Below are 121,896 nucleotides of genomic sequence, written 5' to 3' on the forward strand. Positions count from 1 at the left end.
CACTAGCATTATTGGAGAAAGTTTGTTTTTTTCTTTACATTTTATTTTATTTTTTTCTTTACATTTATTTTTTTCAGAGTTTGGTTATGCAATATCCAACAAGGAGAATTTTAACAGTAAGGGGGCATTGTGTCTGGCACCCGGTGTCGGACTGGGGGGGTGCAGGGCCCAACGGGGCTGCCGCCCCAGGGGCCCTGCACCCCCGAAAGTGCCCCCGCTGGCTGTATCCCCCCCCCAAACCCCCGCCAACCACCTGACATCCTCCCCTGAACGTGTCTAAGTGAGACACATCAAGGGAGGACACCGGCCGCTGGGGGAGCGGTAACAGGGATCAGTCTGGGCCGCTGGGGCCCACCAGGTTTCTTCCCAGTATCCCGGCAGCCCAGTCTGACCCTGCTGGCACCTGACGCAATATTGAAAATATTTAGAATATCTTCCACAATGTCTGTATTGCAGCAAGATAGGCCTTTGTTATTGTCCTCTGCATAAGGTAGAATAATACCAGGATCGGACTTTAAAAAAAAAAATGGTAATTTTTAAAAAAAATAAGGATAAAGCAGAAACTTTCAAAAACCAGTAACAAAAGAATTATTAAATAAACTTAGATTTAAATCAAAACATATCTACTTCAAACCTTGCATGTAAAATAAAATTGCAAACTCTACAACAAATCTTTAAAACATATCTATTTTTTAAATTCAATTATCGTAGTATGCAAACGGATATTTCTTATTTTATAGTACACCGCGCATATACATAACAAACAGACAATCTTTTGGGGCACTGGAAGTTTAATTTTTTTTTTTTTTAAATAATTCTTAATTGCCTTTGGTGTTTTTCACAAGGTCACCATGAAGAAAAATAAATCACGCTTCAAAACAGGCATGGAACCTTTTCAGCACACAAAAAAAGCGAGAGGTAACGCCATAACATAAAATAGTTAAAAGCTTATTAGGGCTGTTCATAGCAGTATGATTTCCACTTTGTTTCAGAACACCCCAAGCCCATCCTTTCATGCTATTGTAAAGGGAGCAATTCAAATCTGCCTTTGTCAGCATGAATGGCCACTCTTAAAGCTCTTTTATGCCAACATATTCCCTACAGGCATATGCCCTTTAGCTCTATTACTGATTTACCCAAGTATTCATCTCTTACCTTCTGCTTTTTCTTTTTTTACTTCATGCAGTTCAAAACGACACGAGTCCCGGGCTCTTTTTTTTGCTCACTGAAATGTACAGACCTAAAGTGAGACAGTGTTGTATATCTCACACACTTTCTGTTTCAGAAAGAAAAAGTCTTTTCAAATCGTTTTCTTTTTTTCCCCCCTGACGCTGTGTCCAGGACAGTAATTGTTAGCACGAATGACCAAACAAGGTTTCTATTGGTTAATTAATGCTGCTGACACTCATTTTCAAAGGATGGGTTTTACAAAATTGTCTTATGACGGTTTATCACAAGTATAGGAAAAAAGTCCAATATGAATTTCCATTTTGTAACAATGATAACTAGTTGACAACTAAATATTGTACATATATATATATACTTATTTCAGATATTCAATATATAAATATATATATATACATTTATATAATTAATATCCACATTTCATACTCAGGGAAAGTAAATAATTACACATTTTCAAATTCAAGGGTTTTCTTTATCTCAACAAATCTGGGATAAACTTGATTGGGGTTTCTTTTCAAATCCTTCTGGCAAACAAACTCAATCGCTATAACTCACAGGGGCTGATTTACTAATCCACGAATCCAAATCCCGAATGGGAAAAAATCGGATTGGAAACGAACATTTTGCGACTTTTTCGTATTTTTGCGATTTTTTCGTCACCGTCGCGACTTTTTCGTAGCCGTTACGACTTGCGCGAATTGTCGCGACTTTTTCATAGCCATTGCAAATTGCGTGAATTGTCGCGACTTTTTCAAAGCCATTACGACTTTCGCCAATTGTCGCAACTTTTTCGTATTGAGCTCGAAAAATTCCCGTCAATTCGCGAAAAAGTTGCGAAATACCGATCATTACGAAAAAAACGCATTTCGACGCTTTTCGGACGTTCGTGGATTAGTAAATGTGCCCCACAGTGTTCCATTAATTTTCAGAGTCTGCAAATTTCTCAAATCTCAGCAAAAAGCTTGAATTTGAATTTTAGTAAATCAGCCACAGGGAGGCCCATTTAACAAAATTCATATTTGTGCAATGTTAGTATTTTTTTCTGCTTCGAAACTTGACATTTTTAAAAATGTGACTGTTGTATTTGTATTTTTTAATAAATAATTTAAATTGCTTGATTAAAAGCATAAAAGGGCCATGAATACCTTAAATTAATAATTTTAGCGGCATTTTTCAATTTGTCACAAAACTCAAAAAATCTCGGATTGACTAAATAGTTGAAATGTGGCCTAGGGAAGCTCCCATTGGCTACATGCCCATGCAAACTTTCAGATGCTAAAGTTTTACATTAGAGTGTTTAAACCCATAATTCAAATTCATGATTATTAACCAGCAAACAAAAATACAAATATTGATATATAACCCCCTTCAGGTAATTTAAAGTGAAAATTCCACAAGCTATTAAGTCTCATTAAGCAAAAAAATCCCATTAGTTTATTAAAAACACCTGACCTGGGGCTTACAAGCCAAAATACATCTGAATCAATAAATAAAAACCTTGGTTTACAAATACATTTTCCTATTTAGAGTTCTAGCTATACCTACACGGCTCTGCAGTACAACACAGTTTCCCTGAGACAGGAAATAGACTATTAAAGGAAAACTATACCCCCTGAACATGTAGGTCTTTTTAAAAATATATTGCATAAAAAAGCTCATATGTAAAACCTTGCTTCATCTAAATAAACCATTTCCATAAAATATACTTTTTTAGTAGTATGTGCCATTGGGTAATCCTAAATAGAAAATTGCCATTTTAAGAATTAAGGGTCGCCTCCTGGGCTCATAGGATTCACATTGCACACAAACAAGCCAAGGCACACATACATGCTAGGCCCCATCAGCCAATCAATGGGCAGAGTTCTGTCTTTTACTCCCACACTACTTCCTGTTACAGTTAGAGCTGCATTATTTCCTGTCAGCTGATCTCTGAGGGAGCACACAACCCATCACTAAATGGTAGCTCAAGGGAAAGGATGTAAAAGGGCAATATTTACTGATATATATATTACAGTTTGGTAGGATTCTTTAATAGGTCACTTAACATGATATAAACTATCTGTTGGTTAAGTATTCATTCTGGGGTGTAGTTTTCCGTTTTAGAAACCTTTCCTGTAACAATGTTGAAATCTCCATTTTTTTGTTATCTTCTCAATCTTTTAGAAATGATATTATGTTTATTTGACAAATATTTAAATGTAACCTTGTATTTAATATATAATTTGCATGTCAATTATTTACTTTCTAAGATGCTTCCTTTCAAATCTGAACTCGTATCATGCTTTTCTTTGGATTTCTTTAGTTAGATCATCCGTTATTCAGTCCATTATTTAATTAATCCATTTGATGTTTTTGTATTTTTATAAGCTATTGTGACGTTGCCATGTTATAAATGCTCGAGCCAAAAAGATCCCATAGATTTTATATACGTGTAACGTGCAATTGTAATACAATCGTTTAGTCCTAGAAATGGAATGCAGATTTCCAGAATTTCCATACCAATTGGTCTAATTGAAATAACAGGGGTGAGAAGTGTGCTTGACAGACAGTGAGAAGCAATCAAGGCGCTATAGAAAGACAGTATGTGACTTGCAATAAAACTAAATATATGACACGGGCCATTGTCAGCAGCACTACGGCGCTCATTTCAAGGAAACAAACAAACAAAAAGTAGTGTAATTCGAATACATTCTTTTTATTGTACCATTTCCAGTACTAGCTATTGTAAAGTTAACGCCGCTGGAATTCATTTTTAAATTCATTTTTAAATTAAATTTGCTTTATTCTGCTCTGTTTGGTGTACCCTAAAACTGGCCCTTCCAACCAATCGCTTTGACATCAATTTATGTGTTTATTATATGTAAGAATGATCCAACATTCCAATTGGAATTTTCCACTTGAAAGCCGGCCATACATAGGCCAAAGCTCTACAACTGATATTCAGATAAGAAAGTTGGAATGTTCTGTACTGTTCTCCATATGATCCAATTATTGTCAAATGATTGTATTTTGCTGTTGTATAGGTTTATATAGGTGCTAAGAATTAAAGGGCCCTCCCAATGAAGCAATTGTTTGTCCAATTCCTGAAAGGCAATCTGTGCCTTTATTGGACACTTTGGCCTTTCACATGTGTGGCCAAACTAGTGACAGACCAGGTCATATGGCCAGTTCTTCCCCTGTGTGGTCAGATCAGTGATTTCCACAGCTGCTGCTACTGCTAAATATCAGTATTTAAATGACTCCTAAAATATTCCAAATTTCAATGAATGCAGAAGAAAACTTTCTGCTAAAATAAATGACTTTGGTAATAGGATAGAAAGTGTGAAATCAATGCAAAGTAAAAAGAATGCCTGCCAATCAAACCTTCCATTTAATATGCGAGCACACAATCCTTTTTGGTTTTGAATCTATTGATATGACCATCAAGAGTATTTCTTAATGGGAATAAGAACATAATGGACAAACTGAATATATTCAGAATAAAAAATCACTTATCTATTACAGATCGGGATCATTTTCTGAAACCTCAAGCCTGGCATATGTACAACCCATAACATTGGTTTGTGGTTCTATAGATACCATCAGAAATCCAGTTAACACTTTGCATTAGCAGGAAAATTATTTATCACACAATGACAGATATTAGGGCTCATTTACAACTGCAAGTGCAATTTCAGCTCAACTGGCATTGTTTTTCCAATAATGCAGCATTTTTCCAATTCCAACATCAAAATGAATGCAACTTCAACATAAATGAGATCCAATTCCGCTGAAGGTTTTCCAAGTCTGCTTGCCATCATTTCTGGTGTTCAGTTTGAGAGTGGTGTGTGTCCGATTCTTTAGACGCAAATTCTGATGCTCCTGTTGACACAGTGTGCTAAGGGGAACTCTGGAGGTACCAACTGGTCTAGAAGTGGGGGAAACTCCAGGGTTCCCCTGTGTCACTAGATGCAACTGTTGGCAATTTGGAACGGGAGGCAGAAAGGACAGAGTAGCGCTGAGCACAACTATACTGAAGTGCAAGGAGGGCATTTGACTCAAGAACCTTTAATGAATGGGGTTTTATTGTGTAAGAACGCAACTGACGTAAATGACCCCTACTGTCTTCTATTTTACACAAATGGTTTCTAACAAAGTCATTCACCTTGCTCATTAACTTCTCTGTAAACTGCACAGAAATGCCTTTACCTGGGGTTGCTTCTCACTTAGAAATATTTGGGGCACCCAGGATGTAGGAATGGTGCAAGGCATTATGGTCTTTTAAGAATATATATCTGAAATATTTCAGTTACATCTATTATGGTTTAGTCCAGAATATCTGCTTTAGTCTGACATATCAGCTTAGATTTCTACTTAGAAAAGGAGGTCAGATTTAGTACCTGTAATTTTTATATCCCTGTGTATTTCAGTGTTGCTTTTCCTTTCAATCTGCAGCCATTAAAGTCCTAAGGCGGGTGTCAGCACACTTCAGGAGTAATTACATGTTAACAAGAGAAGCATTGTAATCCTGCCTGTTTGTTCTTGATTACATAACGAAAGAATCCTCCTGCAATCTCTGTAAAATATACCTATTCAGGGTACCATATGGCGGTTTATAGAATTATAACAAGGCATCGACTTTATGAACAAAAATCAGTCCTGTGCCAACAATAAACTGAGCAGAGGTTTGAATTAGCGCCCCACTTAAACAATTATCCGAGCTATTTCCCTGGCCTTTGTCATCTTAAAGCTCTTGATACTTGAAGCAATTTAATAGCTAGTTCTGTTGCACAGAATGTCCTATACGTTTCATACCTGTTGTAATATAATACTGGGTCTTACTGCTACAATTCCCTGATAGATTTGATAGCACTGTGGCCCCTACTGTAGAGCATTTAAAAAAAATGAAAAAAAAAACAGTGCCTTTCAAATACAGCCTGAAAACAATATTTCAACTAAGCCGCAATGCTCTGGTAGTTGCAGAAACGCTTCAGTTGCCTCATCAATGGCTTCGGAGCTCATATAGCGTCTTCAGTTGCTTTAATGCTCTAATAATTGTTTTGTTATTTGCAATGCTCCAGTACACACTCCGAGAGTCTAATAGCTGGTTCGATAAGTGTGCTGATAACGTTGAGCCCTGACACATATCTTTGCAGCCATCAGGCGTATCAGGTGGACATGTTTTATTATTCTACCACTGAAACTGATTGCCTGTAAAACAATGTCACTTGATTAAACTTGTAATAGCCCTGCTTACTTCAATGCCGCACTGGCTGCCCACTGACCACCCTAAAGCTGACTTGCTGGAATTCATCTCAGCATGTGACAGTATCCCTGTCAAGTCCTTTTTTAGTTTTAGCCTTTGTTCCTAACCATCAGACTATCACATTAATTGCTGGCCTGTCATTGGGATACGGTGACATGATGGCTTAATCTAATAAAATCCCGGCACCTTGTACGTTTAACATTTGATTCAACGAGACAGAACGGTACTCCTCTGAGTAACATTTGCACTGTTGCCCAGATCAGGGATGCTATAATAACTATATAAAGCATTTAGAATAAAAAATAGAAACAATAAAGGGTAATTGAAAATTGTCTTAAATATAAGCAGAAAGTACATTCCTTTCTGTATTTATATTTCCATAGTTTAATATTAGTTTCTAATTTGCTTGCCTTCCTATGAGGATCACTGTAGTTATAACGCACCAGGGGTGTAAGAATGTATTTTAATAAAAGTCCAGAAGGCTGCTGAAGGTACAGGGGGTCCAAACTTTGTAGATTTCAAGTAATGGATGGTGGCGCTAGTAACTTTTAAAATGGCTCCAAAAAGTATGCAATTAGTTGCTAAAAACCATGTGAGCAAATTATCCTTTTGCTGGAGTTTGCATAGCTGAAAACTGTGGGCATAATATTGTGAAATTATAGATATTTGTTATAGGAGATTGTTACAAAAAGTGTGGTAGTCACAAATTAAAAACTCCACACAGGTCAAAAGAGATTGTGTTGTGCCAAAGGGATTATATGGACATGTTGCTATGGGTTGCTTTTTGGTTTGATTCATAAGGATAAGCAGTAAATGTGACAGATCAAGTTCTGAAACTGCATTTGAGTTTAGTTTTTGTCCTTGATTCTATTATAAAATGCTGTGTTGGGTGCTAAGATGTTCTGACATTGCATTATATAAGTGATTTTATGTTTTTTTACAGGATCTCCTCAAGAAAGATATGTCAATATTTGGAATACGAAATATGGGCTAATTTTAATGAACTTTACATAGAGGTATTGGTGAGATACTGTGTACTTATTACAAAGTATGTATAAAATGTGATTTTTCACTGGAATATGGACAGATTACTTGATGTTGGAATGTATACATATACTGTAAGTATATGTTCCAACAATTAAGTTGCATGTATAGAATATAACATTTATAGGAGGACTGAAACGTTGGGCACGTACTTGGGATGAAATAAAATTCATACTTTCTTTACACAAAAAAGGCAGTGCTTGTCTAATTACTATATAAGTATATATAGTGTCACTTATTCTATAGATGATTCTAGGCGACTGTGACTATATATATATATACACTGTGACACGTGTACACTTAACCAGGACCTGGGGTTTTCCAGATAAGAAATCTTCTGTAATTTGGATCACCATATCCATAACTACCAAAAATAATTTAAACAGTTATTAAACTAGGGTGGCCAATTTATTTGAAAATTCAGGAAAACAAGAATACATGTTCCAGGGCTGCCTGCAATCAGTTCAGCCCTGCTGGTTGGATTTTTTAGCTTGTCCCTGAATTTTCAAGTGATCTGGTCACCATAAACCAAACCCAATAGGATTGTTTTGTCCCTAATAATGATTGATTATATCTTAGTTGGCATGAAGTACAATAGGTGTCCAGATCCCTTGATAATTTAAGGACAATCTAAAAAAATCCAGCTGGCAGGGCTGAGCTGATTGCAGTTTATTTTAAAAGTAATCCGTGCTGCCTTGCAATATGTACTTAGATGTATCACTGAGTGTTCAAGTGAGCTGGTCACCTTAGAGTTCAAAGTATTATTTTATTATTACAGCTAAAATGCAATATATATATACACATATACCTATAATAAGGACTACCACACTGAATCACATCAATATCTTCTTTTTATTCAACGTGCGTTCCAAAGTTCCTGTCCCTCCTGGGACCTTTATCAAGGACAATAATTCGGTGTGCTAGTCCTTTTTATAGGTATTTACGTGTTTTGACCTAGAACCCACTTATTGCACCTGTTTAGAGTGCGGACAAGCAATTTTTCTTATATATACAGTATATATATATATAAGCACAAGTATGGAATCCATTATTCGTAAATTATTCCGAATTACAGGGAGGCCATCTCCCATAGACTTCATTATAAAAAAATAATTCCATTTTTTTCTGTAATAATAAATCAAAACCTTTTATTTGTCCCAACTAAGACATAATTCATCCTTATTGGAAGCACAATCCTCCTATTTCAAATTCCTTTGAATTCTTTTTTTTTTTTTAAAAGTCACCTGCTTCCCATCATTGCCTCCCTTTAACTTTCCTTTTCATTGTGTGAGCTCATTGAGTGGCTGTGTCAGGTAGAGGGTGGGCTGGTGTCCCCAGCAGGGAGCCTGAGGATAGCACTCAGCACTGACTGGGTGATGTGATTGCTGTCTGAGCACAGGTTCCATGCATGGAAGAAGGCATCACTGGCTGAGACCAGCTCTCTTCAGAACAGAAGCAAGCTCAAAGTAAACTTTAAAGAGAAATCAGAAATGTATGTACAGTATGTCCTATATAAATTAAAATATACATACATTCCAGAAACTGATCTGATCGGTTGCTATAGGTAACTGCACTGGTGTCGTGTATCCCTGTTATTAAGCTTTAGTACCTACAACAAAATTTAAAATGTAAAATACTATTACACCTTTGGGTATTAATTAACTGCTATAATTTCCACTCATACATATTTTGATATTAGGATACTGTCCTAATATCAAAATATGTATGAGTGGAAATGATGGCAGTAAAATACATATATATATGAATAGTGAATACACTACTCTGTGTATTCACTATTCATATATATATATATACATACACAGGAATAGGATCTGTTATCTGAAAACCTGTTATCCAGAAAGTTCTGAATTACATAAAGGCTTTCTCTCATAGATTCCATTATAAATCACAATAGCTCATACCTTTAGTCTACTATGAACATTTAAACATTAAATAACCCCAATTAATAATCATTGTTTTTCCGTCAGGCATGGATTCGCGGCAAATTTCTGTGATTCACTATTGGCGGATTTTTTCCGGCAAAAATTGTCGCCTGTGTCAAAAGAATTGTCTAGACTTGACTAGACTGCCTCTGGAGAGGAAACTGCTAACAAAATGAAATATCAAGGGATCATTTATAAGCAGAGTCAAAAGGGCAAGTGCTTAAAAATGGATGCAATGGATAGTGCATATTGACACTATTTATTAAGGTACTCTTGTCAATATTCACTTCTGCACCTTCACATGGTTGCTAATTATGTCCACCCAGTGTCTTCTGATGAATGGTGGTCAACTGTGCATACTGTCACTGGGGAACCCTGGATGTACCGCCAACCTGGATGTGCGTCAGTTAAAAATACTAGATGCTAGTGATAGTCCTCCCGCACAGACCCTAACCCAGCCCTTCTCCACCCGACCCAGCCCGCGGCTTTACATCTATCCCAAACCCGACCTGCCTATGACATCACTGAGGGGGTGGGGCAGGGCAGGCACACTCCTATAAATAGATGCCGCCAGACCTGGAAGTGGGGTTCAGTTAGCTCTGGGGTGGGGAGGGAGACAGAAGGGCTTGACCCCCCGTGACCCACATTTGATGAGTTCTTGGGCCAAACCTGCCCAACCCGTGGGTAAACCGGCGGGTTGTGGGGTGGCCCGCACATTACTAGATGCAACTTGCATGCTTCCAATTTGTGCCTAAATGCAAGAGCAATGTTGACACGTCGGTGCAAGTATGGCATGTCAATTAGGAGAGGGACCGCTGTTATGATGGGACAAATTGCTGTATTATCAGTAAATAACAGTTTGCAGCTAAAATTGCATTTTGTACTTTTCACTTGGATTCATAGATGGCCCTGTAAGTATTTTGCAAGTATACAAAAACATGTTTCCAATCCCTATAGCGCTTCTTGATACAGAACACAGAACTGTTTCTTTTTTGTAATTATTATTATTATTATTAATATTTGCTGCCAAAAAACCCAGACTTAAGATGCTGACCTATCATTCAGGATATGCCAGATTCCTCACTAGTTTAGACCAGCAATTTTACTTTGTAATGACATACGTACGCTGTAATAAAAGGTGGCATTTATACTCTCCTGAGACAAAGAAGATTTCACAGCAAAGAAATGGAACAAATATTTGCCTGCCTAATAGAACTGTGGTATTCTATCTAGTCTACAAACAATAAGTAATATAAAAAAAATTCTGAATTCTTTGACTTTATCCACAAATTTATTTTACTTACTACTAACCAACATATACGGCAGTATGCGCCCACTCATTTGTACCTTTGTATTAAAATGCAGAAGAGCACCCGTTTCTGTAGATTTCATTCTCCACTAATCATTTTCGTTGGCCCCTACATGTTTGTGTTCCTTTTTCTTCCCTATACAAAGGCCTTCTCCGTTTCCTAGGCCCATGGTTATACAAGCTTCAGATCTTGGCTGAGTGAAGTTGCCAGGGTCGGAGGTCATCCCAGGGCATCACTCACAGACAAAGTCCCTTCAGCTGCTAATGTACACCGTGCTCGCCATGCTCCCAAAGTGCATCCACTTGAGACTCTCTGCAAGCCACTCACGGCTCTCTGAGGACTTATAATGTTGACTCTTCTGACACTGGATCCAGCTTCATTTTAAGCCCCCAAGGTATGGGGGGCTTAAAGACATTCATCCGAAGAAATAAATCCTATTGCTACCATTCTCTCCATGAAGACAAATATACCCCAAACAGAACAAGGGGGAAAACTGCACTTCTGCCCTCTATTCAGCTGCAGAAAATCATTCCATTTGTCTAGGAAAACATAAGGATTTATTATGCTTCCCCTAGAACTGGCCTCTAACCATAAATCTATTAAATAAACAAACAAGTGCAAAGCCCCCTCACTATGCACAATGATATCTTTTCTTTTAAAAGGAATTGTGTTTTTAGCAGTTGAACCCCTTACACTGATTGTGAGAAATTCTACTAATTAAGGTTAAATAAAAAAGAACAAAAATACACACAGTGCTTGTATACATGAAGGCAGTCACAGCAAAGATTTAGCATTCCAGTTTATGCATGATATCAAGTAGGAAGGCAAGCATGATTTATTTTTTATTTAGCAAGCCGAGGTGTCAAAAGCTATGTACTGTAGTTTACTGCACAGTCATTATCAATTGATGCATCCGCAGTGGCCTTGAGAAAGCTCAGAGGCAAAGCAATACCTGTTGCATGGATTTTGGGGTCCAGTGAATGACTCTGTTGTAAACCACATATCATTTGACACCCAAGTATGGGTTATGCTCAGTTGGTTCTCTTCTATTTCAATATTCAATACCTTTATTTTCTTTCCTAATAGTGCACCTTCACAAGGGTCATCAAATTATTAGAGGTGCAGGCCCTGACTCTATGTCAGGGATCCCCAACCTCATTACCCGTGAAAGTTGGGGAGCCACACCATCTTGAAAAATGTAAAATAAGGGCTGTGACTGGCTATTTGGTAGCAGCCTACAGAAAGCTCTGTTTGGCAGTACATCTGTTTATTAAAGCAACCAAAACTTGCAACCTAACCAGAAATTCTATAATAATCACCTGCTTTGAGGCCACTGGGAGCAACATCCATGGGGTTGGTGAGTAACATGTTGCTCTAGATCCAATAGTTGGGGATCACTGATCTATGGCATATTTGCTACATAATCAGCTCTAATTATTTATAATTCTTTTGTACCAACTCAATAGCATTCAAATAAAAGACACATAGACATACAGGTATAAAATGTTGCAGTTCATGAAACCATTCAAACACCATTCTGGGGGAAAAACATGGCAAACTATGCTGATTTCTGCTGTTGTTTTAATATATAAAGTACTTCTTTTTCTGTTCATTTTTATCCATACATTTTTCAGTGATTTGAGACTAATTTGGATATCAAGAGTTATACAGTGTGTAACAAAAATGTGCATTCTGTTATCCCAAATTTCCAGTAATCAGCATTCTTGTAGTAAATATTATAATGGCTAACATTTCTGAACTTGCCCTTTGCAACCACAATACATGAATGACTTTATTGCTTGGAATGGGGACATATTGTTTCGGGGATTCCCTGCATGCGTGTAGCAGATAATGGTCACCTGGAAAATATCCCTTCCTTTGATTTCGTCCCATTGCCCCTGTATCCATGTGGAACTGATATGATCAGAATCTTTCAATGAGATAGGATGCACAGAAAGAAAGTCTTTGCCTTAGGTGGGAGAAGGTTTGAGCTTTTCAAGCCTCCTGATCTAAATGGAAGAATAATAGGATTTTTTTCCCTAGGATTCTCACTGATCTTCAAATGAGAAAATCCCCTGTTTGCCTTTTTCAAGCCATGAACAAGAATCTAAAGCCCCCTTAAGTCAACTGTATGATCCGTCCTTTGAACTAATTATGATCAGTGTGCTTATAGGGATAAATTCAATTGTTCTGGCACTTTCCGGTCAACAACAGTGTTTTGGGTAATTTGGTGAAGTTCCACAGTGATTGAAATTTGGAATGCAATTGTAACAAATGCAGAATAATAAAGTGGAAAATAAACACTACTGCAAGGGATTTTTTTTTAATGACAGGAAATATGTTATCCAAAATTCTCCTCTTATAAGGCATTCTGTTAATCGAATAAAAAGAGTGTTTCTTTATTAAATGGTGTTGTAATAAAAGAGGTTAATTATGTGATGACAGGGTCTCTTTAATACTGACACTTTTTAAGGTACAGCTTCCACATCATTAAAAAGACACTTTTTAAAGGGGTCTAGTTGGTAGAATTTTCTGTTTAAAGAGTCAGTAACACTAAAAAGTGAAAATATAGTTATATTTAAAAAGTAAACAGAATGTTAATTCCTGTGTTTATAGGATGAGGATCAATAACTAGAACCCTAAACCTACTGTTTAAGGGTGCACGTCCAATGTAAGGAGATTTAGGACCACGTATAAACAAGGTTTATTGGGGGCAGGGGCACACCAATCAAGGAAGCAGACCCAGTGGTCACAGGAGGGCTCGGGGGGACAGGGGAGCCCAGACGGTGGAGTCTGCTTCCTCTATTTTTCACGTAAATCCCTGCTCCATGCCAGCTCCCAGATAGGATCTTTGCTTTTGTTTTATAACTTGTAGGTGACCATTCAAATCTAATTGCTGGTTGCTATGGGCAACATCACTGGTGATGCTTGCCTCCAATGTTAAGAAATACTCCCCTTAAAGGGGTAGTTCACCTCGAAATTAACTTGTTCATTTTGCAGTTGGTCTCCATTTTTTATGGTTTTTCAGGTATTTGGCTTTTTGTTCATAAGCTCTGATATTTTAGCCGCTATCTGGCTGCTCAGGTTGCTAGCCACCAGACAGTGTTTTAAACGAAAGATCGGTATATGAATAGTAGAGGGCCTTCATATAAAGATAAGTAAGTATGTATGTATAACTTTATTTATAAAGCACCACAAGGGTACGCAGAGCTGTACAATCTTACAATATACACAATTACACACAGGGAGGACAAGTGTTATAATAAATAAATACAATAAATATATATATATATAAATACAAAGGGAGTAAGTGCCATGTGGTATGAGACACAGTAGGAAAGAGGTCCCTGCCCCATAGAGCTTACAATCTAAGTGGTTGGGTAACATACAGGCACAAATAAAAAGTAACAATAACAATAAAATTGTAGCCTCACGGAGCAATAGTTTTTGGCTGCCAGTCAGTGATCCCCATTTGAAAGCTGAAAAGAGGCAATAGAGGAAGGCAAATAATTGAAAAATGATTTAAAATAATGGAGACCAACTGCAAAGTGTATAAATCACTGACCTCCATATACCCAACAAGATACCTGTCTTCTACGTATAATTTCCTACCTTTCTGCTTTGAATACGTACCTGTAATTTTTCTTAAATATGTTCAATAAACCTGATTTTTAAACAATAAAAAAAATCAGTGACCTCCACCTCAAGATATGTTCTTGCAGTCAGTTACACCTACGCTAACCCCATTGTAAACATGTGGGGAATGCTTCACTGCCAGGTCAGTATTTTTTAAAATGCAGCCAATAAGTGGTTAAATATTATGAGATTTCAGATTTTATTAAATGCACTTTGACTATTATATGCCAATGAGCGCCACAACCATTAAGTCTGGCAGCCTTGGCCAAAGAGAAAACCAGGCAATGTGTAATCTTTTTACAAACTGGCTGACTAAGAATTGCATGGATCCACACTACTGTTTAGGGTGAATACACACAGAGCTACTAGTAGCAGCTACTTGTCATGGCTACCAAAACAGACAATGCTGATCATTTCCTGATAATTGCGTCTATGTGTGTTTTAGCAGAGGCAGTTCTCAGTATTGTCTGTGGCAGGGTATTTTTTGGTGTTTAGTAGCCATGACAAGTACCTGCTACTAAGTAGCTCCGTGTGTCTTCACCCTTAGTGAGCAAAACAATCAACCTACAGTCTGGTCACTTTGATCACTGCAGTTTAGCCATACACATATCTGGACAACTATCTGAGTTGCACTGGGATATCTTGCTCCTTAGTCTGTGTGTGGATATCTGTACCCTCATTGCTCTGCTCTTAGCTCACCTATAGGAGGTAGCTGCCTATGATACATGACAAGCATTGAACGTGTGACTCTATCTGCTTTCATTGTACCTCAATATAGGTATATTTAGCACTAATCTTGTAGCTTTTGTCTGGTATAAAGTATGGTCCAACCCAAAATGTTGCATAGTATCACCATGCAACCCAGTAAAGCCATACATTCCATACACAATATATTTAATCTTACATGTGTGTTTTTTTGTAGAATTACCTTTTTAATGAATATTATAATGCAGTGTCCCAGTGGAAGTTCTGCAGGGTGCTACTTCTGCCCTACATCTTCCAAGTAGCCCTGGCACCAAAATGCTGCCAGATTAACTAAAAACAAAGGATTAACACTGATTCAAAATACATATAAAGAGTACAAGGATGGATCTGTTGTGAAGCAAACAATTTTCTTTTCTTTTTTAATAAATACAATCGGCAGGGCCTTAAAGGGATACTGACACAAAAAAACAACTTTTTAAAATATAAATCTACATAAAAAGTTGCCTATAGGTCATGTTGATTATTTTTTACTGATAGGGCTGCTTTTGTAAGTAATTGTTACTTGAAATCCCAAAACCTGACTGTTTTGCCAGCCTGACTGTCCCTTCTCAGCTTGTCAGTTATAGCTTCTAATGCTAACGGCCTCCTGCTGGACAAATATGGCCGCCCCCTCATAGAGGAACATGGGGGATCAGATAGGGAATGTAAAAGCTTGGACAAATACTTTTATGGCAAAATTATAAATAGCATGCAAAGACAATGTTATGACAGATGTAAAAATGGTTTAATTTCTGGTGTCTGTATCTCTTTAAAACCCCAAAGTATTTTAGCTCTCTGCCAATCTGTGAGGGAACCTGGAACAGCTATATCAATAACATATTAGACTAATTTCTTGCTTGTTGCCAACAACCACAGACACCTCCTTTAGAATGAAACAGCCACATAACTGGAATGCTAATCTAGACATTGTAATGTAAATGGAGGCATGGAGTGCCCACTTGGCATTGTGAATTCCTACAGACACGGCCAGTGTTTTAAGAAAAGGGGCCTTTCAATTTCTAGCAGCAGACACAATGAGCTAAGTCAGACCCCCACCTGTAGACAAGCATCTTGGCAAATTAAAAGTTCATTTTGAAGAAAAGGCGTGTGCATGCTGTCTTATTGCATCTCCAGTTTGTAGGAAGGAATACAAGTATCTGACTCAAGTGCTTATAGTTGTTGGCAGGATATGTGAGTACACAGCGCTCTACCACTGACATGGAGATCTCGATAGTTTGGTGGCAAAAATCCTGTTTAAAAGTTCAAATACAGATATTTAATTCGGGGATTTAAAGGAACAGTAACACCAAAAAATGAAAGTGTATAAAAGTAACTAAAATATAATGTGCTGCTGCCCTGCTACTGGTAAAGGTTGTGTGTTTACTTCAGAAAGTCTAATATAATTTATATAAATAAGCTGCTGTGTAGACATGGGGGCAGCCATTCAAAGGAGAAAAGGCAAAGGCACATAGCAGATAACAGATAAAACACTATTATATTCTATAGAACTTATCTGTTATCTGCTATGTAACCTGTGCCTTTTCTCCATTTTTCCAGCTTGAATGGCTGCCCCCATGGCTACACAGCAGCTTATTATATAAATTATAGTAGTGTTACTGTAGCAAACACACCAGTTTTACCAGTGCAGGCAACAGTGCATTATATTTTTATTACTTTAAAGCTCTTTTATTTTTTGGTGTTACTGTTCCTTTAAGCAACACCTAAAAAGTTAGTAGCTTTTATTTTTATTTCTAGATTTCATGTATTTCAACATATATTTATTCATATTTACTTGTACACATGGAGCATGTTAAAAAAAAAAAAAGGTGCAAATCTGGAATATTTTATCAATCAGGTTAAGATCATGAGGTAGGTGTGCATGAACTGCCATCACATTTACACCCACTATGTTCATTTTATCCAAAGCCAATTAACCTGCCTGTTTTTGTTTTGGAGTGTGGGAGGAAACCAGAGGGCCAAGGAAAAGCAAGCGAGCACAGGGGGGCATACAAACGCCTGGATTGACTCTAGAACTGCAGCATTATTAGTATTTATTTATTTTGCAATAATAATTATTAATAATTATTTTGCAATAATAATTTATTTTTTTACTTTTTTTTGGAGGGGGTGAAATTAGGATCAAATAAGGAATTCTTTCAGGTAAACAACAGTCTCTTATTAAACAAGTAAATCAAATTAGTATCTGAGAAAGTAGCGGTTAAAGGCTAGAAGGATCCTTGTTTTAATTGCAGAATCCCACCTGCTGTCAAGTTCTAGGTAATGCCTACTAGGGGCCATTTATGGCATGTCCCCTTCCCTCACTTTTCTTTCTCCTCATTGCCCTTTTTACCCCTTCCACTAGCTACATGAAAAGTCAAAACTAACCCTTTATTAATGTTTTAGTCCAATTGAGAGAATATGAACGCCCAGTAAGTGCTGTTCTCTACAGTTCATTTTCTCTCCTGTAACAAGAAAACTATGATTCATAGGGTTTTTATGTTAGGGACAATAATTTCAATTGTTTAATTAACATTTATTTCAATCCATTTAAACAGGGGGATTTATGAAGAATGCAGAATTTTAATCTGGCACTTCTGTTGCTAAGCCACAGACAAGACAAAATTGAGTCACATTTAACACCACATTAAGTTGTAACTAAACCTCTTTTTCAAAGTTGACTTGGTATTCTTTATAAATGATTAACCTCATCATCAGTTACAGAAATAAGAAGTGTCAGACCCTGCAAGTTGTGATAGTTGAAGACTATTAAACCTATATCTCTCAATAGCGAAGAATTGTTCAGCAATGTCCCCAATAACGCCAGTCGGATCTTCTTATTTGGCAGTTCAGTGAAGATATATTTAATACATCTCATAAATTTCACCTCCTGGGTTCCAGGAATTCATTTTGGCACCCTTTGGAGAGCCAGACACTGTAGAGTCATGACCAGGAACACAACGGCAATCATTGAAGATCACAAGTGGCTTTTATATAAATGGATTTATATAACTTTCACTTGACAGCCTACTAGAACACAATAGGTGATGTATCAAGAGGTACAAAAGCAAAGTAAGTTCAGTTCCATTTCAATGAAAGGCAGTTTTACTAGTCTGCCCTTACTTTGTCCTGCTTTGATACATAGCCCTTTGCATGAAAGGAATGCAGTCTGCGTTCGGGGTGAATACATGTTGTATTTTTTTGGTTTGTTTGAAGAAAGAGTGAAATATTCTATAAGAAAAACTACTGCTCGCTTTAAAGGGGAAATCCAGCCAAATGTTTATAAAAAAAAACTGTTGCATAATGCAGTTTTTTTATGTAATTCTAAGAATTTTTCCAATACAGGTATGGGATCTGTTATCCAAAATGCTCAGGACCTGGGGTCTTCCAGATAAGGGATCTTTACGTAGTTTGGATCTCCATGATTTAAGTTTACTAAAAAAACATTTAAACATTAAATAAACCCAATAAGATTGTTTTGCCTCCAATAAGGATTAATTACATCTTACTTTGGATCAAGTACAAGGTACTGTTTTAATATTACAGAGAAAAAGGAAATAATTAAAAAAAATTAGAATCATTTGTTTAAAATGGAGTCTATAGGAGATGGCCTTTCCGTAATTTGGAACTTTCTGGTTAACGGGTTTCCAGAAATGAGATCCTATACCTGTATATGTTAATATTTTTTTGTGATTTTTTTGTGAAGTTATTTGTTGCATATTGTCATGTTAAACGATAGCAACTGACCAGCCACAATGCCCAGTAGGCCTTAGTATGTTAGCCAATACAAAACAGTGGGTGTGTTTATATATAACAGATTACTCTATTAGTGCTCAGAATGTAAACATACACCTACTCCTTTTCCTCCTAATCCTTTATTTATAATAATATATTTTACAGGTCATTGTGTATTTTATATATAAATGTATATTTTATGCTCAAACATATGTCCTCATTTGCCTCTGCATTCCCTGAGGTACTTCGGGGATGGCTATTCATAGTAAAAGGCTTTGTTTTTCAAACTGCAGACAAAGTGCATGCAGGGGTTCTATAAATACACATGCCTTTAGGGCATATTAGAAGCAAACTAGGATATCTTTTGCTCTTCAACAATCAACATACCTTGATGGTGTTCCTAAATGAATTTAGCCTAATGGTGCATTCAGAGATCTATTTTATCCACAATACTGACAGTAAACTTTTTTGGAATAGTTATGTGTAGCTATCACAAAAATAAAAAAATCTATATTCTTATGCTTCCATGTAGAATTTTGAAACTGAATGTGGCCTGTGGGTTCCCAGTTGGATATCCCTAATATGGCAGAACCCACAACAAATATTTAAGAATAGTTCATTGAAGTGATTTCCTCTTTACCCATCCCTAGGGCATGCCTTTCAGTACAAATTGACTTATCTCTTGCGTCAAATCATTCATCATCCTTTGACTTTAGCACAGCAGGACAAGATCTCACCAGGATAGACTTTGCTGTCTAGAGTAGGTTACCTGTTGGACATCTAGGAAAATGATTTACAAATGGCTAAAGGCTCTGTTAATAGCATGAACTTGTCAGGTTGCGTGCTAATGCACGGTAGCAAGGCAAACGTTGTTTTTGTTTTGCATGAATGACTAACAAATTGATGTAAAGAACATTAACAGCTGCCTCTTTAAGTTATATATAATGTAAAAGTACAATCTAGCATTGCCTTCAATATACAAATAAACCATAGATGTGAATACAATGTTATATTTTTATTTTTAACCACAAAAATATAAACAAAACAGCTGGCAAAATATTTACAAAGAAATAATTTTTGCCATAAAACAATATGTCGGAGGGCAATTCTTTGAAGAAATAGAAGGTGGGCTATGTATGAAAATAGCATTACATGCTATACAAACCTTAGAATGTCCTAAAAAAGCTAATGCTTACAAAAAAACCCATTTATTGCCCCTTTTATGTTGGTTTCTGAAGCATAAAGTCTCAGATGTGATTTAATTCCAAACTTTCACATAGACCTCTATGTGATAAGCCATGAGATATGTTCTTATCATCTGATTGAACTAACAGGACAAGGCCCAGACTGGTAATCTGTGGGTTCTTGCAAATGCCATAGGGGCTGCTGTAAGATGCCATAGACAGTCACTATTTATTGGGCTGTCGGGGGCTGTTTGGGCCTCTGTGTACTAAGAATGCCAGGGCCTATTTTGAATCCCAGTCTACACCAGATAAAGTCCATAATCACAGAGAACCTACTAAATACATAAATGGGGATGATTCAAACAGATAGGCCACTATGGCCATCTGATTCACCTGCATTTTGCAAGTATATCCTACACAGGGGAAAGCCAAGAGGAAATGGAAAGAAAATAATAATAAATTGGCTCATATTAGACTATAATTCCAGTCATTTCGTTGCTCTTATTCATTCTTGAAAAATTTGTCATATAAAGGGAAATCAAACCCTAAGAACAGAACTTCTAATATTCAACTCAAAGGTCAATGAATGGGTTCTTCTATGTGAGATGTCTATATGTACTATACAAAAAGTTACATGACCGCAGCCTATGGGATTCATACAGTATGCCAAATATAAATTACTTGAATCATAATTACCCCATTGCAACTTACTAATAGCACACAGGATGATTATTAGCCTTTGGTCACCTCTGTGTTTTGTAGCTTTTTAATTAATTAATTTCTCACTTGCCATTATAAAGTTAGAGGCACCTGGGAAAGAAAAAGCTTAACAGTATATTATACATATATATATATATATATATATATATATATATATATATATATATATATATAATTGCAAACAAAGGGTGACTTATATAAATATTTTTTTTTAAGTTTCCCCCTGCAAAGAATAAATATAGCTGCAAAGATGATTGTTTAATACCCTGTGCAAATGGCCTCTCCAATTAAAAGCCTCCTGCATAGGGAGCCCTCCTTTCCAGCACTGTCAACTCTCTGCACTAGGTTCAGGAGCAGCCCCCAAGCCCAGCCCTGTATTTTGACAGGTGTTGCAGACCCCACCTTCCCCCTTTAGTCCATGTCCTTGTCAGTGACCAGACAAGGATATGGTACTCTCAACAAAGTACATTAAACTAGAAAGGGAAGATTGAGAACAAACTTCATGTTGGGTTGAAAGTCACTGAATGGGCTCTGCCCACTTTCTCTGACCATGGGCCACAGTTATATAGTAAAAACCACTGTGCAAAGTTTAGGGACCCTGGTTTTAATAGTGTCTGAATGGCAGCAACTTAAATTTCCCCACCGAAAGTCAACGAGTGACAACAGTGATTGGTGGTTGGTGGCTCCACCCCCTTTTTCTAACCTGGAACTGCAGTTACCCAGTGACTAACTCTACAAAGTTTAGGGACCCTAGTATTAATAGTTAAAGAACGGCAGCAGTTTAAATTTAAACCAATAAAAGTCAATAGGTGAATTGTGATTGGTGGTTGGTGGGTGTGCCTACTTTTTCTTACCTTGAATTGAAGTCACCCAGTGACAAACAGTGGGCACCCTGGCATAAATAGTGTGAGAATGGCAGCATTTTAAATTTAAACCAATAAAATTCAATGGATGAAATCTGATTGACTGTTAGTGGCCCAACCCACTTTTCCTATTTTTGAACTGCAGTCCCCCAGTGACCAACTTTGTACATTTTGGGGACTCAAGCATAAACATTGTGAGACTGACAGCATTTTACACCTCCCCAATGTACCATTACCATAGTAAATAGGTGAAATGTTATTGGCTGTTTATTGGCTCCGACCACTTTTTTCTAACTTGAAACAGCAAATACCCAGTGACTAACTCTGTAAACTTTAACAACCCTGGAATTAATATTTAAATAATGGCATCAGTTTAAATATAAACCAATGAAATCTAATGGGTGGAAATGGATTTACTGTTGGTGGCTCCTCCCACTTGTTCTAACCCTGAATATGTCATCCAGTCACTGACTGTGCAAGTTTGGGGACCCTGACATAAATAGTGTGAGAAAAGCAGAATTTTAAATTTAAACCAAAAAAATTCAATAGGTGAAGTCTGATTGGCTGTTGGTGGCTCCACCCACTTTTTAAAACCTAAAAATGCAGTCCCCTAGTGACCCTGGTGTTAATACTGTGAGAATGGCAGCAGGTTGAATTTCCCCTTTGAAAATCAATAGTTAAAATCTGATTGGCTGTTGGTGGCTCCACCCACTTTTTCTAACTCTGAACCGCAGTTACCAGGTGACTAGCTCTGCAAAGTTTGGAGACCTTAGTAATAATATTTAAAGAATGGCCGCAGTTTAAATTTAAACATATGAAGTCTATAGGTGAAATCTGATTGGTTGTTGTTGGCCCCGCCCACTTTTCTAAACTTGGAACATAGTCACCTAGTGACAAACTGTGCAAAGTTTGGGGACCCTGACATTAAACATCTGAGAATGGCAGCAGTTAAAATTTCCCCACTGAAAACAATGAAAGAAATGTGATTGGCTTTTGGCGGCCCCGCCCCCTTTTTCTAACCTTGAGTATGAAGTCACGCAGTGACTGACTGTGCAAAGTTTGCATCAAACCAATAAATTTCAATAGGTGAAATCTGATTGGCTGTTGGTGGCCCCGCCCACTTTCCCAAAACTAAAACTGCAGTCCTCTAGTGACCAACTGTGAAAAGTTTGGGGACCCTGGGGTTAATTCTGTGAGAATGGCAGCAAGTTGAATTTCCCCATGTAAAGTCAATAGGTAAAATCTGATTGGCTGTTGGTGGCTTCACCCACTTACAAAAATACAAAAAACCTTAAATGCGAAGTCACCCGGTGACTGACTATGCAAAGTTTGGGAACCCTGGCAACAAACCAATAAAAATCAATAGGTGAAATCTGCTTGGTTGTTGGTGGTTCCACCCACTTTTCAAAACTAAAACTGCAGTCCCCTAGTGACCAACTGTGAAAAGTTTGGGGACCCTGGTGTTAATTCTGTGAAAATGGCAGCAGGTTGGATTTCCCCATTGAAAGTCAATAGGTAAACTCTGCAAAGTTTGGGGACCCCGGTGTTATTACTGTGAGAATGGCAGCAGATTGGATTTCCGCCAAGTCAGTAGGTAAAATCTGATTGGCTGTTCACAGCTCCACCCACTTTTGGGCATCCAACAATCATCATATTTTTATTCAGGCTGAGCCCATGACTATGTGATTCAAGTTTGGGGAGTGTAACCTCAAAGCTGTAAGATTGGCAGCAGTTTCAATTTTCCCATAAAAGTCAATGGGTAAAATTTGATTGGCTGTTGTTGGCCCCTCCCACTTTGCGGTTTAAAAAAAAAAAAAAAAGTTGAATGCGTAGTAACCCAATGACTGACTGCGCAAAGTTTGGGAACTCTGGCATCAAACCAATAAAAATCAATAGGTGAAATTTGATTGGCTGTTGGTGACTCCGCCCACTTTTCAAATCTATAACTGCAGTCCCCTAGTGACCAAGTGTAAAAAGTTTGGGGACCCCGGCGTTAATACTGTGAGACTGGCAGCAGGTTCAATTTCCGCCAAATCAATAGGTAAAATCTGATTGGCTGTTCATAGCTCTGCCCACTTTTGGGCATCCAGCAATCATCATATTTTCATTCAGGCTGAGCCCATGACTATGTGATTCAAGTTTGGGGGGTGTAGCCTCAAAGCTGTAAGATTGGCAGCAGTTTCAATTTCCCCATTAAAGTCAACAGGTGAAATTTGATTGGCCGCTTTTGGCCCCTCCCACTTTGGGTCATCCAACAAATGTCGCTGTTTCATTCGGGGTGACCCCATGATTATGTTATTCAAGTTTGGGGGGTGTAGCTTCAAAGCTGTAAGTGCGGCAGCAGTTTGAAAATCTTCCCTGTCAAAGTCAATGGGAAAATTGGGGGGTTCGGAGCAGCGCCACAAAAAGACGGGGGGCCGGATCACTTAGAAAAGCACAAGGAGCCTGCTCCCCTATAGGGCGAAGATGTGTGGGACTGCCAAAAATGCACCCCCAAACAGTGCAGGTCTCTATAAAAATATATTGCATAAACAAGCTCATATGTAAACCTTGCTTCCTCTAAATAAACCATTTTCAGAAAAATATACTTTTTAGTAGTATGTGCCATTGGGTAATCCTAAATAGGAAACTGCTATTTAAAAGGTTTACGGGATTCACAGTGCACACAAACAAGCCAAGGCACACATACACGCTAGGCCCCATCAGCCAATTAATAGACAGAGTTCTGCCTTTTATTCCAACACTACTTCCTGTTACAGTTAGAGCTGCATTATTTCCTGTCAGGTGATCCCTGAGGGAGCACACAGCCAATCACTAAATGGCGGATCAATGTAAAAGGGCAATATTTACTGATATGTATATTCCAGTTTGGTGAGATTCTTTAATAGGTCACTTAACATGATATAAACTATCTGCTGGTTAAGTATTCATTCTGGGGGTATAGTTTTCCTTTAAATAGAGCATAGCTGTTTTGAAATGTATGCAGCCCAATCAGATGATATTCATTACCCTCACTCATCCAATGGGGATGTGTAGGGCAAACACCTATGGGGCAACAGATATCAGCAGATGTTTGCACTACTAGGGTAATGTAAGTAAAACTCTGATGTTTGCCCACATATCGGGGGGTTTATAAAGGGGGCATTCAATTGGAGTAAAAAGCTTGTTCACACCCTAAAATCCTCAATTTCACAATCATCTGAATGACAGTTTTTGTATCTTACTCCTATATGTTTTTTTTAATGTCTAATAGTTGGACTAAAGCAATTTTGCCAGTTTAATAACTTCAGCAAAATGTTGTTAATAATGGCAAAAGACATAGCGCAGAACTAACTAAACTGGAACAAACTAAATTGGAACAAACTGAAGTTTTAGTGAGAAATACTACAGGTATAGGACCCATTATCCAGAATGCTCGGGACCAAGGGTTTTACGGATAAGGGGTCTTTCCGTAATTTGGATCTCCATACCTTAAGTCTACTAAAAAATCAATAAAACATTATTTAAACCCAATAGGATTATTTGGCATCCAATGAGGATTATTTATATCTTAGTTGGGATCAATTACAAGGTACTGTTTTATTACTACAGAGAAAAAGGAAATCAGTTTTAAAATTCTCAATTATTTGATTATAATAGAGTCTATGGGAGACAGGCTTTCCATAATTCGGAGCTTTCTGGATAACGGGTTTCCGGTTAAGGGATCCCACACCTGTATTGGTGTTAAACTGGAGTTAAAATCAACCATAACATTTAGGTTATATTTATGGTTACTTTAGTACTTTACTGATGTTTTGTTACCTTTTGGATTATACTGGAGACACATACATACAGTAGTTACTTTTAAAGGAGAAGGAAAGGCTAAGTCACTTGGGGGTGCCAAAATGTTAGGCACCCCCAAGTGACTTAAATCACTTACCCCGGGCTGGTGCCCCTGTTAGGAGAGAACAGCACCAGCCCGGGATACCTGTAGCGAGCGCTTCCTTATGTGTACTCTTATGTGTTTTTAATTTTATAGTGCCACCGTTTAAAGGAGAATGTTGGGAGGGATGCACATGTGTTTGCAAACTGTGTGGTGTAGTTTAACACCTATAAGATGAATGCTGGACAGTAATACCTTACTATACACATCATCCTACAGTTAAAGTCCCAGACCCTTACACAATAGTGCCTAGCTATACATAGTGGGTCATTTACTAATAGTTGTATTTTTTTAGAGCTAAAACTTGCAGAAAAAAAGTTGCTACTCTTTCTAAATTTACTATGCGACAAAAAGGATAAAAAGTCTGAATTTGACAATTCGCCAGCTAACAATTGTCAATATCATGTAGAAGTCTGCACTTCTGCATCGGCTAATTTTTTGGCAAATGAATGAAAAATTTGCAAGCGTGTCAAAAAAGCGTCAAGGTCACATAAAAAAAAGTTGCACGCATCAAAAAAAGTTGCGTTTTGAGAATTTCTTACCATGTCACAAATTTTTTGAAGTTTGTAAATTTCAAGCGAAATGGGACAGATTTGCTCATCAATACAGACTAACCCATCTTTGCAGTCCCTTTGAATTAGCACTGCTGTCATACAGCACAGGGGTTCTAAGTTGACACCAGAGTTTAATTGGCTTCTGTCCCCTTTGTGCATGAATGTTGCTGCTATTATATACCAATAATAAATCTGTAGGTGCAATGGTGTTTCTTTACTTCCCCTTTGTAATTAACTGCATTTTACATTTTGTTTGAAGTCCCACCAACATACTCTACATTGGTGTAACTATAAAGGAAGTAGACCCTGCGGTCTCTGGGGACAGGGGGCCCGAACAGTGGAGTCTGCTTCCTCTACAGGTCTAAGAAGTCCACCCTCCCCACAGAATCTTTTTTGGCCCCTGAGCCGCCCGAGGCTGCTCATCCGATGCCACCCCCTCACAACTGTGCTCTCTGCACTAGCAGAACCAAATTTCCATTTCATTTTAAAAACAGGAAATTTGGCTCTTAAAGTTACCAGTTACCCTTTTTGGGTAATGCCGGGGGCGCTGCCGCCTGAGGCGAGTTTCTCAACTCTCCCTAATGGTGGCAGCACCCCTGCCTCCCCAGCCGCTTTCCTACATATTGAGTGCGAGTGGCCAGGGAGTAGGGGACACGAGTGAGCTGGTGGAGGGAGGGCCAGGTAGGTGCACACCGGGCCCCTGTCAAGATTTTTTTTCTGCGGCTTTGTTGTTACGCTGCTGATACTGTATAATGCATTTTACAGGTCACTGACTTTACATTTGCCTGGATTTTACACCAATTTTTTTCTGGTCCCCTAAAAACTTAATATGGAGGTTCTATGGTAGGTTGTACTGATGAGGTCATGCTGAACCATCGAACACCATCAAAACATCACCGCAGGGGAACGCCAGTGTGTAAGGCCCTTATTTGCATGGTTTTTTTTAACTAAACCAGCTAAGATTTCTTAATTGCAAATGAATACATGAAAAGAAACAGACTGACCATTTAAAATATATACCAAGTGATATTTCCCTTAAGGCTTAAGAAACACAGAAGCCATTTCTACATTGTTTCGAGTGTACAGAGCACAACATAGCCTGCTGTATTATTTCCTTTAGCCATGACACATTAGATTATTCTGCCACAAATTATCCCATCTGTCCCTTAGTTTCCAACTTTTTTTTTTTTTTGGTTCTTCCAAAACCCAGCCCCCTCCCAGCTTTCGTTTTCTGCCTGAGCTTTTCTTTGGGCTTTAGAGTAAGTGTAAAAGTAGCAGGGGGCCCTTATTAAAGGCTGCCCCTCCTTCTGTCCCTCCACAGCGGCCTTCCAGCCAAACTGCTCTTGTATTACTTTTTGATGAGTTTTCAATTTAGGCCTGCAGACAGGGGGAGAAGGCGGCTTGAAAAAATGCAACAGATGGGGCCAATTGTGTTCTATAGGCAAATTAAGGAAGACATCTGTAGCTCCAAAATACTGGTGGTCTAAAGCAATTAGTCCTCTGTGAAAAGAGGCCTCTCAGTGCCTCCTTCACCCAATCGAATCTGAGGGAGGGCTCACATTACAATGGCCTTGACCACAATTCAATGAGCCAAAAAAAAGAAAGATTAATCTAAGAGGAGCTAGAAGCTGGGCAGGAGTTGCAAAGCTAAAAAGAAAAAAAAAAGAAAAAAAAAGAGGAAAAGGGTTACTTCAGTTTCCACATCTGACTTGTCTGTGTTTTCTACTTGTTTTTCCTGCCTGTGATTTAGATATATGTAAAATGAATCAAGTGTTTTCAATGACAGAAATGTTTACACAGTTAATTTGACTATAAATGTACAATAAAATGTTTTTGCCCCACAAATGTCTCACCTCCCTAATTATCATCTCATTACTTTCAGTAAAGAGTGCTTGCCAAGCTGAGTGATCATAGCAATTGTCATAGCAGAAATATTGGATTTAGATATTTTAAAAAGCTTGTATGATGAACAGGTTGGTTCAGCTTTCCATCATCGTTTCTGTGCACCCGATTACTGATTTAAACCTAATATTTTACTCTTTTACGGATGAATCTAGCTGGGGTTCCAAGGTTAAAAATGAATGACATTTTAAAAACTAGAATCTTGTGTTTAATTGTAATTATTGTTCATCAGAAAGTTCATCAAAAAGCATATTTAAATACTTTCAATTGGTTTACCATACAAAGATTGTTTATGTCACAGTTTTCTATGTCTATTGCTATACATGTTACAGTGTGTGTGTGTGTGGAGAGACCCTCTACTGCACTTTTTAAAGGACAACTAAAGCCACAGTAAAACTCCTCTCCCTAATGTTCCCAAAGGGGGCTCTCTAAACATGGCCTTTTGCTGTATCTGGTTCTGAAATGCACAGTATAGTAGCTGGGTTCGGCTGACACATCTCACACTGCCTTGGGTGCTATACTCTGAAATTGACAATAGTAAGCATGTGTAGCTAAAGCCAGGTCTGGACTCTGCTTGAGGATTGCAGAGAAGAGGATCTGAAATGGCAGGAGATGGTGCCCACCAACCTGGTTGCTCTGCCTTCTTTTCAGAACCAGATACAGCCATGTTTATTGGGTCTCCGGTGGTGCAGTTTGGGAGGAAGGCCCCTGGAAGGCAGCCCATTTAATCCTTTATGTTTCTTTCGGCTAAGGACCCACAAAGCAGTTTAGTCGCCCATGATTGATCTCTGCTATCCCGGGCGACTAACCACTCTGAAATGCCTTTCCACTGGTAACAACAGGATTTGCCGGCAGAAAAGGCTATCGCATTGCTTCGGTATTCTGAAGTTGCAATAGTTTCCTCCTGCAGGCAACTTCGCACAAAGCATTTCCCAGTAGCTGATTTTATATTCATTATACTTTACAGTTACATTGCTGCTGCTCGTCTCCCCTTTAGGGAGCCTTAATATGGTATTATATGCGTTACATACAGAACTGTTGTATGATATAATCATGCTATCATAATATTGAATAATATATAACATACTATACATTAAAGGATTGGGGAAAAAAGCTAACAGCATCTTTAGTTCAGCTAAATGTCCCCTTTAAACTAGTACAAGCACTGGCTCTGCTTCCTCTATAGCTGTGTAATAAGCCAATAGAAATTGCCAATACCTGGCTGCTCTCCTACCTGCGGCCAGGGAGGGGGGGGGGAGAAGGTGGGGGGGGGGAACTGGGTGAAAGGCAGGAATTGGGGGGTGGAGCTGTATGGATAGGAATCAATGTGCACCCGCCCCTCTAAAGACAGCCTGGCACCATACACTGCTGTAACACTGCAGAGTACAAGTATAGGATGTATTATCAGGAATGCTTAGGACCTGAGGTTTTCCAGATAAGGGATCTTTCTGTAATTTGGATCTACCTTCTGCTAAAAATAATTTAAATCCTAAATAAACCCAGCAGGATAATTTTGCCACAGAATTTCATCTGCTTAAAATTGACTCCAGGTAAGGGATCCTATTTCTGTAATAAATAGCTAGGTTTATCTTGCTATTTCTGCAGGTGTTTGTAGAAAATATTTCAGGATGTTTCCATTGCTAAGGAACAAAGTGACATAACTCCTGGCCAGGCTTGGTGCATACTGCATTTGCTCTGTGGAGCACTCACAGATCTCTATGCAATGTCAGACTGAGGTATCCGGGGGCCCACCGGGGCTGTCGCTTGGGGGCCTCCACCTGAGTCTACACTTTCATGTTCCCCCCACCACATACTACAATTTCACCTTGTGGTCACCATGGGAGGGGGAGCACCAGTGCCCGCAGTTGCCAGTGGGGGTCACCAGGGGCCACGGGACACACCAGGTTTTTTCCCGGTGCACTGCTGGCCCAGTCTGACACTGGCTCCCTGTCAAAAGCTCAAGCATAGGAACCTTAGAGGTTTCAGTCCCAGCCATGACTTGCAGACCACATGGGATGCCATCACTGCAATCACCTAGATTTAATACTATTAATATTTTCACTGGTGGACAGTGGAGAATGAATAGAGGATAGCATGAAAACAATTATAATTATATGGTATAAATATAAATAGCACAACAAAACACTGCTTTCTGCTTCCTTTGATGCACACCATAGATAATTGATTGAAGGTCAAGAGGAGGTGCCTCGTGTTCCAGGAGAATATCAAGATGGCAGCTGCAATGTTTTAATATGCAACAAAGGACAGAGTCTTGCTGTGCCTACAGCATGTAACATTTGAAGGGTAGATCTTAGCGACTTGGTAAGGGCCGTGGATCTTAGTTGTCCAAAAACCATGTCTCTGTGTGATGATGAAAGACCATCAAGAGGTGGCATGGGTAATGCTTTAGGCCTAAGGCACACAAATTAAACAACAACAGGACAAAAGTAAATAGACCCATGTGTACCAGGAAATAAGTAAGCTTGACATTTTATGGGGCAAGTATCACTTTTGATTCTCAAAACATAAACAGGTAAGAAATGAAAAGTTACATTTCCAGTTGGCTAGGAGTTTGGAATGACCAAACTATGGCCAATGGTGAAAGGACATACAGAGACCATCCTCTTACCCTGGAGGAGAATAAAAAGACCCCTGCCGGCAATACACCCGTCTACCCATCAGACCAGTGACATTGTGCCATTCCATAGTATTGTGGCCAGGCAAAATCAGCTATTAATGCACCTTGCTATGACTGACAAGAGAGTGTTGGGAGAAAATAAGGAGGGCTATGGGACAAAGATAGAGAAGTGTTTCTTTTGGCCAAGACAGAATCAAGGTAGACATCAGATACACCTTTATAGAAACAAGATTTTTCATTCTACATCCCGCTATTAATATATCTATTAAATTACATAGATATTTGCTAAAGAGCCGGTTTATTAAAATTTCAGAACATCACAGTAACTAAATATGATCTGGACTATATTTAAACTTTATTATTGTAAAAAATACAGAAAAATTAAAAACAAATACTTTACCACCTAAACCCATGCTATAGAAGTCAGAAGGAATTGTATTGTCAACATTCAAGCAAGTTTATTTATTAAAACTGGCAAGATTTTAAACCCTCAATAACAACGAATAGAATTGTGGCTCAATAGATGCCTCTAGTAGTTACTCATCTTCTTTTCTACTGATTCAGTGACTGAGTGTAGGGGCTGAGCCCACAGCAAGCTGAGCATGTGCAGTGTCACTGACACCTAGAAGATGGAGTCTTGCTGTGGACAACTTTAAAAGGCATGTACCATTATTGGTACAGGGCTGCTCAACGTCTGGGCTAGTAAGGTAAGTTTAGTATATAAAATATAAAAAATTTAGCCATATTTTTGTTTAGGGTTTAGCTCTCCTCTGAAAAGTGGTTGGATATTTCAGCATTTGAACTTATGCAAATTTGTAAGGACTGTGAGCAGAGCCGGGCCAAGCCGGCCAGGCACCCCATGCAGCGATGGAACAAGCATCCACACTAGAGGTAGACAAAAGAGGTACATGCCTGGTGCCCCCCCACACACACTTTTGCACCCTAGGCACTTACCCCTTTTCTGGCCCTGACTGTAAGCTGCCATATTGCTTGCATCAGTAAAGGAATAAACCATAGAGTAATGTCATTTTCTTGCTATCCATGCCCTAAATGACATCAGACTATTTACTGACCTGCCATGCACTTGTACCCTAGCTGCTATATGCTAGCTGCACAATGGATTTGGAAACAGTTAATGAAAGGGCCAGGAAGGCTTGCCACAAAATAAATAAGGGGCAAAGAGGGAAACAATGGCTCATCATAGCAAAGGTAAGTTGTGTGAACAGTGAGCAACACCTTTAAGATGAGAACACTGGCGCGCGGTCTGCTTTTCTACACCTGCTCTTTCCAGGCAGAGAGGGGATTGGCCCAAAGACTAGGGATGCACGGTTAGGGGTTTGGCCAAGACTCTTTTTGGTAGGATTTGGATATGGTCGAATCCATGGTCCTGGCATGTGGAAGTAAGCGATCCTCTTCCTTCTTCACAATCCTGGGGGCCAACACAAGCACAGTAGAGTGAAAAAGACAGCTTTTATTGTTAAAATTCGGCTTTTCACTGTACTGCAAAGGATCACTCCCTCGCAAGTACCCCATGCCAGTGCACTTTTCTGCTAACAGAAGCACCGGCACAGGGTACCAGGTAAGCAATTACAATCACTGGGGAGTGTCTAACATTTTGCCACCCCCCAGCAATTGTACCTTTCCTACTCCTTTATGGAAAACTGCATGAAATTGAAAGCCTTGCAAATATATCTTTCCTATAGGCCAGGGTTAACAAAATGCCTGTGACTGTCATCAATCACCCCTCTAGTTAACAAGTTATATCCACTGTCTCTCAAATCAGCCATTTCCCCTGTGTCCTCTGGGTCAGCAGTGTGCTGTCCCCATGTACATGCCCCAACAAACAATGCCTGTTTTTTCTAAGAAGCGTGAATTTTTATGTGGGAGGTGAAATACAACACAAGAATGAAAGACTACGGCAGGCAAATTGTGCTTAGGTTTGTTGCTTGTTGACCTGATACAGGGTTAGAAGCTGAATAGATCTCTGTGCCTCTGTGCATGGGTGGATGTGATTTAAATGGATTTGCAGCTCTGAGGGTTTCCGATCAGTAAGTTCTATGACTCACATTGAGCGGGTTCAAACATTAACTCACGATCTGTGAGCGGCCTTTATGTTATGTGGGAGTTGGAACATAAATCAAGAAAAAAAGAAATTGTTCTTCGAACTAGAGGAGCTCGTGGCCTGTTGACTTGGAGGAGGATAACATTTTGCCTGCTCTGCCTAGGGTGGGTGTGATTTTTAAAATGTCTGGGCAAGGGTGGGCTTTGGGGGGCTATAGTAGAAAACGATCAGAGCTGCTGTATGAATTTTAACATGGAGCAGCCCTATATCCCCTCCAGCCTCTGTTTTACCATTGTGTGTTTCCCTGACACCAAACAGCACATGTAAGCAATGTCACAGATGGGGCGAGTGCTTAAACATGGAAGTCAACAAAGGTAACCAATGAGCTTGTTTCCCACCGAAAGCACCAAAATTCTTATAACCTTTTCAAAATGTAAAAAAAAAAAAAATATTTCTGCCCTACTCAACATTGAACAGACATTTTAGGAGAGCGTGCATCTGAGCTCCTGATAATGTAATAATGATATTCACTATACATAGTTACATAGGGCTGAAAAAAAGAGTTCAATCCTTCCAAGTGAATCCAGCACAACATACAGACCCACACTGACCTATCTATCCACTCACATACAGACCCACACTGACCTATCTATCCACTCACATACAGACCTATACTGACCTGTCTATCCACTCACATACAGACCCATACTGACCTATCTATCCACTCACATACAGACCTATACTGACCTGTCTATCCACTCACATACAGACCCATACTGACCTATCTATCCACTCACATACAGACCCACACTCACCTATCTATCCACTCACATACAGACCCACACTGACCTATCTATACACTCACATACAGACCCACACTCACCTATCTATCCACTCACATACAGACCCACACTGACCTATCTATCCACTCACATACAGACCCATACTGACCTACAGTATCTATCCACTCACATACAGACCCATACCGACCTACAGTATCTATCCACTCACATACAGACCCATACCAACCTATCTATCCACTCACATACAGACCCATACTGACCTATCTATCCACTCATATACAGATCCACACTGACCTATCTTTCCACTCACATACAGACCCACACTGACCTATCTATCCACTCACATACAGACCCACACTCACCTATCTATACACTCACATACAGACCCACACTCACCTATCTATCTACTCACATACAGACCCATACTGACCTACAGTATCTATCCACTCACATACAGACCCATACCGACCTATCTATCCACTCACATACAGACCCACACTGACCTATCTATACACTCACATACAGACCCACACTGACCTATCTATCCACTCACATACAGACTCATACTGACCTATCTATCCACTCACATACAGACCCATACTGACCTATTTATACACTCACATACAGACCCATACTGACCTATCTATCCACTCACATACAGACCCACACTGACCTATCTATCCACTCACATACAGACCCATACTGACCTATCTATCCACTCACATACAGACCCATACTGACCTATCTATCCACTCACATACAGACCCATACTGACCTATCTATCCACTTACATACAAACCCATACTGACCTATCTATCCACTCACATACAAACCCATACTGACCTATCTATCCACTCACATACAGACCCATACTGACCTATCTATCCACTCACATACAGACCCATCTATCCACTTACATACAAACCCATACTGACCTATCTATACACTCACATACATAAACCCATACTGACCTATCTACACACTCACATACATAAACTATATATACCAACATCAATACTAACTGTAGATATTAGTATCACAACAGCCTTGGATACTATGCTTCTTCAAGAACTCATCCAGGCCCCTCTTATAGGGATTAACAGAATCTGCCATCATAAAATGTGGGAAAAACTGAAAACCTCTAAAACTATGAAGCAAAGAAAGATTGGCCAATGGAAAAAGGACAGCTGCCATTGACGTCTACATGACCTTGGTAGATTTTATATGGCATAAAAAGAACAAAGCAAACAAACAAGAAAAAATAATTATGAATGTTAGTAAATGCCCCCCTTATAGTAAGGAGATCCAAATTATGAAGAGAGCCCTTATCCGGAAAAAACCCAGGTCCTGAGCATTCTGGATAACAGGTTCCATACCTGTACATTATTTAGACCTTAGATTTAGCAAAACTAGACATTTTTAACTTGTTGTGCTGAAAACTGCTATAAATAATAATAGGTATATATATAATATTGTATATAGTAAAATAATATTATTATTATTATAATAAAGCAAAGCAAATACAAAACCACAAGGACTGGTCATAAGGTAATGGAATATTTTGAGAACATTAGTGTCTAAAAAACCTAATAAAAAATGTTGTATTATAATGTAGACAGCAATCATCAATATTCATTTTAGCAGTGTATAATGTTGTGACAAATAAAAATGAGAAGAATACATTATACACTACGCACCATATCACAAGACTGGCCTGTGGTATAATACAGCAAAAAGCCATATATTTTCATGGAGAGAGTATATAGGAATTTTGCAATCTAATTTGCACATGTAGAGGGGAAATAATTGATGTGTGAGCCATCTGCCGAGCCCATGAGGAGAGAGGGCCTGCTGTAATATGGCAGCAAGTTAAACACAGTATGGCTGCTCTAATTTTATTGGGAGGATTATACTGTTGAACCCCCCTGGCTGAAAAATAAAATTTTTTAATACAGGTACCACTGATTATATTGGAGTGCAACTTTATATTATTGTGCTTATAAACTACAAGTACGAAAAGGGGATCATGAATTTTCTATTTGTAGTGGTTTATGCGAAATTCGGCTCAGACAGCAGCACCCGGCAAGTTACCAGGGGCAGCAAAAAGCCGCTACTGGTAACTTAAAGAGCCGAAATTCAGATTTTGCTATCTGCACTAGCGATGCAGTCCCTTTGCCCCCCTCTCATGAGAAAAAGGGGCATCAACTTGGCCATCTCAGGTGGCTAGGACCCCTAAAGTGGCGCTGCATATGGGGTAAGTAGACTGCTAATACCAACCTTTTGTCTTAACAGTTCTCAACAGTATCAGAAACTCTAACTGGCTGCATAGTTTGTTAAACTCTAGGGTTCACTAACACTGTGAGATGTTGACCTGAAAGCCACAGACATGTAAGGCTGATGCCACACCAGGCGTAGGGCTGATTTTTTCGGCAAGCGGATAAACGCTTGCCGAAAATTCAGCCCTACGCCTGCTACTTGTGCCTGCACCCGAATTAATGGGATACGCTCGGGTGCAGGCACATGTAGCCGATATACGCATGAAAACGCGAGACTTTGCATTCTCTCGCGTTTTCGTGCGTATATCGGCTACATGTGCCTGCACCCGAGCGTATCCCATTTATTCGGGTGGAGGCACAAGTAGCAGGCGTAGGGCTGAATTTTCGGCAAGCGTTTTTCCGCTTGCCGAAAAAATCAGCCCTACGTCTGGTGTGGCATCAGCCTTAACTCACATGAATTGTTAGAAAGTCACCCTGCTTGGCTGTTCCCCACCCCCACATGGTTACCTGCAGTAGGAATCAAGTTATTCTTCCCTATAATTTGCACCTGAATTAAAACCCTTACCATTGCAATGTATTGAAACCCTCCTGAAAATCATCAGACAGAGCAGAGAGAGTGATAGGAGGGGGATGGCGTGGCTGGGGGCACCAGGGGTGAATTGGAGCATGGTCTGGGAGTAATGGAGAATGGCCAAGATACACCAGAAATATAAAAACAGGGTTGGCACCTGATAGCAGTCTGAAGCTGGCCAAGCATGGGCCGATAAAAGCTGGCAACTCCTAGGTGGTCTATCTAGAACGAGACAGCAAATTATTAGCCTAAGTATAGGACCCACCGGCGGGCCTACCCAGCAAATAGCCGCCCACAAAAAGGCCAAATATAAATCGATATGTGTCCCTCATTCATAAGGCCCCTGTAGGCCCAAGCAGATGATCCAATCACTGGCATAATTTGGTTTAGTATGTGGGTGAGATCTGAAAGTTTGGTGAGTGGAGTGAGGAGTGGATCAGACTAGTATTTCAGAAACCACTACAAATAGCTGGGTTTATGGCACACAGAGCCATTTTGGACATATTGACATGGGTTTAGCTGCTCAAAATTGATTTAAAATCTAGCATAGGTCTCCTATGACTGGACATGATAAATTTTTATTATTACAGTTATAATTGGAAAATAAGAATACATAAATACATAGCGCCTTAAATATCATAGAGTTGCAGAAGTGGTTGGGTCCCGGTATTAAGCACAGCAAAGCATTTTTGGTGAGAACACAGGAGAAGATTAGAAGGTGGATTGGGGCAACCAGCATATTATATACTATAGGGTCAGTTTATTCAGTGAAAGTCTACAGTGCGGCCTTTTCACAATGTGGATTTGGAGTACCTGCCATAATACAGTCACTATACTTACAGAACTCCTTCACACATCATTCATCTTAGGGAGTGCTGGAAGGTGGGTGGTGTGGGGGTCGCCTGTGTGTAACCACCTGTATCTGCCATAAGCAGACATTTTCCTGTGCTTTGCTATGGATAGTGGAAAGCGATTTTAGGCATTTTGACGACTCTGACTCTCCATTACAGCTCCACTATGAGGTCAAATTGCCTTCTATGCTACAAGCTTCTTCTTCTGCATTTTCCTATTCCCCAACAAAAGTGGCCAGAGGTTGGGCTGTTAGGGGTTTTACAGTAGTAGACTAATGACACCTACCTCTCATGGCTAAGGAGTAGGGGATCAGCAATGATGCCCTTCAATTTTTTAACATTTACCTATCTACCAACCAGGCAATTTTTAGGGCTTCCAGAGAATCACTTAGCGTTCATATCCTAGCATCAGAAGGGAGCACTAATTTTTCTAGGAAACCCTATTCCATCACACCTAGGGAGTTAGTGGATTGGTTAATAAGCCCATTTGTTATATAAAAGGAACATTTGAACTACAAAGAGTATTTGCTTACATGGGAAAAATCCCTATATTCCCTTAACTACCTTTCAATAAGAAGCCCCAGAAGGTGCAAGGCCAGCACAGAGAAAAGGAAAGCCCTGAGCTGTGCTGGGTATTTATGTATTCCTAAGTGTTTATAGAGCAGGGGTCCCCGACCTTTTATACGTGTGAGCCACATTCAAATGGAAAAAGTTTTGGGGAGCAACACAAATATCGCCATAGTTCAGGGGGTTGTCAAATAAGCTATGATTGGATATTTGGTAGCCCCTATGTGGACTGGCAGCCTACTCAAGGCTCTGTTTGGCAGGACAGTACACACAGGTTTTTATACAACCAAACCCTGTCTCCCAGCCAGAAATTCAAAAATAAGCACCTGTTTTGAAGTCACTGGGAGCAACATCCAAGGGGTTGGTGAGCAACATGTTACTCACGAGCCACTGGTTGGGAATCACTGTTATAGAGTATCATGATGTCCCAAAAAACAATTCTTCTTAACGCATTGATGTGGTCAAAACACCTGAAAAAAATATCAAATCATGCTCTAATCCACAGACATATCAAACTAAGTATCAGATAGGACATAGAATCCTAGCAGTGGTTCATCAAACTTTTATAAACATATTTACAGCCCCAAAGTCCTAAAGTCTGCCAAGCCCAATGCACATTTTGCCCACGATTCGGCCTCTTCAGGGGCAACAAAGCTGCATTTGCCACTGGTGCCCCTAAGGAAGACACATGCTAATTTTTGATATGGAATAACTAAAGGATATATTTTACACAACTCCATTTTTTTGGGGGGGGGGGGAAGTCTGTATACTTTTTCTTTTTATTTAAAGGGAACTATAAACAGACAAGTAAAATGAGGCAGATTTGCATTTTTCTGAAAGAGGTTAAAATATTCTATGAAATAATAGGTAGCTTGCGCCCCCTTGTGGCACAAACGAAATCTGTAATGTGTGAGAAGTGTGTGAAGTCAAGTGCGGTCTACTGTGAACAAGGTTGGTATATGTGTATATGTATATTTTTAATTATAAAGTGTAACTTATGTATTTATCTACTTATGTAATAAATTAGCAGAGCAAACAGGGGTCAATACAATATTAAATACAAATAAATACAAAGTACAGTTACTGTAAAGATTAAGTACTAACTCTCATATGTAAAAAAAAAAGGCATTACATTTCCCAGGAGCAGTAACCCATTGCAACTAATAAGATGTTTGCTTTTAAACAGGTGACCAGATAATACTACCTGCTGATTGGGAACTATGGATTACTGCTCTTGGCAATCTTATATTACATTGTAAGCTCTTTCAGGCAAATCTATACAGCAATAAAAAAAAAAAAAATACAGACAATCTGAAATTACATTGCTTTGCTTTCATAGCTGGTACAATAAATGACCCAGACCAAGGAGAGTATATAGAAATTACAGCTCTCGGGGCTGCAACAAGACTTATATGTGCTTGGCACAATAACATAAATATTATATTGCAAACAGTATTGATACACATGGCCACACTCATAAAAGGAACACAGCAGCCACAATGTGCTAAAGAAATGTCTGTCTTGTGACAGACTCACTGCATTAAACTGAAATGGAGGTTACTAAGGGGAAATTGTTTAATAAACGTGAAAAGGAGCTTTAAACCAGTATCTCCATAGACCCTACCTGATTGGTCAGCTGGCATTCTGCCTATAAAGCAATGCTGTGCCATTACACCTCAAACATGGCTGAGACTTTCTGTAAAGACCTAAGGGGAGACAGTAGGAGAGGCATCCCAGGTGCTCTCACATGGATTGTAAGACATCAGACTATTAACATACATTATACCTAGAAAATACAAATGTAAAATAAACAGTACTTCTCTAAATAAAATATACAAAATCCAAAAGTACAGCCACATGCCAATAGGTGGCACTGTGGGGCCAAAAAATAAAATTCTCTTAATAAATTGGTTCAGTTCAGGGAAATTTCACCTGGCAAAAATAGGTGAACGCTTGCCAATGTGAAGAGAATATTTGCCAATGTGAAGTTAAGTTAATTTGCTAAAACTTGCTGTGCTTTTTTTTTGTAAATTGGTCTTTTCAGGGCCCCATTTTAATTTGGCTCTTAACAAATATGTCCCAATATGTCCCTCCCACTAATCTAAAGCTTAGCTTATTATCCATACGTATCCCTAGGTCCTTCTCCATCAAGGATTTTTAGTCCTTTACCCAAGGGTATAAGTGGCTTGCATATACATGCATGACCTTACATTTATCATCATTGAATCTCTGCCACTTAGCTGCCCAGATTGCCAGTTTGTCAAGATACTGCTCAAAAGGGTTGAGGAGACTGCCTCATACATATGCAAATAAGTCAAAAGGGATTCTGGGAACAAATTCCTTAAGGGCTCTGGCACACGGGGAGATTAGTCGCCCGTGACAAAACTCCCTGTTCACGGGCAACTAATCTCCCCGAGTTGCCTTCCCCTGCCATCCCACCTGCGAACATGTAAGTCACCGCCGGGATGGCACACGCGGCGGCGCGATTTTCGGCGATTTGTGCTAAATCGCGCCGCCACGTGTGCCATCCCACCGGCGACTTACATGTTCGCCGGTGGGATGGCAGGGGAAGGCAACTCGGGGAGATTAGTCGCCCGCGAACAGGGAGTTTTGTCGCGGCCGACTAATCTCCCCGTGTGCCAGAGCCCTAAGGCTCTTAGAAAAAACCCATTTACATGGGTTTATCCTATAGGCTAAAAGCGTACCCACTGGGTTTTAAAGCAGCAGCCAGGATAATAGCTGATCAGATTCCCAACTGCAGAGCGGTTTCGCCCTTCTTGGGGCTCATCAGTGTAGTTTTTCAAGATACTGCTGCAAGGATGTCCCATGTTAGGTATAGTTCATAGGGCTACAGTGGGATCCCACTGAAAACCCTACACCAAGTAGAGAATGTACCATTCACAACTACTCTCTTTATACAGTCCTTTCGCCAGTCTCCTATCCATGTGAAAACAATATTTCCAAAACCAACAGACTTTAGTTTAGAATGGAGTAGTGTATGCAACAATGTACATCAAAAGCTTTGGCAAAACCCAAATGTTGGATTTCTGACTCATGCCGTCATGTTTTAGCAATGCCAATTACATCATGTTTCTTCAGTGCCAGTACCTCCAGCTCTTCCATTTTACCAGCCAAGATTCTTGCATTTGTAAACATACATTTAATACTGGTACTGGTACCAACTTGTGGTCTGCAGTTTTATCTATTATCCATTATCTATTCATCCACAAGTTTCAATTTGTCTTTATGTTGCAACTTTGGTCACATTTCTCCTGCCCCAAAGGTCAAAGAAAAAATAATCTAATCTATATAGAGACCAGCATGCTGGTAATGATAGAACCATACTGCAGACATCTCTAATTATTTTTATGCAACCCTTTAGGAATTAGGCTGAATACATTTCAATCCATAATGAATAAAACCTACCCTGTTTGTTAGTACTTGTAAGGTAGGCCTGTGCCTAGTAAATTCACATTGGCATTTTTTTAAATATCTAAGCTACACTTTTGGTTGCTTTTTCTTCACTGAGCAGTTGAAGTTTGGAAAGGTTGGCTTCTTCTAAAAAGCCAGTCAGAGACAGTAGTTCATATAAGCGTGCTTGGGACTAAGGTCTAAATTTTATAGGGCTGATCTGTATTTAAAAAAATGTTCCTGTATCTGATCCAAAAACTACATCTGCTATTTTGCTTACATTTTACCAAATTTGCATCTACAGTACATTGGTGGTGCAAGTTATTTTGTAGTTGCCTGACAAGTTTTGGTAAAAAAGGGTAAAAGATGTCCCATTGCGGGTAAAAATTGTTGTATTCTGTAGTGCGGATTCCACTAGTATTTATATATGAGCTAAAGTAGAGCTAGTAGACCAGACTGGTCTTTAGAAGGTTATTCTGGAGTGTGCTTTATTTTCTGTTTCTAACTTTCCGGTTAGTAAGGTATTCTCATTGCCTTCTATATATTGCATCTATTAATTCTTACTAATTCTTGTACTAGCTGTAGGCCACATATTTGAAAACAGTCTAAAACAATTATTTATTTGTAAATAAAAAAATAGAACTCAAAAGAAAACACTGCAATCATTCCCACAAACACAATCTTACAGTTTTTCCTTTGTTAATGGTGCTGTAGCCATGAATGACAATTTTTCATTTCTGTAGAATCTCTATTATATTTTCTTAACTCAGTCAGTATTGTCCTATACATATATACATATTTGTAGAACATTTAATTTGAATAGCATTTGGCTTAAATTTGATCTAATCAAGGCTTGTAATCATGCATCTAGAATGTTTAAGGAGACCTTATTTTCAATATTTCCAAAGAACCATGCAGGCCCAGACTGGCAATCTATGGATTCCATATATATATATAGAGATGGTGAGAAGTGGTGTCGATGAGCCAACATGCTTGTGTGTTATACCAGCCTTGACCTTGGGCCTTCTACTTATGGTATGTACTGTAGGTAGCATCTTGGAGCAAAAGTCCATCCAACCACCATTGATGGTTGTGGAAAAAGCAAAAGACTTATAGATAAGTCTAGATCTAAGGTATGTATGCTTAAAGGGATGTTGTCAAGATTTTTATGGTGTATATTTTTTTCTAAACTACACTGTTTACACAGCAAATAATTTACTCCATCATTTAAAATTGTATTCTTAAACTAACCTAAACTTAAACTATTTTTTTAGTTGTAATATTGGTGTGTAGGCACCATCTCAGTACATTGTGCCTGAGTCTGAGCTTTCAGAAGGAACCAGCGCTACACATTAGAACTGCTTTCAGGCAACCTATTGTTTCTCCTACTCCCATGTAACTGGAGGAGTCCCAAGTCGGACTTGGATTTCTTACTGTTGAGTGCTGTTCTGATATCTACTGGGAGCTGCTATCTTGCTGCCTTCCCATTGTTCTGCTGATCAGCTTCTGAGAGGGAGGATATCACTCCAATTTGCAGCGCAGCAGTAAAGTGTGACTGAAGTTTATCAGAGCACAGGTCAAATGGCTGTGACACCTTGGAAAATGAAGAATATGGCTAGCCACGGTGAAATTTCAAAATGAAAATATAAAAAAAATCTGTTTGCGCTTCTGAAAAACAGATTTCAATACAGGATTCTGCTGGAGGAGCTCTATTAGCTGATAGTTTTGAAAAGAACATGTTTTCCCATGACAGAATGAAGTATTAAGCTTTATATGAAAAATGTGTCAATCATTAATTAAAATTCTATTTATATGAAAAATGAAAAATCAAATATTTTCACTGGCATCAACATTAAAGGATGCATTTACTAACGATTTACTAACAAAATACGTTTCTGTCACAATGTTTTCACAACTGATCATGGGACAACCGCAAAAATTGGCCATTTAAAACCTGTCGAGATCATGTAAAAGTCAATGTCAGGTGTCCCTTTTACAACTGGAAGATTTTTCTTTGCTTTGTGGTTTTAGAGCTTTTGGAGTTTTTTGATGGTGTGATTTGTACAACAATTCAAAAAAAAGTCTCTTTTTTTGTGGCAATTTTCAAAAGTTACAGTTTTCAAGTTTTCTCCACATCTTTGTTCATTAGTGCTTTTTCAGTTCTTTTGATAAATGTCATTTGTGGAAAGGGGTTTATTCATGGTTTAAAAAAACAAAACAAAACATAAAATCAGATGTTAGTAAAGGTATGGGACCTGTATCCAGAATGCTCGGGACCTGGTGTTTTCCGGATAAGGGGTATTTCCGTAATTCAGATATCCATACCTTAAGTCTACTAAAAAAAAATTTCAAACAGTAATTAAACCCAATAGGACTGTTTTGCCTTCAATAAGGATTAATTATATCTTAGTTGGGATCAATTACATGGTATTGTTTTATTATTACAGAGAAAAGGGAATCATTTAACCATTAAATAAACCCAATAGGGCTGTTCTGCCCCCAATAAGGGGTAATTATATCTTAGTTGGGATCAAGTACATGGTATTGTTTTATTATTACAGAGAAAAAATAAACCATAAAAATCTGAATTATTTGATTAAAATGGAGTCTATGCAAGATGGCCTTTCCATAATTTGGAACTTTCTGGATAATGGGTTTCCAGATAAGTGGTCCAATACCTGTAAATGCCCTTCTTCATCAAGTTGAGTATTTTTTTTCCCGATCCACTAAAGCTCTTTATAACTTTACCATGGTTTTCTGAACAAAAAAAGAGAATCTCTGCTTGCCCTTGATAAAATGATGGAATAGATGGCTAGGTGCAATAATTGCTGTCTATAATTATAAAGAGCCCCCACCCCCCCCCCAAAAAAAAATCACAATTCTTCCCCTTGCCAACAAATAACTCACAAGACATTTTTTTTCTGATGAAAACAAAGGTAAAGTAAAAAAAAAAAGTTGGAATATGTTTGGTAAATCTTTTCCCAGGAGAGGAATGATATAATTGACAAAGTACTTTAAGGCTATCGACACAATAATAAATAACATTATATTTAGCCCACTTTCATTGTTCCTTTTTAGCAAGCCTAACCGTATTAGAATGTCTTATAAGGATAAGTATTTTCAATTATACAATATTTTGGGAGGGAAGTTTGTAGAGCTTTGCACATTGCTGACATTCTAAGGATATAAAAAAACCTCTGTAACTTCTGTTTATTGCAAGACCGAGTTTTTTTAATAAATGTTTGTTCCTACCCAATAATGAAAAGGCCAGTACTAGGAGTAGGGCTGAAGTAAAAGTAATTATTTTAAACAAAGAGTGACATTTTTGTGTCAGGCATATGGAATTTCATGATATTATGATATTGGTTTCTTCAATTCATAAAAATCCAATAAAGAGTACATTTTAGCTTTCACTCAGTTTTAAAATATAGCAATAAAATTATCTCTGTTAGCTATACCTGTTACTTAGCTCAACAAGAATTTTTTACTCCTCTGCCATAAAGTTATGTCACAGCTGTCTGTAACATGCTCAGGGCCGAATATTCATTTAGATTGCAAATCTTCCCATCATAATATTAAACTGTCCCTCATGACTCCCGGACAACTCATTCATCTGATAACCAAAAACACCTGGCTACAAGGAATTTCCTGCTAGAATTCTGCCTTAATTTCCTCCAACATTAAAAACCTAATGCTTGCAAAGGTGAATGAAAATAGCAGTTAATCATATATATCACCACTGCTGCCACCATTACATTGATAGTGCTCTCTAAATTAAATTTTAATTCCCACCTGATGGTTCGCTATGAATTACTTTTATTCGAACCATTCATTTCATACGGCTTTGTATTCAGGGTGATTTGTAACTGGGCTATTAGTTATTAACACTATTCTGAGAGTGTGGAGCAGCACAAAGAACAAGAATATGTATTGTACACAGCTGAAAAAAAATGAAACCTTTTCTACTGGGGAGGACTGGGACGACTTCCAGTGTGTTTATTAAACAGATCTCTTTCGGTCAACTTTTGAAATAAAAGGAGATTGTTGCCCCTAGAGAAATCATATATCTGAAAAACCCATTATGTCTGTTAGGCAAAAATACCATTTGCTTACGTTGCTGAGTTAGTCCTATGACTTTGCGAAAAGCTTTTTCACTGAGCCAGAGGTGATAACTAAAGATACCTTTCCACTTATGGGATTGGGATTTCCAGCAAATAAAAAATTACACAATGCTTCACTGGAATTAGCACATTGTTTAACTTGTTTATAATTTAATACATTGAGATTACCACATGCAATTTTTTAAAATACTAAAAGCTGACATCTGCCTGGAGCTTGCATTCAGGAAAGCTATATGTTATATATGCTAACTCTACCAGGCAAATATTTTGATTACATTACTAGACTTTGAGACTAGCTTAGAACTGAATTGTGAAAAATGGGAAGAATACGACATATATAAAATAGTGTGATATTGAATATATACCAGTACTATACACAAGTAGGCCTTGCATTAGATTGTAAGCTCCACCAGAGCAGGGACTGGTATGAATGATGTATAAACTCTTTACAGCACTGCCAAATATAAATCATATATTACAGTTACAAAATATATATATATATATATATATATATATAGTAGCTGTAGAGAGAGTCCGCACTCACAGGTCTTACAGAAAATGTAGAGGTGTTTATTCAAATCAACATCTAACGTTTCGGCTGCATCCACAGCCTTTCTCAAAGACCCTTTCTTGCAATATATATATAATTTTAATATTAGGCCTGCATTTTCATTAAAAGGAATCTCTAGTTTCCAAACCAAACCAAAGAGCCCCACAAAACCCCCTACTATACCTATCACTGCAATCTGTTCCTTCAAAAAGTATGAATAAATACCATTTTTTAATGCTGAAATCCAGCTGCAAAACACTTCTGTTTCTGTATCACTTGGAATCCTGGCAGGGGAGGAGGGACTAAAACATTGATGTTACAAGTTGTAACAACTTTCTCACAGCTTACAGACTGCATGCAGGAACTACATAACCCATAATACATTGCACTGTGATGTGCCTTTCCTTATTGACATCACCTGTGCTGGGAATTGTGGGATTTGGAGGTTGCAGGCTGAAGGCAGACTGAGGACAGTCGACTACTGTTACATGTTATTTGAGTCTCAAAGTAGTCAGGCAGGTCAGCAGGGGAACAGGGGGGAAGGCTTTAGGGAACTGTTCCAAACCATATTATTACATAACAAAATCATGAAAAGGCTACATATCTTTTGACTGATGTATCTTGCAAAGTTGCTTGAAATTGTTTTCTCTTCAAAAAGCTTAAGTTGTGTTTGGGTGGAGTTCCCCTTTAATCGGAAATAACAAAATCATACAGAAAAAAACAACATCTCTGGGCTACAAAACAATAACAACAAGCTTGAAACACACCAAATGAAAGCAATGTTTCCCATGTAAAACACAGCTCATTGATCCAAATATGGATATGCCTTCTCAGAATATTCTGGTCTATACCTCCCTTGAGCACCCTGCTACATGGCGCTACCTTCCCTGATCAGGTACAGGTGAACAAGAGTGTGGATAGAGTAGTTGGGCAGAGGGCTTATACAGAGGCATTACATTTTCATATTGTCTAGGTCTTTCCTGGCATGGCACAGCAAGCAATAATAATAATTGTGAAATGTTTCTGATGAATAAATGTCCAATATATATGTATATAGTGTTTTGCTTAGTTTACTCTCTAGGCTCATGTTTTTGCCAATGTTACCAGCATGGGGGGGGGGGGGGTGTAATCTAAGTCATTAATGAAAAATGGGCAATGCCAAAAATGATTTCTCAGTGCAAACAATGTTTCTTTTGCATGAATTTAATATAGCCCTTGTGAACCCTAAAAGAATTTAGCGACCGCCATCTGCCAATGGGAGAAAGACTGCTAAATATTTTTTTGCTTTAAAAAAAAGGTGTGTAATGAAGAATAGTACATTGTTTTATGTGTTTTTTTTAGTTTAATTATTCATATGCAAATATATTCCATTTATGATTTTTACTACATTTCCCTCTTAGTGTGTAAAAGTTTTGAATCCTTTTAACAGGAAAATAAAAATAATTAGAATTTTTGTTCTTATAAAAATGGCACTGTTGTCTGGCCAGAGATTTTAATGTGCACAATTATTACGCCTTACAAAATGTCTTGTGCTGGAACAGCACCATAGTCATCATGGCAGAGACTTCTTCTTTTTTTCGGTCTCTGCCTTTCTGTGCATAGAAGATGCTTTCCTTTACAGTCTTCAAGCAATGGATATTTTGCCCCCAAGTGATGCTCTATATAGCAGGCAGATTGAGCATAATATCCTTTGGTACGGCGCCCACAATAGGCCAAGTTTAGCTCTTGGCAAGGTGTTTAAGCCAAAGACCATTAGACTTTAGGTTGGGGTGTTGGACAAGTCAAGTACCAAGAGATACAGCAAACTTTTGAAACTGCAAGGAGAGACCTCCCTTAAAGTTGGGCAGGTTGCTAAGGGACAAGAGGGGGAGACCTTTGGAAGTGGAATATGACAAAATAATCATATGAAGGATATCAATGCCAACCCTGAACTTATTTAGCCTAGAGTACTTTATCCACTGAGTAGCGACACATAGAAAAAACATCAATCAAATCCAGAAGCTATAAAGACAATTCAGATACATACTTCAATACACAGAAAATGTCAGTTTTTTGTTTGTTTTTTTTGTTTCTGGCTTTCTCCTGTTATCCTGTATCTGATGAACTGTATATAAAAGCAACTAGTAAAACAGATTGTCTGCATCGCAACCACTATGTGTCACTACTGCCATAAAAAATGAAGGAGAAAAAAAAACATTTTGTGTACAAATGGAAAGGAACAAATAAATAATAGCTGAGGCTAAACAGCCAGACCAGTGTGGCAGTAGGTTCCAACATTTGGTTGACTCTCCTTGTCTTTTAGGACATTACTTTGTAAATTTTAACTTACATTGTAAGCAATGTCCATGAGCCCAGACTTAAGGTGGCCTACACCATCAGATTTAAGCTGCCGATTCAGCCCCTTCAGACTGAGTCAGTATCCTATGAGGCCCTCTGATGGGCTTCTCCACCAATATCTGACTGACAATTTGGCAGATATTAATTGGACAGGTTTAGAAATTAGGACCACATCAGCTCACTGATGCAGGCCTTGCCCTGATGGCCTGTTCCCTTCGTTGTGATCCCTCAGGCCAAATAAACAGATCAGCCGATATCGCCCACCTCAAAGTATGACCAGGTTTAGTTTATTAGTCAGAAAAGCTTGTATGGAGCATTGCCAAACATTAGATGCCAGAACAGGGACTCTGACAGGCAGTGCAGATTACACAAGGAGGAGGTTGGCGGCAGGGCTAGGAAGCGAGGAAGTGATGTCAGTTTCATGAGGTGGGGAGGGGGGCAGAGGTTTATAGTGACATAGGAGCAGAGGCCAGGGACCATTTTGTGGACCGGAAGCAGCATCCCACAGCCACCCATCCGTGGGTCCTATGGCTTGTGACTGCTATAGCTAGGTAGTCAACTGGTAGTGGCGCAGGCTCTGTATGGGCATAGTGCCAAGTGGTTGCCTGGTTTTACTTGTCCATCTAACCCCTACTGGTTGTGTGGCTGACATGTTAAGGAGGGTATCCCTGCAAGGTTGATTATGGTTATTATTAGCAAGTATTGCTTGACTGGAATTTTTCTGTATGTTTAACCTAAGAATATTTGTAAATTTTAAGTTAATATGTTATTATTGTATTTGTATTTTGAATTGTTATTTAAGGCTGTGGCTTTTTCAATCCCAAATTGTGTCTCGGGTGAGGAGAGAGAACAAAAGGAGGAGGTACATGTTGAGTAGGGGGTAAGACCATAGGGTACTTTCTCTTGCAGGGTTTGACGGTGCCCTTGTCAACAAATTTGAGTATTTGGGGGTTGTCAAGCCCTGTATCTACATTAAATGAAAAGTTTATCATGTTGGTTAGCAGTCATTTTTTTTCTATAACTGTTCAGTAAAACAAAGGTTATGCTGTGCTATGCAACTGTATCCAAGAATATAATTTATATCATTATAAATGATATGCTTGGATACAGTTGCATAGCACTCTAGGCTAATAATATAAAACAGCCTTACCTTGACTTGAAAAAGAGACATTCAATGATTCTAATTGCTTTTTGCTCAGAAGATTTTATCTTACTGCATGGAAACAGACCCCATATATCTTAGGTTCAGCCAAGGTATGAAAAGCATCACAACCCTATGTAATACATGAATTAATATTCCAACATTCTCATTCACATAAAACCAAATTGCAATTTAACATCATTATTCTTTAAAATGATACAAGCTGTCAAGGGAAACCATGATGCCTAATTAATCTATGTTTTTATACCTGGTAATAAGCATGATGTATTTTAAGCATGAACTGTGCTGTTGGGGATAAAAAAAAATTGTAAAAGTGACTCTCAGATGAAGAATTATAGAGAACATAAACTGCAAGCCATAGAATGTGAGAAGAGAAAAATGTGTTATGATCTGAATTTTTTTTTCACACTTAGAAACGTCTCATATTTCACAATTCCTTGTAAACCACTTGTGTTTGTGGAAGCTTTTTGACTGCTGAAACAGGGAAAACATGAAATGAAAGATTGAATATGGTAATTTCTCTGTGTTTTCCTCTGAGTGTAAAAATAATATATATATTTATAATGGCATTTTATAACCATTCTGAGCAACACTCTATACCAGTGTAATAAAAGATGAAATTATTCTTGTCTATACCTCTACCTCAGTAATGCAAAGGCAAACTTACTGTAGTAAAACGTATTAAAGAGCTGTTATTCAGTTGGTTAATATGACAGTTTCTTTAGTGTTTGATAAATGTATAAATTTAAAGTGAAGCATTTAAAAAGACCATAATGATTATTTATTTAAGACTGCCCCCTGCTTTTTTAAAATATAGCACACTACTCTGCAATATGCACCCTGGTGTAGGTCTTTGCACTCTAGAATGGAACACAATCTCCCCGATAGGACAACTCCAGGGAAGTTGCACTGGATGAGAAACATAGGAGGTGATTTATCAACTTCAGAATTCAAAATTTTTTCATGAGCCAAATTTTTTTTGCACTAAAACTTTGGCATAGAAATCAATGGGAGCTGTCCTTTTAAAATGTGAGCTTATTCGAATTAAAAATAAAATCTCCAATTCACAAACTGGAAAACTGATAAATAAGCCCAATAATGTTGCTGCTGAAACATGGCCAAATGAGTTGCACAACTGATTAATAAATATACCTTGTTATGGACCAACAGGGGAAATAGAAAAGGAAATATAAAGGAATAAGTTATGGAGGAGGTGAGAGATTGAAGCCTTATGGGTTGAACTTTTCACAGATGGTATAAGGCATCAGGCAAATTAATACAGGTATGGGACCTGTTGTCCAGAATGCTTGGGACCTGGGGTTTTCCAGAAAAGAGATCTGTCTGTCATTCGGATCTCAATACCTTAAGTCTGCTAAAAATCATACCTGTATAAACATTAATAAAACCCAAGAGGATTGTTTTGCCTCCAATAAGGATTAATTATCTCTTAGTTGGGATCAACTACAAGGTTTTGTTTTATTTTTACTTAGAAAAAAGAAAATCATTTTTCAAAATCATCAAAGTCATTTATTTGGTTAAAATGGAGTCTATGGCAGGTGGCCTTCCTGTAATTCGGAGCTTTCTGGATAACAGATGCCATAACTGTAGTAGGAAAATACTACACAGCCCCTTGTGTAAACAAAGAGGAAGAGGCTCAGTTTCTGTCACAAACAGAAAAGGCTGCTAGTTTGGGACAATGCAGCTGATCAGCAGAATAATGGGAAGGGAGCAAGATAGCAGCTCCCAGTAGGTATCAGAATAGCACTCAATAGTAAGGAATCCAAGTCATGCTTGGGACTCCTCCAGTTACATGGGAGTAGGAGAAACAATAGGTTAACTGAAAGCAGTTCTAATGTGTAGCGCTGGCTCCTTCTGAAAGCTCAGACTCAGGCAATGCACTGAGATGGCTGCCTACACACCAATATTACAGGTAAATAAAATACATTTGTTGGTTCAAGAATAACATTTTAAATTGTAGAGTGAATTATTTGCTATGTAAACTGTCTAATTTAGAAATAAAAAGTATACCATAAAAATCATGACAAAATCCCTTTAAGTAAACAGTTAACTTTAAGATAAACAACAGCCCTACATTCTTTCTTCTGATACAATGAGAATTAATCTGTACATATAGGCAATATAATTGCAACGGTGGGGCAATTACTACAGTTTAGGGGCATTTATGAATGAAGGAGAAAATCATTTCCCACAATTCTACCACAAGCACCTAATTAATTCAATGTGATGGTGTTATTTATAGCTTTTTTTAATTTTGTGCAGAATTTCTATTTATAATTATATCCATTTGTATTAATAATTATGTACTTGGTGCATTCTTTGAGATGAATCTCCTACAGGGAGATTCAACAAACTATACCCACCTAAGATATTAACACAATGTCTTAACTTTTATAATTTAACAGATGGCAAAAAACTGTAATACATTTTGGAGTTGAATAAATAGTATTCCCAATAGTGAACAATTTTACCAGTGAGCTGTGTTTCCTAAAAAGTTGCTGGTTCCATCCTCAAGTAGTTGTTGGGATAGAGATTTTCATGTGAGTGTCATTATAATTATAGAAGTTAGATCATCCTTGGAAAAATGGAAAGGCCCTATCCAGATTATAGATTGAGATGTACAGATAAATGTCATAATAAAGGAAGAGCTGAATGGGCTTCTGGAAGGTAGTGTACTACCTGAAATTCAGTTTGCCCAAAAATTTGCTTTGACAAGATAAAAGTTTTAGTGATGGCTGTTTTTAATAAACAAATAGTAGACTCATATAAAGTTCTACATCACGTCCAGCCTGTCAATCCATTTTGGAAGATATGATATCTTCACTTTTCTTACTAACTATTCCTCTCTGTGAATGACATGCCACTTTTACACATCCATCTGCCACCCTTTTTCCAGACCACCCTGTCTGAAGTCCTTTTTTAATTCCACTTTATTGATATTCCATGGTTTCTTTTCTCTCCTGTAGCATACACCTTCCTGAAGTACAAAGACCTGTGCCTAGGGTACCAAGTGCAGGGCAGGGTGCAAAATGCAAACAACATTTTGCTTTTGGTTTAAACAATCCTATTGGGTTTAATTACTGTTTAAATAATTTTATTAGCAGACACAAGGTAGTAGATCCGAATTACAGAAAGACCGCTTATCCAAAAAAACCCAGGTCCTAAGTATTCTGGATAACGGGTCCCATACCTGTATCTGGATTTGTCATTCCCATAAGCTATTGTTCACTATAACTTTCGCAGGTCATAAGGTGTTGGCACATGCCTAATTGATTCCAATTTTCCAGTTCCTATTTTAAACGTGAAAGTATTACACCTAGTATCAATTCTTTGGTTCTGAATATACACAAACATGTTTAAGCACTTAAGCTTAATAGTTTGCCCATTTATTACCACTTGGCACTGTGACCACAAGCGAAATAAGACAGAGCCATTTTTTTTTTTTTTGGAAACACTTTTGGAAGGTTGTTAACGGGTTTTGTCTTGGCTACACAGTGCAGACTGCTTTACAGCATCTGATATTTTCCTAATGAGTCATGCGCAGACTGGAAATATATAGCGACCTATGCTGTATTTAAAATGTAAATATTTTTCACCTCAACTTTTAAAGGAAAACTGCCTGTTCAGCAGCCCTGTAACAGTTATGATCCAAACATTATCAAATTGATCACAGCATCTACCCATTTTCCAATCAGATGTCAGGCAAACTATTGTGTGCTAGTGGCACTGTACAGGCTTAACTTGCACTGGGCTGCTGTGAAAAAATGTATATATTAGCAGACATAAATAATACATCTGTCATAATAGCTAATGCTGTAGGGATGATTATTAATTCTGATACTAATTTTGATTAAATAACTTCCTACAGTTTCCTGTTATAGGTATATTTCCCATGGTAGCATTTACACAGCAAAGCCTGTAATTTAGATGGCAAATTAATTATGTTTGTACAGGTATAGGACCTGTTAATTCTGGGTTTTCTGAATAATGGGTTTCCAGATAATGGATCCTATACCTGTATTCAGTTTGCATAACTAGTAAAAGAGGCACCAGAGTATATTATTTCTTTTATGGCAAATAAGCAGGGCTCTCATTGCTTACTTTGGTCTCTCTGCTGGATTCCGCTTGTTGCCAACATTTTCGGCATAATCCAGTGTAGAGATGTGGTAAAATAACATCCATAAAGGTGAGTGCCCCAGGTTGCGTGCCCTTAAAAGGCAGATGCATTGGAGTTTCACCCTGTGGAATAAAAGATAGTGAGTAAAAAATAGTGGATGAACATAAGATAGACTCTCTATAGTGATCCCAGATATTTGGAAATAGGTTATTATACCATGATTTTGTCACCCTCCCACAGAGCTACAAAACCTCCAGTCAACAAAATGCTCAAAAACATTGTGTTTGCCATCACTCTATGAAAGGAAATAAAATAAAAAAGGTAGTGTGGCAAGATTCTTATTGCCTCCTGTCTATGGAGATGTCCCTGGAATTATTTTCCAAAGTTTCTGCAACTGGTGTTATACAATCAGTAGACCACAATTTAAAAGTATTAATTTCAACTCATTTGCCACAAATATTCCATTGAAGTCCTGTACTTTAAACCTTGCTGTAAATATGATTATAAAAATGTGTAATAAATGTAGTCAGAGATGCAGAAAGAACTAGTGTAGATCAGCCATTTTGACACCTTTTCAAATATCTCCCTTCCCATATTCTTTCCCTGTTTATAACATTGGCATTAGGATTGCCACCTTTTCTGAAGGTTAAACCTGAACAAAGGGGGCGAGGCAGTGATGTTGGTGGTGGGCATGATGACATTGGAGGTGGGTCCAATCTTTAAAGTATGGGATCTATTATACAGAAATCAGTTACCCAGAAAGCTCTAAAATACAGCAGTGCTTATTTAGAAATGAACAGTTACTCATTTTTTTGTTTCTATAGTAAGAGATTAACTACACTTACTAATAACTAAGCTAGGTTTACAGAGAGTAAGTAACTTAATATTTAAATGTTTTTCATTTATTGGGCAGAATATTGTTTGGGTTTCACAAGGTTGAAAGCTGTATATACAGTTGACACCCGAACATGCCTTACAAAAACTAAACTATTTAGGTCAAAACCTAACCAGCGGCAACCAGGGTCGGACTGGGCCGCCAGGACACCGGGAAAAATCCCAAACCTGACCCTTGTCGGTACTCCCCCTGCCCGACCGCTCCTCCCGACGTGTTAAATTTATGCACTCGGGGGAGGACGTTGGGTGGGGGGCCCCTGCAGGGGGAGCGCTAGGGGACGCGGCAGGTGGGGGCACCTGCAGGGCCCCTGGGATGGGAGCCCCAGTGGACCCTTCACCACCCAATCCAACCTAGGCGGCAACCCTAATTGGCATTGTGTATTAGTTTCAGCGACCAGGCCAGAAAAATGCTGGCCAGATGACAATAGTCTACCAAATGCATCCCAATGTAAATTGTTCGACTTGCTCTTTAATCTGGGGGCTGTGTTCCAATTACTTTGGCCATTGGGGATCTTCTTTTTGATTAAATGTAAACAGATGACAATAGTTCCCAACCTGTTTTCTGCCAATTTCTATACAAATGTAGGTTTTTTTTTGTGTTTGTTTTTATTTGTTCTCTTTTTCTATTAGCACATTATTACTAACACAAACACGCTACAGCCCTGAAGTGCAGGTAATGAAGTGGTTAAAACTGCAGTTATGTTAGTGGGGGTAGGGATTGATATAAGTTTTGCTGATTGTTTAAGCACTGAGTGTTCTTTTCGCTATGGCAACGCTATTTCTGCTCTATGGGTGCTTCAGTCTGTACAGTAAACACTCCAGGCTACAAGCTGCTGCCACAGGCTCACGATAAACAAGGAAGGGGAAATATTTCTGCCCAATAGAATCGCGCGTTTTTTTATGCCAGTAAGGAGAATTATGTCAGGACCAATAAGCATGTACTTTACTTCCCCAGCAAGGGAGTTAGGAAATTACTGCTGCAGCTTCGCAGAGAAACCTTTCTATTGCTCTCTCAGCTGACAGCCCAAGCTTACAGTAAGAGATGGGATATGACGCTTCCCCCCGCAGTGCATTGTGGGATGTTACAGACACAGACTAGTCTTTCCAGTTCATAGCGAGCTGGTGTATAGGGGACAGTAGACATATTGCTGGGAACTGCATTGTAAGTAATTGACATGCATGTTTCTTCTCTCTAATATACAACTGACCTTCATGGGATTGAAGCCTAGGCTATTCAGATGTAATAGGGTCATGTTATACAGCATATCATCTTATTTCTGGCAGTAGGCTTTAGAAAGAGTACCCATACTGTAGGATTGCCTGCCCAGCAATGTTCAGGTTGAGTTGATTCAGCAATGTTGCATTTTACCCTGTGCACGAATGTGACAGTTTTGTTATGTTAATAACAATATATAATCTTATAGATGCATTAAATCTGCTACCATGGCAAGTTGTGCTGTAGCATTGTACTGATTGGCATTGGCTCCTTCATACCTGTACAATGTCATTAGTGGGGTGTAGGGTGACCAGATCACTTGAAAATTCAGGGAGACATCTAAACTGTTTGCAGTTTAATTTAAATACAACAAACGCTGCCCTGGACCATGGATTTATTAGACGTGTCCCTGAATTTGCAAGTGGTCGGGTCACCTTAACAGGAATGATTGTGCGGATATCATTTAATAGCTGTGAGTTGGAGGCACAGGTGCAAGGAGTGTATCGGGCATCATGGTCTTAATTTGCTGATAAATTGTACAGGAGTTTATTTCCATATGAGCAATACTCAGTTAAAGGGACAGGTGATCGGTTTCCTTAGCAAAGGAAATGTGTGCAGCTGTTACTTAGCAACAGGTATTTAAGGAGTGGGCTTTGAGCTTGAGCCCCTCCCTTTTTTATTCCCGAGATGCTGTTTGTAAACCTGTTATTAACGCAGGAGTCTGGGCACCTAATGAGTATGTATGTTGGGTAGCGTGGAACTAAATTAGCAGGTTTCTAAAATATTAAAGTTGGCGTTATTGACATTTTTCTTTTCAGTCAATCACTGAAAAGAATTTCTGGAATGTATGCATAACATATGATATTATTCAGGTCTGTTAAACTAAACACCAGCTTACATTGATACACCCCTGATAATTTTTTTGTTCTGTGCCATTTTTTTAATGTACAACACGTTGTTATGGTGGCCATACACGTTACAATTACGATTAGAAAGATCATTCGTACCCTCCACTAACGTTCGGAGCTGAATCATCAGATATGCAGGTAGAAACAAAAGTATTCTACCCCTATCTGATGATTCAGCCCTAAGGCTGGGGCACATGGGGAGATCCCTGTGTCGCCCGCGGTTAAATTTGGATTACAGTGGGTGACAAATCTCCCCTGTATCCATCAGCAATAGTCTCCCCATGTGCCTCCAGTCTAAACATTTGCCGGTGCTCTGGCGCCATCAAAGGCACCTGATTTTCCATCCGCGCTGATCGATGAGACGAACAATATCCTCGCCTCATCTCCCACCTGAGCAGAAATTGACATCATACTTTATTAGTTGTAGCCTGAATTCTAATTTATTTTCAATAAACCTGTTTCTGAAGGGTTTGGAAAGAGGTTGGTTGTGTCAGTTGACGGTAAAGGTGTAAGGAGTGTCAAGTGGGGAGGTATAGAAATTTCAGATTTATTTTGTTTCCTTTGATGAGAAAGTCTACATATTTATTTAGCAATGTCCTAGTAAAAGAGTCAGGTGGCTGAGCAATGCACAAATCACAATATTACACTTCCTAGAGTAATATTGTAATTTGGATCTCCATACCTTAAATCTGCTAAAAAATCATTTAGATATTAAATAAACCCAATAGAACTGTTCTGCCCCCAATAAAGATTAAATTATATCTTAGTTGGGATTGAGTACAAGGTACTGTTTTATTATTACAGAGAAAAATAATTTTTTTGCTTGTAATGGATTTTATGGGAGACGCCATTCTGTAATTTGGAACTTTTTGGATAACGGGTTTCCGGATAACGGATCCCATACTTATCATAAGTTTCCAGATAAGGGATCCCATACCTGTACATTAAAGGGAGACAATGTAAAAAATTGGTAAACCTGCCAAAGTTCTAAGGTAGAAAATTCCTAAGTAGATTATGCACCTGCTTGTTTCGAAAAAGAATAATTCCTACTAGATGATTCCTTCGCTGTTGTTCCTAGCCTGAAATACATGCACGCTGGAAAATAAAATTTGGATAGCTTACTGAGTAAAGATGCAGTCTGTAGCTCTCTGTAAATGTTTCTCATTTATCCGGCTGTTGTAAAATGGTAAAAGCCATAGTTCAGCAGCAGTAATTGCTGATGACTGATGTAAAGCATCAGAAAGAAAGCAGAAAGTGATGAATAAATAACAGGGAGGGTAGAACAAGTAAGAACATTGGCATACACTGGCAGGGCACTTTACTGATATCCCTTTATGGCATGCTGTTTAGTTTCCTCTAATTCTGTTCATTCTAGTGATACATAAATAGCTGTGGAAAATATGTCACCAAGCTGAATATTTTCTCATTCTTGGAACTGTAAAGCTTAAAAGAAGTAAGCAAATGCTAATAGCAGCATTTGTACATTTGTAAAGGGAATAAATGGCTGAAGCATCGACCAGCTACTGTTCACTAGCTAGGAAGGCATTTAACCATTTTACCATTGAACAAACAGGCAAATATATATTTCTGCAATTAAACACTAGGAGGAGCTTTAATAAGGGAAGGCATCTAAAAAAAAATCTTAATACAGACTGCATTTAAACACAGCATTTTTAGGTAAACAAATGCAGACTGCCATCATACAAATAAGACAATCGCCGATCCCCACGTTCCAAGCCATTGTCCCATTCACTGACATTATTACCCCTATGTATCATCATCCCATCTTCTGACATCATCCGCCCTGCACCATGACATCACTGTCCAGCATTGCCAAGAAAAAAGTTCCAGACCTAGGTGGAGCAGCAAAGTTAAAGAATAAGTGCAAGAATAATTGGCAGATGGCTGTCAACTGGAACTCTCCCTAGCTTGTTTGTCTTTCAAAAATGCAAGCTTGAGATCGACAAGGGCCTCAATGTGCACGTGTTTGATCTACAGTATGTGCCCCTTTGGTCTGTAGCACTTGCATTAATGGGAAGGAATATTAAGTCTCATTATGTTTAAACTATTTTTTTTTATATATAATTGTTCGATAAAGGGGTTGCTGGATCCTTGTTACTTATATAGTACGGGAATGAGATCCATTATCCGGAAAACCTGTTATCCAGGAAGTTCAGAATCATGGGAATGCCATCTCCCATAGACTCTATTAAAAGCAAATAATTCTAATTTTTAAAAATGATTTCTTTTTTCTCTGTAATAATAAAATTATACCTTGTGCTTGATTCCAGCTAAGATATAATTAATCCTTATTGGATGCAGAACACTCTTATTGGGTTGATTTAATTTTTTGGTATTGAGATCCAGATGGATAATGGGTTCCATACCTGTCCAATGCTTTTCATCTCTGTGATTTATCAACCTTATATTATGGCCAAATTGAGCATTAGTTGAAAAATGTTTCTCTCTGTCATGGAATATGTAGGAATATAAAATCTAAAACATCTCCCACATACAGGAGGCATTATATTTAATAGCTCAGGAAAGCCTGGTTTGTAGGTATTATATATGGTAGACATGTAATAATATAAAGCAAAAGTAAATAACTAAGTTAAAAATGAAGTTATAAAAGTGTGTGTTGCAGTTAGATATTAATTCATGCTGAGATAAATGGGTGACAGTATGTTTAAACAGGAATATACTGCTAAACCATAACTAACAAATGGATCTGGGCCTGATTTGGCCACCGGACACACGGTCAAATTACTGTAGATTGATTCGATCATTGGCCCTTAGCCTCATGATTGGATCATTCACCGGGCCTAGAGAGGCCTATCAGACTAGGACCACATCAATATGCCGATGCAGCCATCGTCCTAACAGGATTTTTAAACCTGCCCAATTGATATCTGGACTCGGTGTGCCACATACACGGGCCAATAAGCTGCCTACTACTAGTGTGGAGGGATGGAGTTAGCAGCTTTTATTGGCCTGTGTATAGCAACCTTAAGAAACTAAATTAACACTGAATATTCTGCCTCTGCTAAGCTTTCTTACTCTCAGGCCAGTTGGACCGCCAAAATCCTGGTGTCAAAATGTCCTATTAGTTGCTTAAATACAATGGGGAAAAGGATTAACAGATGGAGAAAGCTAATGCATGTTACTGAGCGATACCACCCTGATAATGGCAGAATTCAGAATATGCCTCACTTTAAGAAACTACTACAGTATATATTATTTTTTGAAGCTGTATATTTTAAGAGTATCAACTTAATGTGTTATGGTTCCTGTATTATTCTTATTTAAAAAAGTATATCTTTTTTTTTCTTAGAAATTCCAGCTTCTGATTACACTTAATCAAGATGTCAAGTAGAGGGGGTAAAAAGAAGACAACAAAGACCACGCGGTCTGCAAAGGCCGGGGTTATATTTCCAGTTGGGAGAATGCTGCGTTACATAAAGAAAGGGCACCCAAAATACAGAATTGGAGTTGGTGCACCAGTATATATGGCAGCTGTACTGGAATATCTAACTGGTAAGCACTGTTAGTACAAACTGCATACTTTCTGACAAGCTATGAAATTAGCAGAAAATATTTACCAAAAGAGTAAATACATTATTATTCACATAGTGGGGGCTCATGTACTACAGGGTGCAAAATACAAATAATGAGCACAATCTGTCATGTTTTTTGCACTTTGCATCCTGCCCTGCAGATAACAGAATTGCTGCAGGTCCGTATGCTTTTTCTGGGGACAGAGATCTGCATTCACTGCATGAATACAGCACTGTCTGCATTTGGCAGCATTTTATTCATGAGGTTCATGCAGGGAAGGCACTTAGACATTCCCCCTCCCATCTAGGGAGCAACAGCGGGGAGCTTTTGCATGAATTTGGACTTGGTCTTCATTTCTTATTACTTAGTAGTTTTTTTAGTTATTTTACGTTTTGTTTAGCAACTTTGCAGTTTGGAGTTTCAGCAGCTATCGGGTTGCTAGGGTCCAAAATACCTTAGCAACCAGGTAGCAGTTTAAATGAGAGGATGGCAAATGAATATGAGAGGACGGTAGGGCGGTAAATGAAGGAGAGGGCTTGAATATACAAATAGTTATAAAAAGTAACACTAACAATTAAACTGTAGCCTCACAGAGCAATAGTTTTTTGGCTGCTGGGGTCAGTGACCCCAATTTGAAAGCTGCAAAGAGTTAGAAGAAAAGGGCAAATACATAAAAAAACTATAAGAAATGAATATTGAAGACCAATTGAAAAGTTGCTTAGAATAGGCAATTCTATAACATACGAAAAGTTAACTTAAGGGTGAACAACCCCTTTAATGCTCTTGCACTAAATTATCTCTAATGTTTTGATCATATATATATCGGTAAATACACCTAGATAAAACACCATTTGAAACTATAAAAAAATATCTGTACAGGTACATTAAATAATTAGGATGTAATAGGCTACAGAAACATGGATGTAAATTGGTTGTGTATATATATTGGCATATAGAAAAAAATCAGCAGATTATAATGTTTTTAGCTCTTACACAGGAAGATAAATAAGTCAGGTGCAAAGCGTGGTTCTCTACTAAACTCAAGAGGCCAAGGTACAGTGCAGGCAGATCTTTATTACAGGATATATGGCACTATGGTTTATGATTTAACACGGGCTATCTTTGTAGTACTATTCACATACTTGTGCTTTACCTTAAGAAGTGACATGATTTGCTGAAATATTTATCTGGTTCTTTTTTTTTTTTACTTCTGGGTGTAGATTCTACAATCCCTTTAATCCCACCTAGTGGGTTAAAACATATACTCTTGTTATGTGGAAAAACAAATACTTAAAGGGGTTGTTTGCCTTTAAGTTAACATTTAGTATGTTAAATGGCTAATTCTAAGTAACTTTTCAATTGGTCTTCATCATTTTGTTTATTTGTTATAGTTTTTTTTTTTCATTATTTGCCTTCTTCTTCTGACTCTTTCCAACTTTCAAATGTGGGTAACTGACCCCATCAGCCAAAATCTACTGCTGAATAGAAATATAAGCAATAGAAAGTAACAATAACAATACAATTGTATTGTTATTGTTACTTTTTATTATTTATATTTCTCTCCTATTCATATTCCAACCTCTCATTTAAACCACTCCCTAGTCGCCAAGATAATTTGAACCGTAGCAACCAGATAGCTGTCGAAATGTCAAACTGGAGGGCTGCTGAAACTAACTGAAACAATTAAAAAATCCACAAATAATAAAAAAAATGAAGACCAATTGCAAATTGTTTCAATATAACTCTCTACACCAAACTAAAAGTTAATTCAAAGATGAACAACCCCTTTAATTGTTTAGAGAGGTATTTTCTATATTAACCAAAATAGATATTGTAGAACACTTGTTTTAGCACAGGGTCATTGTTTTTACAGTTAGTAACCACGTATAGCAATACACACAGGTGTTTGTACATGTAGTTTTGTGCAGTGAATTTTGTGCATTTCACTGTACAACAACTCAGGATATAATGTTTCAATCTGCCCTATAGGTCTGTACCATCAGGATAGTGGATGCCATTCACTCTCTTGGGTATAAGGCAAACCAGATAAGTTATATAACATAAAAACTGATGCACACATTAAGGGGGACATTTACTAATGTGTAATTTTTTTTGGTTTGGGTTTATGGCACCAAAGCAAAACGGCCATAAATTAGAAAGAAAAAATATGCCATCTGAAACCTGTCGAGATCATGTAGAAGTCAATGGCAACCCTGGTTGCTAGGGTTTTACCTATGGAATGATTTGAATGAGAAGCTAGAATTTAAATAGTAGAGGCCTGAATATAAAGAAGTCATTAAAAAGTCACAATAACAATAAAATTGTAGCCTCATAGAGCAATAGATTTATGACTGCCAGGGTCAATAACCCCCATTTGAAAGCTGGACAGAGTCAGAAGAGCAAGGTAAATAATTCAAAAACTATAACAAATTAAAACCAATTGAACAACTCCTTTAAACAAAGGATGCAATTCCTTCATCTACTACGGCCACAAACAGAGTTCTGCATTCTGTTCCATATCCTCAACCAGCACCATACATAACCACAGTGTTTGCTCTCACTTTGACACTGTGCAAGCCACACAGATGACCGTCCCATCCAGCAGGCAAAGATAGTCTAAGAGCAATTTCAGACTTGCCTGCTATTACAGCTTGTTGGTCCAAAGCACACTGTTCCGTTACTTTTCCTTCCATTAACTGCCTGTGTGTGTTTCACCTTCCTTGTTATACATGGTGGCGAGTTTTTTCCTTTCCGTTTTTTATGTCAATTACATTTTTGTCCCCCGATTTCTAAATCCTGCATCTCTACAAGTTTTAGGTGGCGAGGTTTGTAATTTTTCACAATTCACAAAAAGAAAAAAAACCCAGATAATTGTAAAAAAACACCTCTCCAAATTGAATAATAAGTCCCAAGCTAAAAAATTTTGTTTAATTTAGTTTTTTGCTTCTGTCAGCGGAAATTTTGGAATTGGCTGGAAATGCAGCGAGAGACAACAAAAAGAGTCGAGTAACACCACGACATATACTTCTTGCAGTAGCGAATGATGAAGAATTAAATCAGGTACATAGAATGTTGCTAATTAGAATTTCTAAAGCTGGATATGTGCCAGTTTGTATTATTGTACCAGATTTGATCAGCAAAAACATGGCCAACTGGCAGCCTTATTCATATGTATACAGTCATGGCTTAGTCTGGAAATGTCTTGTTATTTTTAGTAGGGATTTAACCAATCATTTCTTGGGCTAATTTGTCAAATCAGTGCATATGAACTATTCATGTAGACCAAACTGAATAAATATCCAAGCAGACTTTATGTAAGCCACCCTTGCAGATATCCAGGAAAAGCATGTAAAGAGTAAAGTTTCAGTGAGTCACGTCATAACAGAAATTACATTAATTGGTGCATAGTGATGTAATTTCTTATAATTACTTACTAAAAATTGGGTTTTATAATAAATAATGTATCCTCTGTTAAAATATGAGGATATTAGAAGTCAGTTTGGAGTTCCATGACCTGTATAAAAGCATCCGGCCTTAACTCTGACCCCAACAACTCCCACCCCCAGGCCAGGGTCTGTTCAGAAGTAAAGGATCAGCAGAGGGATGATTATGGGGTGAATAGCTCTTTAGCTGCACATTTTTTGTTAACTATCTATATGGCAAAGATCTATTAATGTGAACTGTTAGATTTGTGAATGTTGTACATAGGTAAACAACCCCTTTAACTCTCTTGAATTCTTCATTACAATATCATTTTAGCTATTGAAAGGGGTCACAATAGCAAGTGGTGGTGTTTTACCTAATATTCATCCAGAACTCCTGGCAAAGAAACGTGGATCCAAAGGAAAGCTGGAAGCCATCATTACTCCACCACCAGCTAAAAAGTCAAAGACAACATCACCTAAAAAGACATTGGCAAAGAAACCTGGAGCCAAGAAAGGAGTTAGAAAATCTAAGGTATATCAAATATGTGGGCAGGAGGGAGGATGCAGGTAATATGTCAAAACATGTAAGATGAAAACAATTATGCAGACTAAAAAGACACTGCATAATGAGGAAATGATTGAGAACAAAATAGCTGATAATTAACTTTTGAAATCAAATGACCTAAGTAAGGGTGAAGACACACAGAGCTGCTATTAGCAGCTACTTGTCACTGCTACCTAAATAAACAATGCTAATCATTTACTGCTAACTGTCTTTACATGTGTTTTAGCAGAGGCAATTCTTAGTATTGTCTATGGCAGGGTATTTTCTGTTGTTTAGTAGCCGTGACAAGTAGCTGCTACTAAGTAGCTCTGTGTGTCTTCACCCTTAGGGCTCTGGCACACTGGGAGATTAGTCGCCCGCGACAAATCTCCCTGTTCACGTGCGACTAATCTCCCCGGATTGCCATCCCACCGGCGAAAATGTAATTTGCCGGTGGGATGGCACACTCTGTGCAGGCGATTTCGGCAAATCGCCGATAATGCCTCACGAGGCAACTTCGGCGATTTTCTGAAATCACCTGCGCAGCGTGTGCCATCCCACCAGCGACTTACATTTTCGCCGGTCGGAATGGTAGTTCGGGGAGATTAGTCGCCCGTGACAAGGGAGATTTGTCGCGGGCGACTAATCTCCCCATGTGCCAGAGCCCTTAAGGGATGGACAATAATATATTATTGTATGAGCCTATTTTAACTGAACCAAGGGATAAGCTATTGTGGGTTGCACTGACTGAGATTGAATTATAACAGCAAGCTAATATTTAGTTCTGATCCCAGTTTAGAATCACCATCTATGGGCAGCTACAGCACTTGATAATACATTTCCTATTTAGATGTGATAAACTTGGTGTCTTTGTGTTTAGAAAAAACAGGGAGACGTCAGCAAATCAGCAAGTGCAGATAGCACAACAGATGGCACACCTTCTGATGGATTCACTGTTCTTTCCACCAAAAGTCTTTTCCTCGGACAGAAGGTATGTTTTATATTATCAGCTTCCCTTATCTGACAGGAAATGACTAGGTACAGTTTGTAGAATAAAGGTTAAACAATCACTATTTAGTGCTGTGCACATACATTTCCAGCACTTATGGGCTCATTTATCAATTTTCGAATTTGTGAATTTGTGAGTTTACAAACCCAAAAACAACTCCAAAAATGTGAAAATCTCGAACTGAAAATATGGCTTGACTTTGCCTAGGGTAACTCCCATTGACTTCTATATAAACTTGCAAGCTTTTAGATAGCAAAGTTTCAAATTTAAGTTTTCGGGTTTTTCACACTTAATAAATAACAGACATTTGAGTTTTTGATCCTTAATTCAAATTCGAGGTTTTGTAGCGCAAAGCGAAAAAAATTCAAATTCGAATGTTGATAAATCACCCCCTTTTTTTTTTTTTTATAAAAGTCAACTGTTTCAAAATGTTTTCTACAAATTGTGTTTATTAATCTTTGTCTTTTAGTTTAGTTTATACTGTCTAATGGTTTCTTTGTGAGTTCAACCTAACATTTTTTTTCAGCTGCAACCAAAATATTTATGCTTTATGAGTCTAAGATTTCAGCAATGCATTACTGACAAGCATGGTTGTGTTATTTGTAGAAGAGAAAATTTAGGTTGACAAAGCACATGCATAAATCAGCTGTATGGTTATGGGATCCATTATCCAGAAGTTATCCACAAAGTTCAGAATTACAGAAAAGCAATCTCCCATAGACTCCATTATAAGCAAATAATTCTAATTTTTGAAAAAGATTTTTTTTCCCTCTAATAATAAAACAGTACCTTGCACTTGATTCTAAGATGTAATTAATCCTTATTGGAGTCAAAAGATTCCTATTGGGTTTATTTAATATTTAAACGATTTTTAGTAGATTTAAGGGGTGCAGATCCAAATTATGGAAAGATCCCTTATCCGGGAAAACCCCAGGTCCCAAGCATTCTGGAAAATAGGTCCCATACCTGTATCTCAGAAACTATGAGACAACATAAAACCTGCTTGTGTAAAAGAATTATTATCCACTACAGTTTACTTGGTATTTATAATACAGCATGTGCCCCTTTAAAACTTAAAGGAGAAGGAAAGGCAAAGTCACTTGGTGGTGCCAAAATGTTAGGCACCCCCAAGTGACTTAGATTGCTTACCTTGTACCCCGGGCTGGTGCCCCTGTTAGGAGAGAACAGCACCAGCCCGGGCTAGCTGCAGCGAATGCTTCCTCCTTCCGTCTTCTGTCGCGTGCGCACGCGCAGTACAGTGAATAGTGGAACTTTAACAGAGAAGTCGGCTTTCTACTCTACTGCTCATGCACCTGTCTTTAGTCCTTCCAAAAGCGAAGGAGGAAGCGCTGCGCTACAGCTACCCCGGGCTGGTGCTGTTTTCTCCTAACAGGGGCACCAGCCCGGGGTAAAAGGTAAGCAATTTAAGTCACTTGGGGGTGCCTAACATTTTGGCACCCCCAAGTGACTTAGCCTTTCCTTGTCATTTAAATGCAACTTTTAAGTCATAGCTTTTTTTTTTTTGTTTCACTTTTGTTTCCATTTTCTTGCAACAAATAACAGTATTAAATTATTACTGTATGGTCACAATATTGTACAATTTCAAATAATGTAAACAAATAATATATATTATCCTGGCTTAAAAAATGATGGTGATGAAATTTGTGTTTGCACATCTGAAGCTTTAATATATAAATATAAATTATTACATAAAGATTTATTATATATCAGATTACAGTACAGGTACGGGACTTATTAGCCGGAAACTCATTACCCAGAAGTTACGGGAAGGCCATTTGTTATAGACTCCATTCTGATTAACTTTTTCTCTATAGTAATAAAGCAGTACCTTGTACTTGAACCAGATAGGATGCAATTAACCTTTACAGGAGGGAAAACAATCCTGTTGGGTTTAATTAATGTTTTAATTATTTTTTTAGTAGACAAAGTATGGAGATTCAATTTACAAAAAGCCCAAGGTCCAGAGCATTCTGGATAATGGATCCCATACCTGTACATGTATAGGATACCTTGTCTGGAAACCCATTATCTAGAAAGCTCTATATTACAGGAAGGCCATCTCCTATAGAGTCCTTTGTAAAAAAATATTTCACTTTTCTTTTCCTTGGTTTCCTTTTTCTCTGTAATAATAAAACAGTACCTGCACTTGATCCTATCTAAGATATAATGAATCCTTATTGGTGGCAAAGCAATCCTATTGGGTTTATATAATGTTTAAATGTTTTTTAGCAGCCTTAATGTATGGGGATCCAAATTACAGAATGATACCTTATCCAGAAACCCCCAGGTACTGTCATGATTTTAAGGTGTATTTTTTCTTTCTAAATTACACTGTTTACATAGCAAGTAATTCTCTCTATCATTTAAAGTTGTATTTTTGAACCAACAAAAGTATTTTTTAGTTGTAATATTGGTGTGTAGGCGCCATCTCAGTGCATTGTGCCTGAGTCTGAGCTTTCAGAAGGAGCCAGCACTACACATTAGAACTGCTTTCAGGTAACCTATTGTTTCTCCTACTCCCATGTAACTGGAGAAGTCTTGCTATTCTTACTATTGGATGCTACTCTGATACCTACTGGGAGCTGCTATCTTGCTCCCTTCCCATTGTTCTGCTGATTGGCTGCTGGGAGGGGGGGTATCACTCCAACTTACAGCGCAGCAGTAAAGTGTGACTGAAGTTTATCAGAGCACAGGCCGTGGCACCCTGGGAAATGAATAATATGGCTAGCCCCATGTGAAATTTCAAAATTAAACATTAAAAAAAATCTGTTTGTGGTTTTGAAAAATGGATTTCAATGCAGGATTCTGCTGGAGAAGCTCTATTAACCGATTGTGAAAAAAAACACATGTTTTCCCATGACAGTATTCCTTTAAGCATTTACCAGTACATACCTGGTTATTTGTTAATATAGGACCAGTGTCCATATTGCAGTACTTGAATTTTAGTTAATCCTATCAAATACCTGATATGGACAGAAGTCTTAATTTGGCTGTATTATATTACACTTATATCCTGCCTGGCCAAAGGTTCAGGTATGGGACCTGTTATCCAGAATTCTCAGGACCTGGAGCTTTCAGGTAAGGGGTCTTTACGTAATTTGGATTGCCATACTAAAAGATAGTGTTTAATAAGGATTCATTATATCTTAGTTTGGATCAAGTACAAGGTACTGAGAAAAACACTTACATTAAACTGATCATATATATACTGTATATATGAAGTTAAACCCTTTGTAAAGTGTGTTAATGCCCAAAGATGAGCTGTGAAGAAGATGATGAGCTGTTAAGTGGACCAATAAAATAGCCTTGCTTAAATTTTTGTTCTGCGCAAATAGATGGGATTAGGCTCATGTACAAAAGTAATACTGCCAACCTGCTGGCCATGTAATACTATAGATCTTAAATGTATATTTAAAAAAAAAAAAAGTTTCTTTATATGCATAATTTAAATAAAATGTATTTTTCTAAAAATGAATCACAACTCTGTTTGCTAAGATGTCACTTTAATTTAAGCCATTACTTTCTACATCAGCCTAACATTCAATGTAATTCCTTTTAAATTATATTTTCATTTTTGAATGAGCAGAAAGGTCATTTGGTTCCAGGTCAGTGAGAAAATTCAGTCCTCTCGGTCCCAACATATCTCCTGACATTGTGCTGCCTTTGCAATTTTAAACATAAACATAACAAAGGCCTAAAGTATGTTGTGTGTATTCTGCATAAAGTTGCTGTAGGAATGCCTTTATACGTCACCCTTATGTCTCCTTATGAGCTTACCTTTGCTCCTGTTTTATCAGATATTGCTGTCGCCCCCTGCTGGTATTTGAGACACATGCAGGCACCTACTGCTTATTACAATTGTGTAAGTGCCCTTTAGGGCTTCTTTATGACACTACAAGCAGGGGTACAGACACAGCACCTGACAGGCATGTCACATTACAGATTTTGAAGTGTGCACCATTCCATTATGGAGGCTATTCATGCAGCAACACTATGCACTATATGGTACATTTAACTGTAATAGTATTGAGAGCATTAGCAGCTCAAAGTGGGTGGTGTTACAAATACCCCAAATGGCTCATAATTTAATGGTGACCCGGACCAAAATGATATCTGCCTAAAATCACTTATTCTGCCTCTATCGCTTCCTGACGACTGCTCCATTTCTGATCTCTCCCTGCTTTGCTATTACTCCCCACCTGGTGCTTTTCTTTTCAGCTGAACCTTATTCACAGTGAAATCAGTAATTTAGCCGGATTTGAGGTGGAGGCTGTTATCAACCCTACCAATGCTGACATTGACCTTAAAGATGATATAGGTAAATAGGACATGTGTTTGATATAGCTAACGGCTGAGTTATAATTATAGCTGTCAGTACATTTATTAAAAAAATGCATGGTAATACAGTCATGGATACAAGAATGGTAAATACAGTTGTGAAATTGTGTTAAGTTTAACACATTTAGCAGATAAATATATGGGGTTATGTAATAAAAGACACTAAGGGGGCCATTTATAAACAGATTTTTTTTAGCAAGTTGCACATAAAAAAAAGTCTCAAATGTTTTGTGATTTACTTTATGTCAAAACAGTTTCGGATTTTTGAGACTTTTTTTTTGCAACAATTCCAAAAATTTGGAGTTTTGTAACTTTTCTCTTTTTCAGTTTAGACTTTTGAGTAAATATCAGACATTCGTGCAAATGTGTTTATTCAAAGTTTTAAAAATAAAAAAAATGAGAAATGTTAGAGTTTTAGTTAATGTGCCCCTAAGTTTGCCCAGGTGCAGTAACCAGTAGCAACCAATCAGCAGAAGGCATAAACTGGTCACCTGTTTAAAAGCAAACATCTTATTGGTTGCCACAAGTTACTGCTCCAGGGCGGATCATGCTCTATAATTATCTCTCGCTGTTAGCTATTTATACTGATGATTTCAATTGTTACATTGTTAAATACCTACATAAGGTATTTTCTCTATCTTAAAATAACAGCTTGTTCTGTAGCCATCTTTTCTGAATTGTTCATAAGATTATTTTGCATTTAATGTTAAACAGTAAATTACTAATAAAATAGCATCACATGGCCCTATTTATTAATGTTTGATTTTATTCAATCTTCTCTGGTTTAACATTGCTTTGTTCAATTTCCTGTAGGTGGCAAATCTATTATAGAATGTCCTATTCCTAGCAACTTTGCAATTGGTCAATAATTACACTTTCACTTAGCAACAAAAATATTGCTTTCCCATTTTCAGACAGTTTTGAGCTGTAGTTATTACAGCGTTATTACAGAGCTAAATATGGTAGGAGTAATCTACTGTGTAAATCAATCTATACGTACTTTAGAGTAGAATATACTCATATGAAAATTAAATTACATTTTCAAATATTATTTTAGAAATAGTGCAAAACAGACAGGGCTAGACCAAATAATAAAGAAACCACTGGAAAATGGCTAATGAGTTGTACAATCTTTGCTTAATGCTAACCAAAATTCTTAATGTGTGAGTTGGGCCTGGCATTTTACTCTCGGGAGCCAGATCTGCTTTTAAAAGTAACAGTAACATCAGAAAAAGAAAATGTATATAAAGTAATTAGAATATAATGTGCTATTAATCTACACTGGTAAAAGTTGTGTGTTTTCCTCAGAAACACTACTATAGTTTCTATTAAGAAAGCTGTGGTGTAGCCACAGGGGTTAGCTATTCAAGCTAAATTAGGGCTTAAGGCAGATGCCACACGTGGCGTTTTTACACTGCGTATTTTCTAATTCTCTCGGCGGCTGAAAAACGCATGATATCATCATCCATAGAAATAACTTGAAAAGACTCGAAGCAAACCACACAATGCGTAAATACGCTAGAAAATGCCTTACCATGGATTTTTCAAGCATTTGCTGAAATACGCCAGTATTTGCACAGATTTGCTACGTCCCCAGTACTAGGCTGAAAAACGCCATAGTCAGGGGCTGTGTGGCTTGTGCGGTGTTTTTAGGCTGAGAAAAAACGCAGCGTAAAAACGCCACGTGTGGCATCAGCCTAATGGCCCATGTTACAAAGCAATAACAGATAAGCTCTGTAAAACACCATTGCACTCTACAGAGAGCATGTGTTATCTGCTAACCTGTGCCTTTTTCCAGCTTAATTGACTGCGCCCATGGCTACACAGCAGCTTATTTTTTTAAACTATAGTAGTCTTTCTGGGGCAAAAACAGCTTTTACCAGTTCAAGACAGCAATACATTATATGCTAATTAATTTAAAAACATTTTATTTTTTTGTTACTGTTCCTTTAAGCATATAGAATAATCTCATGGTAAAGGATAAGACTAGTAGTGCAACCAATTTTTATACCTACTGGAGAAAGTACCTTATGTTTTGATGAATAACTTGTCTTTCTTTTCGGTTAATTATTCATTGTTTGTATCAACATTTACTATTCATTACTCTTTTTGTACTAATATGACATAGACCAATTTTATGAAAATGTGGTGCCTAGTTAAACACTCTGCTGCAAACATGAGCCAAATAACTGTTTATTTTTTGAGCCTGCCAGACATGAGAACCCAGAAAGAGGTAAAAACCATCATTAGAGAATATATTACATATCCCACGTGGTTGACATACATTTGTTTGCCTGTTTATAGTTGCAAGTTGTAAAGGCTGACATTGCCACCATTGACAGTGATGCTGTCGTTCACCCGACAAGCTCTGATCTCTACACCGGTGGTGAAGTAGGTAATGAAAAGTACCGTCATGAAGAGTTTCATGTGTGTGCATGGTTGACTGGCAGCCAGGGCTTGCTTTATTCCCCTGCTCACTTAAGCTGCATTGCATTGCTTTCTATCAGAGAAACTAGAGTCTAGCAATTCTATTTCAAGTAGAACTTTACGTTTTTGAGATGGTGAGTATTTTCTCCCAAGCTGTTCAGAAGGGAGACAAATGAAGATACACAGTCATTTTTTTCCATTAAAATTTAACACATTGAATTAATAGGCTATACAGTTGTTAGCTGATGCATGTGGTCTGCTTAATAATTTACTAACAATCAGAATAGGAAAACTAGGGGAGCTAATAAACAGGCATCAAGTTTACTAACTACTAGTAAAACAGCACAATATATATCTATAAAGAGAGAGAGGGAGATATACCAACAGTTTTTTTTACAGTGGGTTTGTTTCATGGTATTTAAGTTGCAATTTTAGGTGGATTTACAATAGAAAGTGAGGAAGCAGATGGTGATATAGCCATTCATTTTATTAACAATCTATTTTGATTTCTACTAGTTTGCACTTTGGGTCTCGGTGATATTGGGGTTGATTGTTAGAACGCTTATTTTCCATTGCATCTCACCTTTAGGGGCAGATTTAAGAGTGTAAAATTAGAGCTCACCACAGTATAATTCCTCCACTGTCTATTCATTTCTATGGAATTGTTCGAGGTGTACTTATCTTTCTTTAGAAGCGTATTTATTTATTGATTATCATTGATATGCCTCTGAAAAATTGAGAGAGTGGAGGAATTATACTGTGATGAGTATTAATTTCACACTTTAATAAATCTGCCCCTTAATATGTATTATAACAAACCCATAATATATCCTAATACCTCCCTTAGATATGATAACCAATTAAAACACATATATAAACAGGTATATAAGAATAAATATGAGCAGCTTTCCTATTATATATCCTTGTTAAAGTATGGTTACATTTATATTGGAGCATGCTGTCAGCAAAAGTAACTTGAAATGTTGGACCTGTCACGTTATTGGGCAGGCTTTAGATATCAAATAAAAGTTGATAAGTGTTTAAACACAAAAGAAATCTTGGGTAGAGGGTATAAAATGATTTAAACATAAAGCATCTAGTGTGGCCAGACCTAAATGAACAGAATAGTAACAGTAAAGAACCAAGCATTAAAACCCCTTTTAAGAACAAAAGGTAAAGTTATTTGTTATCAAGTGTCTCCTCCTGTGATCATGCAGCAAACAGAAACAGTTCAGGCCGCCAATCAATCAAAAAACATATGGGCAGATTTATCAAAATTCTAATTTTCTTGTCTTTTTTTACCCAATTGAAAAACTTAAAGATCTCAAATGGGAGCTTATGTATTAAAACCTTGACTTTCTAAAAAAATAGCTTAAAGTTTGCTACTCCCACCGACTTTTACATGAACGCACCAGAAGAACTCCACCCAAACACAACTTTAGCTTTTTGAAAAATAGACATAATTTCAAGCAACCTATATACATCAATTAAAAAATATGCAGACTTTTCATGATATTTATGCAATAATATGGTTTGGAACAGTTCCCTAAGCCCCGCCCCCTGTAACATCAATGTTTAGTCCCTCTTCCCCTGCCAGGATATCAAATGATGCAGAAAGAGAAGAACTGATTTTCAGCTGAATTAAAACAAATAAAAATAGTATTTATTCATACCTTTCGAAGGAACAGATTACAGGGATAGGTATATTAGGTGTTTCTGTGGTGTGTGGGGCTCTTTCACAAATTTTGGTTCAGAAGCCGGAGTTCCCCTTTTAAATAACCAAAACTCGAGTTTTGGAAACTTGAAATCAGGATTTTTGCCTCACAAAAAAAGTGGCACAAATTTGAAGGTTGATAAATGACCCTGATTAAATTCCCCTTGTCAAGGACATCCTGCCCCCAAAGACATCGGAGTTTGATCACTTTAATCCCAGTATAACAGATATTAAAAAAAATGAATCTTGGCATTAAAAACCCTCCTAGTTTTATAAAACTCCTAAAGTGCCACTTAAAAAATGTTTTTTTGTTTCTGAAAAGAAATATAATACGGAACAGGTATGGGGTCATCCGGAAACCAGTTATCCAGAAAGTTCCCAATTATGGGAAGGCCATCTCCAATTGACTCCATATTAATCAAATAATTCAAATTTTTTAAAATGATTTCCTTTTTTTCTGTAATAATAAAACAGTACCTGTACTTGATCCCAACTAAGATATAATTACCCCTTATTGGGGCAGAACAGCCTTATTGGGTTTATTTAATGGTTAAATGATTCCCTTTTCTCTGTAATAATAAAACAGTACCTGTACTTGATCCCAACTAAGATATAATTACCCCTTATTGGGGGCAGAACAGTCCTATTGGGTTTATTTAATATTTAAATAATCTTTTAGTAGATTTAAGGTGAGGAGATCTAAATTACAGAATGATCCCTTATCCAAAAAACACCAGGTCCCAAGCATTCTAAATAATGTGTCCCATATCTGTACAGGTATGGGATCTGTTATCCAGAAGGTTCTGAATTACGGAATGGCCCTCTCCCGTAGACTTAATTAAATGATTTCCTTTTTCTCTGTAATAATAAAACAGTACCTGCACTTGATCCCAACTAAGATATAATTACCCCTTATTGGGGGCAGAACAGCCCTATTGGGTTTATTTAATGGTTAAATGATTCCTTTTTCTCTGTAATAATAAAACAGTACCTGTACTTGATCCCAACTAAGATATAATTACCCCTTATTGGGGGCAGAACAGCCCTATTGGGTTTATTTAATGGTTAAATGATTCCTTTTTCTCTGTAATAATAAAACAGTACCTGTACTTGATCCCAACTAAGATATAATTACCCCTTATTGGGGCAGAACAGCCCTATTGGGTTTATTTAATGGTTAAATGATTCCCTTTTCTCTGTAATAATAAAACAGTACCTGTACTTGATCCCAAATAAAGTATAATTACCCCTTATTGGGGCAGAACAGCCCTATTGGGTTTATTTAATGGTTAAATGATTCCCTTTTCTCTGTAATAATAAAACAGTACCTGTACTTGATCCCAACTAAGATATAATTACCCCTTATTGGGGGCAGAACAGCCCTATTGGGTTTATTTAATGGTTAAATGATTCCCTTTTCTCTGTAATAATAAAACAGTACCTGTACTTGATCCCAACTAAGATATAATTACCCCTTATTGGGGGCAGAACAGCCCTATTGGGTTTATTTAATGGTTAAATGATTCCCTTTTCTCTGTAATAATAAAACAGTACCTGTACTTGATCCCAACTAAGATATAATTACCCCCTATTGGGGGCAGAACAGCCCTATTGGGTTTATTTAATGGTTAAATGATTCCCTTTTCTCTGTAATAATAAAACAGTACCTGTACTTGATCCCAACTAAGATATAATTATTGGAGGCAAAACAATCCTATTGGGTTTATTTATTATTTTTTAGCAGACTTAAGGTATTAAGATCCAAATTACGGAAAAATCCCTTATGCGGAAAACCCCAGGTCTCGAGCATTCTGGATAACAGGTCCCATACCTGTACCATAAAATAAAATGATCGATCTCTCATGAATTGTATTGAAAAATAAGATCCATTTCTCACACTGGGACTCCTGTGCCATTTATTTATATTGTTAAACATATATAGAATTTTTTTTCCTATTAACATGATCTCATCAGACAAAGTTAAGAAAGCTAATTTGACTTTTAAACAGAAAATATAACGATTTTAATGAAAATGTTCTGAATAGACCAAGAACAGGTGGCGAGCTGTTACCATAATCTTTACCAGACATAACAATCACGTAGGCCATCTTCCAGTGCACTGTGACCCCTGATGTCAGATTTTTAAACAGTTCGGTAATATAAAAGTATTCTTTGGGGAGAAGCACTTGTATGGACAACTGTGGCCCAAATCCGCGCAGCTGTTATCCAACACAGGAATTTCAACACATCCTTTTTGCACAAAATAAATATGTACATCTGATAGCATTCAAGCAGTGTTTTAATATAGAGGATCCTAAGAAGAGAAAGTGTATTTTATTGCAGGACCACAGTATGATGAAAGTGGCTTGAATCTGCTAAATAGATTTAGCCTATGACAATTGGTCTTTATTTTGTAGCTTCCAGAAACGCGTATTTACACATAGGAAAAGGAGCTCATGTCACAAAAATATACAATATATCTCTTCAAAGAACGTGCCCAACAATATATATTTGCATTAAATATGTAACTACATGTAACTAGATTACACTTGTGGTCATTACTTCAAAGGCCAGTATATTGGTATATTTTAATTCAGAATGGTCCTTTTTTTTTTTTTTAAAGGAGAAGGAAAGGCTAAGTCACTTGGGGGTGCCAAAATGTTAGTCACCCCCAAGTGACTTAGATCGCTTACCTTTTACCCCGGGCTGGTGCCCCTGTACAGAGACAACAGCACCAGCCCGGGGTACCTGCAGCGATCGCTTCCTCCTTCCTATTTGCTTGCGCGCGCATGCGCAGTAGAGTGAAAAGCCGAACTTAAACATTAAAGTCGGCTTTTCACTCTACTGCGCATGCGCCGGCCGACGGATTTCGCCGGCAGAAGAGAAAGGAAGGAGGAAGCGCTTCCTACAGGTACCCCGTGCTGGTGCTTTTTTCTCCTAACAGGGGCACCAGCCCGGGGTACAAGGTAGCGTTCTAAGTCACTTGGGGGTGCCTAACATTTTGGCACCCCCAAGTGACTTAGCCTTTCCTTCCCCTTTAAGAGTGGTGCTGCTTTTGTTTTATGGTACAGTTATCAGAATAAAATTAGTAAGGGGGCTCTTGCTACAGAGCTGTTTCTGGCTGGCCGGCCAGTCAATGAAGAATGGAAGGTTGCACACAGTTGGAACTAACATATACATTTACATCTTAAGATTTCAAAATAGGAAAATAAAAAACATAAATACATATGGTATCCCTTATCCGGAAACCCGTTATCCAAAACGTTTACAAATTACGGAAAGACCATTTTCCATTGACTCCATTATAAGCAAATAATTCTAATTTTTACAAAATGGTTTCCTTTTTCTCTGTAATAATAAAACAGTACCTTGTGCTTGATCCCAACTAAGATATAATTACCCCTTATTGGAGGCAAAACAGCCCTATTGGGTTTATTTAATGGTTAAATGATTCCCTTTTCTCTGTAATAATAAAACAGTACCTGTACTTGATCCCAACTAAGATATAATTACCCCTTATTGGGGGCAGAACAGCCCTATTGGGTTTATTTCATGGTTAAATGATTCCCTTTTCTCTGTAATAATAAAACAGTACCTGTACTTGATCCCAACTAAGATATAATTACCCCTTATTGGGGGCAGAACAGCCCTATTGGGTTTATTTAATGGTTAAATGATTCCCTTTTCTCTGTAATAATAAAACAGTACCTGTACTTGATCCCAACTAAGATATAATTGATCCTTATTGGAGGCAAAACAAGCCTATTGGGTTTATTCAATATTTAAATTATTTCTAGCAGACTTAAGTTATGGAAATCCAAATTGTGGAAAGATCCATTATCCGGAAAACCCCAGGTCCCGAGCATCATGAAATCATACATTTTAGTTCTTAAAATGATTTGTTTTACTAATTACTCGAAACCACAAAAAAATCTGATATTTATTAAAGGCGGCATTTACTAACGGTCACTCTAAAACCATGAGAATGTTGATAAATGGGCCTCTGTAAAAAACATGAAAAACTCAAATACAAAACGTTGCAGTCTAAAAGCTGGCAAAGTCATGTAGAAGTCAGTCAGAGTTGTCCTTATTCAGTGGTAACATCCCTAAGTTGAGATTTTTTCGTTTGTAATAGTATGAAAAGTGTTACAAAAAGGAGTATTTCGAGGTTTTCGTATTAATTCCATATTTTTAATTGTTCACACTTTTTATATTTGAAATTTTTAACAAATGAGTAGATATTTGTGCTTTTTAAAAAGTGAGTTTAGTTGTGGTGGAAAGAAACTCTAAAATTACACAAATAGGAATATTCATAAATCTGCCCCTTAACCTTTTGACTATACAGTGTGCCTGAAGCGACGTTGCTGATAATACATAAGCTACATTTTACAGAAATCAGTAGGCAGACCCATAATTAGCACAATTCAAATTTAGAGTCACAACAGGCTGCTTTATTATATACAGGTATGGGATCCCTTATCCAGAAACCCGTTATACAGAAAGCTCCAAATTACAGAAAGCCCATAGACTCCATTTTAATCAAATAATTCCAAATTTTAAAACTGATTTCCCTTTTCTCTGTAATAATAAAACAGTACCTGTACTTGATCCCAACTAAGATATAATTACCCCTTATTGGGGGCAGAACAGCCCTATTGGGTTTATTTCATGGTTAAATGATTCCCTTTTCTCTGTAATAATAAAACAGTACCTGTACTTGATCCCAACTAAGATATAATTACAGGTAAAACAGTACAGGTACTGTTTTATTATTACAGAGAAAAGGGAATCATTTAACCATGAAAATAACCCAATAGGGCTCTATTGGGTTTATTTCATGGTTAAATGATTCCCTTTTCTCTGTAATAATAAAACAGTACCTGTACTTGATCCCAACTAAGATATAATTACCCCTTATTGGGGGCAGAACAGCCCTATTGGGTTTATTTCATGGTTAAATGATTCCCTTTTCTCTGTAATAATAAAACAGTACCTGTACTTGATCCCAACTAAGATATAATTACCCCTTATTGGGGGCAGAACAGCCCTATTGGGTTTATTTCATGGTTAAATGATTCCCTTTTCTCTGTAATAATAAAACAGTACCTGTACTTGATCCCAACTAAGATATAATTACCCCTTATTGGGGGCAGAACAGCCCTATTGGGTTTATTTAATGGTTAAATGATTTCCTTTTTCTCTGTAATAATAAAACAGTACCTGTACTTGATCCCAACTAAGATATAATTAATCCTTATTGGATGCAAAACCATCCTATTGGGTTTAATTAGTGTTTTATTGATTTTTTAGTAGACTTAAGGTATGGAGATCCAAATTACGGAAAGACCCCTTATCCGGAATACCCTTGGTCCCGAGCATTCTGGATAACAGGTCCTATACCTGTACATGTAAAATGGATGGATTCTCAGATTCTATTACAGACATATAAACAAGTTTGGATAATCCCCTATCCCCCAGCCTCTACCCAGTCACCTGACATAAAAGGCTGGCCTCCCACTCCCTGTAGTTAAAAAAAAAAATTATAATTTTAACCCCTTCAATTGAAAGGGATTAACATGCATCCAAGATGCAGGCAGCTTTGGCAGAGCTGTGAGCGAGGTGGGCAAGGTTGGAGCGTGACCAAGATGTGCGTTAAATTGAAAACTACAAAGTTGACATCTGTATTATTGATCTGTCTTTAACCTTAGATCGTTAAGGAAAGAATATTTGCTATATTTGGGATTTATCCATCCATATAACTGGAGTCATGGGGATATTTTCTGTTCTTCAGGGCATAAATAACAAAATAATAAACAGAATGCAATCAAGGTTCCTATAACTGCACATAATTGTTTTTATCTTACATGAGGCCAGAGAATATGCATTGTTTTGTATGCAAAGACTTTGGCCAGATTAGCAGGACTGTTATTAGCTTTAATGTGCTTCCAACAACCCCTTTCTAGCTTTGTATTTTATTAAAGAGACATTTATAGATGAAATATTCCACACAACAGTTTACTATTAAAGGAAAACTATACCCCCAAACAATGTAGGTCTCTATGGGGCCAATTCACTAAAGGTCGATAACACTTATCACATGCTTTTTTGCATTAAAAAGCATGCAATAATTAAGTCCCGATTCATCCCAAGTCATTTCGCATGCGTTAAGACGCATATCACATGGGCAAAAAAAACACACTATTTTATTTACCTCGCATTGCGTTAATTCTCGCATAGAAATAATACTAACGCATGATTCACAAACACATATGAAGTGTTAAACGCGCTAAAAATATTGTGGTTCGTGAGCTTTTGGCAACACAAAATGGACTTTGCAGTGGGATTTATTCAAGTCTGTGTTGGCCCTAGAGTGATGCAGCCGCCAGTTTGCAGGGAAATGGTCATTTTCAGAACAGTAGTTTTCAGAAAGTAATGGTTACGTGCATTAAATCGTGCGCTAATATAGCTAGCGGCGAATTATATCGCGCGCAGTAGGAAATAACGCATGCGGTGGGAAATAACACAAGAAAAACGCTCAGCGCGAGTTAAATAACACAAAGAACCTCGCGTCTTAATTATGACGCCTGTCCTTTTAGTGAATCGTGCGTTAAGTCGCAAAAAATAAGAAGTGATACAATTTTTAATGCATGCTATAAATATCCCGCGTTTTATCGCCCTTTAGTGAATCAACCCCTATGTTATATATATGTGTTTATTTATAAAGCGCTACTTATATACGCAGCGCTGTACAGTAGAATACATTAATACAAACAGGGTTATTAAGATAATAATAGATAAATACAAAGTATAACAATAAATACAAATAAATACAAGATACAGTTGCAATAAGTTAAGAGTTAAAGACACAAGAGGATGGAGGTCCCTGCCCCGTTGAGCTTACAATCTATATGGGAGGGTAACTTACAGACACAAATAGGCAAATATAAGTGCTATAGGTCACAGTGGGTGACACTACAATATAAGTGCCAGTTCCCAGATCAGGTGCTGGGTGAGTGCTCCAAGAGGGAGTCTTTAAATTTAGTTTTAAAAAGACCTCTGATCTCTGAGGGAGCATACAGCCCATCACTAAATGGTGGCCCAATGGAAAATATTCCATTTTAGTTAGGATTCTTTAATAGGCCACTTAACTTAATATACACTATCTGCTGGTTGAATATTCATTCTCAGGTTGTAGTTTTCCATTTTGCCCTGAGATGTGTGAACATGTATTTATTTAAATTGTGTATTTTGGAAATTCTACTTTATTTACACGCCTTTAAACTTCCTTAAAACAATGTAATTGTATTCGGAGATTTCTAGATAATATTGGATAGGCTAAAGGCCCCCATACACGGGCCGACTATAGCTGCCGATATCGGTCCCTTGGACCGATTCAGCAGCTAATCGGCCCGTGTATGGGCAGAACAGAGCGGCCTGGCTGACTGATATCTGGCCTGAAATTGGCCAGATCTCGATCGGCCAGGTTAGAAAATCCAGTCGGATCGGGGACCGCATCGCCTCGTTGATGCGGTCCCTGAGCCGACTGCCCCATGGCCGCAAATGTAATCCCTTGCTACCCGATATCGCCCACCCGTAGGTGGGGATATCGGGTGAAGATCCGCTCGCTTGGCGACATCGCCAAGCGAGCGGATCTTATAGTGTATGGGCACCTTTAGTTTACATGTAATGCACTGCTTTAATGAGTATAATAACAGAAATTCCAGCAAACAAAAAAGGCCAACTTATTTCATATTAGATAAGGTTTCTAACTCTGCGCTGGCATAGGGCCCTAACATAATATGGATTAGCCATTTCCTAAAATGTTTGCGCTTCTTATTATTCCCAGTGTGTTGTGGATTGCTTAAACTTGGGAGCTTCTTGCACAAAGTCTGTCAGTTTTAATTTTCCAGTGTGGATTATCTTGGGAACTTGCAGCTCGCAGCTAGATAATTATTAAGTAGGAAGTTGATATGTGGCTAATCTGTTTGAACTGCAAAGCACAATCTAAACCATATGACTTAATCTTCATATTTTATTCTAATGCATTCATTTAAATGCACAAATTATAGCTAATTAACTGAAATAACAAGTATTTTATTTCTTTACTCTCTGATTAGTTATATCTATCTAGCCTAACTTTACTAACCATTATGGCTTGAGAACAAGACGCCCATTATTATGAAATACACCATAATCATTATTTCCGAATCGTATGGTCATGATTTTGTTTTGTAGCGTAAAAAAAATAATCACAAATAAGAAGGCAATGAACGAATCAAATAAACTGATTATTAACCAAATCATCATGAAACAATTATACAAAGGAATAATGCTTAAATAATCCTTGGATAGGTAATGCCTTAGAGAAGAAAGGTGGCAAAGAGTTTGTGGAAGCTGTTACTGAACTGAAGAAAAAAAATGGGCCCCTTGATATCGCTGGAGGCAAGTGTTTATATTTTATTGTCATTGGAAAGGGAAGGACTGACATAAGTCCCAATCTAGTGCTTACAACATCTAATATTTATCATATATCATTAATGCAGTCAAAATTAAAAAAAAAAAAAAAAAACAGATAAACGGGGTACTGCACCTCTTAGTTTTTTTTGCACTTTGCACACTGCGTGGTGCACTGTAAATGACCCCTATAATCTCACACACAGTGGCAGATTTATCAAAATGTTTCAAACTTCGAGCTTAAAGGAGCAGTTCAGTGTACAAATGAATCTGGATAAAGTAGACTGCACGAAATAAAAAATATTTTTAATATAATTATGCAAAAATGTTATCTATAAAGGCAGGAGTGAGGAGATGTCTAACATAATGGCCAGAACTCTACTTCCTGCTTTAAGCTCTCTACACGCTTGGTCAGTGACTTTAGAGTGGGCCACATGGGCCATAACGAGTTAGTTTGTGACCACACAGGTCAAATTCTAAAACAAACTAAAGGGGGCCATACAAGGGCTGTAAAGAGAGCTGTAAAGTTCTGGCCATTATGTTAGACATCTGCTCACTCCAGCCTTTATAGATTACATTTTTGGCTAACTACAGTAACTATATTGAAAACATTTTTTATTTTGCGTCGTCTATTTTACCCAGTTTCATTTTTACACTGAACTGTTCCTTTAATACATAAACACTTGCCCATGTTCTATTCTTTCCTATCAGATTTTTAAAAGCGTATTTACCAAATGGTGAACTCTTAATTTTTACCCATTGATTAACACTCTTCTGGGAATGAAAAGAACATGGTGAGTTTTTATGTATTAAGTTCGAAACTCACATTTTGATAAACCTGCCCCATTACACAAAAGGCAAAACAAGTACAAGCATTCATTAATAAAGTGTAAAACAGCCATTTTTCGTGCAGCAGTGCCAGAGAAGTGATTGTATTTAAAAATAAGTCATGTATACGATTGCTTGGCTTGTAAATTGTATTTTTTGTATTTGTTTGAAGGTGAGTACCAATTTGTATCTTGCCATGTCTGTAAGTAAAGCTCCATATACTGCAGATAAGTCAGTTGCCTATCTGACCTGTTATGAGTACCAGCCATGGACTGGGATTAAAAATAGTTCATGGCACTTTAAAAGTATACAGATGCCCAAACAGCCCCCCAACAGCCCAATAAATAGTCACTGTCTATGTCATCTTACAGCAGCCCCTCTGGAACCCACAAATTGCCAATCCGGACCTGATGAGTGTTTTCCAAACCCGCTAATGGCTTCCTTCTGTAACTGATCACACAGGTTGGCCCTTATTCAGGCTGTTATCTTTTCCTGCATTCCCCCCACCCACGTACTGTAACCTACCTAATTTTAAAAAAGTTTCTGACATTTACCCATGGCTCTCCACCTCCTTTCCCCCCTTCCTGTCACCATTATAATTGTTTGAAAATGTTACACAATACAGGTAAATAAGATGACAATATACAAATAAGTCACATGTACCAATATGCTATAAGAAAATATGTTGTGTTGAATGGTGCTAATTACCCCTTTCATCTCATTTATACTGTAGGTATTTTGTGATTTTATTGTAAATGTACATGCCTTTGAGCTTTCAAAAACTCACACCTTTACAAACTTCATAGCTGTTTCATTGTAAATGATATAACTTTCAGCTCAACTTGCAGAGTTCAGCACAGATCCACTCCTATTTCAAGGGACAGCACAGGTTCACCATCATGCACTATAGTTACATTATACCACTGCAGTGTTAATGTGAAACACTTAAATCACCACATTGGCCACATTTTGCATACTATCCCCCCATCCCATTACATGCATGTCAGTTTGTTTTATTAGATTTCTCTTAAATTTATGACACCTTCTCCATATGCCAAATGAAACTGTTGGACATAAATTAGAACAAATTGGAAATGTCTAGTGCTCAAGTTCTTCAGTATGTTTGGAAGGATCACCAAACTGCACGGCCGCTCATTGTATACTTTTTAAAATTTATAGGTGACCCCTGGTTTTTTCTGCAGTCACTTTAATTTGGTCCCTTCATGATAGCCCTTTAATGTCTCTGTAACACCGAAAAAAGTAATAACTCCGAGGAAAGAAGAGCATTCAGAGCAAATTAAAGTGAAACATAGTCACGTTTACAAAGATATTGGATAACACCAACCCAGGAACTTGCAGAGACTGCTGTGTTAATACACAGAAATCAAGTTCTTCGTATTTGTAAAGAAACATATTTCACGTAAGATTTAAAAGTGCTATGTGTCTCATAATTTAGCTCAAAATAATAAGGCAGGAAAAAATTGGCCTTTCCATAGCATGAAATGCAGTGTACAGTGGCATAGGGAGTCCTGTATATCTATGAGGATACAGCAATGAAAGGAAGTTTATGTGTTATAAGCCTACCACTGCAGGTTACCTCCGCGGTGTTCCTTTAAAACAGTGATCCCAACCACTGGCTCATAAGCACCATGTTGCTCACCGAATTTCTGGCTTGGAGGCAAGTTTTTGATACATAAAGACAAGGTGTACTCAAAAAGAGAACATCCTGTAGGCTTCCAGTCCACATGATGCTACCAAATAGCCAATCACGGCCCATATTTGGCACTCCCTATAAGCTTTTTTCATGCTTGTGTTGCTCCCTAAGACTTTTTACATTTGAATGTGGCTCACTGGTATAAAAAAAAAAGTTGAGGACCCCCATTTAAAATTTGTCTTCTGACATCACAGTGTTACTTGAACTTCATCTTCTTAGTCAGCCATGGTTGCTAATATATTGTTCAGTTAAACCAACCCTTATTGATGTGAAGTTAAATATTGTGCTACTGACTTTGATATATCTCTCTGTATATAGCTGCAGTAAGCTCAGGCCATGGCTTGCCTGCCAAGTTTGTTATCCACTGCAATAGTCCCAGCTGGGGTTCAGACAAGTGTGAAGAGCTGCTGGAGAAGACAGTAAAGAACTGCTTGGCTTTGGCGGATGAGAAGAAGATCAAATCCATTGCTTTCCCATCGATTGGCAGTGGAAGGTAAGCACAGAAGTGGGCCATTACCCAGGCCTAAAAACAGAAAGATTCAGTATCATATATTTCTTTTCCTTTATGAAACATGCCAACTTAGCTTCCAAAAGACAAATGTTCAAACGTTCAAAACTCTCAGAAAGATGATACAGAGGAGAGGAAACAGAAAAACCCCAACGGAGCAGCTGCTAATTCAGCTTCATTCCTTAAAATGACAAATGAAGAACTCCCTAGATAGGTTCCTAAAATACTGTTTAACTACATATGGTCATTCTTCCTCAAAAGCCATCTAGTAAGTTATGCTGACAGCTTAATGGTATGTTGGGAAGCCACTAGAGACGGCTGTCACTTATCCTCTTTATAGTAGAGCACAAGATAGGAATATAGCATGATAGCTGTGATGATGAATGCAGTTTTTAAATCCAACATTCTGTTCTGGAGATCTGGTTATCTAAATATATTGTTTAAATCCTCCATTTAAATGGATACTAAATACTATGGGACAGAGTTCTAAAGTGATGAAATCATTTGATTGTTAGCATCAAGAACAAAAGTTTGAGTAGCTGCTATTTACTGAGACATCTGCCAATAATATCTAATCTAACCCTGGTTGTGTTCATTAAGCATATTTATGGGATGATGTAATAAAAAGCAGTAAGTTTGCCCAGGAGCAGTAATCCATAGCAACCAATCAGCAGGAAGTATTTACTGGTCACCTGTTAAAAAGCAAACATTGTATTGGTTGCTACTGGGTATATGGGGGATAGAATTTTAGACTTGATTAACTCAAATCTTTTTGCATCTTTTGTAAAAAAAAACCCTACTCATATTAACTGACGGCAGTGTCTATAGCATTTACCTTTCAATGGGAAAATGCAAGCAGATTGCCAGTCTAATGCTGAGCTACCTACTATAAGCAGTGAGTCAGATTGGAACTCCAGCAGTGATATCCTAAGGTCTAATCTACTGTATTGACCTACCACCACTGGAGGTGATCAGTATTTAAGAGACCTCTTTCTTTGTGCCAACCCTCTAAAAGATCAAATAAAGACAGACTAGTACATAAAGTCATTAAGATATGGTTTAACTGCAGTTCCTAATACCCCTTGCTGGCCTAAAAGGTGTGGGAGATACTGTTAGTTGTACTTTAGCTGGCTTTCTATTTATGAAATACATGGCCACTACTGTCACATCCTTCTACCACTTTCATTATTCACATAAGGTAAGGTTAACACACCATGTATACTGCACTACATCCTACTGCATCTGTCATTGTTCAACTGCTGAAGGGGTTCTGACATAAGGTAAGAAATCACACCGCTCTGCACTATTTCCATTGGTTCTCCCAGTGCTGTATTATAAGCTAAGCACACAGCTACACTGCTCTTTGCCAACTATAAATTTAGATTTGCACTTTAAAGAGAACTAAGCCTTAACAAATAAGTAGGGCAGAAATGTTGTACATTATGTTTTGGGGCTTCTGTACCAGCCCCAGGCAACCCCAGCCTTTTAGCAGGGAAGATCTGTGCCCCAAAGATGCCCCAGTAGCCCCCCCATCTTCTTTTTCTGCCGATTCCCTGCTCTGTGCTGCTCGCACTTACCTGAGCTTAGGGACCCACTCACAATATACTGTATATATAGAAAATAAATGTCACACTATAAGGCTGGTAAGTTATTCATTCTCATTATATGGCAGCTCTAAAACCAGTGCAGCTAGCATCAGAGATGCAGATGATGAAAGATGGGGAGCTGCTGAGGACAACTTTGAAGGCCTGGATAATTACTGTTGTAGGGTTTCAGAACCTTAGGGCCAGTACAGTGAGCTCAGTATTTAAAATACAGCATATCTAGACTTTAGTTCTTCATCAACAAACAACATGGTTTTATTGTCTCTAAAGTAACAGGGCAATATCATGAAATACACTACATTACATACATTGTAACTACAAAAAGGAATGCAAAACATTTTGTCTATAAATAGGACAGTTACTGATTGAAATCATGCAAAAAAGTGGTATTAAAAAGCTCCAGATGGATTTCCACCTTTGAAAGTGGGACCTTTTATTCTGCAGCATTTTAGTTGCTTTTCCTGCTTTCAAAGGAGTAATTACAAATTACTTGGCTCAGCGAATCTTCTGTCGGCTTTATTATTTTTCACCATTTTCAATCATTATTATTAAAACTTGCTACGCATCAGTGCACATATGGCAGAAGCATGTTTTTCCAATAATGTCGCCATACTGCTCTATCTTAGCTTCATGAATTTCCTATAAGTGTTTTTGATTACTTATTTCAGTTTTTAGACTTTATTGCTTATTATGGCGTGCTGTACATCAAACACTACCGGGTGCTCTTTAAAGTGCTCTGGTATTAAATACCATAAACATAAAACAACAAGGAAACCTGCATTATTAGAATTATTTTTTATCACTTCACACAATAATGCACACTTGATCCTATGAATGTTTCATACCAAAAATATCTATGGAGTTAAGGCTAATTAAAGTAAGGGAGCAGCTTACCCCTTAATATGCGCTGATTATATTCTCCACTCATTTATAAGACTGACAAAACAATGAGTTCTAAATACATGCATCTATGCCGCCTACACTTAGCAGTTGATATCAAAGTGCTAGCAGTATACAGGCATGGAATACGTTATCTGAAAACCCATTATCCAGAAAGCTCCAAATTACGGTAAGGTCATCTCCCATAGACTCCATTTTAATGAAATAATTCTTGTTTTTACAATTAATTTCCTTTTTCTCTGTAACAATAAAACAGTACAGTGCACGTGATCCCAGCTAAGATATAATTAATCCTAATTGGAAGCAAAACAATCCTATGGAGTTTAATGTTTAAATTATTTTTTAGTACACAATTAGACAAAGACCCCTTTATCTGGAAAACCCCAGGACCCTGGATAACCCTGGATAAGGTGCCATGCCTGTACTGGGAGTATTGCACAGGTTTTAGAATCTGTAGTTCAATACAGGTCATGGTTAAGCAAGTGGTAATTGGGCTACTGTTGTCAAAACAAAGTTAGCCCGAGTTGACTATCCTTCAGTATTGGTTTCATGTTTGAGTTGCTAATGCATTGATAAAAAGCCAGTAGAGGCATATCCCTAGACTGGGGCTGTGGATAAAAAATTCCATTGACAAGGGCAAGTCAAATAGTTTTTCCCGACAGCCATGGGGAGGGTTCTGTTATGACCTACATTGGCATTGGGTTAATTACTGTTTAAATAATGTTTTTAGCAGACTTTAGGCAGGAGTTTCAAATTACGGAAAGACCCCTTATCCAGAAAACCCCAGGTCCCAAGCATTCTGGATAATGGGACCCAAACCTGTATTTACTTAAAATGGAGTCTGCGGGAGATGGGTTTCCAAATAACGCATGGTTTACTTGTATCAATTATGCCAATGCCATTTATGTTTGTACCCAAGATTTCCATCTTGGTAAAGTCTCAAAGACACAAAGTAACCTAAGCCCTAACATATTCTGTAAATATAGAAATACCCTCGAGTTCTCAGAAACACAAGTTACTTAATGAAATCTCAAAGCATCAAAATAAGGCGGCAGTCCAGCTGCTGAACTGAAAACATCTGCCAGGCATGCATCCCTGTTGAAAACCTCAGCTACAACTTCATGTTGTTTTAGAACTGGGGAATGGGATTATGTGCGGTGCAGGAAGATCAAATAAATCATGTTCTGCTTCAAGGAGGGAAAAAAAAGAATTTTGTTTGAAAGTTCAAATGAAACACAAAGTGTCTAAAGTTTTGGGACAAATCCCATATTTGCAGTATAATAACTTGTTACATTTAGAGATTTTTTTTTATTTGTCCTTATATTGTCCCCAAGTTACATTTGACTTTGTAAGCATCTGGTATGTATAGAGGTTAGTTAGCAAATGTCTAAGATATAACTAGCTGAAAATGAAAGCAGAGTTGCCTCTTTCTATTTTAACAATAACAGGCATAGGACCTGTTATACAGAACGATCAGGACCCAGGGTTTTCTGGATAACGGGTCTTTGGATCTCCATCTTTCACATTTAAATAGAAAATCAAACAGGATACAGTTTTAGTATTACAGAGAACAAGGATAGCAGTTAAAATCTGAATTATTTGATTAAAATGGAGCCTATGGGAGGCAGCCATAACATCATTTGTAGCTTTCTGAACAGGTTTCTATTAAGGATCCCATACCTGATGCTTCCTAGTCAGATAACCTTGATTTTTTTTTTTTATTACAATGGAGCCTTCACTCTGGTACATTTTAAGATGCATTAATATTGTACATGGTAGATATTTTGTTTGTGGTATTAGATCACAATGTAGCTAATCCATTACCTTATTAACAAAAACTGCCTGAGTCATTCTATGATGAGAGCTAAATACAAACTAAACCTCTGGGTTATCCATACCTGCCAGCCACACTTTTCTGCTTCTCCCCCTTATTCTGATGCTTGTCTTCATTTTCTGTCTATACATTTGCAAAATTATGGCTTATACCACAGAGGTTTTTGGGGTGGACCATCATCAACAAAATGCCCGTCTCTGTGTAGAACCCCTGTACATTTCCACAGTATCTAGTAGAAAAGGAGAAGGCAAGTCAAAATAACGGAGGGCTGCCAACATTTAGGAAACCCCCAGCAACTGCATTCATTTACCTGATACCAACGAGCATGATGGAGGAATGCTCTTCTTCCTGCTTCTTCTTTATTTGCTACCCTTGGGCACAAAGATAGAAGCAGCAGGAAGAACAGCAGCACCGGCCCCGGGCATCAGGTAAGTAAATACAATCACAGGGAGGGTGCCAAACTTTGCCCCCCCCCCCACTATAATAAATAAGCCCCTATATAGTTTCACAAACATTTATCAAGCCCTCATGCTGTTCGCATGTTGCTTAGAAATGAACAATAGGCAATCATTTCCTCTACGTAGGCTCCAGCTACTCCGTTGTATTCTTGCACTTTCACTTGCCATTATTTTTACTAAATGCAAACATGGAGAAGTAAACAAGGGTCAGATTATTTCACACCCCTCTCTCCACTGCAACATGAATAATATTAACTGTATTTATACTAAATGTGAATCTGCAAAAACACATTTTCATTTGATGTTAAAGGAAAGTTAAAGCTTAACTAAAGAAATAGGGTAGAAATGTTGTACATTTCAGTAGCTCCCCATCTTCTTTTCTGCCAATTCACTGCCCATGCTCTGTGCTGCTGTCACTTACTGAGCTTAGGGACCCACTCACAATATACTGTATATATAGAATATAAATGTAACAGTATAAGGCTGACTAGTAATTAATACAGATAATTACTACATGGCAGCTCTGAAACCAGTGCAATAAGCATCAGAATGTAATTATCAGCCCTGTATCATCAGCTTATATGACAGGCAAACCTCATTTTGTGCTTGATTATTTGCCACGGCCTCTAAGCTTAGCTTCTCAACAGGTGCTCAGAGTGCACAGAGCATGTGCAGTGTTACTGACCCTCCTACCAGAATCCAAGGTGGGGAGCTCCTGTGACAAGTTTGAACGCCCGGATCATTACTATAGAGATGCTGAGCCTTAGGCTGGTGCAGTAAGTTCAGCATATAAAATATGGCATTTTAGCCATTTCCATTGTAAGGGTTTAGTTCTTCATAGGTGCATTATGTTTGTACTAATTTGGCCTTTCTCTTCCTTTACATCGCAGAAATGGTTTCCCAAAGCAGACAGCAGCCCAACTCATTCTGAAAGCTATTTCCAACTATTTTGTGTCGACAATGTCTTCTTCAATCAAGACTGTGTACTTTGTGCTTTTTGATAGTGAAAGCATAGGCATATATGTGCAAGAAATGGCAAAACTAGACACTAATTAAGCCATTTGAAATGTTCACCCATTCATTTGCCCTATCACAAAAATACAATCTTTTATTTTTGTGAGACTGCATCATAATCCCAAAAAAATACCCCATACCCATAGAGAAGCCCATGGTACCTTTTTCATTAATGTAAAATACATTCAGGGTACAAGAGAAGCACAGGCAACGTTTGCCCCACTCTTGTATCCCATAGCAACAAATGAAATGATCGCTTTCATCATTGCATCCACTCTAGACCAGTAAAAACTGTGGATCAATGATATGTTAGAGAACTGGGGCTCCCTTTGCCACTGCATAACCCCCCTTTGTGTTGGCACTGAGAGCTGGCATCACTTCTGCTGATGCACTATATCTGAGGCATACGCTAAACTAAGTGTAATTTAGAAGATTTTATAGTTTATTTTGATGAGGTGAGAATTATCCAGATTGTAGTCGGGAATATATTGTCTTTTATATGTGACTGAAATGGAAGAACTATTTTGTAAATGTGTTGTGGTGCTTCACTGTATATTGAGTGGCTTTTTTTTCTCTCTGCAAAAGACACAAATTGTGTTTACTTATTTGTCTTAATAACAAATGAAACCCATGCTGTTTTTATTATATTTGCAAATTGACATTTACATGCATTGATTTATTAAAATGGTTATGACAAAGAACTGGAGTTATTTTTTTTCATAAGCTGCATTGTGGGAAAACTACCCTTTTCCCCATTAGCAAAATGTGGCACGGGATCCCTAAGGGGTGCGTTCTTTTTTCTTTGTTTATAAAAGGGTTTTTCACCTTCAAATTAACTTTTAGTATGATGTAGAAAGTGCTATTCCAAGACAATTTGCAATTGGTCTTCATTTTTTTGTTTTATAATTTTTTTCAAATTAAGCTTTTTGTTCAGCATCAGCCTGGTTTGGATTTTTAGTCTGGTTGCTAGGGTCCAGTTTAACCTAGCAGTGGTTTAAAAGAGAGACTGGAATATAAATAGAGAAGGGCCTAATAAAAACTAACAATGACAATAAAACGGCAGCCTCACTGAGCAATAGTTTTTGACTGCGGGGGGTCAGTGAATCCCATTTAAAAGGAGTCAAAAGAGGCAAATCATTCTAAAAACTATGAAAAATAAAAAATGAAGACCAACTGAAAACTTGCTAAGAAACAGCCATTCTATTACATATTAAAAAGTTGAACCACCCTTTTAAAGGGATACTGTTATGATGTAATTACTAAATTATACGGTGTACATCACAAATAATTCAACTATTTAAAAATGTTATACCTGAACTAATAAACAACAATATTCAAAACAATATTAAAAAGTCAGAAAGCTCTAAGTGATATCCATGCAGTGCATCTATGATCCCACATACCACATGTTAGAGGTTAGGTTGTATATAAGTCATTTTCATGAAAAAATATCTGGTCTTCCGATGGACCACAGGGCCTATGAATGGACATTCTTTCTATAACACTGGACAAGTACATAAGATCTGTTTGGCTGATTTGGCTAATGAAGTGGAAGGTCGAATCAAGATGATATATGTGCAGCCCTTGGGCCTAGAAACAGATCACATGATGGGCCAAGCAAAGCCAAATTTTCTGCCTATACAGAGTATCTGAATGAGAGCCAGTTAGATATTGATTAAAAAGTGAAATTATTCATTCTCTTATCTGTATGCAGGCCTGAAATGGGATTCTAAATAGGCCCTGGCATTCCAAGTAAACAGAGGCCCAAACAGCCCCCACTGGCCCAATAAACAGTGACTGTCTTTGGCATCTTACAGCAGCCCCTCTGGTATTTGCCAGAACCCCCAAATTGCCAGTCTGACCTGTATGGATAAATGGATGCAAATTTAGTCAACAGTGGGTTAACTGGGGGCTGATATCTGCTTGAGTATGGACACTGTAAAGGAGAAGTAAAGCCAAAAAATGAATATGGCTAAAAATGTTGCATTTAATATACTGAAGTTACGGTGGCCCAGCAGCACTATAACAGTAATGGGCCACAGCCTCTGCTGCCATGTCATGTGAATCTAAACTAATAACTTATACGTATGCATATAAACCAATACCTTACAGATATAAGATGGCAAGTATCTGTGGAAATCTTACCAGTCTTTACATTGCCAGTAAATTTGTAATTCCAGCCCCGGCCCTAGCTAGAGATTTACTGGCTGTGCCGACTGGCTGGGTGGCAATCATACTTGCCATAGCTTGAGCTAGAGGTAACTCCGCAACTCTTTATTCCCCATGTGATTTCTAGTGTCCCCTTGGTTCGGCTGAAAATGTAGGATCTGGCTTAATATGAATCCTGCAAAAAGTACAGGGATTAACCCAAAAGTCTGAACTGAAATCACATAAAGCACTGATCAGAGTAAGATCTATAGAGACAGCAGCCCTGGCATGTCTCATAAATACAGTTTTCTGAAGATTTCGCATAGCCTAAAAAGATTTTGTTGTGGGGTAACTGAAACTTCTAGCCATTCTACTGGATACTGTGTGTAATCATTTTATAAAGGTAAATATGAAAAGCATAATAATGAAAGGGAAACTATACCCCCAAACAATGTAGGTCTCTATAAAAATATAAATAAGCTCATAATTAAAACCCTGCTTCATCTAAATAAACCATTTTCATAAAAATATACTTTTTAGTAGTATGTGCTGTTGGATAATCCTAAATAGAAAATTGCCATTTTAAGAATTAAGGGCCGCCTCCTGGGATCATAGGATTCACAGTGCACACAAACAAGCCAAGGCATACATACATGCTAGGCCCCATCAGCCAATGAATGTTCTGCCTTTTGCTTCCACACTACTTCCTGTTACAGCTGATCTCTGAGGGAGCACACAGCCCATCACTTAATAGTGGATCAAGGGAAAGGATGTAAAGGGCAATATTTGCCAATATATACATAGTAGTTTGGCAAGTTTCTTTAATAGCTTACTTAACATAATATACTATCAACTATATGTTGGTAATTATTCATTTTGGGGGTATCGTTTTCCTTTAAACTCATAGCTCCACCATAGGCACTGATTTTATTTTGCACTCACTGTGTTATGCACTTAACATACAAAATGTACATTTTCTGTAGACTGAAGAACTTCTCCCCCCCCACCCCCGGCCTTCCCTCTTATGCTTTAGTTTAGACCAGTGATCCCCAACCAGTGGCTCCGGGCAACATGTTGCTCCCCAACCCCTTGGATGTTGCTCTCAGTGGCCCCAAACCAGGGAGTTATTTTTGAATTCCTGACTTGGAGGCAAGTTTTGGTTGGATAAAAACAAGATTTACTACCAAATAAAGCCCCCTGTAAGCTGATAGTGTGCATAGAGGCCCCTAATAGCCAATCTTAGCCCTTATTTGGCTCCTCCATGAACTTTTATGGTGCTTGTGTTGCTCTCCAAGCCTTTTTACGTTTAGCAGTGGCTCACAAGAAAGAATGGTTGGGGATCCCTTTTTTAGAGTAAAACTGCAGCTCCTGCGTCTCCCACTAGGTGTCACTAGCCACTAAAGTTCATTGCAGTAGCTGGGACAAACAGACCCATGTAAGAAACAATATCTGTTTCACTGCTTCCCTCCTGATAGTCAGTGAAGCTGCAATGACAGGACTTAGAGCTTTACTTCATGTCACCAGGCCGTCAGGTTTGCTGATCAGAAAGGAATGCGTGCATTTGGGTGATCTCCCTGGGGGAGAGGGTGGGGTAAATGACAAAACATAAGAGTTTCAAAGGGTGATGGTATGACAGAGATCTCACAGACTTTGTAATATTGTATCAAAAATAAATAAAAGGTAGATTTATAAAAAAAAATAAAAATACTTTTCATTGTGAAAAGTTGCCGCTACTTTTTAAACTTGCATTAACCCTACCAGAACTGGACCCATGGGAGCACAGGGAAATGCTGAAGGCGGGTATAATTGGATATTAACAATTATTTCTTGCATTCCCCATTTATATCTGCTGAACTGGGTGCATTTTATGGGTGCCATCTTTGCTGGGCATCAGAGGTGGGGTATGACGACATTAGAGGTGGGCAAAATGATGGCGGTGTTATGACGCCAGGCGGAATTGTTGCATCACTTAGACGCAAATGGATTTCCGATCAGTATTAAACAAGCAAACAGTTATGATCCCAAAACTGGGATCTCTGGTTCCAAACCACATGGATGGCAACCCATTCCTCTATCTACATTCTGCCTCACGAGTAAGTCCAATCCTTTAATTAACGGTATGGGATCTATTATACAGAAATCAGTTACCCAGAAAGCTCTAAAATACAGCAAGTACAGATAGTAAGTATTTTACCCCATATGTAATAAAAGGCACTGTTTGCCCAGAGGCAGTAACCCTTAGCAACCAATAAGATGTTTGTTTTTTTTTTTAAATGGATGACCAGAAAATGCTTCCTGCTGATTGGTTGCTATGGGTTACTGCTCCTGGGCAAACTTTGTGCCTTTTATTGGGATCCCTTTAAATGAATGGCGTCAATGCGCGCAACATTTGCAATGTACTTTCAGTCGTAAATGAGGCTAATAACTGTGAAAGCATTTGGGCCACCCACAGCTCATTTAGCGCTCGTAGCCTGAAGGAAATTAGAGTAAAACCCTGTCTGGAAGGAATCTGGAACGTGATTGAAATATCATTATGTTTGTTGTTTTAAAACATTGAGAGAAATGTAAGTATATAGGTCAATGTATGCGAGTGCTGGGGTTTTATGTATCATAGGCTTCCGCTATATCAGGTAAGAACTTTATGGATAATACAGCTTCTTTTTATGAAATAGTAGCGTGTAGGGTGGCGTCAGATCCCTACACAGGGGTGAAGGAACGGCACATTCCTGTCCTCTGACAGCCGAGCAATGTCACTGCTCTGAGGTATTCTTCTCCTCCTTCTACTCCCATCAGCTTATTGCGTAGCAATGCGGTCACATCTATAGGAGGCGTCTAAATACCCTTTGTCTGCGTTGGCGGCTGTCAGAAAATATCAGCTCATTTCAAAGAACCAATTTAAAGGAGCCTGTTCCAAAGAACTGGGCGAGGCCAAAGCCATTTTAACTCCTTAAGGCTAAAAAGGTCATTATCATAGTTAGTAGACACTTATGGAAACACAAACATTATTAAAAAAAATTGTGATATAAATATATATATATTACAGTACAGGTATGGGACCCATTATCCAAAATTCTCGGGCCCGGGCTTTCTGGATAAGGGATCTTTCCGTAATTCGGACCTCCTACCTTGTTTTCTAAAAAGATTATTTAAACATTAATTAAACCCAATAAGATTGTTTTGGCTCCAATAAGGATTAAGTATATCTTAGTTGGGATCAAGTACAGGTACTGTTTTATTATTGCAGAGAAAAGGGAATCATTTAACCATTAAATAAACCCAATAGGGCTGTTCTGCCCCCAATAAGGGGTAATTATATCTTAGTTGGGATCAAGTACAGGTACTGTTTTATTATTACAGAGAAAAGGGAATCATTTAACCATTAAATAAACCCAATAGGGCTGTTCTGCCCCCAATAAGGGGTAATTATATCTTAGTTGGGATCAAGTACAGGTACTGTTTTATTATTACAGAGAAAAGGGAATCATTTAACCATTAAATAAACCCAATAGGGCTGTTCTGCCCCAATAAGGGGTAATTATATCTTAGTTGGGATCAAGTACAAGTACTGTTTTATTATTACAGAGAAAAGGGAATCATTTAACCATTAAATAAACCCAATAGGGCTGTTCTGCCCCCAATAAGGGGTAATTATATCTTAGTTGGGATCAAGTACAAGGTATTGTTTTATTATTACAGAGAAAAGGGAAATCATTTTTAAAAATGTTAATTATTTGATTAAAATGGAGTTTATGGGAGATGACTTTTCCATAATTTGGAACTTTCTGGATAATGGGTTTCCGGATAAGGGGTCCGATACTTGTACATATGAATTTTTAGGGCAGGGAGCACTTTATTTGTTTTCTCATTACTATGCACTTTAGAAGCTATTATGTTATCCCAGATATTATGGCTTTGTTATGTACGTAATATTATTCATGTATGGGACTGGCTATCCAGAATGCTCGGGACCCAGGGGGGTTTGGTTAAGGGATCTTTCTGTAATTTCCGTAATTTGGATCGCCATACTTTAAGTCTATTAAAAAGATCACTTAAACATTAAACCCAACTGAATTGTTTTGCCACCAGTAAGGACTAAACATATCTTAGTTGGGATCAATTATATGGTACTGTTTTATTATTACAGAATAAAATCTTATTACAATTATTTGATTAAAATGGAGTTAAATCATGAAGTTAGAATAGCCACGTTTGCATCGTATTATCTGTGCCACCTTATCAATGCTAATTGACATCATTTCTCTGTGGTGAAAATGCTCTAGAATTCCTCACTTCAGTTGCATGGGGAAAATCACTGGGGAATTTTCACAGAGAATTTATGCCAGAAGAAAAATCAATGTGTCTCGCACTTAAGATTTTTAGTACGCCTGGCAAATTGAAGTAAACTGAGGTGAAGTTAGATGAGAAAAAAATCCATTCTTCAGTAAATATGCCCCATACTGTGGATTTTGCTCCAAAAATACTTACATGTATTTTTGCTTAAATCTCCTCTGTGTGTCCAGGCGAAGCCACAAAGGCCTAGGCCAAGTGTGCAGAAATTTAGGGGCAGCATACCGCCCAGCCGCATTTTAATTTTGCTCATATGGAGCAATGGGGACTGGACGCAAGGAAACTGTGGCGCGTCCTCTCCCCATTGCTCCGTATGTGACCGAAGCGGTACACATGTGCGGGGGTGGGTCGAAGCGTGGGGTGTGCGGGTGGCGAAAGGGGGCGGCCTCAGGGCACCCCATTCTCAAATCCGGCCCTGTGCGTGTCTGCATACAGCCCAACACAATGCCCATAATGGAGCAGAAACCAGGCCAGGGAGGCACTAGGCGTAGGATCATGCCACACACAGCCTGTACCTAACTATTTCACTCAGTGTAACTACTTCAATTATTTCTATAATTAAAAATGCAATTCTGATGACAAATTCCCTTTAAGAATCCATCTATTATGGCTATTATTCAGCTAATTGGCATGAGTGACAAAGTGAAATTTCCTTGATACGGCACCTAAAGTAGGCCTGAATTTTCACTTAGAAGATATTTATAAAGTACACCATGTGAACTTAAAGCAGAATATTTGTGACAAACAATGCCATATCTCATCAAATAACTTATTATATGGCAAACAGCATACCACATATTACACTGCCACTCCCTGTTTTGTGTTTTCACCCAAAAATCCAAGGCCACAGAGTCACTGTACCTTCAGAGAGTCCTTTTTATTGGGGAGAAAAACTAGAAGCACTCCAAACTGTTCCTCACAGACCCCCCCCCCCCCCCCCCCCCCCATTGCATCAGAGGTTTAATAAACCTCTGATGCAATTAATTTTCGTTTGATCCAGTGACTTCTATTTACAAATCCTGTGTGTGCCGTCATTTGAGCCTGTATACTGTTTTTCCGCACAGGCACCCAGGTATCAACTTTATCTTATGGTGTGCTGCTTACTAGCATTTTTTTTATATGTATATATATATATATATATATATATGTAGTAAATCAGTCAATCAGTCTCCCTAGCAGGGTCGGACTGGGCCACCAGAAAAAAGCCGGTGGGCCCCGGCCCTAGTGGGCGCTGGCAACCCAGACCCAACCCTTGCCCTCCTCCCCTGATGCATACGCGCATTCAGGGTGGGACCCTGTGGGGGGGTTAAGGGATGCAACGGGGGCCCCTTGGGGCCCTGCACCCCAATTTTTTTTTAAAGTATTTTCAAATATTGGAAAATTTGAAACATTAAAAAAAAAACCCTCAAAAATATAAATGAAAAAAAATTTGCAATTTTAACCTGGTGAGTCTCTATAGAAGCAAATTTAAGGCATATTTTCAACAAAACAATTTTATATTTAAAGTTTTCATTTTTTTTTAAGTCGAATTTTTAAAAAATAGAGTAAATCACCCCTCTGGATTTTCATCGTTTTCATTTTTCAAGATAATTCTTCTTCACGCATCAAAGGGCTACATTCATGAAATCACGAGTTTGAATCCCCAATGGGAAAAATTTGAATTGGATACAATAATTTCTGCTGATCGCAAATATCACGAAAATGCTTACGCAAAAAATCGTATCAGTCACGATAATATCGCATTGGCGATCCGAAATTTTCGTACCAAACGATTGTAAACAGCGGGAAAACCTTTCTGACTTTGATCCTTCTGTGCATGATTTTGGAAGCCTCCCATAGGACTCAATGGCACTCTGCAGCTCCAACCCGGCCCAAGGAAAGTCTCCCATAGGGCTCAATGGCACTCTGCAGCTCCAACCCGGCCCAAGGAATGTCTCCCATAGGGCTCAATGGCACTCTGCAGCTCCAACCTGGCCCAAGGAAAGTCTCCCATAGGGCTCAATGGCACTCTGCAGCTCCAACCCGGCCCAAGGAAAGTCTCCCATAGGGCTCAATGGCACTCTGCAGCTCCAACCTGGCCCAAGGAAAGTCTCCCATAGGGCTCAATGGCACTCTGCAGCTCCAACCCGGCCCAAGGAAAGTCTCCCATAGGGCTCAATGGCACTCTGCAGCTCCAACCCGGCCCAAGGAAAGTCTCCCATAGGGCTCAATGGCACTCTGCAGCTCCAATCCGGCCCAAGGAAAGTCTCCTATAGGGCTCAATGGCACTCTGCAGCTCCAACCCGGCCCAAGGAAAGCCTCCCATAGGGCTCAATGGCACTCTGCAGCTCCAACCCGGCCCAAGGAAAGTCTCCCATAGGGCTCAATGGCACTCTGCAGCTCCAACCTGGCCCAAGGAAAGTCTCCCATAGGGCTCAATGGCACTCTGCAGCTCCAACCCGGCCCAAGGAAAGTCTCCCATAGGGCTCAATGGCACTCTGCAGCTCCAACCCGGCCCAAGGAAAGTCACGGTAACAAAGCTTGAATGAATCCGAACTTTCATACTCAGCGCGACAATCCGATTTTGTCGCAAAAATTTTGTCGCAAGGTACGAAATTGTCGCAGAAAATACGCACGCAGCATTTGAACAAATGCTCGGAGTGTTCGAGGATTAATAAATGTCCCCCAAAGTGTTTATACATTTGCTTAAAAAGTCTTTGGAAATTAAAAATTATTCTCTAATCAAATATTGAGGAGACTGGAATTTTCATCTTTAGGAGCTTTGAGACAGAAGGTTTAGCTAGGTGGGATGTGCCCTGGCTGCCATGTTCTAGCGTCACTTTCCAATATTCTAATGGCTTTTAGCAACTTGTAGCTGCCAGATATTACAAATGCTCAACCTCTTGCTTTCTTTCTCTTTTCTTAGGCAAAAAAATCCGCTGTAAAATATGTCAGAAGACAGGGAATATTGTTGAGATGAAACAGATAGCCTGCGGTTATTCATGTTGCATTTTTTACATGGGATGCGCTACCTAAATTGGCTCAGAAACAGTAAAACAGCAAGGTAGCCGGATAATTGATAGATCTCGCTGGCTCAGGTAAGTAAAAGGATTGAATTTTTATCCTCAGTGTAAAACCTGCTTTAGAACTGACATGTTTGGGAAAGCCAACAAAATTTAAAAATGGGACCTATTTCGCCCTGCGCTGTATTGTTTAGGGACTTAGTTCATACCTTTGTAGAATCCGGCTTAATGCTTTCCCCAACTCATGTTTAACCATTACGCAGCGCTTCCAACTCAAAATGTCATTGCTAGATTCAGAAATGGCATTACTCGCCGACAGAAAAATCTCCCCCAAAAACGACTAATTGTAAATTGCTGAACACTACCACTATTTTTGTTCCTTAAAAAAATTAGAAAAGGCTTTTGGCTTAACCCAATAAATTACACTATACCTCAGCTGCGATGCAAGGACCAACTGATTTGCTCTCCATCTGGGAGATTAAATCCTGCTGCCAAAAATGGCCCCAGAATAATGAGCTGTCAATCAAACGGCAAGAGAGATGGGCTGCTTAGGATAATCAAATGCCCTGCAGCTGCTCATTACTCCGTACACCAGTTATACGGCATTTCTACATTTTCCGCCTACAGTACATGATCAAAACTTCAATAGAAATCTGACTGGAGCCTGTTGGCAAATTCTTGTTTTTTGTTTTAACTATTTTCTTTGTTATCTATACAAACCCTGTCATAATGTGAATGACTAGGAAATAACCACAAGCTATGTGGATACCTCTAAAAACAGAGGCAGCCATCTTTACTATCACGCAGAAACCTCCTTATTCAGACATGGGTTGTTCCGTTTATTTTGCATTTTTTTATAGGGGGGAATTTCTAAACATTTGGATTTTAGTGGTTTTAGATTTTTTTTTAAACCACGACTAAACTTGTTTCCACGAATGTCAGTCAAAAGATATGAATTGAAGACGCACGAATGAAAAATAAAAAGACAGAAAAAAATGTGAAAACCACAACTATTTTGTAATGTTGCACAAATGGCAGCGTCGAAAACCCCCCCAAAAACTTCTAAAACCACAAAGCAAAGAAAGATCTTCCAGTTGTAAAAGGGACATCTGCCATTGACTTCTACATGATCTTGGTGTTAGATGGCGTCAGTGTCGGACTGGCCCCCAGGATACCAGGAAAACTCCCGGTGGGCCCAGGTGTCAGTGGGCTCTCCTGCTCCTGACCATTTGGCCTACTTCTTGGCCATTCCTTATTTCTGAATGGGAACAAAGAGGAGAAATAGATGGAAGAATAGATGTTAGCATGTAAATAAAAGAGACTAGGAGAAAAAAGTGGTTGAGTAAAGAAAGGATTAAAAATAGTTTGGAGAGTGGGCCCATGGTCTAAGGTTTTCTGGTGGGCCCCTGGGGTCCCAGTCTGACACCGGATAGCGTAGCTTTGTTTTTGGGTTTGTCGCATAATAAATTGCAAAAACGTTGTGTTTTTTTCATAAGTTTTAGTGCAAATCATCAAAAAAAATGAACAGAAGAAAATGCCACCTTAATGTGTATGTTATCCTACCCATAGATTGTTAAGTACTACAGGGATGGGATCTGTTGTCCAGAAACTAGTGATAAGCAAATTTTTTGGGCAGGCATGGATTCGCAGCGAATTTCCACATTTCGGAACTGGTGAATTGTTTTGCGAAATTTTCGTGGAAATTCGCCACAGAAAAATTTGTCATGCGTCAAAAAATGGCGCAACAAAAAAAATTGCGCAACAAATGCATTTCGCGAATTTTTCCCCGTTTCCCGAATCTCTTGCCGTTACGCGAATTTTATGGTGAAGCGAAACAGGACAGATTCGCTCATCACTACCAGAAACCCATTAAGAAAGCTCTAAATTAAGAGAAGGCCTTTTCCATAGACTCCACTTTAATGAAGTAATTAGTTTTTTTTTTTAAAGTTAACAGTATCTTGTACTTGATCCCAACTAAGTAGTGATGGGTGAAATAATCTGCCACATTCTGTGACAAGTGTCAATATTCGTCACAGGAACATTCATTGCGCAAGAAAAAATGGGTGCCCACAGCAAAAAAAATGGTTGCGCGTGCATCAAAAAATTGTTGCACACGGCAAAAAAATTACGCACGTAACAATTTTTTTTTTGCTGCTAAAAATCATTTAAAAATTGATAAACCCAATAGGACTGTTTGGCCTCCAATAAGGATTAATTATATCTTAGTTGGGATCAAGTACAGGTACTGTTTTATTATTACAGAGAAAAGGGAATCATTTAACCATTAAATAAACCCAATAGGGCTGTTCTGCCCCCAATAAGGGGTAATTATATCTTAGTTGGGATCAAGTACAGGTACTGTTTTATTATTACAGAGAAAAGGGAATCATTTAACCATTAAATAAACCCAATAGGGCTGTTCTGCCCCAATAAGGGGTAATTATATCTTAGTTGGGATCAAGTACAAGGTACTGTTTTATTATTACAGAGAAAAGGAAATCATTTAACCATTAAATAAACCCAATAGGGCTGTTCTGCCCCCAATAAGGGGTAATTATATCTTAGTTGGGATCAAGTACAGGTACTGTTTTATTATTACAGAGAAAAGGGAATCATTTAACCATTAAATATATCAACTAAGATATAATTACCCCCAATAAGGGGTAATTATATCTTAGTTGGGATCAAGTACAAGGTACTGTTTTATTATAACAGAGAAAAGGGAATCATTTTTAAAAATTAGAATTATTTGCTTATAATGGAGTCTATGGGAGATGGCCTTCCTGTAATTCTGAACTTTCTGAATAACAGGTTTCTGGTAAGGGATCCCTACCTGAACTGTGTTACTTTGGATAAAGAAAGTACAGGTACTGTTTTATTATTACAGAGAAAAGGGAATCATTTAACCATTAAATAAACCCAATAGGGCTGTTCTGCCCCCAATAAGGGGTAATTATATCTTAGTTGGGATCAAGTACAGGTACTGTTTTATTATTACAGAGAAAAGGGAATCATTTAACCATTAAATAAACCCAATAGGGCTGTTCTGCCCCCAATAAGGGGTAATTATATCTTAGTTGGGATCAAGTACAGGTACTGTTTTATTATTACAGAGAAAAGGGAAATCATTTTTAAAAATTAGAATTATTTGCTTATAATGGAGTCTATGGGAGATGGCCTTTCTGTAATTCTGAACTTTCTGAATAACAGGTTTCTGGTAAGGGATCCCTACCTGAACTGTGTTACTTTGGATAAAGAAAGTACAGGTACTGTTTTATTATTACAGAGAAAAGGGAATCATTTAACCATTAAATAAACCCAATAGGGCTGTTCTGCCCCCAATAAGGGGTAATTATATCTTAGTTGGGATCAAGTACAGGTACTGTTTTATTATTACAGAGAAAAGGGAATCATTTAACCATTAAATAAACCCAATAGGGCTGTTCTGCCCCCAATAAGGGGTAATTATATCTTAGTTGGGATCAAGTACAGGTACTGTTTTATTATTACAGAGAAAAGGGAAATCATTTTTAAAAATTAGAATTATTTGCTTATAATGGAGTCTATGGGAGATGGCCTTTCTGTAATTCTGAACTTTCTGAATAACAGGTTTCTGGTAAGGGATCCCTACCTGAACTGTGTTACTTTGGATAAAGAAAGCAAATAGAAGGCAGCAAAGAGGCATACAGGAACAGTTGGGGGAGGGGATTAATCAGCTTTCAAATTCAAATTTTTTCTGCAATCGAAATTTTTCTCAAATATTTTTTAAAAACACAAATGTAAAACTTTGGCCTGTAAAAGTATGCAAGATCAGGTAGAAGTTCATGTGAGTTGTCCTAGGCAAAATATAAGTGATGTTTTACTTCTTTTGTGTTTCAAATTTCGTAAGTAAGCTAGCATTTGTGTAAGGTAAAATTTGAATAGTAAAAACCCAACAAATTTGATTTTTGATGATCAAGCTCCTTTGTGCGATTCGCACACCAGCGAGAATCCCACTGCTCCACTAATTTTCAATGAGGCTGAACATTTTGGAAAAGAAATAAAATGAATATAATTGTTTATCACATTTCACATCCAAACTCGCCAGCATCTGGGTGTCTTTGGCTTTTAATATGAAGGCCTATATTCCTCTCTCTCTATGGGGCATATTAATCAAAGGGTGAAAGTAACGTTTGCTCTACTCATACCCCCATATGTAGTAAAAGGCCTTAAGTTTGCCCAGTAGCAGTAACCTATAGCAACCAAAAAGATGCTTGCTTTTAAACATGTGACCAGTAAATGCTACCTGCTGATTGGTTAGAATTGGTTACTGCTCCTGAGCAAACTTAGTGCCTTGTATTACATAACCCCATTACAGCTCTACAGCTTATTGTTCACTTGTTTAGGATTCTTAGGGGTGTATGTAATAAAAGGCACAACGTTTGCCTATGAGCAGTAACCAAAAGCAACCAATCAGCAGGTAGAATTTACTGGTCACCTGTTTAAAAGCAAACATCTTATTGGTTGCTAAAGGTTCCTGCTACAGGGCAACCTTAGTGCCTTTAATTACATATGAAGGGAAGATGCATATTTATTAAACAAAGAAAACAACTATGCCCAACACAATCTGAGAATAGAGAGCTCTGGAATTCCCTTCAGAGGAGTTCACAAATTGTTTAGCAAAACTTCTGTGAAAATTCTCTGCGTAAAAAATTTTTTTGCACGGCAAATTGGGTGTGGTTGCGGCAAAATTGGGTCGCGGTCGCATCAAATCGGGTGCAGTCACGTCAAAAAAGCGCGGGCGGCAAAAATAGACTCAGGCGACAAAAAAGACGTGGGCAACAAAAAAAGACACTGGCGACAAAAAACAAAACGTTCAACAAATGCGTTTGGCGAATTTTTCGCCGTTTCACGAATTTTGCGGCGCAGCGAAACGGGACAAATGCGCTCATCACTAGAGTAACCCTTGGATAAATATGCCCTAATGTGTATTTATCTGTGTGTATCACCAGTTGCCAGAAACGCCGGGTACAAGAGCTGCTTTGATTTCTAGTGATCAGTTAACATGAAATAATGGACTATATTATTTAATCTATATTTTCTGCAAACTGCATGCACGTACAGTGTGAGGTGCAGGTATATCTTCAAATATTGCATCCGAGTAAGCCTACATGTTGAAATATGCATTGCCTGCAGCAAAGAAGGTGAAAGGTAGTCATATTGTCTACATTTGAAATCTGCCTTTTAGTAAATACTCCCTAAAGCGTTTGCTGTTAAGGCAACACTATTGAAACACGTTTCAGTAATCTCTTCGTGTAACAGTTACTACTCTATAGCCCCAGGAATTTTACTCATCAACACGGGCCCAGTGTATTCTCATACAGCTAATTTTTGACATAAAGATGAAAAGGGAAAATACATGTGAAAACCAGTCATTCATTCTTGTTTCCATGGGAAGGTCTTACTAATACGTCTATGGGGGTAGGTTTTCAATAATTAAACCCGAGAGACAGGTTTTGTTTTCTAGGTCCTTGCATGTGAAGTCATTTAAGGGTGGGAGAGACAATTATGGGGCCCTGAGTGTTTTTTTAGACAAACCTTTACTAGCGTGACAGAACTTCAAACTATCAAACTAAATACAGGTATAGGACCTGTTATCCAAATTGATAGAGACCATGGGTTTTCCAGATAAAGGGTCTTTCTATAATTTAGATCCATACATTAATTCTACAGAACAAAATAATTTAAACATGAAATAAAACCAATAGGATTATTCTGCCACCAATATGGATTCATGCAGCTCAGTTACCATCAAGTACAAGGTACAGGTATGGGACCCATATCCAGAATGCTCGGGGCCTGGGATTTCCAGATTAGGGGTGTTTCTATAATTCGGATCTCCTACCTTAAATTTGCCAATAAAATTATTTAAACATTAATTAATAGGGATGTAGCGAACATCGCCAAAAATGTTCGCGAACCAGTTCGCGGACTTTCGCCAAAACTCGCAAATATTCGCGAACTTTGCAAACCCCATAGACTTCAATGGGAAGGCGAACTTTAAAAACTAGAAAAGCCATTTCTGGCCAGAAAACTGATTTTAAAGTTGTTTAAAGGGTGCCACGACCTGGACAGTGGCATGCAGGAGGGCAAAAATTTCTCTGAAAAATACCTTGTAAAAAAAACGCAAAAAAAAAACGCAAAAAAATAACGCCAAAAAAAAAACGCAAGCTATTCCTATGTATACGCAAAGGCGAAAACCGAAGCGAAAAAACGCGGCGGAAAAAAACGAGGCGAAAAAACGCGGTGCAAAAAAAAAACGCGGCGAACCCAAAATGGCAAACATCGCCAAAAGTTCGCGAATTTGCGGACTTGCGAACACCCGATGTTCGCGCGAATTAGTTCGCCGGCGAACAGTTCGCTACATCTCTATTAATTAAACCCAATAGGCTTGTTTTGCCTCCAGTAAGGATTAATTATATCTTAGAATCAAGAACAAGGTAATGTTTTGTTATTACAGAGAAATAGGAAATAATTTTTAAAAATGTGATTTTATTGAAATGGAGTCTATGGGAGATGGCCTTTCCGTAATTCGGAGCTTTCTGGATAATGGGTTTCCGGATAAGAGGTCTGATACCTGTACTGTTTTATTATTACAGAGACAAAGCAAATCATTTTTAAAAATGAGAAGCATTTGATTAAAATGGAGAGTTATTAAGAGCTTTCTGGATAACCAGTTTTTGGATAACAGATCCCATACCTTCATTATTGTTTTTCTAAAATCTGTATTTTTGGAATCCGTTAAAAGACCGGTTTGCTCGTATGCCTATAAAGAAAAGTGCAAGAATAAATGTTCATTCTCTCCAACTGTTTATTTGTTTTGTGTTCACCGCTTTCCTCAGAAGAGGGAGCCAACGTATAAGATGTAGATCATAGACTATTAAACTAGAAAGTACACTGCAATAATACCAGTGAATTGTTACAAGATACAATATGTGTGGATTATAAAAACAAGCCATATACAGAGGAAAACCTGCTGTAAATTCCAAGTTCGCCGCCTAAAAATATCCATATTCAAATAATTCATTTACATTTCTCACCTAAAGATAATCCAAATATGTTTCATTGTATGTGTCTTAGCTATGCAGCCCAGTGCAATCTATTGTTTTATGCTATGAACCACATAAAGCATTAAATGGCTCCCTGTTGTGGGCTGTTTCAGCTGTGGTTGAATGTGGCAACTATTAGGGCTACGTGTGTGTAAAAACCCCAAAGAGGTATTACTATAAAGTAGTGAGTGTTAAGAGGTGCAAAAGCATGTTGCTTAGTGCTCACTTACATAGCACTTGCACCCCTGAACTCTCCACTGGATAAAAAATCTGGTGCTAAGGGCTGAGAACAGAGTCACGAGGTGCAGCTCAGGCCTGTCCTTACTGCCTGCATTAGGGCAGGTGATAAAGTATAAGTAAACCTTTAAAATAAGCAATTTCGCAATTTACATTCATTATTTCTTTTTTTTTTTTTTTTTTAATTGCAACATATTAAAGGTTAACGTATTGTTAATAGGAATGCATTTTGTTGCAACAGCACCACCTGCTGGCCATTTTATGAACATGAAGTAGCCAAGGACGTCGTCGAGGAAGTTGGCAGGAAAAAGAAGAAGGAAAGAAAGAGGAATGTTCTTCTGGTTAGGAAAGACACAAGAAAAATTATCTAGGGTTTTTAACATTTTCCTAACCAGAAGAACATTAGATCAGCCCTCTTTCTCCTGCCAACTTCCTAATCTACCTTATGTTAAGAAAACAAAATGCATTCATATCAACATATCAACAGTACAGGGCATGGAGTAGGGGAGTAGATGAGGTATTTGCCTAGTAACCCCAGCATTGTGCTCTTTCTACTTAAAATGGCAATTTTCTATTTAGGATTACCCAATGGCACATACTACTAAAAAAATATTTTTATGAAAATGGTTTATTTAGACGAAGCAGGGTTTTACATATGAGCTGTTTTATACAATATATTTTTAAAGTGACCTACATTGTTTTCTTTACAGCAAAGGAATAAACTTGGATTCTGGCATATGTGGCACACAACAAAAGTGTGCCAAAATCCTTCATCACTACATGGAGTCATTATGTAACATTATTATGGAATTCCTAAAATATCACAATTTCATGGCTTTGCTCAGGTTTCTGTATTAATTGTAGACATTTTTGGTGGGTGTCAAGTACAAGAGTCATTACACATATATACATACATATGGAGTAAATACAGACAGCGTTAATAATATTATATATATATAATGTCGAAGCTCAGACTAACGTAATGTGGTAGTGCAAAGGTTTGTAGGAGAGTAGAAGGAATCATGGGTTATTGGAAATATGCCTGGCTGATATATGCACGTTAAATCACCCCTATTTTCTGAATGCATTTTCACAATTACAATTTCCAATAAGGCGGCATAAAAACGATGTGTGACATAGCCCTTAGGCCAATTCACCTTTATTCAGACTCTGCCCCAGTGCATTTATTGCTCTCTCTTGTGTTTTTTTTCTACAACAGCTGTCAAATTATAGAACATATTTATCTAAACATAAAATAAGAAACCATTGCCATGCAGAAATAAGAAATCAATATACTGTACAGATTTGTGTGTCGTAACAGTATATTATATTCTCTCTTTCTGTATCAAGGGGCTTATCATTCTATAAAACAGAACAGGGGTTTATCTCCCTGAATTACATCAAAAGCTGTTTCTCTCTTGTTATAAATAACAGCCTGGGGAAATACCTGCGGCATTCGACTCTAAATGACTGGATAGAGATGGGAGTGTGGTTGTCACTAATGTTTTTCTTGGAAAGAGCAGGTAGCACTTTGGATGTAAAAGATTCAGTTATGTGACATGTTAGAAATATCTATGAATTGCAAATGACGTGACATTAACATTTAAATAGCAAATAAAAATTGTTAAGGTTGAAAAGCATCCAAAGGGCAGTAATGGGTGTAAGTCATATATAATAGAATGACACAAGAGAAACAGGCCTAAATCTTGTGTTGGGGTGTGTGTATATATATATATATATATATATATATATATATAAAAGTTCAAAATGTTTTGTTTTGCATGCTATATATATATATATATATATATATACAAACAGGCATAGAGTGACGGCACACACAGGATTTTCACACTCAGTCGCAGAGTTTTTGCAGAAAAAAATAATTAGAGGTTTATTTCTGGTCGAAATAAACCTCTAATTATTTTTTTCTGCAAAAACTCTGCGACTGTGTGTGAAAATCCTGTGTGTGCCGTCACTCTATGCCTGTTTAAATTACCTCCTGCACAGGCACCCGGGTATCATCACTATTTATGGTGTGCAGCTCCCAAGCATCTTGTGTATATAAATATATATATATCTTATGGTGGGTAACAAAGGTATAATAGGGACAGCACAGGAGCTATGAGTTTGTATAACTGTTGCTGACTTGTACATGCCCCCTATAGTCAATAAAGCAAGGGATGTGGTGGGACATGTCATTCATCCACTTAAAGCCAAAAAAAACCCCAAAAGCTAGAGCTATTTTGGGGGTGTTTTGTGTTAGGAGGTTTTAACTAAGTGTAGAAAGCTGAACATATAAAAGAAAGACTTAACCAAAGTACTTTTCATACATGCAATAAGATATTGTAGGCTTTTCATTCTTCCTAATATATTTGGCCTCATTATTCAAACTACACATGGAGCACAAGGTAGTACAACTATGTTTGCACTGACTCATGAATAGTGCTATCATCAATATTTGTGCATTCTTATCCAAGCAACTGTATTAGATAATTATAATACATAAGCATTTTGAGTATACATAGATACCATTTTTTAAAATTATATACTCTGTAACGTTAACAGAGTGACAAATATAAGAATATATATCATTCTTTTCGCCTCCCCCTATAATATAGGGCATCTAAGATAACTGAGTGGCCTGTCCATGAAATATTGCTTAATAGCGATACATTCACAATGATATTACAAGAAATCCAAGCAGTGGCTTCTATTTAGATATACACAGATGAGAAGCTACTTTGGACATGATGGTCTGATTTCTAATGTGAAGGCTAGCTCAGATGTACTTGGGGTGCCCCCAGCACATCCGTCTCCCACTGAAAAGTACCCTCACATATATACTCCAGAAAATGTTATGGATTAAAGACATAAAGTTGACACTTTTTTGTCATTAGATATGAGGTTCTGTATTTTTTGGGGACATGTATGACCTAGAAGCAGTTAGAATATTCTTGTAAAACCTTGTACAATGAAAAATGTTGCTGTGGCACAGGAAGTGACATCATTGCATAAGGCCCGTCTCTGGAAGTGACATCACTGCATAAGGCCCATCTCTGGAAGTGACATCACTGTGTGCATTGAATTCAACAGAGAAACTTGAAAGCCCAGGGAAATTAGATATGGTGACAGCAGACCGGAGGTCCAAAATCAGGTAAGTCCTGGCTAAAGCAGGAAAGCTGACATGTCTGTCAATCCGCCAATAATGATGAAGCAACAGATCAGAGGATGAGTTCCTTGACTGGTGTCTAAACGTGCATAGGCAGTTAGCCCACTGATCTTTATAATGAACATTTCCAAGATGTTGCTCTTTATGTTAATACTTTATTGTCCTTTCTTCTGAAACGCTTAATTATGACTATTCATATTTTTATCATATCTCCATATGTATGGCCAGCTTTAGGCAATATGACATAAAGTGCTAAGATGAGCTCAAAACACATAAGGCTGTAATTATTTACAACGTCTTATAATGAATTACTTTTTCTATACACCAGCCAGTTTTGGAACTGCCTTTATGAGTGTCAAGCTTTTAAGCTGCTAATAGCTTTAGCCCCACCCCCCCTTTAAAAAATACAAATCAATAAATAAAAGGTACCTTGATGACTTCTCAAAATCATTATGGAACCTTATGATTAAATGGTGGAATTTCTTATAATGGAGCACGGTGTGTAAAATATTTGTATAAGACAAAGTCTCTGTATAATGCATAACGAGAATAACATTAAACATGTATGAGACCAATCAGACAGTGTCTAGATAAGTCAGTTAAAATTTGGGCAAAACAACTTAGGCTGTGTGTGTAAAAAAGGATTCTAAGTAGAGCAGTAACAAGACAAAAATATAGTTTTGGGATAAGGATGTGCTTCAAAAATATTTTTAATCATATAATGGTAATTTACCGTCTAGAAAATAGTTTTGAAAAGTTTTTCTCACTTACAGTTTGGTGAGGCCCGAGTGGTCTCCTTATTCTCCAGAACAGATAGATGCTCTCCTGTATACTGGAGAATTAATAGAAAACTGTACCCCCCCCAAGCAGTAGGTTTTTATAAAAATATATTGTTTAAAGCAACCCACATAAAAACAGCTTCATCTAAATAAGCCATTTTAATACAAATATACTTTCTAGTAGTATATGCCATTGGGTACTAAGTAACTGAGTATTGAGTGGTAAGTATTGAGTGCTAAGTATTGAGTGGTAAGTATTGAGTGGTAAGTATTGAGTGCTAAGTATTGAGTGCTAAGTATTGAGTGCTAAGTACTGAGTGCTAAGTATTGAGTGCTAAGTATTGAGTGCTAAGTATTGAGTGCTAAGTATTGAGTGCTAAGGGCCGCCCCCTGGGATCGTAGGAGTCACAGTGCACACAAACAAACCAAAGCCACACATACATGCTAGGCCCCATCAGCCAATTAATGGACAGAGTTCTGCCTTTTTCTCCCACACTACTTCCTGTTAGAGCTGCATTATTTCCTGTTAGGTGAGGATTCTGAGGTGTGGATTGCCCAGTCCTAGATAAATGATAACAAAACCCTGAATCCCACTCTAGCTGCACTGTGAAACAATTTGGCAGGTTTCAAACCTTTTAAAAAAATGCCAAAAAACTAAAAGCAAAAACTAGGATTCATGGGCTCAGCGAACAATTTGGCAAATTTCAAAATTAAACAGCAATGCCACAACAGCCAATCTATAATAAAACAGTCATAAATAAATCATCAATTATGCTCCCAACAAAAACATTTTTTAAATATAGTTTTCCGTATATATATACATTTATTTTTTGTAAAATAGCAGGAATTGGGAAATATTCTAATATGCAACATAGCAAAACGGATGCTTTAACCAAGCATGGGTAAAAATGTAAATGTAAATTGAAATGCAAAATGTTCAATTAACAAGCCAACATGTGAAAAGATGGCTCATCTGTAGTGCCTGAGAGTTGAATAATTTAAATTCCTCCAGTTTTATGGCACTGCTTATATATATATTGATAGAGATATTGGCTAAATAGCAGTGGTTGCTGCAGATCAGTAGTCCATATAGGGCTAACCCTATAACAGTCTAGCATAGCATTTATTTGGTAAAGTCCCAAACTGCGATATCAAAATTAAAATGTACCAATAATATGTCAGACTTGGAACAATATATCAAGTTAAAACGCCTTTTATCATTTTCCTGCAATATTAGATACATTTTATTTATTAATTATGTTATGGGTGTAATTAGTTTTGTTACAGGACATATTTACAGTTAATTGCCAGTTATCGCAGAAGCTAGGGAACGAGCAAACCTCTTTCTAATGCCTAGTACAGGTATGGGATTGGTTATCCGGAAACCCTTAATCAACTGAGTTCTTAGCCCCATCCGCAAAGGTGCCAACTACCAGATGTTACAACTAAATAACTACTGCACGGTAAAAAGGGATAGTGACACCTTCCGGGTTTTAACATGAACATGCCACTATTCCTCTATAGACCCCAGGTATCATAAGCTTTTGTAATACAGATGCCTCCCTGCCTACCCCAGTGATATTAGTGAGTTTATAAAAGAATAAAATCAGAAATTAATTCTTATTCAAGCTGATTTGATCAATTTAAGTTTTCTTTGGGGAAACTTGTATAGGATCTATTATCCTGAAGTAAGGGATCTTTCTGTATTTTTGTATTTTGAACCACCATAACTTAAGATAAACTTCTGCTAAAAATTATTTAAACATTAAATAAACCCAATAGGATTGTTTTGCCTCCAATAAGGATTCATTATATCTTAGTTAGGATCAAGTACAAGGTACTGTTTTATTATTACAGAGAAAAGGGAATCATTTAAACATTAAATAAACCCAATAGGGCTGTTCTGCCCCCAATAAGGGGTAATTATATCTTAGTTGGGATCAAGTACAGGTACTGTTTTATTATTACAGAGAAAAGGGAATCATTTAACCATTAAATAAACCCAATAGGGCTGTTCTGCCCACAATAAGGGGTAATTATATCTTAGTTGGGATCAAGTACAGGTACTGTTTTATTATTACAGAGAAAAGGGAATCATTTAACCATTAAATAAACCCAATAGGGCTGTTCTGCCCCCAATAAGGGGTAATTATATCTTAGTTGGGATCAAGTACAGGTAGTGTTTTATTATTACAGAGAAAAGGGAATCATTTAACCATTAAATAAACCCAATAGGGCTGTTCTGCCCCCAATAAGGGGTAATTATATCTTAGTTGGGATCAAGTACAGGTACTGTTTTATTATTACAGAGAAAAGGGAATCATTTAACCATTAAATAAACCCAATAGGGCTGTTCTGCCCCCAATAAGGGGTAATTATATCTAAGTTGGGATCAAGTACAAGCTACTGTTTTATTATTACAGAGAAAATCATATTTAAAAATTATAATTACTTGCTAATAATAGACTCTATGGCAGATCACCTTCCCATTATTCAGAGCTTTCTGGATAAACAGGTTTTTTGACCCCATACCTGTATATTAATGATACTTCCCTGGTTTGGCTGATACATTGTCATTTACTGTATGTCATTCCTTTGCTTCTAGATTTCTCAGGATCAAGTCGGATGTAGGACATGTAATTGTTGCATTTTTGGATGGGCTGTATGTTTCACCTATCATTCTGTGGTTGTACCACATAAAAAAAACAAATGAATGGAATAAAAATATGGAATAATCATAGATGGGTAGGCACCAATGGAATCCATTTATATATAGTAGAAAAAGAACTGATTTAACAAGGCAATGTTTCCGGCTTAAAGGGGCGGTCCACTTTTAAAGGAGAAGGAAAAGTAAAAACTAAGTAAGCTTTATCAGAAAGGTCTATGTAAATACAGCCATAAGCACGTACAGTAATGCTGAGTACTCTATCAAAAGAAACAGGATTTCTTGTCTTCTTTTGTGTAAACATGTTCTTCTGTGTCAGACTTCCTGCTCTCAGAAAAATCCTTCCGGGCAGGGCACGAGTCTGCTCAGTTTGCTCCTCTCTCCCTCTCCTCCTCCTTCTCTCATAAGAATTTATTCCTCCCTGCCATAAGAATTTGTTCCCCCTCCAACTCTGTGTAATCTGAGGTACCAGCAGCTAGAGCTGCAACAGGAAGCTACTGAGACCAAGCTAAAATGGCAGCTGCTATCTTAAACAAACAGAAGGAACTTCTAGGGCTGTTTACTCAGGTATGATAAAGCATTTTGCAGAATAAACATAGCGTTCTAGCTTGCACTTTTGTGGCTAATCTATTGGCAATAAAATACCTTTCCTTCTACTTTAAGATATGTTTTAGTATGTTTTAAAATGGCCAATCCTTAGCAGTTTTTTATTTTGTCTTCATTTTTTTATTTATTATAGTTTGAGTTATTTGCCATCTTCTGACTCTTTCCTGCTTTCAAATGGGGGTCAGAACAATTTTATTTTTTAACAATTTTATATTTAAATTTTTGCACTTTAGAACAGAAAGAAAATTCAGTATTGCTAGAGCTGCCGTAGCATATAATGTCAGGTTTTACCCACTGGGCCTCGGTTACCCTGACTGTTCATGTGTTTAACTACACAGTAAATATATCATTCAGGAAAATATAATACATTGTAGAATGAATGGGTCCGATTACTGACCGCTGCAAACTTGCTGATATACAGAAAAAAAACCCAAAGCATTTTTTCCTCACTGTCACCAGGGTATTTTATGATCCAATAAAATGATTTGCTACAGAGTTCTAAGATGTAAACGTTTTTTTCTTTAGTAGGAGTAGTATGTTAACCCATGCATTTCATGAAAGGATAGACTCATTAGGACAGGACAGAGAACAGCCACTTTATATAGATATTTTGTTAAATGAATGCAAGCAATGTGTAAAAATAATGAAACATAGAAGGTAAATACTAAGGAGTGTGTCAGATAATTGCAGCCATGGGAGCTGTAATGTGCATGCCAACGAGTCGCTGTGTACTTGTTTAATGCACATATTCACTTGTACACAATAAAATGACCTTTTTATAGTGCCAAAGATAGATTTGCCACATTAATCCTGCCGAACATGCAAGTTTAGTAATGACAGCATCGAGGAAAAGGGTTTTTTTTCTTGCTAAAAATAAATATTCTGTTTTTACTAATAACTACCCCCAATTTAATCTCAGCATGGTTTGTTTCCACAGCAGTAATCTCAGGTGGACATTCTGAAAGCCTGCTTGATTGAACAATTTTCTGTTTTGTTTCATTCTTTCACATTTCCAGTGTCACATAACATGCTCTGTGGTCAAACCTTATTACCGTCCCCCATTGCCTCTTTTGTGCCTTTCTGCACCACTAAGGTTATTTTTTAATTAAACAAAAGAATCTCTAGCCACCTAATTGATTTTATAGGAAAGAGGACGAGTAAAAAAAAAAAAAGAGACAACATTTGAAAATCAGGATACAGATATTTTAAATGAGCTGCTTCCCTTGATATTGTCAGTATTTATACCCATGAAATATGTTACTTAGTGGTCAATACTCGAAGGGTTCATTTTCAGTTTGTATATGGGTCCCAGAGCTAGTGTTGCCACCTGTCCGGTTTTGACCCAGACAGCCCGGTTTGTGGAAGGACTGCCCAGGTCAAAACCTCCTGACTGGTTTCCCAAATTAGGGAAAACCTCCTCCCCACCCTGTGATGTCACGGACCCGCCTCATCTCTGCCCCTCGTGACGTTGCCCCTACTCGGCTAAGAATGCCTGCAGAGGTGGCAACCCTACCCAGGGCACAGCTGTAAATACACTGGGAGGCTTTTGGACCAGGTAAGCTTTTTTATATGGAGACACTGTAAGTACACTACTGTGTAAGGTGAGTTTGCAGGGCTACCATCAGTAATCATTAGCTAATTGGTGCCTCCCGATTTCTTAGCACACTGGTGAATTCAGCCCCCTGGGCAGTGGACCCTACTAACAAGTAAAAGGCCCTAATGGAAAAAAAAAAGCCTCTTCCTCACACCTGAATGTTACTGATCACCTTAGGCCACAACCCAATTAAGCCAAAATGTGACACTTGTGATCTACTCAAATCCCACACACTCCACACAAGCCCCACTCCCATCACAACCCACAAATCAAGCTTTCTACCGTGGGGCCCTTACTGCAGTAATGTTATAACTCCCACCCTTCCCAGCTACAGTCAGGTGATCCCAGGGGAGCCAATAAAAGGGCCACCATTTGGGGGTTTTAGCCTTAAAAACAAGCAAGTTGCAGGTAAAATGTAGTCCCTTTGTTAAATGTATAAGGAATGAGTAGAAATCGTAATGAATCAGATGAAAGTGAGTGTAGGACTGGCCAGACAGGGGATGACTTTGCTGTAGTTGGCCAGCTTGAATATATTGTAATATATGGACAAACAATCCCCTTTATTAGATCCCTCATCTGTTTGTTTGTGTAGATCATTGGAATACAACACTATGGGCAAATGTAGCAACATGTGATTAGGACTATTTATCATGATGTGTGTGTTTTTTGAGGCAAAAATAGCAAATCTGGGTTTCCGAAGCTGATCTTTTTGAGATTTATTAAGCAAGTTGTTTCATTTTTGAAAAAATAAATGCACATTCAACATTTTTGAATTTGTGACTTTTTTTCATATGCCTCCATCTGTTTTCTCTAAGGGGAATATTTATTATAACTTAAACTACAGTTGTAGCTTTTTTCTAGATTTGGTTAAATACACCCATATTTTCTGACACCTTTAATAGCCGGGATTTAATAAAGAAAATAAAAAGTGAAAAGTCCCCAGAAAAACACTTGGCAAGTAAAAACAGATGAGTTTCTATAGAAGTCAATGGAAATTATTTTTAAAGGAACAGTAACACCAAAAAAAGTAATTAGAATATAATGTACTGTTGCCCTGCACTGGTAAAACTGGTGTGTTTGCTACAGAAACCCTACTATAGTTAGCAGATAACATTTAAGCTCTGAAGAACACCATTATATTCTACTGAGCTTATCTGCTATCTGTATTGGTGTAACCTGATCATTTTATTCTTTGAATGGCTGCCATTACAGCTGCTTATTTATATAAACGATAGCAAACACACCAGATTTACCAGTACAGGGCAACAGTACATTTCAATTACGTTAAAACACTTTTATCCTTATAAATTGCCCATGAAAAAGATGCTCTCAAAATAAATTGTCGCACACGTCAAAAAAAATTTGCGTGTCAAGATTTTTCACCGTTTCGTGGCTATTTGCTCATCACTACTGGTTGCATTTAACTTCAATGCAGTTACTTTGCAATAAATTCAGTCCTAAAATGTCCATATATTAGAAGTGTGCCTAATAATGATAGCGAACAGGTTACTTTAATTTATATGTACTGTATTCCCTGTAAAGGGAACCCCTTTATATTTATTTCCTTATCTCTGCAGTAATAACATGAAGTTACAAAACTAACCCACAACAACCTTATTCACTCTCAGGGATATGCAATATACATTGTAATTTCTATTGCACTAATGAGCACCTATACACACACACTCTACAGGTATTGGACCTCTTATCAGGAACCCATTATCCAGAAAGTTCTGAATTACAGAAAGGCCATCTCTCTTATACACTCCATTGTAATCAAATAATTCACATTTTTAAAAATTGTTTCCCTTTTCTCTGTAATAATAAAATAGTTCCTTGTATTTGATCCCAACTAAGATATAATTAATCCTTACTAGAGCCAAAACAATCCTATTGGGTTTAAATACTGTTTAAATATTTTTTTTAGAGTAACAAGAATATAATGTACCATTGCCCTGCACTGGTAAAACTGGTGAGTTTGCTACATGACCCAGGCATAGCCCATTGCATTCTCACACTAATCCTATCTTTTCCCAATAAAAATGCATGACACTATCATCTTGGAATGATAATGGAGTGCCACGGATAGCAACTGGGACAGATTGGAGGAGGGGCAGCATGACCCGGGCCCAATCATACTAAACAGCCCGGCCAATGTCTAACTGAGTATCGAAGGGGGCGGAGACATAGAGGGTGACAGGATTGACAGATGCCATTTTATGCTGCGGTGACAGGATTAGCCACCATTTTGTAAAATGCACCAGGAGGAGAAGTTGCCCACCCGCCCTCCCTAATGTGGAGTTGGGACTGTCACCTGGGGTTGAGTAAGGACATAGCTAAGGGGTTGGGAATACCCGTGCAGTGAAGTAGTTATCTACACAATTAAAGGGGGGTCACTAAATCGTGAGGGGACCCTAGTAAGGGAAACATTTTGTCACAGCAGGTAAGCAGGCCCACGTCAGTCTGCCAGGGGAAACGGTGTTGTTTTATAAATGAATTGGTGGGATGGTCTAACCCCTAAGGTGGTGACCATCATTGGGGGTGGATGGAAGATTGGAAAAACCTTCAGGAAAGGAATGGTGGGGGTTGAGGTAAAAGGGACCTCTTCCTTTAACAGGTGGCTTGCGGAGCCTGGATTTGTGGGAGTATACTCTGAGCCAGGACGTTGGGCGGCTGGAGGATAGTGATATAGGTATGGAAGGGCAGACTGACAGGGGCTCTAGTTAGGTACTGTTCAATGCATGTTAATGTTACAGTTATTTATCAAGATTGTATAACAATATGTTGTATTACATGTTGAATAAACTGTTACATGATGTTTTAACGCCTGTAATTTTTCCAATAAAGCTGTGGCCATTATTATCCAATGATATTGTCACGCAATTTATTGGGGTATCCAGAGGGCAAAAGGTAGTGGAGGGTGCCGGGGTCATGGCCACAGCTTTATTAGTTTTCCAACAATAACATTCCATAACATACACTTTGTGATATAAAAATTTACAACAATTTTAACAATAACATAATTAATAATAATAATATCAAACATGGTAAACATGAAAACACATGAAAACACATGAAAACACATGAGCCCCTGTCAGTCTGCCCTTCCTTACCTGAAGCAATATCCTCCAGCCGTAAAACATCCTGGCCCAGAGGATACGCCGCCAAACTGTACGTATCAAGGAGCCTCCACCTTACCTGGAGCACCCGCCATCGCTTATTAAGTATTTCCCCTTGGAATCCATCCAGAATAATGGCCACCCACCTTAGGGGTTAAACCATCCCACCAAGATAACCCTCTCTTACCGGGCCAAATACTTTCCCGGCAGACTGGGCCCGCCGTTGCTGTGACAAATATCCCTCTTGATCACGGGGACCCTCCTGTTATATTTCCCATTAACTAACTATAAATTCTTGTACCCCTACCCTCCATGGCCACACATGTGACAACTAGTAAAAGAACAAAACCAAACCATCTCTACCCCTTTCTAGGGAGGGTGGGCGGGGACTTCTGGCTCCCGTAAAATGGTGACCAGGCAGCCTTTCCTCAATCTAAAATGGCCCTCTAATCCAACCCCCCATCTATCACCTCTCCCCTTTATTTAACCTCCTATTGGGCTTCTGCAGGGGCTAGGCCTGGGTCATGTTGCCCCCTCCTCCAATCTTTGCTGCTATCCGTGGGCTCTCTGAAACCCTACTATAGTTTATATAAATACCCTGCTGTGTAGCCCCGGGGGCAGCCATTCCTGCACTGGTACAGCTGGGGTGTTTGCTACAGAAACCCTACTATAGTTTATATAAATACCCTGCTGTGTAGCCCCGGGGGCAGCCATTCCTACAATGGTAAAACTGGTGTGTTTGCTACAGAAACCCTAATATAGTTTATATAAACAAGCTCTTGTGATACAGGGAGTCTGGGATCTCTACTGTTGATAGGTACTTTGTAGCTGGGGGTTCAAAACAACTACATAAAACAAATCTTTGAATTTGATTAAGGGTTGGCATAATCTCTACATTTTGTTATAAAATGTATGGGTTTTATATATTATATAAATTATATATATATAATTCTATGATTGCTTCATATTTAGAATGAAGGTTGATTAGAGAACATTGTTTACTATAGGCCCACTAATCTGCAAACCAGGGGTAATACTGGCTAGAATAAAGAGTTAGATGTAATTAGGGAGCTAATATATCTTGGGGTAACTCAGTCTTAAGAATCTGGATGGCAGATTTAATCGCAATACAGGTATGGGACCCGTTATCCAGAATGCTTGGGACCTGGGGTTTTCCAGATAAGGGGACTTTTTATAAAATTATTTAAACAGTAATTGAACCCAACAGGATTGTTTTGCCTCCAATAAGGATTCATTAAATCTTAGTTGGGATCAAGTACAGGTACTGTTTTATTATTACAGAGAAAAAGGAATCATTTAACCTTAATTGCCCCCAATAAGGGGTAATTATATCTTAGTTGGGATCAAGTACAGGTACTGTTTTATTATTACAGAGAAAAGGGAATCATTTAACCATTAAATAAACCCAATAGGGCTGTTTTGCCCCCAATAAGGGGTAATTATATCTTAGTTGATATCAAGTACAAGGTACACTTTTATTATTACAGAGAAAAATTGAATCATTTTTAAAAATGTGAATTATTTGATTAAAATGGAGTCTATGGGAGATGGCCTTTCCTTAATTCAGAGCTTTCTGGATAATGGGTTGCCGGCTAAGGGGTCATATACCTGTACCTCTAAAATAAATGCCTTTTGCCATTAATACATTTGGGGGAAGGACAAATGGCAGACTGAAGTTAAGCACCTTTAAAACCTGTCACCCTATTGAATGATGAAATCTTATTGGTAATGTAGAATGACAGGCTTTTGTAGGTGGGGGGACCAATGTTTTTTAAACAAAAATAAGTCATAAACGTTCTCCTGGATGGGGGGATGGGATCTGAAAAGTTTTGTTGCATTTTGTGTCCAAATGAATAGTTTCTGGTAACATGAAATATTCACATTAGATGGGACCCCCAGATATACAGGACCACTGCATGTAGGAGCCCCGTGTATTTTAAAACCAAAGTACCAGAGTGTAACTAAAACATACAGGGTCACAAAGTAAAAAGGACCCTCTTATTACACAACCCTGGAAAAGATAAACTGTCCCACCAATGTACAGTCAGGTATAGCCCCCTCTCTCTGACCCCAGCAGCCATTAAGTGTTGGTTTTATAGTTACACTCTTGTCAAAGACTCTATAGTTAAAGAGTATATAATATCAAAATTTGAGTTTAATTAATTAAAGAAAATGTAATTCTAAATTTACAACAACATACACTCATTAAAATCAGGGTTTGGCTTGTCCACCAGGGTACCAGTAGAAAACCCATTGGGCAGCACACAGTCAGGCTAGATTGTTGGTGG

At 38.0% G+C, this 121,896-nt stretch overlaps 1 protein-coding gene and 1 long non-coding RNA gene across 3 annotated transcripts; one reads left to right on the forward strand and one right to left on the reverse strand.

Moving 5' to 3' along the window:
* Positions 1–55,360: 55,360 nt before the first annotated feature.
* macroh2a1 (macroH2A.1 histone) lies at positions 55,361–91,534 on the forward strand. 2 transcript variants are annotated; one of them, XM_012958366.3, is made up of 9 exons: positions 55,361–55,524; positions 59,818–60,020; positions 62,995–63,101; positions 63,801–63,998; positions 64,891–65,001; positions 69,259–69,358; positions 81,872–81,961; positions 84,834–85,008; positions 90,710–91,534. In XM_012958366.3, the coding sequence occupies exons 2-9, from the start codon at positions 59,849–59,851 to the stop codon at positions 90,873–90,875; spliced, it is 1,119 nt and encodes a 372-aa protein (XP_012813820.1). In that variant the 5' UTR covers positions 55,361–55,524; positions 59,818–59,848; the 3' UTR covers positions 90,876–91,534.
* Positions 82,967–98,254, reverse strand: LOC108646296. Its single transcript, XR_004221943.1, has 2 exons — positions 98,190–98,254; positions 82,967–85,038 (listed from the first exon to the last, which is right to left on the reverse strand). It is a non-coding gene; the product is annotated as an uncharacterized LOC108646296 (long non-coding RNA).
* Positions 98,255–121,896: the final 23,642 nt, after the last annotated feature.

The sequence above is a fragment of the Xenopus tropicalis genome, chromosome 3 (genome assembly GCF_000004195.4).
Source record: "Xenopus tropicalis strain Nigerian chromosome 3, UCB_Xtro_10.0, whole genome shotgun sequence".
Classification (NCBI taxonomy): domain Eukaryota; kingdom Metazoa; phylum Chordata; class Amphibia; order Anura; family Pipidae; genus Xenopus; species Xenopus tropicalis.

Bases quoted from the DNA above. Each gene is read 5' to 3' on its own strand.
- macroh2a1 (XM_012958366.3), top strand. From the start codon at position 59,849: ATGTCAAGTAGAGGGGGTAAAAAGAAGACAACAAAGACCACGCGGTCT. The intron at 60,021-62,994 runs GTAAGCACTGTT...TGCTTCTGTCAG, and splicing joins TGTACTGGAATATCTAACTG to CGGAAATTTTGGAATTGGCT. The intron at 69,359-81,871 runs GTAAATAGGACA...ATCCTTGGATAG, and splicing joins TGACCTTAAAGATGATATAG to GTAATGCCTTAGAGAAGAAA.